The sequence below is a fragment of the Adiantum capillus-veneris genome, chromosome 19 (assembly GCF_014529385.1).
Source record: "Adiantum capillus-veneris isolate H3 chromosome 19, ASM1452938v2, whole genome shotgun sequence".
NCBI classification, from domain to species: domain Eukaryota; kingdom Viridiplantae; phylum Streptophyta; class Polypodiopsida; order Polypodiales; family Pteridaceae; genus Adiantum; species Adiantum capillus-veneris.
Genome location: NC_140949.1, coordinates 42,225,528 through 42,369,706, shown reverse-complemented (window position 1 = coordinate 42,369,706; position 144,179 = coordinate 42,225,528). Strand labels below are relative to the sequence as shown.

Below are 144,179 nucleotides of genomic sequence, written 5' to 3'. Positions count from 1 at the left end.
CATACTGCTCCTCCTCTATTCTCTTTTTCGTCTTTAGCACTTCAAATTTCATCAAAGGGAAAGGAAGGTTGGGTTGCATCCACTGTTCATGGAGCACTTTTGTGTCTAGTCCCTGAAGTCTAATGGAGATTAGGAGTCTCCTCTCCCATTCCATTTCCGCCTTGCCACTCTCCTCTGCTGACTTTTCTATTTGGTCATGGAGCCTTTGTTCTTCTTCTTCAGAGATTCTTGAAGTCGAGGCCACCTCTTGAGCTGGGGCTGGATCTTCAATTGTGGTTGCCTCTCCAGTTTCTGGTAGCTCTATGGCTGCTCCTCCTGATTCTTCGTGTGGTGTCTCTGTTTCTCTTCTTTGTTGCTCTTGTAGATCTTGGAGCTGTTTGCGGAGGGCCTCACTCTCTGTCCGTAGTGTTTGATTTTCTAATGTGAGCCTCTCCTCTGCGGCCAATGATCCCTCCGCAATGTGCAACCTTTGCACTTGCTCTAATCTCAGCTCTCTTTGTAAGCTTCGGACCTGGTCTTCCAAAGCTGGTATGATAGCTCCCTCTTGTTCGGTTCCTGCTCTGCTAGCTCTAGGGGTAGTCCTGAGTTTAGTGATTGTTCTTTCTTGGAGCTCGACTCTCTCCCTTAGCTCAATGAGCTCATCCTTGGCCGCCTCCAACTCATCCTCTATTCGCTCCCTTGCTTCCTGTGCACTTGTTACTTCTCTTGAAGCCTCGGCTAGCTGGAGTATCAAGCCGTCTCTCTCGTTTTCCGCGTCATAGAGTGATGCTTTATGACTTTCAGATTCAGTCATAGCATTCTCTAATTTTCTCTGCAACTCCGCTTCCCTTTGTTTGGCTGTCTCAATCTCTACTTCCTTTGCCTTGGACCTTTCTTTTATCTTTCTGAGCAGTTCATGCACCATGTGCATGTCTTTCTCATCATCATCTGTCAACTCTAAAGCTCTTTCCGCCACCACCTCCACTGGCTTTGTCTCTTCTAGTACCTTCGATTCGTCCAGTTTCTCGTCACTTTCTTTTTTACTCTTTGTTTTTTCCTCCGTTCATCTTGTTTTTGTAGGGTGATCCCATAAACTGCCTCAAGGGCCTCTTCTTCGGTGTATCCTATCTCTACCAGATCCTCATAATCATTTCTCTTTTGCTGAACTGGATCTATCTTCTTTTCTTTGGTCTCGGCCTCTGGCTTTTCCAAATCATCTGTGTCCACCTCTACTGTGGTCTCCTCCACAATTTTTTCCGTCTTCTTCGGGCTTGGTACATCAGTAAAAGAGGGATATCTGTCCTCAGCTTCCTTGGCTTTCCCTTTGTCAGCTTGCCCATCTTTCTCTTGAAGCTTAGTAGACTCATCTACTTTCCTTTTCCCCTTGTCGTCTTTTTTCAGCTCAGCTTTTAATTGCTGTACCTCCTCTTCAATGTATGGCTCGACAGGTTGCTGCTCCAGAATAGCCTCTGACTCCTCATAAGCTTTAATATATTGATCGTATTGATCAATATGTGGCCTGGCTGAGCTAGTTCCGACTTTAGTGGGGTCTGGCACCCACTTTTCTTCAAAGTCACCCTTTAGAGCTCTTTCCGCTCTAAACTGCTCCACTAATCTTTCCATTCTTGCCGCTTTCTGACTTTTGGTTTGCTTGGGAGCAACCTTCTTCTTTACTTTCTTCTTAAGTGGCTCGTCCACATCCTCTTCAGGTTCTGAAACTACTTCTAGTTTCCGGCGTGCTCTTGTGGATGCCCTCTTGGGTACTTCGGGCTGTTCTTCCTCCTCGTCGGCTTCTCTAAGCCACTCATTCTGGGAGGGAACCTTTGGCCACTGATCTCTAGCTCCAATAGCTTCATAAGCTATTCTTGTCAGAATTTCCGCTCCTCCTATGTACTTTGGCTTCTCGTTGTGCATGGCAATTACTTGCTCGTGGATGTGTTGAGCGTAATTCACCTCTTTTGGCATATTGCTCTTTAATGCCCATGTGATGGTGGTCGCAATGGCATGGGGTGGTGTCGTATACTTTTGCGGTCTTTTACTGCAAACATGGAGAAACTGGTTGTACAATCGGCAAAGGGTTGTCGCTCTTGGGTCCGCCATATCTCCATAGGTTGCATTCTGTTTCTTGGACCCATAGACCTCTATGGCCTCCCTTCTTTCCCTGACCGAGCTCCCTTTGTTGTGCAGCTTCAATGCGTCTGCAATGAGTTGTGGAGTGATCTGTACTTCTACTTTCTCTCCATCCATGGCTGTCAATGTGGCTTTTCCGTCCTTCTGAATGAATGTTGCCAACTCGTACACTCTTCTTGTATCCACACTTGATGGTCTCGAGGTGAAGAAACTGTGCAAGTCTGCCCTTTCCAGGTATTTGCTGATGTCTTCTGACCTGCTATAATCTACCAATTCCTGTGGGATCATCGGTACATCCACCGCTTGCCCTTGAGGATCTCTGAAAGTCCCTTGGTAGATCTTTATTCCCTCTTTCTCCAATACTACTTCCTCCACCCAAGTTTTGGTTGGCTTGAGGGTTTTTGCTGGAATGTCAAAGGGTTCCGCTTCTGCAAGAGCATCTTTGATTGTCGGTCTTTTTCTCTTCGTTGCCGATGACTTGGTGGAATCCATGGATCCTGTAACTCCAATTTCAGAAGTTAGCATCTTTTTAGTACTGAAAGCCGAAATGAGCTTTTAACTATCCAAATGACTTGAAAATTGAAACATGAGCTATTCAGGGCCTAAGGATGCAAGGTAGGTGAAAAATATGCAAAATGGGCTCAAAATCATGCTGGAGACATCATACGCGTATGATGTCTTTTGTGTCAAAATGACTTCATATTGGTTGTGCTTGTAGCTGATAGTGTATACATGAATATCATATGCTTGTATTTGAGTTTGGATCCCATTTGGTCAAGTTTTGGCCAATTTATTCCAGTTCCGGCTCTTGGCAAAATTTTGAAAGGGAATTGGATTTTATGATCCAAATTGGATAAAACTTGGTGGTTCACTTTCAAATGGCATGTAGATCACTTCTGTTTGGTGGTTGAAGCCATGAGGTGCCAAAATCACATAGTGAGACATCATACGCGTATGATGTCTTTTAGTGTATTTTTGGACCAAATTTCTCTATAAGCTTGGATTTGGCTTTAGATAGGCTTATTCAGTGGATTTATGAAGTTTGGATAGATTTTGGGCTAAAATTGGCTCTGGAGACATCATACGCGTATGATGTCTTTTTCATCAATTTTGCATGGGATTGGTTCTGTGGACTCCCCATGTACTAGTGAAGGGCTGTTTCTACTCAAATCTTGGTTTGGACTTGAGTATGTTGGATTTGGCCAAAAATAGGCTTTAGGTGAAGGATTTTCCCTCAATTGGGCTAATGGGGTGATCCTCTTGACCAAATGGTTCCAAATTTCATATGTAGCATGTATTAGATATATATAATGGATGTATGATGACAAATGAGCAGTTTTGGCTCTGTAAGTGCAAATAGACATCATATGCGTATGATGTCTTTTGTGTCAAAATGGTGTTTTTTGGTTCCAAATAGCTTGTAGATGTGTTAATCAACAATCCTACAAAGTTTTAATGAGTTTGGAGTTATTTTGACAAAATTAGGACCAAAAATCAATTTTATGGCCTACTTTGCGTCTTTTTGGTTTTCCTTGGGTTTTCTAACTCCAATTCTCATGATACTTGGTTCATAGGATGTGATTAACATGTGGAATGAGGCTATGCACTCAAATGTTGAAATGGATGTGAAAGTCATGCTGTGAGACATCATACGCGTATGATGTCTTTTCTTGAAATGTTGATCTTTTTGTGCAAAGAATGCTTTGTGCTAGTGCCCTAGGCCCTGCTAACTAGTTTTCAACTTAAAAAGTCATCAGTTTAGCTAAAAAGCCCCCTTATAGGCATTTCAGTCTCCGAAGTTGTCTTTTTGCCTTGGAGTTGAATTTCTTCAACTTTTCTTCTCGAGAGTTGCATTTCCAGCTCATTGGATATGTTGTGAAGCCATCTATTTGGTTGAACTTGACTTTGGCTCCCCGTTCTCCATCTTTCTCCATTTGGTTGCCCGAAAGCGTCTTTTTTACCATCAGTAAGTGAATCAGCTTTCTTTTGGGTTTTACTTGCAAACATAAGTCATCCATGTATATTTGAAGCTGCTTGTGAAGTTTCATTTCATTCGGTCGTCAATTTCAGCCGTTATGCCAAAATGACGCTTTGTGTGTCTGTCGTCGAATCGGTTGTTTTGACCCACTTTTGGTGGTCCAAACCTGGAGATACTCCATGGTTGCATTGCCCTCGATGTTGTTAAGCTTCCTAAGGAGTTTCGTGTCGTTTCGACAACTTTTTCCTGTTTGCCTTTTGCAGGCTCTGTTGACCTACGGTTTTTCCAGTCGTTCTTTCTCGAGCTTTGAGTGTTAGAAACCCATCTTCTATACTAGGGTAACCCACCTATAAGTTCTTGAAAGGTTTGGTTAGGCGGTTGTGCCACTACCTAGCATTCTACCGCATTCCCCGTCTGCTCTTGTTTCTTGGTTTTGGTCAGTTTTCGCGACAAAAGTTAATGATAAGCATCAAAAGCTTATGGCAACGAGTCTACCTCTCATGTCTGGTGTCCTCTGAGCTCTCGTAGCAGTCGTAGAAGGCTGTACAAGGTTGGATGCTCCTGTGTGCTCGTTGCTCTCTCCAAGAAGGTAATAGTGGAAATGAGCTTGAAAGTGATGTGAAAAATACTTAACTTCGGACTTCCCGGATCACTTGTTACCAAATTTGACATGTGCTCCTATCTCGTCGTGAAATGCACTTTAAGATTTGAAATTTCTCAATTTGGACTCCGTTTGACCTGTTTCTGAGAAATCTGTCCACTTTGCCAAAATTCTGTCATTTCGGGCTTTCCGCAACTTTTCCCGAATTGTACTCAATTTTTACCATGGGTTGCCCTTGTCATTAGGATCATCACCATCTTTTTTTTTTTTTTTTTTTGATCTCGTTTCACCTGCTTTTTTATTTTTTCTTTTACTTTTATTAAGAAAATCATAAAAAATAAAGGAAAATAGCAAATTGAAGCCAAAAAATTCCAAACATACACAATAAATAGCTGGTAACCCTGTGTATATGAATATACACTTATTTGTGATTTCTAGACTTGGATTACCACTTTTTTTCACTTTTTAACTCCAAAAACACTATTATTTAGTGATATTTATGCGTTTAGAGACCCAAATTCATCATTTGATCTCTTCTTGTTGCAAAACAAGGTATATAAGGGCATAAATATTATCAATATCCGCAATCAAACATAAAAATTGTAAAATCATGTAAGACACTGCCCTTGTAATATTATTTTATTTTTTTTAATTTTTTTTTGTAGTTGCTTTGTAGCTCGTGTATACCTGTATACCTCCCCCCCTCCTAGTTTGAGTCCTCCCGGATGACTATGAAGTGTCTGTGGGCGAAGCATTGTAGTTGTTTTGGTCATAAGTCCCCAATGCAATTGTAGAGCGATGATACAACAGTCTTTCCAATAAAGCTGCTCTTTGTTTGATTGAAGGATTGGTGGTCGGGTTTTGGGTTGGTTTTGGCACTTCGGTAGTAGAATCAGTAGATGGATTCTTCTTTACCTTGTTGTTCTTTTTCACAATCCAAATGTGCTTCCGCTTCGCTTGTGCTTGCCACAAACTCTTTGCGACCCAAACCTGCTTTGTTCTTTGTGTTGATTTCCTCGCCTTGAAATACCTAGGAGTTTCCGTGGATTGTACTGAAGGGAGTTCCTGTTTACAACTCCTTGGGATCCAAATTTGCTTGCTATAGCTTTGTGCCGTCATGAACTTCTTTGGAATCCAGATCTGTTTCACTGTCCTTGATTGTCTGGAATCACTCTGTTGTCTGGTATTGAAGACTCTGTTTTCCACCTTTGTGTTCTCTGGCACAACCTTTTTTGGTCTCCATACCAACTTTGACTCCGTTTTTTTCCAAGGTTGAGCTGTTATATTATTGCTTGTCTTCCTTATCCAATGTTGAGAATTCCTCGTCGAAGAGTAATCCGGTTGTATAGAAACTTTTGGTTGCCATTGCTTCTTCTTTTTCTCTGGTTTTTGTTTACCTTTGTTCTTGGATTCTTCCTCTGAAGTTGGCTCTGCTCCTTTGGTGAACTTAACTGATTGACTTTCACCTTCGTATTTGATAAGCACTGATTTAGAACTCCAGCCAATCATTGCATTGTATTGCTTCTGCCATGGTTGTCCTAGCAATAATGGATGTTGTGTAGCTTGGTCTTCAACCATGTAAAACATATGAGGATACACATACTGGTTAATCTGTATATGTAAAACTATGCATCCGACAATTTTGATTGAATTCTCAGAGTAACTCTTTAACTCTTGCTTGGCAGTTTGTAATTTAGTGTCATTTGTCAATTGTCTGTACAAACTGAGTGAAAGTAGGTTAGTTTGAGCTCCTGAATCCAATAGTGCTTTGGCTTTGATTTGGTTGGTTCCTACTTTGCATTCAATGATGGGTTCTTCTTTGTCATTATCCCTTTCTGTTATACTGACTGCGTTTATTCGTATTGCTCCTTCATTGCGCTGTTTCTGACGTAGTAGTCTTCTTTTCTCCATTCTTTCCTTCGCCTCGGCTTGCGCTTCCTCCACAATCTTTTTCTTTTTCTGGACACGCAGCTTTTCTTGATGTATTTTGAGAAGCATGTTTTGGGTTAGCGGCAAAAGATACTTTTTCACTCTGCATCCACTAATCCAATTGGGCATTTCTTCTCCGTCTAATGTAGCAAGCTTGACGGCTCCACTTGGTGATAGATCTTTAATCACCAGAGGTCCCATCCCTCGCTTTTTAAGCTTCTTAGCATGCTGTTTCAAAGTGTAAACTAGGACATAGTCCCCAACCTTAAACTCTTTAGTCTGCACATGCTTATCAAAAAATTCCTTTTGTCGCCTTTTTTAAGCGTAGATAGAAGCTACTGCTTTTAGGCGAAGCTCGTCTAGCTTTTTCAGGTCATCTATTCTATCAAAAAGCTCGTGCCCTGTCCACTCTAGATCCTTAGCCACCCTTAAGGTTGAAATCAAGAATTCTATTGGTAAGATAGCATTTAGCCCAAAAACCATGTTATATGGGGTCATTCCTATTGATGTTTTATATGCTACCCTATATGCCCATAATGTTGAATGCAACTTCTAGTCCCAGTCAGTTCTCGACTCAGATACAATCTTTGTAAGGACCGTGCATATGGTTTTGTTTGTTGCTTCAGCTTGTCCGTTTGCTTGTGGATGATACGGGGCTGATTTCCTATGGATTACCATGAATTCATCTAGAAGGATCTCTATCACTTCATTTATAAAATGTGTGCCGCGATCACTCACAATTTCTATTGGCAATCCATATCGTACAAAGACGTATTCATATAGAAATTGTGCCGTGGTCCTGGCATCCGCTTTTTGAGTTGCCTTTGCTTCGACCCACTTTGTTAGATAGTCTGTAGCCACAACGATGTATTGTGCATGAGTCTTATATGCAGGAGGTGAAATGGGTCCGACATAATCAATCCCCCATTTTGCAAAAGCTCTTGTCCCCATCATTGGTCTAAGCGGCATATCATCTCTTTTAAGTGGTACTTTGGTCCGCTGACAGTCATCACACCGTTTAACGTATTCCTCAGCGTCCATATGTAATGTTGGCCACCATATTCCTGCGGCTAAGACAAGTTTTATTGTCTTATCACCTGAGAAATGGCCTCCACCTACTCCTCCATGAGCTTGCTCTAGGATTATCACATACTCAGACTCTGATGCGCAAATCCTAAGATGGTTGTCTTTACCTCTCTTATAGAGTTGATCTCCTATTAAAGCGTAATCTCTAGCTTCTGTCTCTACAGATTTCTGACGAGTTTTTGACGTTCCTTCTGGGAAAGTTCTATTTGTGAGATATTCAACAATATACTGACTCCATTCCGGAGCTATCATTATCTGATATAATGTCGAATACTCTGCTGGCGGTTTTGATGAACATACAATACATACAGTGACATATTCATGTACGCTTTCTTTCATTCCTGGCCAATAGACTCCCAATTGTGACAAATTCCTATATGTGTTCCTTCTTGAACAATGAAATGCACATTCCTGAACATGTGCTTCGCGCAAATATATATTATATTCCTCAGGATTGATGCATAGTCGTAAAACATGATCATTTCCCAATTGATACAACCTTCCTGCAACCAATTGAAGATTCTTGGATTGCTGAATAGCAATATGTTTCTGGTTGTATTCTCTTCTATCAAACTCTCCTCCATAGGTTAATAAGCTAACGACATTTTGAGACCACTTCGGTATCATTTCTATGTTGAACAAGTATGCGTCTGGCATGTCGTCATCTACTCCTATAGGGTCTTCCCCATTCGTCAATCGTGAAAGATGATCAGCTCTAAGATGTGTTTTTTCCTTTCTTTACTACTACCGTGAAGTCGAATTCCAGCAGGATAATGAACCATCTCACTATTCTCCCGGTATTACATGGTTTATTCACTAGGTAGAGCAAGGCTTGGTGATCCGTAAAAAACACAAACTTGTTGGCTAGAAGATAATGCCGAAATTTCTTCACAACATATATCATTCCTAATCCCTCTCGCTCTGTTGTGGTGTAATTCTTCTCTGCATTGTTGAGCTGTCGACTGGCGTAACAGATAGGAAAATCCATGTTTCCTTCTTCTGGCTGAGCCAGAATGCATCCTATTGCATATGCCGAAGCATCTATATGCACATGGAATATCTTCTCCCAATCTAGTGATTTCAAGACTGGAGCAGTAATGAGTGCCTCTTTCAATTTCTTGAATGATTCCTCACACTCCTCTGTCCATTCAAAGTTCACTATTAGCCTGTATAGTGGTTGGCCTATTATAGCGTACATGTAAATGAATCGTCTATAATATCCGCAATGTCCCATAAAGCTCTGTACTTGTTTCGCATTGGTTGGTTTAGGCATATCCACTATAACTTTTATCTTCTCTAAATCCGTGGATATTCTGTTTTGTGAGACAATATGTCCCAGAATTCTGCCCTGTCGGACCATAAACACACATTTCTCAGGCTTGAGACAAATGCGATATGTCCTACATTTCTCAAATACTTTTCTTAGGTGTTCTAGATGCTCATCTCTCAGAAGAGAATGTACACATAAGTCATCCATGTATATTTCTAGAAACAACCTTAAGTATTCTTTGAAAGCATGCGTCATCAGCCTCTGAAAGGTTGCGGGAGCATTGGTTAGACCAAAAGGCATAACCCGATAAGCATAAATTCCCCACTCCATTGCAAAAGCTGTTTTATGTTGATCTGGCGGTGCTATGGCTAGCTGGTTATATCCTGAAAAACCATCAAGAAAGGAGTATGCTGTTTTCCCTGATACACGCTCTAGAACATGATCAGTTATCGGCAGGGGATAATTGTCCCTAATTGTTGCAGCATTCACTTTCTTTAAGTTGACACACACTCGGAGTTTTCTGTTCTTCTTGGGTACCACCACAATCGGAGATACCCAATCGGTGTGTTCAATCTCGTATATGAATTCAGCTTCCATTAGCTTATCTATCTCTTCTTTGATTCGCTTAGGAAACGTATCATTGTATGTGTATGGTCTCTGTCTGCTAGGCTTTACGTCTTGTTTTAATGGGATTGTGTGTTGGCATATCGATGGGTCAAATCCCTTTAAGTCCTTATAAGACCATGCAAACACATCCCTGTACTCTCTGAGAAGACTTAAAAGTTTCTCTTCCTTGCCTGGAGACAAATCTGTGGCTATGTACACCGGTCTAGGTGTCTCACCTGGAGCTGCTAAATCAACTTTTTTTGCATCCTCCGGTCCGTCATAAGATTCATTCTCCTTTATCTCTCGAATAGGTTGGGTTAATACCACCTTCCTATCCTCTATTGTGAATTTCCTGTAGTGAGAGGGAAAATCCATGTTTTCCTTGATTTTGGCATTTTCGTCCTCTCCACTCTCAATTTCTGTCGTCCAAACTTCTTTCAGAGTTTTCTTGAGCTCTCTGTACTTGTTTCTACGTTCTAACTTGGACTCCGTGTGTTCTCTGTTGCGGTTGTTCTTTTCTGATTTTTCTGTTTCAGTTTTTGTTTCATTCCTTTGAACTTGATTTCTTGAGCTTCTTTTGTCTTTTCGTAAGCTCTTTTGCTCATTGCCTCTCATTCTTCCAGAAATCTTGTCCTTAACACAATCTTCCGCCTTTACTAGCATTAGGAATTGATTTTTTCCTCTTATTCTAGGCATCGGATTGGTTCTAACCCCCTTTGTTTTTCTCTTTGCTCTATAGCGTTTCTGGCGTTGTTTAGTTTGGTTCAGAAAATCATAAAATCTGACATCCGTTATAGTTTCTTCGTTTCCGCTTGAACTGTCCGTTGACTCCTTGTCTGCTTCATTTCCCCACTCTGGATGATCGGGAATGTCGTGAAACACCTCTTCTTCATCTTCCTTTTCCAGTGTATCGTTCTTTTCAGTTTCTTTTTCGAGTATAGTTCTCAGCATGAAGTACGGAACCACGTCGTACACGTCCTTGTCGTAAAATTTCGTTGTGGGACCATCCGGAATTGCACAAACATCTAGGGTTGCTAGAATGTGTGTCCATTCTAATGGTTCGAGCGTGTCCTCTGAAAAGGGTTCTCCTATATAAGTTTCGTCTTCGATAGCCCTTTCTAAAACATATTCTTCTCGCCTCAGACTTCCACATTTCGAGGCCCCACACATCCATAACTCCTTCGGCTTACCTAACCAAGCTGGAAATTCGAATCCCGCCAAAGTAGCTGAATCAAACTCCTCTACCGGTGTTCGGTTCACATCTTTGTAGCTATGGTCTCTCAGGTTCACACGTGTAGTGGTTTCCATATTTCTCAGGTATATGTGATCGTAGCCCCAATCCTGGACCATTTTCAACTGTCTCATGAATGGTCTTCCCAGTATGATATCATAGTTATTCTCCTTGCCAAAATCGACAATAGCAAAAGTATGTTCGTATTCAATGCCGCAAGAAGTTAGTACGACTTTCTCTAATAACCCCATAGGTTTCTCCATGTGTCCATCTGCTAATTGGAGTTTCAACCTAGTCTTCCTTATTGCTGGTTTCCCCCATTTTTTCCAGATTTCTTTTGTAGCAATGGCTACCCCAGCTCCGCTGTCTAGTATTGCCATCGTGTTCACTCCTTGGAATTCAACTGGTAAGGTTGTATTCCCCTCTTCACCTTCGCAATACTCTCCGACCTTGTTTAAGGGTACAGGCTTAGCGTTCTTTTGTGGTTTGCTCAGCTCTTGTATACCCTCTTGCAGTCTCGATGTTGGGTCTTTTATCCCAAATTTCTCCAAGCATTTTCCTACAGTGGTCCACATATGTGGTCTTAGCTTCAAAAGATCAGCTAGAGTGATAGTGCATGTCACTGGTGTTGACAAGATCTCTATCAATCCTTGCGAGTCCATGACTTTTTCTGATGAGATTCTTCGTGAGGGAAGTGCTCTAATCTCGGATTTTGCTTCATACTCTCCTAAGTATGAAGGTAAGGTATTCAGTGAGTGAGGTTTTCTCTCCATTGTTCTAACAGAGCCCCCATCTCCCCAGTAAGATTGCAGATCCAGGTCCACTTGAGATCTGCCTCAAATTCCACTATGGGAGGATTCCTGATGTCCTTTTCCCAATTTGTCTGATTAGCTTGGCAACTTAGCTCGTTTGCAAAGTTTGCCTCTCTCACTTGTTTCCAAATTCATTGTAATCCTCATCTCTTCCGTAAGACCTCTGTATGACTGGATGAAAACTCTCTATCTCCTGATCGATTGTGTTCAATACTATGCGGTCATCCTTGTGTGTATCTTCAGACTTTTGTGCACTGTGAGTCTTTTCAGCTACCCGTGAAATGATAGTCTCTTGCTGAATTGGGTTTTCCGTTCCACAATTCATTGTTTCTCTTGGTGGTTCTAATAAGGCTTGTGCAGTCTCGATCATTCTCTGGCACATTTCAAGTCTCTGCTTTTCCAATTCCGCGTTTGGGTATGTCATCCACCTCTGTTCTTGTGTTTGGTTGTTCTTTAACCTAGCTTCATAAGCTCTGATCAGTGTGTCCAATGGTTTGTGTACTTTGTCGACTAGCACTGATCCCCCTGAGCTTAAGCTCGTTGTTTCTTTGACACTTTTTTGTTTCGTTCTTTCCGGGCTCATCTCTCGTTTCCCGTTTTGACTCTCAAGTTTTTGTAATCTATCTTTAGTTTGCTTTAGTTCCTCAGCTAGAATAGCGTCTTCACGTTCTTTTCTCAACTTCATGCATGCTTTTCTAGCTTTCCATGTGTTTCTCTGACTCCGCGGTCCTTGACTAACCACTTCAGTCGCTAACTTTCCATTCTCAGGTTCTCTAGTGGTTTTCTTAGCTTGAGCTCTAGTAACAACTTGCGTTGGTATCAGAGTTTCATTTTCAGACCCACTGCTGGTAGGAATAGTTTCTAGCATATTCAATGTCGTCTTTTGCACTTTGTTTGGATTCTTTGAACAATCCTCAATGAAGTGAGTAACCCCACACTCAGTGCAATAAGCGTTAATTCTAATGATTTCCGTATGTGGACAAACATTCATCAGATGGTCACCTCCACACTTGTAACAGGGTCCTAGTGCTGGTCTTGGTCCCACTTGATTCGTCCTTTGTGGATAGGATGGTCTTTGTCCTGTTAACCCTCCATGAGCTATGAACATCAATGTTCTTGCGTCCAAATCTATCTCTCTTCATCAGAAGCACTTGTAATTGTTGGTGTTCCGACATTCCCAATCATGCCCCATGGTTCTGGTTGTTTGGGTTCTTCTGGTGGGTAATACACAGTTGGAGACATGTGTGCACCAGATTCTTCATAATAGGCTTGAACAGGCACTAAGGCTTGTTCTTCCTGATTTTCTAAGGTTGGTGCATATCTAATGCCCACTGGTCTTGCTCCTGGTAAAGGTGGTTGTTGTCCCAATACCGGTTGCGGTCTTTCTATCCCCATAGGTCCTGGTACATTTCCCGTTGGGTATCGAGGTACTGGATGTACCTGAGGTGGTGCTAATTGAGCAGGAGGTGCATACTGACGCTCTCTTACATACCCTTTGTTGTAATAGCACTCCTCTGTTGGATGGTTTGTCCATTTTTTTCAATCGCACACCATTTCAGTGGTTTTGGTAATGGTTTTTGGTATGGTGCCATCCTTTTTAGAGCCTCTTCTATCATTTGCTCTACATTTGACATGGTTGTTGTTTGAACATTCTTTTTAGTGGTAGTCTCGCTCGCTACGGAGGAAGAGCTACTAGATGCAAAATCTGTATCCGCTGACACCTCTCCATAAACCGTACAGTTATCCACTAAGTACAATGCTTCTCTCGTTACTTGCTCGAAACTTGTACAAGCTTTCAAGTGCAAGTCCTTCTTGAGAGTGTCGTTTCTCAATCCTTCAATAAAGAGAACAGATAGTCTGTCATCTTGTGGTCGTTCACGTACTGGACATCTCTCAATGTATTGTTTGAAGCGAAGTGAAGCTTCCTTCACTTTTTCGTGTTCTCTCTGTTTAAAAGCATATATTTGTGAGACCGTATTGTGCTTAATCCCTCGTTTTGAGAATTCCTCAGCAAACTCTCTTAGCAAATGGTCAACGTCATGGAATCCCCCTCTGTTCAATGGTTGAAACCATGTCAATGCCGTACCTTCTAGAGTAAGACCAAATCCCTCGTATTGTGTATGGAAATCGGTTATCTGCTCAGCTCTTAAGACTTGCTTAAAGAGTGACACATGTGCATACGGATCTCCTGAACCACCATACTTCTTTGGCATACACTTGGCTACTTGAGATGGTCTCATACGCCTATGGTCTGCTACCAATCTCATTGCTCCTGTGTCCCGGCTAAAGCTTTCTCTAGCATCATGGACTTCATGGGTTACCCTTGTCGGTTCCCCTGCCCTGAATCTACTACTAGAAGGTAAATGTGATGGTTCCGCTTCGAACCTTAGACCTGGAGTGGTATACGTGGGGATTGGAACTGCACTACCTCGATTTGTATCCATTGACTCTCTAGAATGTAATGATCCCATTGGTCCGGGCTTCGAGTACTGAGGTTGACTGAAAGAGTCAGCAGCCTGAGTTCTTTGTCCTCCTGTCGTCATTGGGTTTTGCACTCCATTTGTTGGTGTTGGTCTTTGTGAGCTAAAATTAACATAATACTGATGTAGTGGTCCCCCAAAGTATGTATATCCTTCTAATTCTTTCTTGCCCATTGTTGAGTATTGCCTCCCATACTTGTCGTAAGCGGCAATTTTCACTTCCGATCCCTCTGTGTAGGTAAAGACATAAAGTCTTTTTTGGTCTGTCAACTCTCCGGTGTAGGGTTCTTCACATCTATAATAGAGATCTTGCTCCCCATTATTATAATTTTACGGAGATCCCATTGAACCCCTGAAGCTCGTAGCCCCACATAGATGTTATAAGTGTTGATCCTTGTAGTTTCATTCTCTCTTCTTAACCTCGCATCAGGGAAGTTCATTATTGGTGCTTTCTCCTCGAGTTCTTCATCTACTTTGGCTTTGGTGCCCATCAATCCCCACTTGTCCACAATGTTAGGGTTTAGAACTACCAAGTACATGGTACCCTCGTTATCTAGATATCTATCTCCGCTATAGCTCACAGGCACTAAGTCCTTGAACTCACTAGGTCTATCTTCTATCTTTACACAATAGCGGTCCATTCCATCTTTGTAGATCTTGGCACCTTGCTCATTGTCGTACTTATATTTTATGAACAATAGCTTCATTGTGGCGGAAGGGTTTGATGATCCTGCTGCCATATTTTCTCTGTTGTTCAGGTTCAAGTGTTCCAAGTGTTCGGTGAAAATCTCGTAAGATCTCTCCGAAGAAGTATCAGAAACACTTCCTTCAAAGATCGGCTCTAATGGTTGCACCCAACTTTGGTTTACACTTCCCTCGGTTGATATGACACTTGCTTGTTCCCCTTGTTTTGGTTGGTTATTCTGGAGATTCCTGCCCGATCTCAAATTCATCAATTCCCCTAAAGGACTTTAACTTTTCCGTCTCGGCAATTTGTTTTCCCAAGTTTTTGTGGTCAGAATTGATCCAAACTGATTGATACTTGGTCAATTGTTTAATCTTGTCAGTTGGACAACTTCTGTTTCATCAAGTGAGAATTTTGTTGCAGTTATGCTGAAAAAGACATTATACGCGTATGATGTCTTTTTTCACAGATTTGGACTATTTTGGTTATGCTCACTCTCAGTAGCCCCCTTATGCTCTGTCCACTCACAAAATTCAGTTTGAACTCTGTTTGAGCAAGTTATGGCTAATTTAGGCTTTTCTTGGCAATTTTCCGCTTTTGACTTGTTTTGGGTCAATTGTGATCCAAAAGGGATGAAACTTGAAATATAACCTCTAGACAGCTATTACAATGGATCTGTGTTGGCAAAGTATCAAAATATGTCCAAAATTAGGTCAAAGACATCATACGCGTATGATGTCTTTTTTATCAATTTGGGTCAAGACTTGATATTTATGCTTTCTACAGTGTTTGTAACAATCTTGTCAGGTCAGATATCAAAAATAAGCAGTGGATGTGCTAAAAGACATTATACGCATATGATGTCTTTTGTCCCAGATTTTGACTATTCTTGGTTTTAAGCCTTCTCCAATGTTTATAATTGAGTTTCAAGTGTTTTTGTCAGGTTTGAATGTAAAATCAAGATCTGAATCCAAAATTTCCTATTCTTTGCGTTTCTTGGACTCCGACTTGTCTTTTTGGGTTTCTTTGAGTGTTAATACTCTTGTTTTAAGTTGAAATTAGGGTATAACCCCCTTTTGAACACTCTGGTAAAGTCAAAATTTCTGTTTTGGTCTCTGTTTGGTCATTTAGACATCATACGCGTATGATGTCTAAAGTTGCAGATTTCCAGGTTTTTGGCACAGAATCCTTCCTAAAGCTTTCTCAAGTGCTCAGCAGCTCCCAGATACACAGAAAATTTCTCTGACTTTTGTTTATTGCAAGTTTCACTACTAACTCGACGGTTTAGTGATCTAACATGCAATCAACCATATCAAGCAAATACTCCAATGTTTACTAGCTCCAGATCAGGATGAAATGAAGTCCTACCTAAGCTATTCCTAATCATAAAATGGGTTTGGTAATTGTGATTTTAAAGAGATCCACTGTCACTCACGGACTAGCAAATTCTTCTTCTATCAACAACTACTCAACACCAACAAAAAAACAAACAAATCTAAGCTAAACTAAAAATATTGTCAACACGGAAGACTCAGGAATACCCCACTTCCTAGTATCTCTCGGGATCTTCGGAGTCCACCACTCCTAGATCTTTTCTAACTAAAGTATACAAAGTAGTTTATACGACTCACCTCGTAGGATTAGTCTAAGGTCACCTACTTAGGGCTCTCGTCCCCGGCAGCGGCGCCAAATGTTAAGGCGGTTACGCCGCTAGCGGAAGCTAAATAGCGAGAACTCAACCAACAACAGAATTTGTCAGACGAGGACGGAGCTTGACCCGCAGGCGCATGGAAACAACTAGGTGGGTGTCAAATCACCTACTCGACCTTCTAATGACAATCACTACTAAGGAAATCAAATCTAAGTTCTAAAATACGCAAGTGACTGAAATCCGTACTACGGACGAATGCTATACGAAACAAGATCTAGAATCATTGAATCGATCTCAAACTCAAGGGGAAGTCTATACACTAGGTAAGAACAACACCCTAAAGACTTGAACTTCAAAATCAACCTATAACCACTCCGTGCGGTAAAAAATTATGAAGACAGGCCGAAAAATACAGGTGATCGAAACTTGACCCCGATGGTACTAATGTGTAGTTCTACTCGTTGTGGTTCTATAGATATGTTGCACGCTCCATTCCGACACACGAGTTGGAAGAAAACTCACACCAAGCTCGTAGGAACTTACCACACATAGAAGCCGATAGCGCGCACTCTTGGTATCTGTGCGTAGCTCTCGCCGTTGCTAACACAATGGCGGTGTCGCTTCTCCAATGGCGGCTCCGTAGCTCGCGTAGCAAGTAGATAAGACTCTCTCTCTCTCTCTCTCTCTCTCTCTCTCTCTCTCTCTCTCTCTCTCTCTCTCTCTCTCTCTCTCTCTCTCTCTCTCTCTCTCTGTGACACAGTCAAGGCGCTCAAAAACTCACTTTGATTAATAATCTGAATCCCCCTAGGTTACAAAAACTTTGGCTTATATACCTCAGCCTTGGAGGTGAGAACATCTCTAACTAATTACATCAGCAAGTGAAATTACTTCGGGATTACAAGCTGGAAACTGAATTGAGTCCCGTTACTTAATGAATGGCTCAAATCAAAATTAATGTCGGAAAGACATTTATTACAATCAATGGTTACAAAATGATGAGTGTGAGCAAAAATGTGGGTGTGATCCTCTGCTGGCTCAACACTCTAGAGTGGAACAAATCCATGTGTGCACATGCATTGAGAGCACATACATAGCTCCCTTTTTGAATCCCGTTGTGTGCATGCATGTTGAGAGCACACACACTCAAAGTCTCTCTCTGGAAGTTGTATGTGTATATTACGCACACTACCAAGGCTTCCTATTGCCTCATATGTATGTGTGTGTGTGTGTGTGTGTGTGTGTGTGTGTGTGTGTGTAGTGCATATACATGCTCTCTTGTTTCTTCCTTCCTTGATTTACCTTCCCTTGCATCGTCGTTTGCAAAACTTCGGTAATACAATAGCAAAAAGGCTTACCCTTGCTCTTACTTCTTTTCTACGCTACACAAAAATGTTTACAACTTGCGTTCTTTCTATGAAATCAATGCTACACCAAGGTTGCCTTGAATTTTCAAATCACTTGCACTATTGCAAGGCTCAAAGTGTTCCACTCTTGCCAGGTTTTTGATCTACCATTGCTACACACCAAGGGCCTATGCTTTTTTCTTAGTGTGTTACTGCAAAAAAAACCCCTCTAAAATGAATATTGGGAGGAATAGACTGCCACCATCCCTTGAACATGATCAAAATAAGATATTCATAACATACGGTGAGCGACTAAGTGGGCATTGTTGGGAAAACAAGAGCAAGGGGCACCTCTATAGCAATGTCTCCCAATAACGCTCAAGACACAAATCTAGCACCACAAACTGCATCAAAAGAATTTTCACAAGACCACAATTCAAAGATAACTGATCCCTTGGGAGTTTACAAGCACACGCCCACCCAAAATACCACCACAAAAACTAGAAAGCACCTACCCTAGCATTGATTTATAGCACTCGCTAACCAATGCACTTGAGGGAAAGAGCTCCCCCTTGCACCAAATAGTTCTTCAAAAAACAGCAGTTTTGAAGCGTAGGCACACCACCAAACAAGGACCTTCCACAACCTACCATACACCAAACTGCTTGCGGGCTGCCATATCATGTACCTTGTGGTAAAAAGATTGTATCTCCCAACCACAACTCCAAAAGGGATGCTTTGAACCCTCAAAAATTCTCTGCATTTTCTACCAAAAAATTTTTGAAGACCACAAATTTAAAATCTATGCACCTCTATGTGCAAAATTGACACAAATAGCAAGCTACCATGGCCCAACTAGTACACATACGAAAGGCTAGTCAAGGATAAAAAAACTGCATGAAAAAGCATGAAGAAGGCACAATGAGAAAAAATGTGCAAATTTCATATATCTGGCTGAATTTTTTAATGTTTTTACACGAGTTTAAGTTATATACAAGTGACATTTTAAAAAACTCACTTACGAGCACCCAAGGCAACCTAATACCTGGCACTACACTATAACGACTTGCATTGCATGTACATGTGCTTGCTAAAGCAAGCTTTAAAAATCACAAAAAGAAATCACACACACAATTTTGACATCGGGCATCATGTCCAATGTACAAATTTACAAAAACGGGGTGTTCAAAATGCACACAATATACTTTGCCAAACCGCCAGTCTGCTAGAGCATTCATGCTCAACAATAGCATAAACACTAGATCCACCTGGATCAAAAATGCATAAAGCATAAGCACAAAAGTAATGAAAAAACACCAGCCATACTAGTGCTTCCAAAAACAAATCATAAACCATATGTAGAATCCAATCCTCTTTAGATATAAAGCACTCTCAACAAATACCACACAAAGAGTTGCTTTCATTACTATAGCTCACATGGAAGCCTTTAACATCTTATCCAAAAGGTCTTCAATTTTTACCTCACCCATTTTCATATCCTCATACATATCAATCTTGTGTTTCACTTTAATCATACTATTGCAAGCATTTAGCTCAACCATGTTATCCTTCTGACATGTTTGGTGCTCCTCAATATGACAATTGAAAAAGATAGGATCAACCAACTCCACATGAGGCATACTAAGGGAATATTCATGGTTTTCCATATCCTCTGAAGCCTCCCAATTTTCATTATGAACCAAGACATCCTCTACCAAATCTTCATTTGAAGAACTATCACAAAATTCAATGGTAAATTCTTCATCTACAAGGTTCACAACAAGACTTTTTGCATCATCACTCTTTGGCATGCACTCAATCATGTCATGTACTTGAGGAACCTCTTCATGAGCAGCATTAGTATGCTCATGGACATATCTATCAATTTCATTTATCTCACCTTCACAGAAACATCACCTTTGACATGTGTAGCGACACCAAAATGCTTAAACAACAAGAATGACATGCACTATTCTTCATTTTTTTATCCATAAGGGATGCTTCTTGTACCCCTTTAAAAGAAGTAACATAAAATTTTTTCTCATTGCAAGTATTTTGGAAATTCACATCACAACATAGAGGATCCTTTGGCTTCACATCACCTTGCAATCCAAGCTCTCTCAATCTCTTTAACGTCCATTCCTTACCCTGTGCAACCTACATTGCATCATCAAAAGTCTTTGGCCTTTTAAGATCAACCTTCAATTTCAAATCAACTCTCAAGTTTTTGATTAACATACACTTCTTAAGCATAAGAGGAGGAACATAACTACCCAAAGCAGCACACCACCACTTCCAAAAATCATTAAACTGCTTCACAAATGCATCTACACTTGATTGTCACCCCGTATAAGTCCTTCAATGGAGTGCCATACAACTATTGGGTCCTCTTTCTTCCTACACCTCTCAAAGAAAGCCTTCTTGACCTCATGATAAGTCATCACTTGGGAAGGTTGAGATGATTTCAACCAAGACTCATACTTATCATACCATGTCCTTGCATCCTCTTTCAAGTAAAAGAACAAAATCTTTAGCATAAACATTGGATCTTTCTTGTTGGCAATAAAATAAGAAAACTCAAATTTCTCAATGAATTCATTAGCATCTTCACCTTCATGACCATCAAAATTTGGAAACTCCGCCATTATAGCCATCAAAGCTGTCAATTGAAGGTCACTTGAAGAAGATCCTCAGTGGCGGGCACCAAAACACTATTGGGAAAACAAGAGCAAGGGGACAATCAAGTGGGACAATCAAGTGTAGATGCATTTGTGAAGCAGTTTAATGATTTTTGGAAGTGGTGGTGTGCTTCACAAATGCATCTACACTATTGGGAAAACAAGAGCAAGGGGAAATGTCTCCTGATAGTGCTCAATACATAGATTCCACACCACAAATTGAAGGGCTTGAAGCCCAGTGCGCGTGCGTGCAAGGAAAGGGGAAGGAGAAGAAGAAGAGAAGAGGTTTGGGGAAAACACACAAGAGGAGACTACAACTTATGTCTCTTTTATTCTTTTTGTATATATATGAACAATGAAGGGTTAGTGTATACAAAAGTTAATGAGTTAGGTTCACATGGGCGCCCAACTGCATGGCCTTTACCCAACAATCTCCCACTTAAAGGCCAATGTGGCCATAAGTGGCTACTATATTTAGTATGTACAATTGTGAAGTATGCCAGCTTCACCCTTGTACAAAGATTATCAACCTACACCCCATTATCAGCTTCACCGCTCTGTAGCTAGGCTCTTTGTAAGAGCATCTATTGGGTTGTGATCAGTGTGGACCTTAACAAGTTCCAAGTGCTTATCCATCAATGCATCCCGAATGAGATGATACCTCACCTCAATGTATTTTGTCTTGAAATGAAACATGGGATTCATTGCCAAAGCAATGGCACACTGACTATCACAATGCAAAATTGAAACCTGCTGGATGTCTAAATCTCCCACTAAACATGCCAACCATATAGCTTCCTTGTTGGTATCTGACGCTGCACCATACTCAGCCTTTGTAGTGGAAGAAGACGTACAATCTTGGAGAGATGATCTCCAAGAAATGGCTCCTCTTACAAATATGAAAATGTAGCCAGACATAGATCTCCTACTATCTCTACAACCTGCATAAGCTTCATCCATGTAACCAAAAATAGATGCATCACTATTGTCGAAGCATAAACACCTACTTGATGTACCCTTCAAGTATCTAAGGATGTGTTTCACCGCTATCTAATGTTGCTTGCCAAGATTATCCATATACCAACTAACACTCCCATTGCAAATACAATGTCTGGCCTTGTAGCTACCATAGCATACATAGACTACCTACAATCAAAGAGTATGGCACATTTGCCATTTTTGCTCTCTCAGCATTTTACTTGGGAGAATCTTCTTTGCTAAGTTTCAAATATAATGGTAGTGGGGTACTCAATACCTTCCCCCCCTGCATATTGAAATGCTGCAAGACTTTGTGGATATAAGATTCCTGGGATAACTCAAGAATGCCTCTTTTTCTATCTCTCTTGATACATATACCAAGAAAAGGATTTGCTTCGCCCAAATCTTTCATAGCAAAGTTTTTGCTCAACATTTTCTTCAATTTGGCAATCTCCTCAATGGACTTTCCTACAATGAGCATGTCATCTACATATAAAATGAGAATGACCAAGGAACCATCTCTGAGTTTCTTTGTATACAAGCAGAGTTTCTTTGTATACAAATAGTGATCCTCTTGACTGCTTTTAAAACCCTGGGACTGCATAAAAGCATCAAATTTTTTATACCATTGCCTAGAACCTTGCTTTAAGCCATAAAGTGTTTTCTTGAGTTTTCATACAAGCTCCTTCCTGCTAGGCTCTTCAAAACCTTTAGGTTGTTTCATGTAAAAATCCTCTTCTAGATCCCCGTGAAGAAAAGTTGTCTTCACATCCATTTGGACAAGCTCCATGTCCTCTATGGCTACTACGCCAAGCATTGTACACAATATAGACATCTTGACCATTGGTGAGAAGATTTCATCAAAATAAACTCCTTTTGACTGCTTGAATTCCTTAGCAACCAATCTAGCTTTGTACTTATGTAAGGACACGGGTCCTATGGGCAAGGCCATTGGCACGGCCGGGCAGTGTGTATGCTAGGGGAGACTATAAGATAGCATGGGTGGGTGGAGACTACCACACGACATTACTCTCATCCTTTCACTGGTATCTGAGTTATTTTGGGAAAGGGAAAAAGCAGGTTGCATGTGCATGACATCTCCTCTCCCACCTTCCGTAGGCAATAGGTTGGGAAGACGCACACCCTCCATAGAGCAACAAAAAGAAGGGTGGCACAGAGTTTTGTGTGCAACGCTGAAAGGTAGCAACACGGGAAGGTAGGTGGCATCCAATCTACACCCTCCACAACGCACGACTGAGACAAACTTGACCGACAACTTTAGCACCGAGGCTTTGTTGGCACCATTGGTTACAATAGGAAGGCCCTCTAAACCCTTGCATGAAGGAGGATTGAATTCACCCCATGAGGGTAAGAGGCTAACTCCCTACCATCCAAGCTATTGAGCTTTGTTGTATACAACAAGGAAAGTTAGCATACTTGAGTTGAAAAAGAAAGCTAGAAGAAAAGGAAAGCTAAACTTCAAAAAAGTAGTTTCACCCTTCCTTTTCACTCCTAAGACAAAGACAAGTTTTCTTCCAAAATTCCTTTTTCTTCAAGGAAGAAGCTTCACAAGTGAACAAAAGCCTTCACAAAAACGATGAGTTAAGAAATCAACAAAGGCGTTCTTACGAAGAACAAGATGTGAAGCACTATAATTTTCTCAAGGCGAGGATTGCATGCAACACAAAAGTCATCGAGCTACAAAACAAAAAGACTTCAAGATTTACAAGGCACAAGTTGACATTTTTCTCTCTCTACATTAGCGTGTGTTTACCAAGGCCGGCAAGGATATCCCACCTACACACACTTTTGATTTTGAGTACGCACATCAAAATCTGGTCACCAGGGTGCTGCCGACATTAATATGCATGACGATGATGATCTAGGAGATCATGGCCTTGTAGATATTGCTACTTTCAAGACTGTGGAAAATCGCCAAAGCATAAACTTTCACCACGATATTGCAGACCATTTACCATTCTCAAACTATAGGTCAAGTGGCCTATAATTTAGCTCTTCTCGAGCACTCAAGAGTTCACCTTGTTTTTCATGTTAGCCATTTACGAAAACAACTAGGACAAAATGATAATGTCATTGACACAGGTGTGTTAGTTGACCTTATCAAACCGCCAAGCATCCCTCATGAACCCGAAAAGATTTTGGATTCTCATGAGCTTCACACCAGACATCATGTCAGACGATAGGTGTTGGTAAAATGGCTAGATAGACCTGAAGAAGGTTCTACATGGGAGAATGTCTCCACACTTAAGAAATGTTTTCCTACGTTCATTTTCAAGGATGAAAAAGATTCTCCAGGGGGGGGTAATGTAAGGACACGGGTCCTACGGGCAAGGCCATCGGCATGGCCGGATAGTGTGTATGCTAGGGGGAGGCTATAAGATGGCATGATTGGGTGGAGACTAGCACATGGCATTACTCTCGTCCTTTCAACTTAGCCTTAGGATCATCAGATGTAAACTTCTTCTTGTAAACCCATTTTCAAGGTAAGGTGTGCTTGCCATATGGCAATTCAACCAAGTCCCATGTCTCATTGTTCACAATCGAGTTTTACTCAGATTGCATAGCTTGCTCCCACTTCACACTATCTTCCATCTGAATAGCTTCTTTATAACAAGTGGGCTCATCACATTCAATACACATAATCTAATCCTGGCTCAAAACACTCAGGTGCATGAGATACACGCGTAGATCTCCTCATTGCATGACTGCTAGATTTTGATCTCTCTGGAGCACTACTAGTGGTAGGAATTTCACCAGTAGACTGAGTTTGTTTTCCCAAATTTGTGGAGGCTACATCCTCAAATCTGACATTTTGATATTTAGCCTTTTTCACAGGTTGCATTTTAGACTCATTGAATATTACTTGTGAGCTACAAATAACCTTTCTAGATTTCGGGTGCCAGAGATGATATCCCATGTCTCCATCTGCACCATAACCAATGAAGATGCACTTGTGTGATTTGGGGTCCAGCTTCTTGAAAAGTTCTTTGGGAATGTGTGAGAATGCTTCAGACCCAAACACATGTAATCTATCATAAGTTGGCTTCTTGCCAATGCACATCTCTTGCGAAATCTTGAAATTCAACGGAGTACTAGGCAATCTATCGATGATGTGTACCGCTATCATAACAACCTCCCCCCCAAAACGGAGGAGGTAAATTTGCCATAGATAACATGGTTGTGACTCTTTCTTGAATCGTGTGATTCATACGCTCAGCAATTCCATTCTGAGCAGGTGTGTACATCGTAGTGAATTGTCATTGAATCCCTTGTCTGCTACATAAATTCTTGAATTTTGTGGAGACAGACTCTCCACTATCACCAATTTGAAAAGCTTTTAGCTTTCTACCAAATTTGTTCTCAACCATGGCTAAAACTATTTGTAATGTAGCAAACACTTTGTCTTTCCCCTTCAAGAGACACCTTCTGAGTAGAGTCATCTATGAATGTCAGGAAATATAGAGCTCCCCCTAGAGATTTATATGGCATAAGCCCACATAAATCGCTATGAATCAAATTTAGAGGGTTTCCCAACTTTCTATGTAATGGGAAGGAAGTTTTCCTAGTTTGCTTACCCATAGATGCAATGCTCACATAAATGGAAATCAAAGTAGTTTAACACAAGTAACTAGCCCAAACATTGAAGGATTTTCATTCCTTTCTGGCTCATATGGCGTAGCTTGCTATGCCACAACTTAGTAGAAGATTTCTTGCCTACATATATAGAACTCTCTTTGACTAAAGAGACATATAAAGAGTACAATGAACCAAATTTGTGACCTTTTATGACAACCAAATTTTCTTTATGAACCATCCAAGAAAAATTGCCAAAAACAGTAGTATAGCTTAGAGCATCAAGCTGACCAACTGACACCAAACTCTTAGTCAGTTTAGGAACATGTCTGACTCCAAGAAGCATAAATTTAGTGCCATTCATCATGCAAAATTTGACATCTCCCATATATATCAAGGTGATAGGAATATCCAAGCTTGACTGAACCATGCATCACAGTAAATGTGGAGAACCATTCCGTATGGGGAGTAACATGGAAACTGGCACGTGAATCAATGATCTAACTTTGCACATAACACTCATCAAGAGACAATAACGGATCTGGAATCAAATTGGAAGTGAGAACAAACTGCATGTCAAGAACAACCTTTGGAGGTAGAGATTCCACCACATTGATCTCTCTATCTTTACATTGTTGTTTGGAGCATCAGACTTCACAATAGCTTTGCCCTTTTTATGCTGTAAAAGACAACAACCTTTCTTTAAATGGCCTTTCTTACCATAGTAATAGCATTCTATATCTCTGAGTAGGGGATTGGAGGAGCTTTCTAGAGGAAATTCTACGTTCTTGTGTAAGTGAAAAGAAACCTAATTGGGAAGAATACTTGCCCTTGTTGGAGTTTGCATATAACAGCTCCAAACACTCAAGAGCTAAATTTACACCATTCATGTTGATGTATGGTTTTTAGCCAAGATATCCTACAGTTGTAGGCCTGGAGAAGGAGATCTATCAAGGATTTCCTTGAAGATATGAATGATATGTTGAAGGTACCAAAGAAAAGCCTTCGTAGTGCACAAGATTGTGTTAAGATGTCTGTTGATAAAGGATGAAGAAAAAGTTACCTTTGTGGAAGGTGACTTTGTATTCCTAAAGGTTCTTCCAAAGTTAGAAACCATGAAAATGGGAAAGTATGACAAAATTTCTCCTGAATACTATGGTCCCTTTAAGGTCCTTAAGAAGATTGGGGACATAGCCTACAAGATTGAGTTATCAGAGAGTTATCAAATTTACCTTGTCTTCCACATTAGTAAACTAAAGAAATCAGTTTACGGGTTGGGGAACATAGATTCTCCATAGATTTTTATTGCCTTGATAGAGCCATCAAAGATACTGCATGAACCAAAAAGGATTCTAGGGTATCAAGATAGACAAACCCATCATAAAGTGTACCAAGAGATACAAAATAAGTGGGCAGACATAGACGAGGAAGAAGCACCTTGGCAACACCGTAACATGATTGCCAAGAGATTTTCCAATGTTGTTTTTGAGGATGACAACTCTTTACAAGGGGTGGTAATGTCATGTAGATTGTAATATTATGAAAGACAATCAATCGGATGGCCGAGATCGTGGCTGGAGTGCCACAGCAAGGTGCCAACAAGGATTCAATGGTTGTGGAGGCCGATGTCGAAGCACACAGGCAGTCGGGCAAATGTGGATGACATGCCACACACTATAAGGCTCGAGAATGGGGAAGGTTTCCACATCCTCCTCTACAATTGGGAGGTGAGCTAGATTCTTCACCCTCCTCATGCACACTTGGAGTAGCATGGGTTTACAGATACATAATGCTATCAGATATTTTCCACAAGTTTAATGTATGTTTCTTGGCACTTTGAGCCCTGTTTTGAATTGATATTTCACTCCTATTATAGAGTTTCTTGGCTTTCTTGCCATAGTATTCAAGTCTTGCACTTATGGCCCAAAAAAACATACACAGCTTGGAGAAGATGAAGGAAGCTCAAGGTACACAACAGAGAGTGTTTTAATTAGTGTGCAATGGAGAGATAAGATAGCCCTAGAGTGATGGGCATATATACAATGCACGGGGGGGGGGAAACCTCCTAGTGAGGGAAAAAATGCCTCGGCGGTCTTGAGTGTGTTCACACACATCACTACCACATGTATATGGTAACATCACTACCACATGTATATGGTAACAAATCCCCCTTGGGAGTGATGCGATGAACGAGATATGGCACCTAAAGTAGAGGGAATTGTCACTCTGTGAGGACATGATCAGTCCACAAAGGGGAGTAAGCCCAAAGCTTTGCGGAAAGCTTCAAACTTCTCACGAGACAATGCCTTTGTGAAAAGATCTGCAAGGTTTTCATGGTACTTAAAGTAACTAATTTACAAATATGTTCCATGCATGTTACTTTAAGTACCTAATCTGCACACTTCTACATTGTAAAACATGCACTAAAAACCCGTCATTGGTACTTTGAGACTACCTGGATACCCCCTTTAAGTACTTGAACAAGTAGTCAGATGCTTGAAACCTGAACTGTAGTAAGTTTAAAATTACTTTGAATTACACATGTTGGTACAATAAATGGGAGACAGACAATTTGTTGTCAATACTCTGATATCATGTGAGAAGTGGTGATGGGAGGGAGAGAAACACACCACATGTGGACTGTAGAAAGAGAAAAGAGAACCAGGAGGAAACATTTGTGATTAGGTGTTTTGGGAGGACTCAAGTACAACAAACAATAATTGCAACAAAACAATTGTTTATTAGGCTCAAAGACACAAAGACCTACAACACCGTTGGCATGCTGTTGTACACATTTTCATAAACCTCTGGAGATAATTTTAACTTATGTGGCTCTCCATGCAAGGGTTCCAAAGGTATCTTGATGGATCAAACCAAGTGCAATGCCAACAACACTTTTGGTTGGTCAGGAGGTATGTAATAAACATCCTTGGTACCATCGACTAGCTCATAGTAGTAGCCCTCAACCAAATAGGAATTTGGAAAAATGCAGTTGTCCTAAGAATATCTTAGAGCTCGTGTTGTTTTGTATTTCTCTTTTGAGCACCTTAAGAGGTAGAAGTCTGCTCCGTCTTCGGTCATATTCGTGGCAAAGTTGTCACCTACACGCGGAGCATCACTAATGGCATCCTGATGTCCACCATACATAGGCAAATCTGATCCTTCATCGTCATTTGACTGATCACTTTCTTCGTCACTGCTGTCCAAGGGTTTGATGGAAATATACTGCCAGTTTTTGACATGTGTATTGTTAAGGCATCACCTCCAACGTTGTGACATACAAAACTAACAAAAACGTGAGAGAGCTCTATAGAAAAGTGCAAGCTTGTCATTCCTAGAGTGTTCATTCACACAATGCAAAGAGCGTGACCCTTTCACTCGCTTACAATTCCATTTCCTCTCCCTCGTCACATCGGGCGCTTTGACTTCCCAAAAAATTTGAGTCACCTCTGACTGGGTGTTTTCATCATGAAATTTATGTTTCGAGAAACTAACCACATCCTTGGCACACTTCATGTGCCATGCATCAGGTTTCAATTGCTCAATTGTCAGAGCCTTTTTGGCAATTGCACCGGTCCCATCATGCTCTCCTTTGCCATGGCCCGATGCAAAGAAACTCCATAGCATCTCAATGCTAGTCAATAGTAGTACCTAGATCAATGACACGTCTCAAAGCCTAGGAGAAAACAAGAAACTGGATATCATTTTCAAGAGATGAGAGAAGCTAGAATACCTTGACACGAAGAAAAATGGCTTGGATACCTTGAAATTGAGCAACACATCTGTTTGACCAGACCAAGTGCCGCTTCAAGGAGTTGAGTCCTTGCTCTTGTAGCCACACACATGCATGCAATGCTGCACAAACAATGTGTCATGCTCTTTGTCATCAGAGATGTAAAATTAAATATACTTCAACACCCTGTCAGCCTCGTCTCGAACATAGGTGATGTGCACCAAGATTGTGACTTGTGAAGAGTACCAATGCATTGATTGGATTTCATTTTTCTCCTTGAAAGAGTAATGCTTAGCAAAGTCTATAACAGAGACTACCACATCTCTAGGACACCTTTGAATGCAGTCTTTGAATTACTAAGATTGTCACTTGGCAATAAAATTGTGTCTGATATAGGTGGTTAGATGTTTTTTAAGAAAGGATGTGAAATCTGCACATCCCATTTCCTTGACCAGTAGATCCTTGCGCTTCTTGCCCTCTTGATGGGCTGATGCAATGTCTTCAAACACCTTTATTGAAATTTGAAATGCATTTTCAGATTCTTCTTTTGGACAGAGCATTAACCGCTGCGATCCACATTGATCACATTCTCCCTTCAAGCAAGAGTGCTTATGAAACGTAGACTCATCTGGCTTCGGACATAATACCATCTCAGCCAATTTGTTGATGCTCTTGTGCCTGTACGCAGTAGCTCCACACTTTCCTAGATCCTCTTCTATGAAGCATACTTGACACTTGCAGCCACACCCTTCAATGTGTACACCTATCTTGCTTTGTCTCATCTGGTTGAATGCATCCTTGAGGTATATCATACGTATGTGAGCAATGCAACAACAAGTGTACATATCCTTCAACTTGCGAACAAACCAAGGCTTCAATCCCTCAAAACATCTGAGAGAGATCTTGATGTGTGAGTATTGCATTTCGAATCTCCTATAAAATTCCACCTGTCCAATGAAAAGAAAATCTCATCAAAATTTTGAGGCTGTGAAGAGAAGGTTAAAGTCATCGCAACTTGAACATGCTACCTGACATGGTACTTTTTAAACCTTTTGTTAGGTACTAAAGTACCTAAGACACTGTAAACGGTACTTTATGAAGTACCAGTTTTTGCAAAGTACCTAAGTCCTTGAAATTGATACTTTAATAAGTACCTCAGAGAGTACATTTAAAGTACCTATATACCTAGAGTTTGTATTCTGAAAGTACATGTTGGTGGTCGCATGCTAGCTTCTACCTAATCTCAAGGTACTTTTGAAGCTTCCAAGTAGCCCAAGAGAGCCTATTGGTATGCACTGTCATAGTTGTAAAGGACCTATGAGTTTACAAAGGTGGTTTTAAACCACCATTAAATATTCATTCGTTGTCTAGGAGGACCCTAATAGAACTTATGAGTTTACATTGGTGCTTTTGAGCACCAACCCCTTTGACATGGTAGTATTACTAGCATCTATATGTAGGTACTCTAGGTAATCTTCAATGTAATATATTTCTACAAGGTACATGTAGCAAAATTGGTAGTGCTGAAGTACCTAGCCTATGCACTTTGGCCCAATGCACTTTTATTTGCCTTTACGTATACTTGAAGTACTTGTTTGACCTCAAGCTAGCTTCTACCCAGGGTGAAGATATTCTTCATGGTTCTAAGTATTTTAGGAGATCCATGAGTATATATTGGTGGTTGAAGAGTTTGTATATACTATACCTATGGTGCTTGCTATGGTGATAGTAAACTATATTTGAGTTTATATTGTTGCTCCAAGAGTACCAAAAGATTGCCTTTTGGAGTGTCACACCTCTGGGGCTTCACAGACAACATTATACATGATGTAAGACTACCTAAACGCAGTTAGTACCTTGGTACCTATACTAGAGCATGCAAGAGAAAAAAAAAAATTCAAGCACTTTTAAAGCATACCTGGGACTCGTCAAGCAAATATATTGGATGCTTTATGTAGATTTTCGCCCCAGAGGCTTTCGACACACATCCTTTTTTTTTGGGGACACTCGCGTCTCCGTCTATCAAAAAGCAAACACAATGTCTCTTGTCTCCTGCGTGATGCAATGACTTTGAGGCTCTTGATGTCGACATAATTACAATGGAAATGCTCCCGCTTCAGCCTGTTGTGATCGTGAATTAGCTGTTGCAAAATTTCATCGATGCAACCCTGTGAACCTCGCCATCTCCGAATTGCTTATAGACCTTGATGGACCCCCTTCGCTATTCACCAACATCATGAATAAAGCTCTTTTTAGCTTCAGCTCCTTCTCATACAAGGATGCTTTGACTTTGGTGATCGTGTCTTGTATGTTGGAGAGTATAGACTTCTCTAATCCACAGTGCAGCTGTCAAAAATCTGGCTTCTTTAGAAGCAATCGAAAGGTGGATTTCTTAGCTTCACTATACATGCCTTTTGTAGATTCTTGCCAGCAAAGCACCATTGTTTTGCAAACTATACTCATATCTTCAGGCGTTGACAAGCATGATGCATCCCGTTTTCTTTTTCTTTGACAACTCTCTCGTTTCATCATGGCCCAGTACTGTCGCATCCTATGTGTGGCTTCCTGGCGGATCGTGGTTGAGTAATCAATGTGGCCATAGGGGACATCCCATCATTTCTTGGATTGTCCTCGACATGATCCTGAGACGAGTGAGACCACTCCATTGGATTTGAAGCTTGTTGATGGTAACCAAAACCATTGTGTATGCAATGATTGACTGTCCGATAATGTGGCGATCATTTGGAGGATGTTGTTGGTGTCCAATTGCTGCTTCCATGGACGTGGGCTGCAATCCAAGCTGAAGGATCTGCCAATGCTGTTGGTGCAACACAACCCCCTCTTCCAAGGTGCTCTCACCCACACAAAAATGTTGCTATTGAATTTCCTCTCCCAACCTCCTAATGCTTCTATCCATGGGTAGCCATCCACCTTGAGAGTAGTGAGAAGGCTGATGTTGTTGAATGTCCTGCTGCCACATGTGGGCCACACCAACGTGGGGCAGAGTAGACAAGAGCCTTGCCCTTTTGAAGGTTGGAGCACGTCGGTTGCGGTTTTTGAGTGCATTTGCATCAAGCCAGGATGTAGACGTCATTGAGGCAGATGGATGTGCAAGCCATGCTTGCTTGCTTCAAGAGAAGGAGAAGAAAAAGAAAAGAAGAAGAAGAAGAAGAAGAGAGTTTTAACGTCGTAGGAAACTATCCCAAGAGACCTTAAAGATCTAGCCGACGAGGAGAGTTGAACTCAAGACCTGTTATTCAAGAGGGAAATGGCATAACCAATCTCCTACACTTGGGTGATAGAAAGGTTATACCATTTTCCTCTTTTTATTAGCACACACACATACACACACACACACACCCGATAAGAAGAGTGTTTTTTAACGTCGTAGGAAACTATCCCAAGAGACCTTAAAGATCTAGCCGACAATAGATTGCTCAACAACATGCCAGTAGATAGAGAGAGAGAGAGAGAGAGAGAGAGAGAGAGAGAGAGACGCTCAGCTACAATAGCACGCATGAAAGGTAGACGGACATACATTTCAAGAAATCGTTAAACTGGTTGGAGTCAACGTTTTTAAAAAAAAAAACATAAAGCGTAGTCTCACAAGAACATCTTCAAAAGTGTGCTAAAGCACCATCCATAAGTGCCTCACAAAGAAGTGTCAATGACACTACTTTTTGCACCCCCTTTTCATGCTATCACCCTACAGTTTGATGATGATTATGCCAAGTTTGGCTGAAGGGGGCGATTGTTGGGGTCAGCCCAGATTGGGCGGCCACACTCACATAACAGAATGTAAAACCTTATATAAGACCTATGAAGCCCTAATGCAAACTCTCTTTTACATTGTACAATTTTTGTGTGTTTTCTTCTCCGTCTCCGCTCCTTTCTTATCTGGTCTCTCTTCTCTCGCTAGCTATGTCCATCCGGGACTCCGTTCGCTTGTGCGCCAAGCTCTACATCAACCTACTAAGTTTGGCCTCGTGGTCAGCTAGTGGGGACGATGCGAGTAAGGCAGGAGATCGAGGCCTCTCCGTGGTTGGTGTTGGAGCGTATTTGGACATCCTTTTGTTCGGAGGGGGGAAGGCCGCCTGTCTCCTATGTGGGTCGAGAAGTTGAACTTCTTTTCTCAAGCGAATGGACTGTACCACCTTGATGACATGCCCCTTCCCCCTTCAATGTTCCGGGCAGTATGAACAATGCGTAAGGCTGGAGAAGAGCCCGACGGCAATCGCTGGCTCTTGAGCTACGGCTTGTCCACAAGAGGCGGAGGCGGCACCATACAAATTGATATCAAGATCCCTTACAGAGAGTGAGCAATGGTGTGGTGGCTGAGCTTTTTCTCTTGACACTGTCGATGTGTGTGATTTGCCTTTTGCATTGAAAAGTTGCAGGTAGCGAATTCCCGATCGGGGGGGCGGGGGGCTGGGGGGGGAGAGACACTCGCTTGTTCTGAGGTGGGTCTAGAAGCTCGCCACATTCGTTTGTTCCAATCAGTGTGTGCGCCACCATGGACGCACGGTCCTTTCTCCTTCACTACCTTCGCCCCGTCTACGCCTAGACTAAGCTTTGGCTGGCAACACCGGAGGCAGAAACCACTTGGCTAGCGCTGACTGGCTGAACAATTTTCCAGTGTTAGGTCCCTATCACACACATGTGATGTACAAATTAGCCAACGAATGGCCATTAGGGCGTGGTGTGTGTCACACAAGGTGGATACAAGACATAAACTACCTTTTGCAAGTTTAATCATCAAATGGGCATAGCCTAGGTGGATGATCTTCCAGCTTCCTCCCACCATGATGATGGCTTGAAGGTCTTGGCGCCTTAACTTTTGATGATGTCCGCCATTGATCAGTGATTGGGTGAGGGGTTCAGTCCGTCCACTTCCGTAAACCAACTTCATCCCCGGACACATTTGGGCGGACGTGTGTGACAAGGGCCTTACTGGTAGAATGGGGATTTGAAAAGAGCTCTACATTGTGCAAAAGCGATCAGTTCTCCTTGTGCATGAAGTGAAAGTGGCCAGCATCTACAGTTCAGTGTGGTGCCTGCCAGGTGTGAGAACCACACCCAGAGAGAGAGAGAGAGAGAGAGAGAGAGAGAGAGAGAGAGAGAGAGAGAGAGAGCTGTAGCAGCAATGACGGAGGAAGAGAAAGACAGCGTGGAAAGGAGGCTAAACGAGCTAGGCTACAAGTAGGAGCTACTTAGAAGCATGGTAAGCCATAGCCCACCATGCCCGCCGTTTAACACATGTGCTGTGAAACCTAAGAGGGTGGCGGGACTCTTGGTATATTGCAGAGCCTGGCCAAAGCTCTGGGCATAGCTTTCTCCACAGTTACGCTCTTCACTGGCATCATCCCCCTCTATGGATTTTCCCTCTCCTTTGCAGGGCCTCCTCCCCTCGTCTGGGGCTGGCTTTTCGTCTCTTTCTTCACCTGGTTCCGCGCCCTTGCCCTTGCCGAGATCTGCTCCTCTTTCCCGGTTTGTTCTTTCTCATAGTTGTGCCTATTGTTTCAATGCTGAATAAGGTGGGCATGCATATGTTGTGTTGCGCACGTGTGTGTGTGTGTGTGTGTGTGTGTGTGTGTGTGTGTGTGTGTGTGTGTGTGAGAGAGAGAGAGAGAGAGAGAGAGAGAGATCTTTGAGACCTGAAGATGCATCCTGATGTTTCCTAATATTGACGTGCCTTTGTAGAACATTACATTTACAATTATCATGACAGATAAGACCACTACATATACTGCTTACTTTGCAGTGTAGCACCTCATGTAGTAGTAGTGAAGAGTTAAAGGTAAGAGTTTTTTTCAATGGAAAAAAGTAGATTTACTTGATTTTCACTGGAAGCTTTGTGGTTAATGGCCATTGCTCATACCACACTAACAGGGAACGGGCAGAACAGGGCCCTCCCGTTCTTCGAACGCGTTCCCAAGCCCTGCACATCTTCGGGATGGAGACAGGGACGGCGTTCCATTCCTAGGGATAACCGAAACAGGCAAAAGGCCAAACAGAACGTGGAATGGAGTGGCCGGACGGCTGAATTCAAAAATGTCAAGGGCTTTGGACCCTTTCATTCAAGCTCTCAGCCTTCCCCCCCAAGGCTTCAAGCCTCAAAGCTCAACCTCCATCCCTCCCTCGAGGCTTACTCTCAAGCTCCATCCCTGGCTCTCTAACAAGCTCTATCCGGTTACCCTGCGGTGCCATTGCGTGTGAGCTGTAAGCATCATCGAAAAGCATACCTAAATAGGATTCTAATTCGACAAATGGGTGTGTGTGGCTCTCTACTAACATATAGGTTGAATCCAACCTAATTTAAGCATATTTTATGTTTACCATTCCAACCCTCGTTCCCGTTCCATTGTCCTAGGGCCGCCGGTTCTTGAACCCCCAAGTCCTGTTCCCCATTCCATTCTGTGTCACTTTGGCTCATATGCATAATATATTGTATTTTGCTTCCATGTTACTGTATAAGTTCAAATTTTGAATCCGTTTCAGTATTGTATTCTATTGTATTGTACCCCCCGGCTGCACATGTAAAGCGTTTGTACATAGGGTAAATGAGCTAGTAAGGAGGCGTGCATCAGTGGCCAAGAGTGTGGTGCCCATCATTTTACGCTCCTTGTTCCAATAAAAATGCGCAATCCTGAAAGGTAATTGGTTGAGAACCCAATTTTTGGAACAAAACTGCCTCTTTAGCATCAGTTTTAAAAAAATTGAAATACCAACTTGCACAAATTTCAAAAAAATATCAGTATCGGTCTTGAAAAAATTCCTTTGAAAAGACAAATCTAAACATATCTTGCATGGAATAGCAAAATCCTTCCGCCCAAACTCCAAATTACCTTGTATTTTGTTGGTGCACTTAGACTAATATGGTTACCCTAGTAGTGGCGCTACCTAACTCTCAGGTAGTGGTCTTTGTAAGTTGAACTGTGAGGGGGTATGTATATTAAAATGTTAGGCAGTTTCTATGTTTAGCTAGTGAATGAAGAGAGCCTTTTTTTTCAGGTTAAGGTTTATCCATCGGGCTTTGACTGAAGACGTGCATTCAAGATACATAGTCTGCAGCCATGGTAAAGAGTAGTGCCATGCAATTCTTCAACCCTTCTTTATACGAGTCTCATAGTGTTGACGATGTAGCTAGTTTAGGTATTTTTGCTAGCAAGAGTTTAAGGGACTTGCTACAAAAACCCTCTAGAGGTTGCAGAGACTTTCATTGAAATATTTAATAGTGCGTCCAGACTCTCTTCTTATCGCCACCCATCTGTATTTCAAGAGCTGTAATGTTTCTATTTGATTGAGGTGTTGGTCTTTCAAGTTCAGGATCTTTATCTTCTATGCCAGCACTTTTATTACTTCTATTGAATCTTCTCCTCAGTTCATGCTAATATGGAGAGAAGACCTCTGGTTACTACTTTTGCTTCCCTTTGTTACAAACATTGGATAGACTTGAACCATGAACTTGGAATTTCCTCTTTATGCTGTGTTAAAGTGCTTGGATGCTCCCTATTTATTGCTTCAATGCTTCTTTTAGTGCTTGGCTTCATTATGGCAGAATCTTCCCTGCATCTCTAGAGTTAGGACTGAAACTTAGTACACAGATCTTTGTATTGATGTACACCCATGCACCCATACACGGTGCACGTACATCAACACACACACACAGAAGAGAGAGAGAGAGAGAGAGAGAGAGAGTTTAAATAGAAGCACGTGTCAAATGCATAAAGCTCCAATATTTTTAGGACGTTCATCGTCCTTTAGTATATAGTCAAAAATTTGTAACGGTTACATAGAAAATATAACTATAAGAAGTTGTTTCTAATCCATTTCATTGCAAATAGCTAGCAAGCCGTTTCTGTCTTGTTTCCGTTTCATGTTCCATGTAACTATGGCGTCAAGTGATTAAAAAGATATTTGCTCATTAATAATCTTCTGGAAAAGATTATTTTCTCTCTTGCTTCAAGTTTTTTGTCAGATATAACCCCCCCCCACCCCACGAAAAAAAAAGAAAGAAAGTATTGCTACTGTTTACTAGTTCTATTTCAATATCTTCGTCTTCAAGGGCATAATCTTTTCTTTTTGTTGCTTCACTCTCAAGATCACCTCATAAAGCTATGCATTTTGATAATGAACTTATGCAGGTTATTGGAGGCATGTTGTTCGTGTTTTATCTTCCATTTGTAGCTCCAAAAAAGCAGTCAGCATCATTTGTGTTTCTCAATTTTGTAGAGTTTCCCAACAGTGCGAGCGTGCTTGATAAAGCATATGGCGTGATAATGTCGCTCTCATCTCCCAATACTCTTTGTTTGGCTATGATGCGGCAGCACATTTGACTGAAGAAACCAAAGGAGCTGATATGAATGGCCCTATAGCTATTCTGTATAGCTTTGGTATGGTTTCACTTCTTGGATGGGTGTTATTCTGGTGCTTACATTCTGCATCCAGGTACGTGCAGTTGCTGGTTCATATTAAATGTCTTTGCTCTAAAAGCATCACTTGGATGTGTGTGTGTGTGTGTGTGCAAGTGCAAGTGCAAGTGCAAGTGCATATGTATGTTTCTAGCCATGCAAACTAAACCAGTATTTAGGCTGGGTCAGACGGCCTGGCGGAAAAAAAAACACATTGCTTGTGTGGGTAGATTTCATTGGTCGAGAAAAAAGCACCACTTTTCTAGCCCCCCCCCCCCCGCCGCAGAAGAAGCAGGTTTCCCTCGGCAATACACCCTGAACAAGCACATGTACGCTCACTAGTTTTCAAACCCACTGCAGCACATCTGCAGGCTGTCAATTTTCTTCCAGGGTATGTCAGAATCTTCCCTGCATCTCTAGAGTTAGGACTGAAACTTAGTACACAGATCTTTGTATTGATGTACACCCATGCACCCATACACGGTGCACGTACATCAACACACACACAAAGAGAGAGAGAGAGAGAGAGAGAGAGAGAGAGAGAGAGAGAGAGAGTTAGTGTTTACTAGTTCTATTTCAATATCTTCGTCTTCAAGGGCATAATCTTTTCTTTTTGTTGCTTCACTCTCAAGATCACCTCATAAAGCTATGCATTTTGATAATGAACTTATGCAGGTTATTGGAGGCATGCTGTTTGTGTTTTATCTTCCATTTGTAGCTCCAAAAAAGCAGTCAGCATCATTTGTGTTTCTCAATTTTGTAGAGTTTCCCAACAGTGCGAGCGTGCCTGATAAAGCATATGGCGTGATAATGTCGCTTCTCATCTCCCAATACTCTTTGTTTGGCTATGATGCGGCAGCACATTTGACTGAAGAAACCAACGGAGCTGATATGAATGGCCCTATAGCTATTCTGTATAGCCTTGGTATGGTTTCACTTCTTGGATGGGCTGTTATTCTGGTGCTTACATTCTGCATCCAGGTACGTGCAGTTGTTGGTTCATATTAAATGTCTTTGCTCTAAAAGCATCACTTGGATGTGTGTGTGTGTGTGTGCAAGTGCAAGTGCATATGTATGTTTCTAGCCATGCAAACTAAACCAGTATTTAGGCTGGGTCAGACAGCCTGGCGGAAAAAAACACATTGCTTGTGTGGGTAGATTTCATTGGTCGAGAAAAAAGCACCACTTTTCCAGCCCCCCCCCCCCCCCTCCCCCCTCCCCGCAGAAGAAGCAGGTTTCCCTCGGCACTGAACAAGCACATGTACGCTCACTAGTTTTCAAACCCACTGCAGCACATCTGCAGGCTGTCAATTTTCTTCCAGGGTATGTCAGAAATATCTGCTGCTGCCGCCATGTTGTGTGAACACGGAATGGAGTTCACATATTCTAGGGCGAGTTCATTGTTCTCGACATTACTTGTAACAAATCTTAGCAAATGAATTTTTTGGTTTCTTTTTGTGCATATCAGGCATTGAACCCACAACTTGGGCTTTAGCAAACGATGACTTAACCGATGCATGTAATGAGCCCCCCCTGCCAAGTCAATCACCTGGTTCATGGAGGAAGCTTATACACTTGAACTAATATGTACCATGCTCTTCCTTTTCATGCTTGATGCAAGCGTAACTCTCTAAACCTCTCCAAATAGACCCAGAGGTAGTGAGTATGAAGCTCTACTTTTAAACTAGTAACTTGGTAGTAGAGAGGGCCTCAATTGTATACAAAGATCTTGAATACCTATAACCTTGTAAACCTTGCTGTTAAAAGAGAGAAATTAGGCCACGAGAGTGGATCGCATGAATTGACAAACAAACACTTACTAGCTTCTTGATGAGGGCCTAAGTATGGTAAATGTAAGGAGTAAGCTTTTGGGACTCCATTAGAGCGACCATAGAAAGGGGCCTGCGCAGAAGGGAGGTTATGCATCCTCAGTATTTATAGGGAGCAAGTGCCAACATTCCAAGTGATGGGCTCTTTCTTGTGAAGGGGCTGAGGTGACTTAGTGGTGCGACTACTAGGAGAGGCGCTTGTGTCTCATTGAGCTGTGGCGGCAGAAAAAGGGACCTTGCCTGTGCCTTTAGTGCACTGTGCCTTCTTCAAAATGCTAAGCAGGACATTTTGAAGAAGCCTCACTCAAAGAACAAAAACAAAGCCAAAGAGACTCCTGCAACGACTACTCCTCAAAAAAGGCAAAGAGAAGACCAAAGAGGAAGGTACCTGCACCAAAGCTATTTATCTCACTCGTTCTCCTCAACCTCTCTACATTACATGATCTCATAGAAAGAACACACAGCCTCATGTTTTATGAGGTTTCATTTTTGGCTTTCTCAAGTCATTGCTCTAGGGTTACTCTTTCTCCCCCTCATCTCCCTCTTTGTATGTGTTTGTAGCCACAACTCTTGGGGGGTTCATTAAATATAAAACCTTTACTTCGTGTAACAAAACAACGTGTATCTTTATACAGATAGGCATGCTCTTTCTGTGATGGTATGTAGCTTTTGATCATAAGGTAGAGCCTCTTTCTGAGAACTGCTAGAACATTGATGGTCATGTAGGTGTATGCTTTGGCGCGGGATGGGGGCCTGCCCTACTCTTCTATATGGAAAAAAACCCATCCCAAAAGGAAAGTACCCACAAATGCAGTGTGGCTTTGTATAGTAATATCTATATTGATGGGTCTGCCCATACTAAAGGTGAAGGTGCTCTTTACAGCAATTAGCTCCATATGTACAGTACGGTGGGTTGGATCTCATGCAGTAGCATTGTGGGCGCGCGCACAAGTACCTCCGAAGGGATTCCAGCCTGGAAGATTTCATTTGGGCAAGGCAGGGCGGGGAGTGTGCTGGATTGCTGTAGTTTGGGTCTGCTACACTTGTGCCGTTTTCCTGCTGCCCACGCGATATCCTTTACAATGGGGTAACTTCAACTATGCGCCCATTACTGTCTTTCTTGTCATGTCCTTCAGCTTGCTTTGGTGGGTTTGGGATGCTAGACATTGGTTTAAGGGACCTCTTCCTAACATTGCATGACTACACAAAATGGCAACTCTTACTGAGTCTTTGTACCACATCTTCAGTTGGGTACCACCTATGTCGGCAGATATTGAGATGTGACCGGGGTCGTCTCACTAATGGAACATCTCACTTGAACAGGGTCATTTTCTTGCGACATCTCTAAACTTGGCTAATCGTTCCCTATGCTCCAAAACAGCTTTCTAAACATGCTGAAAAGTAACAATGGCCTATATAAGAAGAGTGGAGTGTGAGAGAGAGCGCACCTCACCCACTACTAAATGCACTCTCTTCATAGAAACAGAAATAGGAAAACAATTGTTAAGTCTCTCCCACTATGGCGTACATACACATAAGTACCGCATTTTATGGAAATAGGCAAGCAATTGTCCAATGTCAACAGTCTCACTATAGCCTACATTAACAATGCTTGGTTAGTGCCCCTCTTTGTAAGAAGCAGGAAGAAAGCTATCATTTAGTTCCCATGTGGTGTTGGTCGACAAGCTTATTTAATAATCTGCGATTGCTCTGAAGAATTCCATGTTTCACAAAGGCCTTATGTAGGCCAAAAAGTTATTCTATTGGTCTCGATGAAATATAACAACATTAAAATCAAAACGCCCTTTTGCTCTACTTGCATCGGCTCAAGAGAAATTTAGCATGCACAAACAATAGCACTTTGGTAAGGTATGTCCTCAAGGTTGCTCGCTTGTAAGTGACGTTACACGTGTGTTCTCTAAGCTAATCAAAGTACAAAGCATTAAAAACAATATTGAAATTGAATATGGAACAAGCCTTGAGAATCTCAAATACAAGAACAACAGGAATATGTGTTGGAAACAATTATGATGAATTTTACTCAGGAGTACAGCACAAGTAAAACATGCACTTGTCTACTTTTAAATGAGGAAGCCTCACAGCAAACGACTATTCATACGTGAGAAGGTAAAGCAAAAGGACCTCTAGTGTCCCTTCCTCATAATGATCACAACCACGTGGCAATTGGCGAAGGCAGGAAGCCACGGTGGGAGCAGCTTTCCGGCTGTTGACTTGGCATTGACCTGAGCTACTACAGTGGGTATTACCATCAGTAAAGTCTAGGATTTCTCGGGCTGAGATCTGGACCTTGACAGTAATGCACTGACCAGAAAGTTGAACTTGTGCCACATTGATACAATTAAGTGATGTACACAATTTCGAGCATGATAACACAGTTGTCTTATCCCAGAGTGCTCTTAAGGATTTTGGCAGGAATCCCAAGGAATGGCATTTTCAACCTTGGCTTGTTTGCCTGTTCACGATGCTAGCGAGTTGCTACATGCAATAAAACCTAACCATTAAGAAAATACACCTCAGATCTGAGCTTCATTTTACCACTTCCACTCTATTTTTTGTTTTTCTCTGCCCTCAACTGGCATTTTCAGTCTTGACATGAAGCTGAGACAACACTCTTCCTGAATATTGCCTACAACCCTTCGACACATAATGGTACTTGTCTTATCCCCGAGTGCTCTTAAGGTGCCAAAATCCCAAGGAATGGCATTTTCAACCTTGGCTTGTTTGCATGTTCACGATGCTAGCGAGTTGCTACATGCAATAAAACCCAACCAGTAAGAAAATACACCTCAGATCTGAGCTTCATTTTACCACGTCCACTCTATTTTTTGTTTTTCTCTGCCCTCAACTGGCATTTTTAGTCTTGACATGAAGCTGAGACAACACTCTTCCTGAATATTGCCTACAACCCTTCGACACATAATGGTACGCTAAAGTGCAAGCAGTCCTTTCCATGCACATGCAAACCCTTTCTCTAAAACTTAGCCTTCACTGCAAATGCTTTTATCGGACATATAAAGGCTTTACACATTTGGCAATTTGGGCTTTTACATCATCCCTGCACACAAAATGTGTACTCTCCTGCCAGTCACCATGCGGTTACAGGGAATGGTCTCACTAACGGACTATTCCTTGCATGTTCGGGCTTGAGTGGTGCATAAATTTGTGCATATAATGAATGGATCGATCAATCCCTTTGTCCCACCTCTCATTAAATACGACTAATATAGTGTACATTATAAATGAGGGTTAAGGTATACAGTCTTGACAAGTACGTCTGGATATGAGCGGAGCTGAGGGAGCCACTGCTCAATCTTTCAATCCCTCCTCGATCTCTCGATTATGTCGGGCTTTGATCTCTGTTATGTCTCTAAGGTAGAGCCATTGTGCTCTGTGTCTTCTGCTACCTGTAAGGCCCTCTGTTCATTGATGCTAGACTAATCAACCACTCGACCTGCACGTCTTTTTTAACTTCAAGCAAATATTCGTGAGAACAAAGATCATCCTACCCTATCTAACAATTATAGCTTCAAAAGTACTAGTTGATGACATATTTTCCCTGAGCCCATTGCATCACATTCATTAAAATGGTAGAAAAGTACAGCTTCTGGATGTAGAGTTCGGAGTCCTGCGAGGCGAGAATGAATTACTGAGTAAACTAACCGATACAAAATTGTTTGGATAATGTACATCTCAAAGAAAGTAAATAGATACAACGGCTGGCTACAATAGGTGTCAAAGTGCTTCTTGCACCAACCCTGTGTCTCTTTCAACCAACACTTCCCTCCGTATACCTCTTTACAAAAATATGAGAGCCCCTATCAACTTCTTCAGCACTTGAGAGAAAAATTGCCCCACCTACCCAGCCTAATCATGATGTAAAACTGATACAAGAATTCACCTCAACCTACATGTAGATTACAGTACCCCAGGCTGTTTACAAACAGTGGCCCGGTTGTCCTGCAGCCACAGCTCATTCCATTACTGCAAAACGGACAAGCATGAATTTATTAGATGAACACAAACGCTAAGTATTAATGCACCTCTCTCTCTCTCTCTCTCTCTCTCTTCCCCCCCCCCCCCCTCTCCCTCCCCCCCCCCCCCCCCCCCCCCTCTCAAAGGAATCTATTACTTGAAAGTCCCCCAGATCACTTTCTATGACCAAGCAAAAGCATAACCCAGCCTGAGCAGCCAAACCAACGCAACGGTGTCCACACTGTAAGCCTCCTGCATTCTTTGACCACACTATCAGGGTGCTGTGGCAATCGGCAATCCACAACCCTCCAAACTTACAAGGTGACCTGCATACGATAGGAAATCACAAAAGAGTTCCCCCTTGCCCAATCACAGCCTCCATAAGCCTTGCAAAGTGGCACCCCAAAGACGAGGGAAACCAAGAAAGAACAAGCAGCAGCAACAACCGCTTCCAGAACATGGCGTTGCAAAGTCATGTAAAGATATGACAACAGCTCTCTCTCTCTCTCTCTCTCTCTCTCTCTCTCTCTCTCTCTCTCAAGGTCAATGTTACAGCCCCAATGTATCACGACTTGGGGGAAATCTGGGGGGCGGGTTCATGCCTCATACATTACACCACATATGTTGCCCCCGACTACAAAATCATCTTCTTCCCCAAACGAAGGAATCACACCCAATGCTCGAGCCCATCCATTTCTCTCTCTCTTGCTTATTGCGTAGAATAAAGCAAAGTCAAAAAGCTGCCGCAAAAAGCGTCGCAATTCACGGGCTTCCGTACGGCATGCCATGTCGTCATTTCAGCGGGCAGTGTGTGTGTGTGTACCGGGCAGCCACGTCACCTGTTTGTGACATACCCCCCTCTTGAAAGCATTGTAATCGCCCTCGATTACGCTTGCAAAACAGACAGAGGCCATAAACTGTCTTAGAAGACACTGACTGTTAGTACCGACGCACTAGGAACACATATCTAGCACATGTACCAATCGACCGTCACATCACTTGACATCACATGACAAATCACATTCAACCTTCATTTGTATCTCAGACCATGATTTATCAGCAACGTATTTAGCAATCGCATCTAGATCCACTCACGACCTCACAGATGCCCGATTGACTAATCCTTATTGCAACCATGTCTATCGAGATCATTCAGACCAAAATGTTGCAATCATTTCATCTATCAATTCCTGCACTTAAAGAAGTCAAGAACAAATCAATATCATATTATAGAGAATTCCAATTCATAAAGTCATACAGCAGAATACTGTTAGCTCACAGTATCCCTGAAACTCAACGAGACATCAGTGACTTTAATATCAAAAATCGAGGCAATCTGTTGACAAAGGAGTGGAGCGACTCCCCAATTGTGCATACCCGCTGCACCAGATTCTACCCAAGCTGAGTTCAGGGTTCCATCTAGAATAGACTATGGTAATCCAAATGCTTCAAGGTAAAGATTCACAATCTAAGGAGTATCTGCTAGGTCCTCCTCCTCAATCCACTTTGCATCCAATGCAGGATAGTTCTTGAATTTAACCAAAAACCGCCTTATCACTTGACCCTTAATCTTTCTGTCTTTATGTGCCAATATTTGTTCTGGAACAAGGATCTCCTCGTTTTCTTCCACTTCGGGTTGCTCATCAGGCTCCCCATCTTCCGGCACATCGCCTTTAAAAGGCTTCAAGAGACTCACATGAAAAGCATTGTGAATTCTCGAAGTATTGGGTAGCTTCAGTGTCACAAACTGCTGACGTATCAAAGCCTAAAGAATGGAGCCAACTTACAAATGTCGACCGAGGGGCCTAAACCCTAAGAAAAACAAGTAACAGAAGAAGAAGTCCTACCAACTTATGGGGACCCCGTCCGATGGAGTCCCAAGTGACATAAAAAATTAAAATAAAGCAAGACATACGTAAAAACTGATGACGTGGCAAATTTTCAAAATTGCACAAGTATCGCATACTAAGCTTTGGAAAAAGCCTCTCCTTTCCCTCTCTTTCTCAAGCGTGCCTTCTCAAAATGTAAGAGCACCCAATCGGTCTCCTTCAATTTCAAATCGCGACGATGGCGATCTGCTACCTTTTTCTGTCTTTCTTGAGATTTCTGCAAAGCCTCGCAGACCTTGGTAAAAGTCGTGTCCAAGTCACGCGTGTACTTATCGACTTCAAAAATCTTGTCTTTCGTGCTTAGGAAGGGTGGAACCTTCGTAGCACCTTCAATAATCTCAAATGGCGCCTTCCCCGTCGAAGAGTGTACCGTGTTATTGTAGGCAAATTCCACCAAAGATAAATACTTTTCCTATTGAGTCTCGGATCACTTATAAATCTGTACCACTGAATTGGCAATCTCAAATTGCCCGTCAGTCTGCGGATGGAATGATGACAAGAACTACAACCGCATGCCAATGTTCTCCCAAATAGCCTTCCAAAACAAGCTCATGAATCTAGGGTCCCTGTCGGAGACAATCGTCTCGAGCATGCCATGTAATCTAAAGATTTGGGCCACAAACAGTCTCGCTACGTGATCCGGCTTGACTGTTTTCTTTACTGGAATGAAATGAGCTTGCTTGCTAAATCTGTCAATAACAGTCCAGATACCATCGTGACCACTTTGTGTTCTCAGAAAATCAAAAATGAAATCCATTGCAATACTTTCCTAGGGGCGGGTGGGTATGGGCAAAGGTTGTAACAATCCCTGTGCTTTATGCCTGTCAAACTTGACCTTTTGGCATACCAAGCAACTTCGTACAAAATCGTCCACTCCTTATTGAGTCTCAGCCAAAAGAAGTATCTCTCTACACCTTTCAAGTGGTAGTAATGCTGGGGTGACCCGTAAAAGGTGGACAGTGGCATTCGGTCATAACCTTTTCCCTCAACGGCTGTGTAACGCACAACATGGTTTTCCTCATCAAGTAGCCATCCCGAATGGAATATCCCACTACTATCCCCATTCTATATTCTGTATCCGAGTGAAAGTATCTGCAAAATTTGTATCTGTGGCATACTGATCGACCATATCCTCGAAGCTCCTATGATGTATCGCGGAAATAGCCAGAACCAACGGCTTCCGGGACAAAGCATCTGCCACCAAATTCTTCTGTCCCTGCACACGGACAATCTGGAAGTGAAACTGTGACAAAATGTTCGCCCACCGCATCTGCTTTTGTTGGGTTAAAGGCCCAAATGACCCCTTTTATGTACATTTTTAAAGGTTACTAACCTTTGGCCAAGTTCACATTGAACTTGGCCACTAACTTAAAAATGGTCCTATACTTTTAATAAAGGGAATGTGAGCCAATTTGCTCACTTCCTCATTCCCCTCAAAAATGTGTAGCGCTCTCCCTCTCTGCTATTTCGTTCCCTAGCGCTTCACCTCTTCAGCCACATTGCCTCTGCTCCAAGCCTCAAGGCCTGCACATCTCCTTGTGCTCTATCACTTGCACACATTGCTGCGCGCTCATCAACTGGTATCAGAGCTAAATTAGGGTTTTCTTCCAAACCTGCAAACCCTGATTTTCAACCAAGGAGGTCAATTTTCACGCGAGATTTTGCAATTTTATCGCCAAAGGACTCGTCCCCGCACACTAGAGGGCTCCCGGCAAGTCAAATTGACCTAAAACAGACTGAAATTAGGTCAATTAAGGTGTGGGAACATCTTTACTAGGTCCCCGCTACCCGAAAACAAAGAAATTGCCGAAAAACAGGTCCCAAAACAGGTGTTTTCAGCAAATTTCAGATTTACGCAGGTTTTTGTAAGTGTTTTTTTTATGCATCTACATTGAGGGAAGTGCAAATTGATGCAATTTATGTACATTTCACAAGTTTTGGCTATGTATGACCATTTGTGGCTCAATCTTCTGCAATTTGATGCTACAAATTGGGGCTTTTGCTCATACATGCTTCTAAAGGCTGTGCATTAGCCTCATGTATGTTCTGTGAGACTAAAAACAACTAAAATTGTTGTTTTTGAGCACAAATTCACTCCCTGAAATTTCCTGCGCATAAATTTCAGAAATTGTTTTTTGTGCCTAAATCCACCCATTTTGCGCCAAATTGCTCCTGTGACCATTTGGAGCTGTAGTGCACACTTCTGTGAGGTTATACTCCGGTTTTTGTGCATTTTGCCAAAAAATTCAGTGTATTAGCCCTCTTATTCGTGCAACTAGGGCCTCATCTTCTTCGGATGTGAAGAATCTCTTCGAGATTAGGAGGTTCGATGGAACAGGTTTCAACCTTTGTAAAGACAGGATCCAAGGAATCCTATTTCTTAAGGATTGTGAAGGGGCACTTGAACAAATAAAGCCACAAAATATATCCGACGAAGCATGGGTTAGCCTGAACAGGAAGGCAATTACAGTTACGTACATAAAAATGGCCATGACCGATGAGACGGTCATTGATTCGAAAGGTCTCACAAATGCTTTTGATGTATAGGAGAAGTTAAAGGCGATGTATGAGAATACAGCGCTTGTCAACCAAGTGCATTTGATGCGAAAACTAGTTGGCATGCAACTAGATGAGTCCAAGAGCGCTAGGGAGCACTTGTTGTTGTTTACAAGTACTTTGTCGCAGTTACAAGATTCAGATTTGTCTCCTTTTGATGACAAGCTCAAAGCTATCTTCTTGCTTATGACCTTACCTGATTCATGGAAACATTGGTGGTTTCATTGTCGAATAACCCCAATTTGACCTGATGGTGTTAGGGGTTCTATCTTGAACGAGAAAATCAGGAGAAAAGCAGATGGAGAGGGAGGCAGCTCTGCCAACATGGTTAGAGGCAGGACAGAGAACAAGAATGTCTATGCACAAAGGAGTAAGAGTAAGAGTAAGGAAAGGGGAAATGCTAGCAAAGGCAAGGGTGATGTGACTTGCTATGAATAGAAGCTTGTATGGGCTGAAACAATCATGTAGACAATGGTACAAGAAGTTTGACCGCTTCATGCTCAAACATGGTTACAAAAGAAGCCATGCAGACCATTGTTTGTATACCAAACTGATGAGGATGGCAGCCCTATCATTCTTGTGCTCTATGTGGATGATATGTTGATAGCTGCAAAGAAAACAAGCAATGTTGATGCTCTTAAAGGGAAGCTGAAATCTGTATTTTCAATGAAAGACCTTGGGGCAGCTGAACATATACTTGGAGTGCGTGTTACAAGGCAAAGGGACCAGCGCATATTGTATTTGTCGCAAGAAAAGTACATTGAAAAGGTGCTGGACAGATTTAACATGGCTGAAGCAAAGCCTCTTGGCGTGCCATTACAACCATATGTCAAAATCTCTAAGGATGATTGCCCCAAGTCAAAGGAAGAAGCCAATGACATGCCAAGTGTGCCTTACGCTTCAGCTTGTGGTTCACTTATGTATGCTATGGTTGCTACTAGGCCTGACATAGCCCATGCAGTGGAAGTTGTGAGCCGGTTTATGGCTAGGCCAGGCAGGTTGCATTAGGGTGCAGTGAAGTCCATTATGAGGTACTTGAAAGAGACTAAAAACAAATGCCTCTGCTATGGTCAAGGACCATTGGATTTGAAGGGATTTTGTGACTCTGACATGGCTGGTGATGTGGATACACCGAAATCCACAAGTGGCTATGTGTTTACTCTTGCAGGAGGTGCTGTTTCATGGTGTTCTAGATTGCAAAAGATCGTTGCATTGTCTACTATAGAGGCTGAATATATTTCAGCCATTGAGGCTTCCAAAGAAACCATTTGGTTAGTACGTCTATGCAGTGAATTTGGTTTGCCTAACAATGCACCTATGCTTGGATGTGATAGCCAGAGTGCCATAAGCCTGGCAAAGAATGCCATGTTTCATGCACGCACAAAGCATATTGAAGATGTGCGGTATCACTTCATTCGAGAAGTGCTTGAGGATGGCCTTATCACATTGGTTAAGGTCCATACATCACAAAATTCAGCAGATGCTCTCACTAAGTGCTTACCCAAAGCACAACATTAACTCTGCATACAGATGGTGGGAGTCACGTAGCTTAAAGACGTCATTTATGCCTTTAAGTGGGAGGTTGTTGGGTTAAAGGCCCAAATGACCCCTTTTATGTACATTTTTAAAGGTTACCAACCTTTGGCCAAGTTCAATGTGAACTTGGCCACTAACTTAAAAATGGTCCTATACTTTTAATAAAGGGAATGTGAGCCAATTTGCTCACTTACTCATTCCCCTCAAAAACGTGTAGCGCTCTCCCTCTCTCTGCTATTTCGTTCCCTAGCGCTTCGCCTCTGCAGCACATTGCCTCCGCTCCAAGCCTCAAGGCCTGCACATCTCCTCGTGCTCTATCACTTGCACACACTGCTGCGCGCTCATCAGCTTTTCCGATAGCTGCTTCTGTGACAAGTAGTAGTGTAAACTCTGATGGTCTGTGAAGACAGTAAAATCCGCTCCGAGTAGGTAATGTCGCCACTGAGTAAGAGCATGGATAACCGCCAACAGCTCTTTCTCATAAATCTGTGCTGTTAATTCCGGGCTTGAGGACAATTGGCTCTGTAAGCAATGACATGGCCTTCTTGCATTAAGACCGCACCCAGACTACGACCACAAGCATCACAATATACTTCAAATGACTTTTGCAAGTCTGGCAAAGTCAGTTTCCGCACCCAGACTACGACCACAAGCATCACAATATGCTTCAAATGACTTCTGCAAGTCTGGCAAAGTCAAAACTGGTCCAGTAGTCAATTTCTCTTTCAATGTTTGAAAGGCAGTCACCTCTATGGGTCCCCACGAGAAAGGGACTCCTTTCTGCATCAACAAATACAAAGGGGAAGCAACCTTTGCAAACTTTCTAATGAACCGCCTGTAGTACGAACACAAGCCCAAGAAGCTTCTAACTTCATGGATATTCGTCAAATTGGGCCAATCACGGATAGTCTCTATCTTGGCCGGGTCCATCTGCACTTCTGCTGCTCAAACAATGTGTCCCAAAAAGTGTATCTTGGGTAGAAAAAAATCACTTTTCTTCGCATTAATCACCAACTTGTGATCTCGTAATGCCTGAAAGACCTGTAGTAGATGTTCTCTATGTTCTGCCTCATCCTTGGAGTAAACAATGATGTCGTCAAAGAAAGTGCCAACAAATAGTCTGTACTCTCAAAAAATGATATCTATCATTGGTTAAATGTTGCTAGAGCATTAGTTAGGCCAAAAGGCATCACCAATAACTCAAATAACCCGAAAGTCATCCGAAAAGCTGTCTTGTAGACATCTCCCGGCGCGATTTGGATCTTATGATATCTGCTCTTCAAATCGATCCTACTAAAACAGAGGATCCCTGTAGTCGGTATATCATTGATCCTAGGAATCGGAAATCTGTTCTTGATGGTGATTTTGTTGAGAGCTCTATAATCGATGCACATTCTCCAAGGTCTATCTTTCTTCAAAACCAACAACACTGGTGAAGTACTAGGCTGGACAAGACTCTTTTCCAAGAGGTCTTACATTTGGTTCATAATTTCTTCTAGGCTCAGCTCACACGGTAAGGTGGCCGGTTCGGTGGTGTGCTTCCAGGTATCAGATCAATAGTATGATCCTCAGGACGAGCAGGTGGTAACTAGCCTGGCAGGCCCTCTGAAAAGAAATCGGCATGATTGTGGAGGAAATCTTGGCGTTCTTTATCAAGTTCAGACATATTTGTCCTATTCTCATTGTTCAACTCTCTCAAAAAGATTGAGTAAACAAACAGACTGGATTTCATTAATTTTGAAACAACTGAAGCCGATACAATAGGGAGAGACTCGCCCTTAAGTTTTACATCAAGTACAATAGTTCACCCCTTCTCTGTAGTCAAAGTTGCTTTTCTCGCCCAATAGTCGACCACGGCGTTGTTCTTATGGTACCAGAGAATTCCCAAGAGGACATCACAACCTTCCAAGGGCATTATGTAGAAGTCCTCATGCCCCAAATACCCCTAACAATGCAACCGAAATTTGCCAATGACAGGTGGAACGGCTATGTCCCTGCTAGGTGCCGCTAGAACTGCCTCTGCTAGTGGTCCCATCCGATCGGGTGTGATCTTGAGCCGCATCGCCAATTCATGTGAAATGATGTTGGCCTTGGCTCCTCCATGAAAGAAAATCAGGGTTTCTTGGTCTTTCACTTTGCCCCAAGCTCGGCAAAGTTCTGTACTCTCGTCAATCGTGCTTGGGTCAATACCCATGCAAGCTGGAACCAGTCATGCTTTCATCTTGCCTTTTCATCCACGTTCCTCAGCTGCTTTCGAACCCTCTGGCCTGTCTTCATCCTTGTCGTTTTGTCCTTTCGGTGCCTTTTTAGGGCACTTCGCGGAGATATGCGCAGTTTCCCCGCATCCAAAGCACTTCCCCTCTTTGATGTAAAGAGCTCTCTCTTCGAGTCGTGCATCCTTTTCTTTCTTTTTTGGGTTGCTCTTCCTCTTTCTACTTTCATTGTTCGAAGTCTGTTCGGTCCTTTGTGACATGATTTCATCTGTGGGGTAGGTCAAACTGCCTGAATGAATGGAAACACCCCATTTCGCATGACTCGTCAGTTCCTGAATGGAATCTGACTTTTGCTCTAAGCAGTGATTTCAGATCTCTGTAGGAAGTGCCAAGGTAAACCGCTCAACCTGTCCTTTGAACGAGATCTTCTTAAATGAAGAGGCTGGTAGAAAAGAGCTCCAAAATTTCTTGCAATATGCGTCCAATGTATCCTTCGTGGTCATCCGAAGATGGTTCCAAGCAATTCGTATGTCGCGTTTATACTCCCGCGTCAACCAAGAAGAAATAAAAAACCTTTTAGATTTCAGCCACCAAGTTCGAGCATTTCCCTTGAAGTAAGAAGTAGCCCTCCGAATCTTGGAGTGCTCTAAGTAACGCCCTCCAGAGAAAGCTATGTCAAACTGCTGTATGAAGACCAAAGCCTTCAAAGCATCTCGATATCCAGAAAACGTGTCAAATTTAATTGACTGTCCACCTTTAAACTCTCGGACTTTCTTTCTTTTATCCTCCAAAAAGTCATATTGGTTGGCTTTATAAAAATTCTTCTTCTTTGCATAAAAGCTGTTGTCGTTAGAGTCCGAACTATCTGAAGACGAGTCCTCTGTAGAACTGTCAACAACTGGGCGAGATTTAGACTTCTTTGCCTTTTTCTTGCCCTTTCCGAAGCATTGCTTTTTTGCTTCTCTTTTTCCCTTTTTTATCTTGTTCGTTCGAGTCAGAGGAGCTAGAAGAACTGTCAAAAGAACAAGAAGAAGAAGAACTGGGTACTCCTTCAAATCGCACATGCTTCTTCTGCTTTCTTGCCGAGGCAAATGTAGACTCACGACCCAAATAACCCAGGAAGTCAGTGCCTTTCTTTTGCTTTTTGTCGTGCTTTTCGGCTTTGTTCTTCGCGTCAAAAACCAGAGGAATACGTGTATCAACCACCTCTTCTAATTCTTGCTCTGTAAACATCCTTGGAGAAGGAGGTTTCTTGAGTGCCGGTTTGAGGGGTGGTTCTGTGGTTTGCCGCCACTGTGAATGCACCTCGTCGAAGGAGATCTGGGTCATAAATTTTGCAAATTTCGGGTCCTTCGCAAAAATTAGCATCATCTTTGTTGCATCGTCGATCAATCATCGACGCTCCATCTCTTCAAGCTCCACCTGAGTCTCTCACTTGCTGCAGGATGCCACCCCTCTGCCGGCAATTACTGGTTTGATCCCTGCCCTGCCAGGCCCTTGCACGCGCCGTAGAGAGGAGTTCCTATCAGATTGCTGCTCGTTGACATTTTAGCCCTGCCTCCGGATTGTTTTCTCACAGCCCTCCTATTGCAGGCATTTTGCAGTGTCTATCATCAGGCTATTCGCTGTGAGGATATGCTAGTTGTATGCTGATGTGAAGAGGTGTGCATTGATCTCCTTCGGCTTTATGTTGATGTGAAGAGGTGTGCTTTGGCCTCTCTTGGCTGCGAGCAAGGGACACCTTAGCCTTAAGCACTTTGGCAACAATCGCAGGAAACTCCTTGTGCACAACAGGGGCCGTTACGATGGAGGTCATGAGCGCTTCACCAGTTTGCAAGTTCCGTACGAAGGCGACCTTCATGCTTACAAACAAGCGGATAACACAAGTGGAAAGGGAAATAAAGCAATGGAAAGCAGAGATGGAAGGATGGTGGAAGGAGAAGGCCAACCTTCTTCAAATGTTTCTCAACGAAGGCACGCAATGGAAGAAGGAGAAAGAGGACCTGCACGTAGAGATACAAGCACTTAAGGCGGATTCACAAGCACTCAAAGAAGAGGTCTCAGCCTCAAACGAGAGCTTGCTGATAGAGCAAGCGATTGACTAGAGGAAGGTGCATTCTAGCCCTCAGTGATAGAGGAAATCAAGGTCATCAAGGAACAGGTACGGATGATCAAAGAGGAAGAAAAACAGAATGGGGCAAAGACGTCTTCGTGGGTGAATGTAATCACAAAGACACAAAAGAAGGCGGATGAGACCGAGAAATGGATAGAAGTCGCTAAGAAAGGGAAAGGGAAAGAACCCACGTCTATCCCCACTCCTACAAACATCAACATACTTTAGAAGAAGAGCAACGAAGGAAGACTAGAGCTTTGCACATACGAATAACCAGTCTAAAAGACCGAGATGACGTCGAAGGGGAAGTCGAAGAACTTCTCCGCATGATGGGTAGTGAGGCTACTCATACAAAGGCATGGAGGTTAGGGAAGAAGACACAAGGAAATGGGGAGACTTCAAAAGAAAGAGCTCTAATCATGCGCTTCCCATCCATGGAGGCAAAGGACTTCTTGAAGAAGCGTCTTACAGTAAAGAAAACGGGTATATTCCTTGGAGATGACCTCACACTCACACAACTTGCTCAAATGAAAGAAGTTATGCCCGAAATAATGACAGCTCAAGAGAAGGGGAAAGTGGCCCTCTACAGGGATGGACGAGTGGTTATTCTGGAGAAGCGCCCTGCATGACGGTGCGAGACCTGTGGGACCACACTCAGAGTGGCCACATGGAATTGTAATGGATCTTTGCGCCTTGATGTAGGGGCCTTTGAGGATAGTTTCACACGGAGAGACATCATTTTCTACTCTGAGACGCATCAGACCCCGAGGCAATCCATGCCCCATGTGAGCGGATACAGTTGGGAGACAACTTGCAGACAAGAGACTCCATCAGAGCGCAAAGGATGAGGTTATGAGGAGTGGCAGTCTTATTCAGGGAGGAGCTACAGTCTCTGATACATATAGGTCGGAGGGATGAGCATGCTAGGTACATGCGGGTGAGACTGAAGGCAGAGACATGCAGATATCTCTACATCGCTATTTGCTATTTCCCTCCTAGTACGTCAGTGTATGCATCACCTGGAGGACTATCCCCCTTCTCTATTTTAGATGATGATATATGGGAGTTTTCCAGAGATGGCGACATTATTATCCCCCAGGGGATTTCGATGCTAGGACTGCCCATCACCATATAGTATTCTATGATACCTCAGAGGAGTTGATGCAAGAGCTTGATATTACAGAAATGGGCGTGTCTAGATTATCACAGAATGAGGAGCACATTGAGTATGGCAGATACTTGATTGATATGGGGACTGCACATGGATTGGCCATTTTGAATGGCCTACAAAGATTCCCTGCAGACAGCTGGTGGTTTTACATGCTTTCCACATATGCATGGCGCTAGTACAGTAGATTATGTTATGGCTCCACCAGGACTCATTCCTTCCTTTCAGGGTTTCGTGGTGGGAACTAGGCCGGTTGGGGTAGCAGTCGATCATGCTATCTTGTCTTTCACTCTATCGTTCCAGTTCAACACAACTCCATTGGGAGAGGCCTCCACACATACTCGGTATACCTTCACGAGGGAGACGGATCACGTATACACTGATCAGATATACAGGCAGCTATGCACTCAGGAGCCAGGACGACCACTAAATGAGCTCACTCAGATTCTGACAGAGACGCTACGTGATGCAGCATCAGAGGCATATCCCCACAACCAGCCTACACGCAGACGATCTGGGAGCATGCCTCAGAACAGTTGGTATGATGAGGAGTGTAGAGAGACGAGGATCAGATTACAAAGAGAGGTGCTCATGGGTACTACTACACATAGACAATCACGGATTATCTTCCACCGCCTAGTGAGACGAAAGAAGAGGGCTTACCTATCTCAATTAGAGCGTGATTTGTATTAGTTGTTTATGAGTCATGACTCTAGTGAGGCATGGATGCTTTTCAATGAGCACTCTCCACCGCCAGCCATCACTTCCACAGAGACATGGGGGGAATATGCTACATCTCTCTATACAGCATCGGGGCAGCCACCTTTGCCTAACCCTCCAGAGGCATGCGCAAAAACATATACTTTCTTTACTGCTAAGAGGGTAAGGAAAGCCATTGACAAGATGAAGACAGGAAGAGCACAGGATCATGATGGTCTGGTAGCAGAGCACTTTATCCATGCCAGAGATATGCTTGCAGAGCCTCTTGCTATGATGTTTAATAGAGCCATGTATGAGGGTTTCCTTGAGACTTGGAGTATATCCACTATTGCGCCTATCTTCAAGTCGGGAGATCCTATGCTTCCTCGGAATTACTGAATCATCATGGTTGGTCACACTCTGGCTAGGCTATATGCATCAATTCTTGAGCATGAGTTGAGTGGATGGGCAGAGAGAGAGGGCATACAGGCAGCAGGACAGGCAGGGTTCAGGAGAGGTTTCTCCACTCTTGACTAGATTTTGACACTCAGAGCCATTATTGAGGAGGATAGACACCATGGCAGGAGGATATATTGTAGCTTTGTGGATTTCCGCAAAGAGCCGGACTCATACACAGATTGCAAGACATGGGGGTGCCCACAGAGTTGATCTGGGGGATCTTAGCTTGATACCGGACAGTGGTAGGACAAGTACGCACTACTCAGGGCATGTCCGACATGGTTCACTCCACCATTGGGGTGAAGCAGGGTGGTCCCCTATCTCCGACACTCTTATATATGTAGATGAGTTTTCAGATTATGTACATACAGAGGGTGATAGAGGTGCTCAGCTTGCAAGGACATGCATTCCGCTGCTATTATATGCTCATGATATTGTGCTGATGTCCAATTCTCCAGAGGGGATGCAGCGTCATTTGGATGCATTGCATGTATTTGCACGGGAAAGTGGATTGTCTGGGAACCTTGGTAAGACCAAGGTAATGGTGTTTAACACCACAGCGCAGTGGGTAAGGAGGCCCCCACTTTTACATATGGTCGAGAGACTGTGGAGTATGCAAATACATATACTTATCTTGGGGCAGTTTTCAATGGTCCAGTATTTTCCCTGAGATGTGCAGCGGATACACGATTGACCAGAGCCTATGCAGCACTGGGGAGACTTGAGAGGATATGTTCGCAGGTTCAGTTCCAGGAACCTCGGACAAAGCTTTGGCTCTTTGACACTTTGATCACTTCGGTCATGCTGTACAGAGTGGAGATATGGGGCCCCTCAGTTGATCATCATAGCAGAGCTGGCAGTACTGATGGATGGAGATGTATGGAGAAGCCCTTAGTGTGTATGATTTCTCGAATGACTAGGGCCAAGGCATCAGTACCACATGACATTGTTAGGGCCGAGCTCGCTGCTCCTCAACTGGTAGTGGAGGCACTCACTCCATCAGTTTCATGTATGCATAGCACTTGGGCTCTCCTTAGAGACAGATATGCTCGATCAGCACTAGAGTCTTCGCGACAGCTGGCATTGCAGGGAGATAGATCATGTTGGTATGCAAAGATGGCATCTTGGTCTCAGTTACATGCCTTTGGTATGGACCGGCTACCCCCATTTCCGTACTCTCTAGATGCATCCTCCATCTCCCTCACTAGGGCAGAGGTTACCAGGCTCATCAGACATGACTTGATTCAGTTGGATACGAAGAGGACATGGATACAACTGAAACCGGCCCGTAGGGCGGTAGGCGTTGGCTTTCACCCGAAATTCTTTCCTTTAGACACACACGCACTTTGCAAAGAGAACCTGCGACGAGAATTAACACTTAATCGCACACACGGCTCGGAAGCTAGAATGCACCGAGCAAACGCCGACAACCTATAGGCCCCAAAATTGGCGCCCCTTTCGGTATTTCTTTATTCTTTAGGAGGGTAAATTACAAGGTAAGGTCCTGGGAATCCTTCACGTGTATCCACCTAGATACCATTTGCTTTGGCCAAATTTCAGCAACATAACAACCCCAAAACTTGCGCGAAACCAATTCCCCTGCTAAAACTCACTTGCACTGGCGTATACCCTCTGTTTCCTGCCCAAAAACAGTAAATTCAGCACGCTGTATTTACTGGTTTTTGCCCTGTTTTCAGCCCCAAATAGTCCCCTAACTGTCCTCTGCCAGTGGGGCACGATTCCCAATGGTCCCGGCATCCGTATGGCTGAAAAACAGTGAATTTACAGCGCATACACAGTGCTGATTTTGCACCTGTACGGTGAGGTTATGACCATCACCAGTGCCTGCTTTGGAGTAGCAGTTAGCTACCCCTGTTCCTGCTCAAGGAGGCTCTTGCCTCAGCACAAAAGCATGAACCCACACAACTGTACATCAGTCAAATGAGTAGCCCTCTTGTGGGGCATCACATAACTGCACGTAGGGAGAGAGAGCAATGTGTAGTGTGCAAGTCATCACTCCTAGCACCACATTGTACATAGAGGGAAAGGAAGCACTCCATAGCTCTTAACCTGTGACAGGTTCTCAATGAAGCATCCCCCAAGCATAAATCGAGCGTCCCCTCTTCTGCCCTTAACCTGTAATGCATCTGTGAACAAATAGATACAAAAAGGGGAAGATTTCCATGGCTGCCAAAACTAGCCCTGTAAACACGCATCTGATGCCTTCCAATGCTGAAAATGAGCTCCTTGGACCTAGGCAAAGTCCTGGGAAGCTCAAAAATGGAGAGAAATGGCTGAAAATCAAAGTTAACAACCTCCAAAACTGCTCCCAAAAGTCAGTTACAGGTTCTCTTCTCCCAAACTTGGTAAATTGACCAAAAAGTGCCACTTGGCACTCATACATGCAATTTCCCCCCATTGGGCTTCCTGCTTAAAAATCTCTCAACTGGTGCATCAATTGACTTTGCAACAAAGTAATAAAATGTTCCCTTGGTCATACCGAAGGTAATGACGCAAACAAATTTCACGGCCCAAAATAGCAGTTCCCTCATTTTTAGGAGATGCTTCCGTCGGGCTCCCGCTGGTCTTCTGACCATCTATCCTCATTGGGACCGCATCCAAAAGTGCAATATGACCCAACTGTCGGATACTTTCTGTTGGTGATCCCACCTTGACTTTATGCCTTTATTGAGTTCACTTCCTAGTATCCACCAACTTGCTAAGTGCGACGGGGGGACCTACATGATCTTGCTCTGAGCCTAGACATCCTCTTACCATACGAATTCCAGTGCCGACCACTTCCTGTCTGCGGGTGAATCTACCGTTCACATTGGCCATACAATGTCCGACCGTTTGCTACTTCAAAAAGAGGGTCTCAAAACAAATAAAATAAACCCCATTGGAAAGAAACCAACAACCAAGGTTAGCAGTTGCCACATCTCTGTCACATACAACCTACACATGAGCTAGGTACGAAGATGACTTTCTATAGAGAGCATCTTCTCCAACTCACAGAAGATGGTTTTGTGATCAGACCAGGATACATGGATACTCATGGATACGATGTGCTATTGATCAGATACGCACATCCTCACATCGGCTAGAGATCGAGACAGGCAGATTTAGAGGAGTACCCGCTAAGTACAAGATTTGTCAGGTGTGCCAAATAGAGCCAAAGACAGAGCTACATTACATATGTAACTGCCCACTATACTATGAGATACAAGGCCGCTTTCGCTATCTATTCAGAGAGGGCTTTGGGCCACTTTCTAGAGTCATGAGATACCAGGATCAGAGATGCCTCGGATTATACTCACTCGAAATTCGCAAACACAGAGAGGACCTCTTGAAGAGGGGCACATAGAGAGATCCAGCGACAGCGAAAGATTACAGATTTCTTTCAGTCACAGACAGAGGAGTTCGAGCAGCCCCCACAACATAACAATATCAGAGGCACCAAAGGCATACTGCTTGATCGGGCGGTAGAGTTGGGGCGGTGTCACGTGACACATCCAACCCTATGTGTCCGTGGACAAACTACTCCTTAACAGGGTTCCCGTCAGTCCAGTCAGTTTAGATTAGAAGTGATCTGGCACTTTTGTGAGTCTATTTGTAGACCGTGCATGCCCAGTCACTTAGTGTAGATGCATATCCTCTGGTTGCACACCGCATAAGCATTTCCATCAGATTCCATCAGAGTCAGTTTGGGGATTTTTCAAGTGACTTTATCCTATTTTTCCCTATTTTTAACATTTTTCACTTATTTATTAAGTGACTTTTGTTGGGAACTCAGTAGGGCAAATTGGGTAAGTTAATATATAAGCAAACCCAAGTTAGCACAATTGGGCAGATGAGCAAAGAGCACAGCAAGCTTCCCCAAGCAACTGGTGCTCCCTCCCTCTCTCAACAAGGACCTCGTCAAGCCGCTTGGTGAGGCCACCCCCTTCATGCCCTAGCGTTTTGGGATCGCCTACCTTCCTTCATGCCCTGGCGTTTCCTTCTCCAACAACCATCGCCCTCAAGCATCACTGCTTGGCGTTTTTCCCCGCGACAACCAATCCCAGCCATTAGCATTTTTGGATCGCTAGCCATCTGCAACTTCAGCGTTTTACCTCAGAAAATTCAGCATTGAAAACGCAGCTTGGACAGTGATTTACAGCAGGTAATTCAGCCCCTAAAATGCAGCTTTGCCTTGCAATTCATCAGCGTTTTCAGCCTACGACAGTGACCCCAAAAACGCAGCCAGATAGAGACAGATCCTCAGCGTTTTTGCCACCGCATGACCCCCCACAAAACCAGTGATTTTCAGCCATAAAAACAGCAGTAATTCAGTCTTTTTCAGCCTCCCAAAGTGGTGCAGATTCTCAGCCAATACCCCTTTGTGGACAGCAGATAGAAGAGCATCGAATTCAGTCTTAAAGTCTTTATCGTCGTCATCGACATAGTCCCCGTTTGCATCAGCCCATGCATCATCATTGTACACCTTTGTGCAATCAAAAGTAGACCACTCTCGCCGACGAGAGTGGAGCCTTTGGAGGAGGGTTTTACAAACTCTCGGGTGTCGTATCTCTCTTCTCTCTTTCTCTTAGTCTCATACACTTGCACGCACAATATCCACTCACTTTGTTCGTGATCATAGCACTCTCCATAAAGACGGAAGGCTCTCTCCTTCCCTAAGAACTAAAAGGAACCTTGAGCAAATATAGATCACTAATCTTGAGAAAATACAACATTCTTTCCGCTACACCTTACATTGGTATCAGAGCTTTGGAAGTGTTCTGTACTACTCAAGGGAAGAACCACAAGAACCACAAGAATTTTTTTGCTTGTTGCGGTCGCACGAACCCAAGTTCGCTTGGGCGTGTCAATTCCTAATCGTGTTTTGTTGAGGAGTGACAGGAATCCCAAGAAAGAAGGGCTTGTCCAGCCTCCCCTTGTGTCTCTTTTCACTCATTGAGAGCGGACCGTGCACTTAGCGGCCGGCCAATCGACGCGAGGTGGGAAAAAGCAACCTTGGTGTGAGCGCAAGGCCGCCAAGGGGTGCGCCCACAGAAAGGAGTAGAACTCAGGTGAAGAGAAGATCCTTCTCCAACGCGATTTGCAAGCGAAAGAAAACCTCAAGAACCTCAAGAACCCAAGATTCTCAAGAATCAAGAACCTCAAGACCCTCAAGAACCCAAGTGCCTTGCGAACTTAAGAACCCAAGATCATAGTGCATGGTCGTCACCCGAAGCGGAATGGATACTTCGCATACAGGTGATGAGTATGAGAGAGGCGACGAAGAATCTTCCCTACCAGGAGATGATTTCTACAACCCTCCCCCTTGGCCATCTACGCCACCAAGTGCACCAAACCCTATGGAAGCAATGGTCAAGCAGATGATGGCCATGATGGATAGACAAGAAGAAAATCGTCTTGCTCAGGACCGTGAGCGCGACGAAAGAAACGCAAAACTTGCCGCACAACAAGAAGACAATCGCCTTGCTTTAGAACGCGAGCGCAACGAACGTAAAGAAAGGAAACAACAAAGGAAGGCGGACGAGGCGGCAAGAAACGCGGCCTTGGAGGCCGATCGTAGGGCTCAAAGATTGGCTTTGGAGACCGAGCGTGAAGCTCAAAGAGAGCTACGCACTCAAGAATTGCTTCGACAAGCGCTAGCCTCGAAAATCGAACCACCCAAAGACCGTGGGAGTTCCTCAAGTGGTGCAAGCCACGATGCGGACTCCAACAACCCAGTCATCGAAAAGTTGACGTTCAGTAAGTATGACGGTAAGATGGATGCTACGGTTATTCATTCTTGGTTGCATCAATTTAATGCTTATTTTGCGACAACTAAGAAAACAGGCAATAACAAAGTTTTGACGACAGCTATATACCTTGCCGGTGATGCCATTAATTGGTACCATGCATGGCAAGAGGCACAGCTAGCCGTGCACCTCGAGGAAGCCGACGGATTCACGTCCCTTTCCTTCAATTGGGTTGATTTCCAAGACAAGCTCAAGGCGCGGTTTATGCCACCTCAGTACCTTGCACGATTGAAGGACGATTGGCGCGCTCTCAAGCAAAACGGTATGCCGGTTATGTCTTTCTCTAATCGTGTTTTGCAGCTAGGCACTCAATTACGCAAATCGGATGCCGAGCGCAAGGAGGCTTTTCTTTACGGATTGGACGAGTATATCAAGTATGATGTCGAGGTACTTGATCCAATCGATCTCAACAAAGCGGTAGCAATTGCTCTCGCCCACGAGATGAAGCACAACAAAGAAAAGCCTAAGGAAAACAAGATTTCTCAAGGAACCCCGCAGAATTCTCACAACACACAAAATGGTAAGAATGGAAAGAATGGTAATTCTTCTAGCCCTTCTTCCTCTAATTCCTCGGAAAAGAACTCTAATAATGAATCTAAGGGTAAAGCTAAAGCACCTGCAAAACCTAAGCTAACCCCTGATGAAAAAGCTTCACAAGGAATTATAGGAGGATACATCACGGCTGAAGAACAAGTGATTTATGCTAAAGAAGGTAGATGTTTTCAATGTCACGTCAAGGGTCACATTAAGAAGGCCTGTCCTAAGACAGTCCCACCTAAAGAACCAAAGACACCCACAGCTACCACAAGCACTGTCACAACACAGCCTGCGTCTTCTCATGACTTTGACACACACATTGATGAATCTCTCATGAAGTGTTATGGTCATGTAAAAGGGCAACGTTTTATCATATTGTTTGATCCAGGCAGTATGCATGATGTGATTAGTCCCCCTCTTGTTGAGAGAGCCCGCCTAGAGGTTAGCCAGAGATCTCCTCTCGAAATTTCTGGCTTCGTTCCTGGTATGGACTCTCTCATCACGAAGGAATGCCTTGATGTGCTATTTACTGTTCAACAAGCTTCTTTTCGTAGAAAATTTTTTGTGTCTCTCTCTCGCAGGATGTGATATGATTCTAGGCATTAAATGGTTTCGTGAACTCAACCCTCTCATTGATTGGAAGGCTAACACTCTCACTTTACATGCCAAAACTGATTCCCCCCTCATCATTCGTGCTGAGGAGGGCTTGCATTCTTTGCCTCTCATTTCGCATGTGCAGGTAAAGTGTGAATTACGACGAGGAGCACAAGCGGCATTCATCTATGCTGCCCCAGTTTCCTAGAGCATTCAGGCTCCAGGTAAGTATTCGGAGTTGTTTACGAAGTTTAAACATCTCTTTTTGCAGGATGATCTTCCACCTCGTCTCCCACCTGAGCGGCCGGAGGACCATCGCATCGAGCCTATGGAGGGAGTGTAGCCTGTCAGTAAGGCTCTCTACCATTTGAACAAGTCACAGGAGGAAGAGTTAGAGCGACAACTCACGGAGTTGGTGGCTAGAGGATTCATACGTCCTAGTGTAAGTCCTTTTGTTGCCCCTATTTTGTTTGTTCGCAAGAAGGATAGTTCGTCTCGTTTGTGTGTTGATTACAGGGCTTTAAACAAGATGACCGTCAAGAACAAGTTTCCGATGCTTCGCATTGAGTATATCCTGGATAGGCTCAATGAGGCAAAGGTTTTCAACAAAGTTGATCTCAAAAGTCGATACCATCAAGTACGGGTATTCAAAGGCGACATTTTCAAGACGGCCTTTCGCACCGAGCGACGGCAATGGGAGTATATTGTTATGTCTTTTGGATTGACAGGAGCCGTGGGTACGTTCAATCGTCTCATGGTAGGTCGTTTCAGCGATATGGTAGGTGTATGTGTGTTCATCTTTTTAGATGATATTCTCATTTTTTCTGCATCGTGGGAGCAACATGAATTAGATGTTGAAAGGGTACTAGCTCGTTTGGATGAGTGTCAGTTGTATATTGTAGCTAAGAAGTCTCAATTTTTTCTTACTGGAGTCACTTATCTGGGTTATATCATTTCTGTAGAAGGCGTCAAGCTAGACCCCGTGAAGGTGGAACAGGTTCGTAATTGCGATTTGCCCAAAACTGCATATGATGTGCGTTCTTTTCTTGGTTTATGTCAAGCATATAGTTCACACATAGAGAATTTTGCACGCATTGCTGCACCTATGACCGATGTTTTGAAAGGGATAAAGACTCGTCGTCAGCGCGTAGACTTGCCCGAAGCAGCCATTGAGACTTTCGCAGCTCTCAAGGTTGCGGTGACAGAAGCACCGTGTCTTATTCTTGCCTCTTGGGATGATCCCTTTGAGGTATGGACGGATGCGAGCAATGTCGCCATAGGCGCTGTGCTCCAGCAGCATGGTCGCCCAGTAGCTTTCCTTAGCCGGAAGCTCAATAGTGCGGAAAAGAATTATTCAGTTTATGATAAAGAACTTTTGTCTGTCATTCACTCTCTTAAGCATTGGAAGCATTTTTTGTATGGTAGAGAGTTTACAGTGCGCACAAATCATCAAGCCCTCAAGTAGCTCCAGTCTATGCCTAATGCACATTGGAGTAATCGCCAAGCGCGGTGGTCACAATTTTTTGAGCAGTTTGGAGGTTTGATTGAGTATATGTGCCCGGAAAAGCTAACCCTGTTGCAGATACGTTGAGTCGCAAAGGACAGATTTTGGCTCTTGAGTCAAGAATCACATTTTCTATACACGGTGAGTCTTTTGACAGCATGAAGAATCAGTATGCAGATTCGGAGTTTGGTAAGTATTGGTCGCAGGCTCTTGCTTCCCAAGGGCCCAGCAACTATCTCATTCGTAATGGATTGTTATTTTTCGTCAGCGTTTATGTGTGTTGCCCTCTCTCAGGCCAACCATATTGCATGATGCACATGATTCTCTCACGGGTGGGCACAGGGGTATGAACACCACATTGGAAAAGATTAAACGATTTTTTTATTGGCCTAAAATGCGAAAAGATGTGTTTAGTTATGTCACACAGTGCACTATATGTCAAAAGTAAAAGCTCCTCGCGGTAAGCCGCAAGGCCTCTTGCTTCCGCTGCCTATTCCCGAGGGACCTTTTCAGGATATCTCTATGGATTTTGTGACTAACTTATCACCAAGTCTGCATTCAAGGAACACTCAATGTTTAACAATTGTTGATCGTTTCAACAAATTCTGCATGTTGATTCCTTACAAGGCCACAGTTACTGCACAAGATGTTGCACGATTGTTCATTAAGCATTGGTACCCCCTCCATTGTTTCAGATAGGGATGTTAAGTTCATGTCCAACTTTTGGCGTGCACTCTTTGAAAATTTTGGCACAAAGTTGAATTTTTCATCCGCTTTTCATCCACAGTCATATAGTCGAACCAAAATTTATAATCAATTGGCTTTTGATGTGTTAAAATCTTATGTTCATGATCAACAGTCTCAATGGGAGCTCTATCTCCCATTGGTTCAGGCTATTCTAAATGATTCCTTTTCTTCTGCTATTGGTCGAACTCCGTATGAGACAGCTTTTGGCCGTCCGTTCCAGTCACTTTTGACTAGATCGGTCAGTCAAATGCCTGATGCCAATGCTGAGAGTCGGTCATTGGATGAGATTTCTGAGAGTGTGAAGCTTCGGCTAAGCAAGGCTCAGGAATCTTATTCTCGACAGGCTAACAAGCATCGTCAGAAGGTCTCGATCAAGGAAGGAGATTGGGTGTATCTACGAATCATGAAACAACGTCTTAAGCAAGTTGAAAAGAAATGTCCTAAGTTGTCTTTTTGTATATATGGTCCATTTCCAGTCATCAAAAAGATTAATGAGGTTTCAATGAAATTGCAGTTGCCTAACTCATGGTCAATGCACAACGTTTTCCATGTTTCTTGGTTGAAAGTGTTTCAGGGAACACCTCCAAAGGACGTTTTGGAAGAAGAAGAACTGGAGATCATCGATGAAGCTGAAGTCATGGAGCCGGAGCAAGTCTTGTTGCATCGGTTTCGCCATGGTTCGAAGAAACAAGTACAACAATATTTTTTGAAGTTCAAAGATCGAGGAACCCACGAAAGCCGTGTGGGTAGACGAAGAGTTCTTCAAGGATTTTATCCAGAGTTGTTGGCAGACTACAAGGAAGCCATGCAACTCGGTACTAGTACCTCACTTTAAAAAGGAGGGGATGTCACGTGACACATCCAACCCTATGTGTCTGTGGACAAGCTACACTATAAGAGGGTTCCCGTCAGTCCAGTCAGTTTAGATTAGAAGTGATATGGCATTTTTGTGAGTCTATTTGTAGACCGTGCATGCCCAGTCACTTAGTGTAGATGCATATCCTTTGGTTGCACACCGCATAAGCATAAGCATTTCCATCAAATTCCATCAGAGTCAGTTTGGGGATTTTTCAAGTGACTTTATCCTATTTTTCCCTATTTTTAACATTTTTCACTTATTTATTAAGTGACTTTTGTTGGGAACTCAGTAGGGCAAATTGGGTAAGTTAATATACAAGCAAACCAAGTTAGCACAATTGGGCAGATGAGCAAAGAGCACAGCAGGCTTCCCCAAGCAACAGGTGCTCCCTCCCTCTCTCAACAAGAACCTCGTCAAGCCACTTACCTTGCTTCATGCCCTGGCGTTTCCTTCTCCAACAACCATCGCCCTCAAGCATCACTGCTTGGCGTTTTTCCCCGCGACAACCAATCCCAGCCATTAGCGTTTTTGGATCACTAGCCATCTGCAACTTCAGCGTTTTACCTCAGCAAATTCAGCATTGAAAACGCAGCTTGGACAGTGATTTACAGCAGGTAATTCAGCCCCTAAAACGCAGCTTTGCCTTGCAATTCATCAGCGTTTTCAGCCTACGACAGTGACCCCAAAAACACAGCCAGATAGAGACAGATCCTCAGCGTTTTTGCCACCGCATGAGCCCCCACAAAACCAGTGATTTTCAGCCATAAAAACAGCAGTAATTCAGTCTTTTTCAGCCTCCCAAAGTGGTGCAGATTCTCAGCCAATACCCCTTTGTGGACAGCAGATAGAAGAGCATCTAATTCAGTCTTAAAGTCTTCATCGTCGTCATCGACATAGTCCCCGTTTGCATCAGCCCATGCATCATCATTGTACACCTTTGTGCAATCAAAAGTAGACCACTCTCGCCGACGAGAGTGGGGCCTTTGGAGGAGGGTTTTACAAACTCTCGGGTGTCGTATCTCTCTTCTCTCTTTCTCTTAGTCTCATACATTTGCACGCACAATATCCACTCACTTTGTTCGTGATCATAGCACTCTCCATAAAGACGGAAGGCTCTCTCCTTCCCTAAGAACTAAAAGGAACCTTGAGCAAATATAGATCACTAATCTTGAGAAAATACAACATTCTTTCCGCTGCACCTTACAGGCGGTCCCGTCGCCCGATGAGGGGGCCCTCTCGATATCGATGCAAATTGCGACAGAGGATCCATACCATACTGGCGCGACATAGGAGCCGTCCGGATACTGATATATAATACTGGCGCGACATAGGAGCCGTCCCGGATACTGATGGATATGTATATAATACCTCGACTGTCAGAGAGCTCCATTGTATTAGCTCACCCTTTGTATTTCCTATTCCCTTTGTATCAGCTTTCACCCCATCCCTACGCACTATTTTCTTTTCAGTTCTTTGTACTTTTTGTACCCAGAGCTGGTATTAGATTCACCACATGTAACCTTTTGGTCTCATAGGTCATTTTGGCCTTTAGAAGACGTTAATATTACATTTCATTTATTACATATCTCTCTCTCTCTCTCTCTTCTCTCTCTCTCTCTCTCTCTCTCTCTCTCTCTCTCTCTCTCACAAAGATGGCTTTCTATAGAGAGCATCTTCTCCACCTCCCGGGGGATGGGTTTGTGATTCGACCTAGCTATATGGACACGCATCTTTCTCATGGTTTGCGTTGTGCCATTGGCCAGATACGCACGTCCTCACATCAGCTCGAGATTGAGACTGGCACATTCAGAGGGACACCAGCAGATAGCAGGATATGCCGCTTATGCCATCTAGAGCCAGAAACAGAGGTACATTACATATGTCATTGCACAGTGTACTATGAGATACGAGGCCGTTTTCATTGTCTATTCAGAGAAGGTTTTGGGCCTCTATCAAGGGTCATGAGTTATGAGGATTAGAGATGTCTTGGGCTATATCTACTTGAGTTACACAGGCATAGAGAAACTTTACTGAGGAGAGCTGAAGAGAGACAACCCCAGAGACAGATCATAGAATTCTTTACACTAGATATTGTACACCCAGAAGAACAGACACAGGAGCAGCCAACAGTGGAGAGGTCTGTCCACACTTGGCATTCTCATAGACCGAGCATTGGAGCTAGGGAGATCTAGACGACCCCGATGGAGAAGAGGAGCTACACAGTTTCGAAGGAGGCTACAGCAAAGGATTCGAGCCATACTTTTTCGTCGTCCAGAGTGCATGATGAGATGGATCTCTACTTCCCTCCCATATTGTCTACACATTGTACTGCTTAGTTCACACATTTTACGCCTTTCACCTTTCACACCAATCAGCTTAGTTTAAGATTCTGCAGTATTTATATTTTGTTATCCTAGTGTAATTTATTGTGTTAATCTGACTTTGTATCAGATACACCGCATTGTAACTTTCTGGTCTCATAGGTCACTTTGGCCTTTTGAAGACGTTAATATAACATTTCATTTCATTTCATCTCTCTCTCTCTCTCTCTCTCTCTCTCTCTCTCTCTCTCTCTCTCTCTCTCTCTCTCTCTCTCTCTCTCTCTCCCCCCCTGCACCCTCGCACCCCCTCCTGCATCCTCGCTCCCTGCCCTGCTGCCCTGCACCCTCGCTCTCCGCCCGCCCTCACCCCCCACCCCCCCCCCCTCTCTGCTCCCGCACCCTGCGCTCTCTCGCTCACCCTGCGGCCCTGCCCCTGTGCCCCTGCTGCCCCCCCCCCCCCCCCCCGCTCCCTCGCTCTCCCCGCAACTTCCCAACCTAGCGTAGAGAGAGAAAGAAGGGGGGAAACTTCCGTAGAGAGAGAAAAGCAGAAAAGCGTAGAGAGAGAAAGAGGATTTTTCAAGCGTAGAGAGAGAGAGAGAGAGGTGAGAAGAGTAGAGAGAGAAAGAGACTTAGCCGCGTAGAGAGAGAAGGGAAAAAAAAGACTTAGCCACGTCGAGAGAGAAAGGACTTAGCCGCGTAGAGAGAGAGAGAGAGAGAAAAAAACAAACCCCTTACCCGCGGGGAGACTTTCTACCTCTCCTGGGTGCGGCCTTCCGACCATGAGGAAGCAGAGTGGCAAAGATGACCCGGTGGAGGATGCCATCCAAAAATGCAAAGAAGACCTAAGCGAGTCCATTAGCAGGATCAACCGCCACCTCCTAGGTACTATCAACATACTCGACGCGTGCGTGGCAGCACAGGAAAACACGATAAATACACTCGAGGATCGCATGAAGGCTCAAGATGAGGAAATCGCACTACTCAAGAAAGAGCTTGCAGAGGTGCGATCGCAGAACGTCCTCGAAGAGGGAGAGCTTCAACCCTCAATAATTGAAGAGCTTAACACGATCAAAGAACAAATGCGGGCCATCAAAGAAGGTGGGGAGCAACAAAAAGAAATGACGACCTCGTGGGTAGATGTCATCACAAAGACCCAACAAAAAGCAAAAAAGGCCAAAAAATGGATCGAGATTGTCAAGAAAGGGAAAGGCAAGGAAATAACCCCCACCCCCACACCAACCATCATCAACTTGACACTAGAAGAGGAGCAAAGGAGACGTGTGAGGGCCTTACACGTAAGAGTATGTGGCCTCAAAGACCAAGCTAATGTGGAGAAAGAGGTGAAAGAACTCATGACTCTGACGGGGGTCAACGAACAGACGCATACGAGGGCCTGGAGAGTGGGCACAAAGAAAAGCGGAAGCAACGGAGAAACCTCGAAGGAAAGGACACTCATTCTCCGCTTCCCATCCATGGAAGCGAAGAAGGATTTCCTGAAGAAGAGACCGACTCTAAAGAAGACTGGCATCTTTCTTGGAGATGACCTCGCCCTCTCGCAAATTGCTCATATGCAAGAAGTAATGCCGGAAATTAGAGCAGCAAGGGAAAAGGGGAAGATTGCTTTTTACAGAGATGGAAAGGTGGTGATATTGGAGCGACGTCCCGCATGACAGTGCAAGACCCATGGGACCACACTAAAGATGGCAACCTGGAATTGTAACGGTTCACTCCGTCTTGATGTAGGGGCCTTTGAGGATAGCTTCACAGGGAGAGACATCATCTTCTACTCAGAGACGCATCAAGCCCCTGGGCAATCCATGCCACAAGTGAGCGGATATAGATGGGAGAGAGCCTGCAGACAAGAGACCAGATTGGAGCATCGAGGACGAGGCTCAGGGGGAGTGGTAGTTTTATTTAGGGAGGAGTTGCAGCCATTGTTATATATAGCACGCAGGGATGAGCATGCTAGGTACATGTGGGTGAGGCACAGGGCAGAGACGAGCAGATACCTCTACATTGCTATCTGTTACTTTCCTCCTAGTACGTCAGTATATGCATCACCTAGGGGACAATCTCCCTTTGCTATTTTGGATAATGACATATGGGAGTTTTCCAAGGATGGTGACATTATCATACTAGGGGATTTCAATGCTAGGACTGCCCACCACCAGACAATATTTTATGATACTTCCGAAGAGATGCTCAGGGAGCTGGACGTCACAGAGATGGGTCTATCCAGACTATCACAAGATGAGGAATACACTGAGTATGGTAGATACTTGATAGATATGGGAACCGCACACAGATTGGCCATTGTGAACGGCCTACAAAGCTTTTCGACAGCTGGAGGTTTTACTTGCTTTCCACACCGACATAGTGCAAGCACAGTGGATTATGTTATGGCCAGCCAGGTCTCATCCCATTCTTTTAGGATTTCATGGTGGGCACTAGGCCAGTTGGAGTAGCAGTTGATCATGCTATCGTGTCTTTCACCCTGACCTTTCAGTTCAGCAAAGCTCCATTAGGTGGGGTCCCCATACACACTCGGTATACCTTCATGAGGGAGACGGATTCTGTATATATGGATGAGATATACAGACAGCTATGCACCCAAGAGGGACGGCCACTAGATGAACTCACTCAGATTTTGACAGAGACGCTCCATGATGCAGCATCAAAGGCATACCCCCACAGTCAGCCTACACGGAGACGATCTGGGAACATGCCCCATAACAATTGGTATGATGAGGAGTGCAAAGAGACGAGGATCAAACTACAGAGGGAAGTGCTCACGGGTATTACCACACATCGACAGTCACGGATTATCTTTCGCCGCCTAGTGCGACGAAAGAAAAGGGCCTATCTATCTCAGCTAGAGCGGGGATCTATATCAGCTATTTATAAGTCGGGACTCAGGCCAAGCATGGAGACTATTCCACGAGCATTCACCACCACCCACGGTCACCTCCACTGAGACATGGGGGGAATATGCCACATCTCTCTACACGGCATCAGGGCAACCACCTCTGCCGGACCCACTAGAGACATGCCCAGAGACATGTTCTTTCTTTACTGCCGAGAGGGTAAGGAAAGCCATTGCCAGGATGAAGACAAGGAGAGCGCATGATCATGATGGTCTGGTAGCAGAGCACTTCATCCATGCCAGGGATATGCTTGCAGAGCTCCTGGCTATGATGTTTAATCGAGCCATGTATGAAGGCTTCCCGGAGACCTCGAGTATGTCTACGATTGTGCCTATTTTCAAGTCAGGAGATCCCATGATTCCCGCGAATTATCGCACCATCATGGTTGGCCACACATTAGCTAGGTTGTATGCATTCGTCCTTGAGCAAGAGCTGAGTAGATGGGCAGAGCGAGAGGGAATAAGAGCACCAGGGCAAGCAGGTTTCAGGAGAGGTTTCTCCACTCTTGACCAGATTCTAACACTCAGAGCTATTATTGAGGAGGGTAGACACCATGGCAAGAGAATCTATTGTAGCTTTGTGGATTTCCGCAAAGCTTTTGACACAATGCCAAGAGCCAGACTTATACACAGACTACAGGACATGGGTGTGCTACAGAGTTGATATGGGGTATTCTGGCTCTATATAGGACAGTGATGGGACGGGTATGCACCACTGAGGAGAATGTCTGACATGGTCCACTCCACTATTGGAGTAAAGCAGGGATGCCCACTATCCCCGACTCTTTTTGGGATGTATGTGGATGAGTTTTCAGACTATGTAGAGCGGCAAGGAGACGGGGGGGCTCAGCTAGCAGGGATATGGATTCCATCGTTACTATATGTTATGATATTGTGCTGATTTCAGACTCCCCAGAGGGGATGCAGCGTCATTTGGATGCTCTGCATACATTTGCTCGTGACAGTGGATTATCGGTAAATCTGGGAAAAACCAAGGTTATGGTGTTCAACACCACACCACAGTGGGTCAGGAGGTCGGCACCCACATTTATGTATGGCCAGGAGACTGTGGAGTACACAGATGCATATACCTGTCTTGGGGTAGTATTCAGTGGACCGGTGTTTTCACTAAGGAGAGCATCAGAGACTAGACTGACAAGAGCATATGCAGCTTTGGGAGGACTGGAGAGGATGTGTTCGCAGGTTCAGTTTCAGGAACCGCGAACAAAGCTATGGCTCTTTGACACTCTAGTGACTCCAGCTATGCTCTATGGAGTTCAAGTATGGGGACCCTCAATAGACCACCATGGGAGATCTGGTAACACAGATGGATGGAGATGTATGGAGAGGCCTCTGGTCTCTATGATCGCTCGGATGATTCGGGCTAAGGCCTCAGTACCACATGAGATTATCCGAGCCGAGCTAGCCGCCCCCCCCCCTCGTGGTGGAGGCACTGACGAGATCAGTTTCCTTTATGCACGGTTTATGGGATCTCCCCAGAGACAGATACGCTCGGCTTGCCCTGGAGTCATCTCGACAACTAGCTCTACAAGGCGATACAGCATGTTGGTATGGACAGACGGCATCATGGTTCCAGTCACATGGTCTCAATATGGATAGATTACCTCCGCTTCCTCCTTGTCTCTCACACGGACAGAGATCACCGGGCTCATACGTCAGGATCTAATTCAGCTAAATACTAGGAGCACATGGATACAGCCGACACAGGAGTTGGGCACGAAGATGGCCTTCTACAGAGAGCATCTTCTCCGACTCACGGAGGACGGCTTTGTGACTAGGCCACCATACATGGATACACACTTATCTCATGGGATAAGATGCGCTATTGGACAGATACGCACATCCTCACATCAGCTCCAGATCGAGACTGGCCGATTCCGAGGGGTGCCGGCAAGAGCCAGGATATGTCACCTATGTAACTTAGAGCCAGAGACAGAACTGCACTACACATGCCACTGTCCGGCATACTATGAGATACGCGGACGCTTCCACTGCTTGTTCAGAGAAGGGTTCGGACCTTTTTCTAGAGTCATGAGATACAAGGATCAGAAGTGTCTCGGATTGTTCCTGCTAGAGCTGCGCAGACTTAGGGAGAGCTTGCTGAGGACATCAAGGGAAAGACAGTCTCAGAGACGAATCACAGAGTTTTTTACTCTTGACCATATCTTGACACTCAGGGCCATCATCGAGGAAGGCAGATCTCATGAGAGACGGATCTATTGTAGCTTTGCGGACTTCCGCAAAGCTTTTGACACAGTACCCAGAGCTAGATTGATGCGCAGATTACAAAAATTGGGAGTACCCACAGAGCTCATTTGGGGGATCATGGCATTGTATAGATCCGTAGTAGGGCATGTACGCACCCGGAGGGACTTTCTACACCGGTTCACTCCACTATTGGGGTGAAGCAGGGCTGCCCGCTCTCTCCTACTCTTTTCGGTATGTATGTGGATGACGTTTCTGACTACATTGACAGCGATGGGGATAAAAGGTGCACAGCTGGTAGGGACATGGATTCCACTTCTGTTATATGCTGATGATATTGTGTTGATCTCCGAATCCCCAGAGGGAATGCAACGTCAACTGGATACTCTGCATAAGTTTACCCACGAAAGTGGTTTGCCTGTCAACCTTGGTAAAACCAAGGTTATGGTGTTTAATACCACCCCACAGTGGATCAAGAGGTCAGCACCTACATTCACATACGGCCAGGAGACTATGGAGTACACAGACGCTTACACTTACCTTGGAGTGGTTTTTAGCGGACCACATTCTCACTCAGAAGAGCAGCAGAGACCAGACTGACTAGAGCCCACGCAACATTGGGTAGATTGAAGAGGATGTGTTCGCACGTTCAGTTTCAGGAGCCCGGACGCAGCTCTAGCTCTTTGACACCTTGGTGGCTTCAGCATTGCTCTATGGGGCTGAGATATGGGGACCTTCTTTGGATCACCACGGTAGGCCGGGTCGCACAGACGGATGGGGGAACATGGAGAAACCCCTCGTCTCTATGATCTCGCGGCTCATTAGAGCCAAGGCATCAGTACCACGGGCCATTATCCGAGCAGAGCTAGCGGCCCCCCCACTAGTGGTGGAGGCGCTCACCAGATCAATCTCCTTCATAAACCGCACATGGGAACTTCCCAGAGACAGATATGCTCGCATGGCACTTGAGTCCTCTCGACAGTTAGCCATACAAGGAGATACAACATGCTGGTATGGGGAGATGACATCATGGTTTCAGGCGCATGGGTTCAGCATAGACAGGCTGCCACCATTCCAGTACTCATTGGATGCACCATCTCTTATTCTTACACGGTCGGAGATCACCAAGCTCATCCGCCAAGACCTGACCCAGCTAGACACCAGGAGGACATGGATACAACCAACACAAGAATTGGGCACGAAGATGGCTTTCTACAGAGACCACCTTCTCCAGCTTACAGAAGATGGTTTTGTGACGAGACCAAGATACATGGATACCCACTTGTCTCATGGGATATGATGTGCTATTGGCCAATTACACACATCGTCTCACCAGCTGCGGATTGAAACTGGGAGATACAGCGGAGTACCAGCAGAGGCCAGGACATGCCCCTTGTGTGACATGGAACCTGAGACAGAGCTGCATTATACATGCCGCTGCCCCGTCTACTACGAGATATGAGGCCGCTTCCATTGCTTGTTCAAAGAGGGATTTGGACCACTCTCAAGAGTAATGGGATACGAAGATTAGAGATGCCTTGGTTTGTTCTTGCTCGAGCTACGCAGACACAGAGAGATCCTGATGAATGGCGAGGCTAGACAGTCTCAAAGACGGATCACAGACTTCTTCAGAGCAGACACGGGACAGCCGCAAGAGCCACTCCCACAGCAGAGCTCCCCCTCGTCTCACACCAGAGGCACACTAATCGATCGAGCGATTGAACTGGGGAAATCCAGGCGCCCACGACTGCGAAGGACTACACAGCACCGACGGAGGCTACGTCAAAAGATTCGGAGCACGCTGGCCAGGCATGCACGACGCCCAGTCACACTACTAACCATGGAGGAAATTGATGAGATTCGCCCACAACCGATGCTAGATTTTTTGTGATTCAGCTATCCCAACAAGCCGCTCATTTTTGCTTAGCTTTTTGCTTAGCTCACATCGACCAATCTAGGACCCCATAGTATATATCTTTGTTTTGTACTGTTGTTAGGTTATTTCGTTACTCTGACTTTGTATCAGATCCACCACCTTGTAACTTTCTGGTCTCATAGGTCACTATGGCCTTTTGAAGACGTTAATATAACATTTCATTTCTTCTCTCTCTCTCTCTCTCTCTCTCTCTCTCTCTCTCTCTCTCTCTCTCTCTCTCTCTCTCTCTCTCTCTCCGTAGGCCAGGTCTCACACTCGTGTTAAGAAAGGCACAAAGAAAACAAGACACAGGTGACTTTCAAAACAAATTTTCCCTAGCGCTCTTGGACTCATCTAGTTGCATGCCAACAAGTTTTCGCATCAAATGCACTTCGTTGACAAGCTCTGTATTCTCATACATCGCCTTTAACTTCTCCTATACATCAAAAGCATTTGTGAGACCTTTCGAATCAATGACCGTCTCATCGGTCATGGCCATTTTTATGTACGTAACTGTAATTGCCTTCCTGTTCAGGCTAACCCATGCTTCGTCGGATATATTTTGTGGCTTTACTTGTTCAAGTGCCCCTTCACAATCCTTAAGAAATAGGATTCCTTGGATCCTGTCTTTACAAAGGTTGAAACCTGTTCCATCGAACCTCCTAATCTCGAAGAGATTCTTCACATCCGAAGAAGATGAGGCCCTAGTTGCACGAATAAGAGGGCTAATACACTGAATTTTTTGGCAAAATGCACAAAAACGGAGTATAACCTCACAGAAGTGTGCACTACAGCTCCAATGGTCACAGGAGCAATTTGGCGCAAAATGGGTGGGTTTAGGCACAAAAAACAATTTCTGAAATTTATGCGCAGGAAATTTCAGAGAGTGAATTTGTGCTCAAAAACAACAATTTTAGTTGTTTTTAGTCTCACAGAAACATACATAAGGCTAATGCACAGCCTTTAGAAGCATGTATGAGCAAAAGCCCCAATTTGTAACATCAAATTGCAGAAGATTGAGCCACAAATGGTCATACATAGCCAAAACTTGTGAAATGTACATAAATTGCATCAATTTGCACTTCCCTCAATGTAGATGCATAAAAAAACACTGACAAAAACCTGCGTAAATCTGAAATTTGCTGAAAACACCTGTTTTGGGACCTGTTTTTTCGGCAATTTCTTTGTTTTCGAGTAGCGGGGACCTAGTAAAGATGTTCCCACACCTTAATTGACCTAATTTCAGCCTGTTTTAGGTCAATTTGACTTGCCGGGAGCCCTCTAGTGTCCGGACGAGTCCTTTGGCAATAAAATTGCAAAATCTCGCGTGAAAGTTGACCTTCTTGGCCGAAAATCAGCGTTTGCAGGTTTGGAAGCAAACCCTAATTTAGCTCTGATACCAGTTGATGAGCGCGCAGCAATGTGTGCAAGTGATAGAGCACAAGGAGATGTGCAGGCCTTGAGGCTTGGAGCAGAGGCAATGTGGCTGAAGAGGTGAAGCGCTAGGGAACGAAATAGCAGAGAGGGAGAGCGCTACACATTTTTGAGGGGAATGAGTAAGTGAGCAAATTGGCTCACATTCCCTTTATTAAAAGTATAGGACCATTTTTAAGTTAGTGGCCAAGTTCAATGTGAACTTGGCCAAAGGTTAGTAACCTTTAAAAATGTACATAAAACGGGTCATTTGGGCCTTTAACCCAACAAAAGCAGATGCGGTGGGCGAACATTTTGTCACAGTTTCACTTCCAGATTGTCCGTGTGCAGGGACAGAAGAATTTGGTGGCAGATGCTTTGTCCCGGAAGCCGTTGGTTCTGGCTATTTCCGCGATACATCATAGGAGCTTCGAGGATATGGTCGATCAGTATGCCACAGATACAAATTTTGCAGATACTTTCACTCGGATACAGAATGGGGAGATAGTAGTGGGATATTCCATTCGGGATGGCTACTTGATGAGGAAAACCATGTTGTGCGTTACACAGCCGTTGAGGAAAAAGGTTATGACCGAATGCCACTGTCCACCTTTTACGGGTCACCCCATCATTACTACCACTTGAAAGGTGTAGAGAGATACTTCTTTTGGCTGAGACTCAATAAGGAGTGGACGATTTTGTACGAAGTTGCTTGGTATGCCAAAAGGTCAAGTTTGACAGGCATAAAGCACAGGGATTGTTACAACCTTTGCCCATACCCCCCCGCCCCTAGGAAAGTATTGCAATGGATTTCATTTTTGATTTTCTGAGAACACAAAGTGGTCACGATGGTATCTGGACTGTTATTGACAGATTTAGCAAGCAAGCTCATTTCATTCCAGTGAAGAAAACAGTCAAGCCGGATCACTTAGCGAGACTGTTTGTGGCCCAAATCTTTAGATTACATGGCATGCTCGAGACGATTGTCTCCGACAGGGACCCTAGATTCATGAGCTTGTTTTGGAAGGCTATTGGGAGAACATTGGCACGCGGTTGTAGTTCTTGTCATCATTCCACCTGCAGACTGACGGGCAATTTGAGATTGCCAATTCAGTGGTACAGATTTATAAGTGTTCCGAGACTCAATAGGAAAAGTATTTATCTTTGGTGGAATCTGCCTACAATAACACGGTACACTCTTCGACGGGGAAGGCGCCATTTGAGATTATTGAAGGTGCTACGAAGGTTCCACCCTTCCTAAGCACGAAAGACAAGATTTTTGAAGTCGATAAGTACACGCGTGACTTGGACACGGCTTTTACCAAGGTCTGCGAGGCTTTGCAGAAATCTCAAGAAAGACAGAAAAAGGTAGCAGATCGCCATCGTCGCGATTTGAAATTGAAGGAGACCGATTGGGTGCTCTTACATTTTGAGAAGGCACACCTGAGAAAGAGAGGGAAAGGAGAGGCTTTTTCCAAAGCTTAGTATGCGATACCAGTGCAATTTTGAAAATTTCCACGTCATCAGTTTTTACGTATGTCTTGCTTTATTTTAATTCTTTATGTCACTTGGGACTCCATCGGACGGGGTCCCCATAAGTTGGTAGGACTTCTTCTTCTGTTACTTGTTTTTCTTAGGGTTTAGGCCCCTCGGTCGACATTTGTAAGTTGGATCCATTCTTTAGGCTTTGATACGTCAGCAGTTTGTGACACTGAAGCTACCCAATACTTCGAGAATTCACAATGCTTTTCATGTGAGTCTCTTGAAGCCTTTTAAAGGCGATGTGCCGGAAGATGGGGAGCCTGATGAGCAACCCGTAGTGGAAGAAAACGAGGAGATCCTTGTTCCAGAACAAATATTGGCACATAAAGACAGAAAGATTAAGGGTCAAGTGATAAGGCGGTTTTTGGTTAAATTCAAGAACTATCCTGCATTGGATGCAAAGTGGATTGAGGAGGAGGACCTAGCAGATACTCCTTAGATTGTGAATCTTTACCTTGAAGCATTTGGGATTACCATAGTCTATTCTAGATGGAACCCTGAACTCAGCTTGGGTAGAATCTGGTGCAGCGGGTATGCACAATTGGGGAGTCGCTCCACTCCTTTGTCAACAGATTGCCTCGATTTTTGATATTAAAGTCACTGATGTCTCGTTGAGTTTCAGGGATACTGTGAGCTAATAGTATTCTGCTGTATGACTTTATGAATTGGAATTCTCTATAATATGATATTGATTTGTTCTTGACTTCTTTAAGTGCAGGAGGAATTGATAGATGAAATGATTGCAACATTTTGGTCTGAATGATCTCGATAGACATGGTTGCAATAAGGATTAGTCAATCGGGCATCTGTGAGGTCGTGAGTGGATCTAGATGCGATTGCTAAATACGTTGCTGATAAATCATGGTCTGAGATACAAATGAAGGTTGAATGTGATTTGTCATGTGATGTCAAGTGATGTGACGGTCGATTGGTACATGTGCTAGATATGTGTTCCTAGTGCGTCGGTACTAACAGTCAGTGTCTCCTAAGACAGTTTATGGCCTCTGTCTGTTTTGCAAGTGTAATCGAGGGCGATTACAATGCTTTCAAGAGGGGGGTATGTCACAAACAGGTGACGTGGCTGCCCGGTACACACACACACACTGCCCGCTGAAATGACGACATGGCATGCCGTACGGAAGCCCGTGAATTGCGACGCTTTTTGCGGCAGCTTTTTGACTTTGCTTTATTCTACGCAATAAGCAAGAGAGAGAGAAATGGATGGGCTCGAGCATTGGGTGTGATTCCTTCGTTTGGGGAAGAAGATGATTTTGTAGTCGGGGGCAACATATGTGGTGTAATGTATGAGGCATGAACCCCCCCCAGATTTCCCCCAAGTCGTGATACATTGGGGCTGTAACATTGACCTGAGAGAGAGAGAGAGAGAGAGAGAGAGAGAGAGAGAGAGAGAGAGAGAGAGAGAGAGAGAGAGAGAGAGCTGTTGTCATATCTTTACATGACTTTGCAACGCCATGTCCTGGAAGCGGTTGTTGCTGCTGCTTGTTCTTTCTTGGTTTCCCTCGTCTTTGGGGTGCCACTTTGCAAGGCTTATGGAGGCTGTGATTGGGCAAGGGGGAACTCTTTTGTGATTTCCTATCGTATGCAGGTCACCTTGTAAGTTTGGAGGGTTGTGGATTGCCGATTGCCACAGCACCCTGATAGTGTGGTCAAAGAATGCAGGAGGCTTACAGTGTGGACACCGTTGCGTTGGTTTGGTTGCTCAGGCTGGCTTATGCTTTTGCTTGGTCATAGAAAGTGATCTGGGGGACTTTCAAGTAATAGATTCCTTTGGGGGGGGGGGGGGGGAAGAGAGAGAGAGAGAGAGAGAGAGAGAGAGAGAGAGAGAGAGAGAGAGAGGTGCATTAATACTTAGCGTTTGTGTTCATCTAATAAATTCATGCTTGTCCGTTTTGCAGTAATGGAATGAGCTGTGGCTGCAGGACAACCGGGCCACTATTTGTAAACAGCCTGGGGTACTGTAATCTACATGTAGGTTGAGGTGAATTCTTGTATCAGTTTTACATCATGATTAGGCTGGGTAGGTGAGGCAATTTTTCTCTCAAGTGCTGAAGAAGTTGATAGGGGCTCTCATATTTTTGTAAAGAGGTATACGGAGGGAAGTGTTGGTTGAAAGAGACACAGGGTTGGTGCAAGAAGCACTTTGACACCTATTGTAGCTAGCCGTTGTATCTATTTACTTTCTTTGAGATGTACATTATCCAAACAATTTTGTATCGGTTAGTTTACTCAGTAATTCATTCTCGCCTCGCAGGACTCCGAACTCTACATCCAGAAGCTATACTTTTCTACCATTTTTTTCTACCATTTTAATGAATGTGATGCAATGGGCTCAGGGAAAATATGTCATCAACTAGTACTTTTGAAGCTATAATTGTTAGATAGGGTAGGATGATCTTTGTTCTCACGAATATTTGCTTGAAGTTAAAAAAGACGTGCAGGTCGAGTGGTTGATTAGTCTAGCATCAATGAACAGAGGGCCTTACAGGTAGCAGAAGACACAGAGCACAATGGCTCTACCTCAGAGACATAACAGAGATCAAAGCCCGACATAATCGAGAGATCGAGGAGGGATTGAAAGATTGAGCAGTGGCTCCTCAGCTCCGCTCATATCCAGACGTACTTGTCAAGACTGTATACCTTAACCCTCATTTATAATGTACACTATATTAGTCGTATTTAATGAGAGGTGGGACAAAGGGATTGGTCTATCCATTCATTATATGCACAAATTTATGCACCACTCAAGCCCGAACATGCAAGGAATAGTCCGTTAGTGAGACCATTCCCTGTAACCGCATGGTGACTGGCAAGAGAGTACACATTTTGTGTGCAGGGATGATGTAAAAGCCCAAATTGCCAAATGTGTAAAGCCTTTATATGTCCGATAAAAGCATTTGCAGTGAAGGCTAAGTTTTAGAGAAAGGGTTTGCATGTGCATGGAAAGGACTGCTTGCACTTTAGCGTACCATTTGTGTCGAAGGGTTGTAGGCAATATTCAGGAAGAGTGTTGTCTCAGCTTCATGTCAAGACTGAAAATGCCAGTTGAGGGCAGAGAAAAACAAAAAATAGAGTGGAAGTGGTAAAATGAAGCTCAGATCTGAGGTGTATTTTCTTACTGGTTGGGTTTTATTGCATGTAGCAACTCGCTAGCATCGTGAACAGGCAAACAAGCCAAGGTTGAAAATGCCATTCCTTGGGATTTTGGCACCTTAAGAGCACTCGGGGATAAGACAAGTACCATTATGTGTCGAAGGGTTGTAGGCAATATTCAGGAAGAGTGTTGTCTCAGCTTCATGTCAAGACTGAAAATGCCAGTTGAAGGCAGAGAAAAACAAAAAATAGAGTGGAAGTGGTAAAATGAAGCTCAGATCTGAGGTGTATTTTCTTAATGGTTAGGTTTTATTGCATGTAGCAACTCGCTAGCATCGTGAACAGGCAAACAAGCCAAGGTTGAAAATGCCATTCCTTGGGATTCCTGCCAAAATCCTTAAGAGCACTCTGGGATAAGACAACTGTGTTATCATGCTCGAAATTGTGTACATCACTTAATTGTATCAATGTGGCACAAGTTCAACTTTCTGGTCAGTGCATTACTGTCAAGGTCCAGATCTCAGCCCTAGAAATCCTAAACTTTACTGATGGTAATACCCACTGTAGTAGCTCAGGTCAATGCCAAGTCAACAGCCGGAAAGCTGCTCCCACTGTGGCTTTCTGCCTTCGCCAATTGCCATGTGGTTGTGATCATTATGAGGAAGGGACACTAGAGGTCCTTTTGCTTTACTTTCTCACGTATGAATAGTCGTTTGCTGTGAGGCTTCATCAATTAAAAGTAGACAAGTGCATGTTTTACTTGTGTTGTACTCCTGAGTAAAATTCATCATAATTGTTTCCAACACATATTCTTGTTGTTCTTGTATTTGAGATTCTCAAGGCTTGTTCCATATTCAATTTCAATATTGTTTTTAATGCTTTGTACTTTGATTAGCTTAGAGAACACACGTGTAACGTCACTTACAAGCGAGCAACCTTGAGGACATACCTTACCAAAGTGCTATTGTTTGTGCATGCTAAATTTCTCTTGAGCCGATGCAAGTAGAACAAAAGGGCGTTTTGATTTTAATGTTGTTATATTTCATCAAGACCAATAGAATAACTCTTTGGCCTACATAAGGCCTTTGTGAAACATGGAATTCTTCAGAGCAATCGCAGATTATTAAATAAGCTTGTCGACCAACACCACATGGGAACTAAATGATAGCTTTCTTCCTGCTTCTTACAAAGAGGGGCACTAACCAAGCATTGTTAATGTAGGCTATAGTGAGACTGTTGACATTGGACAATTGCTTGCCTATTTCCATAAAATGCGGTACTTATGTGTATGTACGCCATAGTGGGAGAGACTTAACAATTGTTTTCCTATTTCTGTTTCTATGAAGAAAGTGCATTTAGTAGTGGGTCAGGTGCGCTCTCTCTCACACTCCACTCTTCTTATATAGGCCATTGTTACTTTTCAGCCTGTTTAGAAAGCTGTTTTGGAGCATAGTGAACCATTAGCCAAGTTTAGAGATGTGTCAAGAAAATCACCCTGTTCAAGTGAGATGTTCCATTAGTGAGACGACCCCGGTCACATCTCAATATCTGCCGACATAGGTGGTACCCAACTGAAGATGTGGTACAAAGACTCAGTAAGAGTTGCCATTTTGTGTAGTCATGCAATGCTAGGAAGAGGTCCCTTAAACCAATGTCTAGCATCCCAAACCCACCAAAGCAAGCTGAAGGACATGACAAGAAAGACAGCAATGGGCGCATAGTTGAAGTTACCCCATTGTAAAGGATATCGCTGTGGGGCAGCAGGGGGAGGAAAATGGCACAAGTGTAGCAGACCCAAACTAGAGCAATCCAGCACACTCCCCGCCCTGCCTTGCCCAAATGAAATCTTCCAGGGCTGGAATCCCTTGGAGATACTTGTTGTGCGCGCGCCCACAATGCTACTGCATGAGATCCAACCCACCCTACTGTACATATGGAGCTAATTGCTGTAAAGAGCACCTTCACCTTTAGTATGGGCAAACCCATCAATATAGATATTACTATACAAAGCCACACTGCATTGTGGGTACTTTCCTTTTGGGATGGATTTTTTTCCATATAGAAGAGTAGGGCAGGCCCCCATCCCGCGCCAAAGCATACACCTACATGACCATCAATGTTCTAGCAGTTCTCAGAAAGAGGCTCTACCTTATGATCAAAAGCTACATACCATCACAGAAAGAGCATGCCTATCTGTATAAAGACACCGCCGATCCAAACTTTTGGCAAAAGATGAATGGTCACAAATTACCCAAAATGTGGAGACTACACTTATTCTTGCTTGCTACGATATATTCGACAGTGCATTGTCCAAGTTCCCGCTAACCATAGGCATAGTATGCTCTACTACATGCAAATCAGAAAAGTTTACCATTTTCAATTTTGCCTATTGACCATGTGCCATGTACTCACAATGCGTGCAGCACTGGTTGTAGTTGAGAGGCCTCCAAAGAAAAATGAGCCCCAGATGTTGAGCAGCATCAGAACTGCTCCCAGGCCATGCTGGTACCTTCCATAAAACACGTCATATAAAATCTGGGCTGGCACAAAGCTTCCAGCTGTCTCATTGTTTGGATCATACAAGGAAAATGGATCCTGCAGAATATTGGTACTCGCTTAATTTTGCACGATTTTCTTGGCATAACGGCATTTACCATTGATTGGCAATGCCTAGCATACACATCATTAGAGCGAAATACGCACACACGATCAAACCCTAGATTTCTAGGCTTGCACATACAATTGAGTCCACACATAGAAATCGATGCCAATTTTCTCTTCTTTTCAATCATATTTGATCATCTTAAAAAGATACACGCTGTTTTGTTACACGAAATAAAGGTTTTATATTTAATGAACCCCCCAAGAGTTGTGGCTACAAACACATACAAAGAGGGAGATGAGGGGGAGAAAGAGTAACCCTAGAGCAATGACTTGAGAAAGCCAAAAATGAAACCTCATAAAACATGAGGCTGTGTGTTCTTTCTATGAGATCATGTAATGTAGAGAGGTTGAGGAGAACGAGTGAGATAAATAGCTTTGGTGCAGGTACCTTCCTCTTTGGTCTTCTCTTTGCCTTTTTTGAGGAGTAGTCGTTGCAGGAGTCTCTTTGGCTTTGTTTTTGTTCTTTGAGTGAGGCTTCTTCAAAATGTCCTGCTTAGCATTTTGAAGAAGGCACAGTGCACTAAAGGCACAGGCAAGGTCCCTTTTTCTGCCGCCACAGCTCAATGAGACACAAGCGCCTCTCCTAGTAGTCGCACCACTAAGTCACCTCAGCCCCTTCACAAGAAAGAGCCCATCACTTGGAATGTTGGCACTTGCTCCCTATAAATACTGAGGATGCATAACCTCCCTTCTGCGCAGGCCCCTTTCTATGGTCGCTCTAATGGAGTCCCAAAAGCTTACTCCTTACATTTACCATACTTAGGCCCTCATCAAGAAGCTAGTAAGTGTTTGTTTGTCAATTCATGCGATCCACTCTCGTGGCCTAATTTCTCTCTTTTAACAGCAAGGTTTACAAGGTTATAGGTATTCAAGATCTTTGTATACAATTGAGGCCCTCTCTACTACCAAGTTACTAGTTTAAAAGTAGAGCTTCATACTCACTACCTCTGGGTCTATTTGGAGAGGTTTAGAGAGTTACGCTTGCATCAAGCATGAAAAGGAAGAGCATGGTACATATTAGTTCAAGTGTATAAGCTTCCTCCATGAACCAGGTGATTGACTTGGCAGGGGGGGCTCATTACATGCATCGGTTAAGTCATCGTTTGCTAAAGCCCAAGTTGTGGGTTCAATGCCTGATATGCACAAAAAGAAACCAAAAACATTCATTTGCTAAGATTTGTTACAAGTAATGTCGAGAACAATGAACTCGCCCTAGAATATGTGAACTCCATTCCGTGTTCACACAACATGGCGGCAGCAGCAGATATTTCTGACATACCCTGGAAGAAAATTGACAGCCTGCAGATGTGCTGCAGTGGGTTTGAAAACTAGTGAGCGTACATGTGCTTGTTCAGTGCCGAGGGAAACCTGCTTCTTCTGCGGGGAGGGGGGGGGGGGGGGGGGGGCTGGAAAAGTGGTGCTTTTTTCTCGACCAATGAAATCTACCCACACAAGCAATGTGTTTTTTTCCGCCAGGCTGTCTGACCCAGCCTAAATACTGGTTTAGTTTGCATGGCTAGAAACATACATATGCACTTGCACTTGCACACACACACACATCCAAGTGATGCTTTTAGAGCAAAGACATTTAATATGAACCAGCAACTGCACGTACCTGGATGCAGAATGTAAGCACCAGAATAACAGCCCATCCAAGAAGTGAAACCATACCAAGGCTATACAGAATAGCTATAGGGCCATTCATATCAGCTCCTTTGGTTTCTTCAGTCAAATGTGCTGCCGCATCATAGCCAAACAAAGAGTATTGAGAGATGAGAAGCGACATTATCACGCCATATGCTTTATCAGGCACGCTCGCACTGTTGGGAAACTCTACAAAATTGAGAAACACAAATGATGCTGACTGCTTTTTTGGAGCTACAAATGGAAGATAAAACACAAACAGCATGCCTCCAATAACCTGCATAAGTTCATTATCAAAATGCATAGCTTTATGAGGTGATCTTGAGAGTGAAGCAACAAAAAGAAAAGATTATGCCCTTGAAGACGAAGATATTGAAATAGAACTAGTAAACACTAACAATACTTTCTTTCTTTTTTTTTTTTTTTCTTTTTTTTTTTGGGGGGCGGGGGGGTGGGGGGGGTTATATTCTGACAAAAAACTTGAAGCAAGAGAGAAAATAATCTTTTCCAGAAGATTATTAATGAGCAAATATCTTTTTAATCACTTGACGCCATAGTTACATGGAACAGGAAACGGAAACAAGACAGAAACGGCTTGCTAGCTATTTGCAATGAAATGGATTAGAAACAACTTCTTATAGTTATATTTTCTATGTAACCGTTACAAATTTTTGACTATATACTAAAGGACGATGAACGTCCTAAAAATATTGGAGCTTTATGCATTTGACACGTGCTTCTATTTAAACTGTCACTCTCTCTCTCTCTCTCTCTCTCTCTCTCTCTCTCTCTCTTTGTGTGTGTGTTGATGTACGTGCACCGTGTATGGGTGCATGGGTGTACATCAATACAAAGATCTGTGTACTAAGTTTCAGTCCTAACTCTAGAGATGCAGGGAAGATTCTGCCATAATGAAGCCAAGCACTAAAAGAAGCATTGAAGCAATAAATAGGGAGCATCCAAGCACTTTAACACAGCATAAAGAGGAAATTCCAAGTTCATGGTTCAAGTCTATCCAATGTTTGTAACAAAGGGAAGCAAAAGTAGTAACCAGAGGTCTTCTCTCCATATTAGCATGAACTGAGGAGAAGATTCAATAGAAGTAATAAAAGTGCTGGCATAGAAGATAAAGATCCTGAACTTGAAAGACCAACACCTCAATCAAATAGAAACATTACAGCTCTTGAAATACAGATGGGTGGCGATAAGAAAGAGAGTCTGGACGCACTATTAAATATTTCAATGAAAGTCTCTGCAACCTCTAGAGGGTTTTTGTAGCAAGTCCCTTAAACTCTTGCTAGCAAAAATACCTAAACTAGCTACATCGTCAACACTATGAGACTCGTATAAAGAAGGGTTGAAGAATTGCATGGCACTACTCTTTACCATGGCTGCAGACTATGTATCTTGAATGCACGTCTTCAGTCAAAGCCCGATGGATAAACCTTAACCTGAAAAAAAAGGCTCTCTTCATTCACTAGCTAAACATAGAAACTGCAAAACTTCACTTTAAAAGTTATAGCGTAGGGAACAAGAGAATTGCACAGTCAAACAAACAAACTGCTTTCTCTAGTGCATACTGCGAATATTGCAAAATATACGACAGAGCTTCAGAAGGAAAAATATTCGACAAAGCGTCAGAAGGAAACAGCTAAATGTCTTACCAACTCGAAGAGATCAATAATCTGAGGCCAGTAAAAACTGATCAATGTGAAGGCTGGGTTGGCAAATATCACAACACGATTCTCAGGAGGTAAAATCAGCACCTCTAGACAGACACAAGCATTTAGAAGCCCATTGTTCGATTGATACGTTGGATATCACCTTTGACTGTTGATAAATGCTACCAGATAACCAAAAGATAAACATTTATACATTGGCCAGGCCTGTGAACTGCTCGCCTGTGAACTGCTCCAAAGCAGTCTTTACACGATCCTGTTAAGATAAAATAATTAGCTTTTCAGTACGACTGATCCATTACTCATAAGTAGCACCAAAAAATATAGCTCCCTACCTTTACATCTAGACAAGGATCATCCACCATTTTCAGCAGCTGTTGCTCTATACCAGTTTCTCGAAGCCTTGCTACACGTGTGACAGCACCAGAACTGTCAGGATAGCTCAAATTCATCACGCACCAAACTGCAGCAACCCTGAGCTGGGGATTGCTCATGTCCTGTAGAAATCTCAATATAGGGGAAGGACTGCATTCCCCTGGTGAAACTGGTGCAACAAAACTCATTACAGCTTCTTTGTGAGACTCGTTCCCAGCTGCAATGTTGCTCAAAACATAGACTCCCTGGCTCAGCAAGTAACAGATCAGAACAAAAACAGGTGTGGGGTTATATAGTTGGGCATTCATGATAAGAGGTAATGGCAACCTGAGTGCACACTTCTGGCCTGGAAGCTATGCAAAGCTGCCTTTCCACAGCAGTCAAAATGGCACTGTCCTCAGCAAACACTTGCTGCACAGAATCAACACTTCCGTACACAAGGTTCCGCACAAAAGCCAAAGCCTGCTCTTCAACCATCTCCTCTGAATCTAGTCATACAAATACATTCAAGGTGAGATTTACTGGAAGATTGTAACATGCCAAGAGCTGAAAACCTTAAACAACTGAACATGTCTGCATGTATGAAAAGAACCGAACTTGAGACAAACACTGTGAGACAACAAAATACCATCAAAAACTTTTTAAGCATAAAAAGCTATCTTGAAGTAGCCTAATTGTCATTAATTGTGCAGATTGGACTTCGTAATTTAGATACTTCAATAGGAGTCTCAGTCTCTATGTCTACTCTTCACTCAGTTGTTGCTGATGACTGCTGCTGCTCTCTCTCTTTGTTGGTAAAAAAGTGGGGCTTGGTTCCCTTTTGTATCGCGTAATCAAAATTACAAGCCTGAACGTATTACAGCCCGTAGGCATACACACATAACGGATTTGATAGTGAAAAACCCCTGAGATATTCAATGATTGCAAACCATAGGGGAAAAACTACCAGTGATGCAAAGTTACAAAAGATGGGGTGATACAACAAAAGCTGCAGGGGAGTGAGGGAAGAAAGTAGTAGAGAGCTGAAGTCGAAACAGGTCATCTTGACGTCGAGAGGAGGCCAAAAACTCCACAAAAGTAGCCAACTCGGTTATTTTGGCCGGAAATCGCCTTTCGAGGTCACATACAGCTGACGTGTCAACCAATGTAGGCGAAGAGGGTTAGGACTCCCTGAGCGTAACCCTAGCCAACCTGCAAATCTTAGCCGAGGGGCCTAAACCCTAGCAAATGAAGAAACAGAAGAAGAAAAGACCAACTTACTGAAGATGGCCAAGGGGCCTAATAGACAAAAGGGGTTAGGATTAAAGATCCTAACACAACCAACTTACAGATCATTGGCTGAGGGGCCTAAACCCTAAAATAAAGCAGGGTGCTTGTTTTGGACCATATGCTTTTGGAACCAATGATTTTCATGTGAGATGCTTTTGGATAGGCCAATGGCCTTTAAATATGTTGTGTGGGCTCCCTCTGGCATTCTACCATGTGGACAAGCCGAGCAAAGTTTCTAGAGCTTCTACTATGTGGAATCAATATAAAGAAATACCGAGAGGGACGCCAAGGTTTGGGGCCAATGCCTTCTAGGAGTGGAACTCCACCACGCCGTGTCTTGAGCGGACTCTCTCTCTCTCTCTCTCTCTCTCTCTCTCTCTCTCTCTCTCTCTCTCTCTCTCTCTCTCTCTCTTCCATTGTTTTGAAAGTCTATTCTAGTATGTTCTTTTCAGTTGGCATGTGGTGTCATCTCGTTAGAGTGGTATTAGAGCTTTAGGCGTGCTCTTTTTTGAAAGCATACCAGACCCGTCCGCGGCCAAGAACAAATGGAGCAAGATGGCGCTTCCAGATTCTATTAAATTTTTTGTCCCTTTATAGGAGAGAAACCAATCCTACATCAACCTACAAATGCAAGCTATAGAGTGGGATGAAGAAGAAACGACAAGAGGAAGAGGAGATGAAGAAACAAGAGTTCGTTTTTGTCCTAAAAACGCTCTATAAACATGCTATTTGATGTTTTGAGGCCTCTAAAAATCTCTTCAATGGTTGAGAATTTGGATATGCAACAGAAGTCAAAGTTGATCCTCTCAACAAGCCCTATGCCTTGCCACAAGTGGATTTTGATTCCAACAATTATGAAAAGTTAGGGTTTTCAGTAGTTATTGCAGAAGATTTCAGCATGTTTAAAATAACGATTTTGGAAGCTCTTGTATTTGTATGCAGATAACAGGTGATAGGAGCGATGAACATGCATCTGAAAACATTTGGGAGTATAGAGTTGGACATCCACTCTTTTGCAACGAGGAGAACCCTCTACTTGAAATTTTGGTTGAAAATACTGTTTGGAATTTGTCTGAAATAGAATTGATATGTTTTGAACTTGTTTTGGTGCCGATTTGAGATTGATTTGAGATTGCTTGATTTTGGTTTTGATGGTGGCTTCAATGATTTGTGATTTACTCATGGTTTGGGCTTCCTGGGAGGAGTATTGAAGAGAAAATTGGTGCTTGTTAATGTTTGAACATCTGCGGCTCAGGCTTTCCTGGGAGGAGTGTTCATGTTAATTGTAGAGCCTCTGAATGATATAGACCAGTGGTCTAGGAGCGTTTAGTTGTAAACTGAAACCCTCTGAAGCATGCAGACGATGGTCTGGGAAGCGTTTAGTTGTACTTGGAGCTTGCAAGCAACGCGGCTGCAGTTGGGGGAGCGTTGGGCTGTAGCCGTCCTCTATATCTCATGGTCGGACACTTTTAGGTTATTTGTGGGGGAGTGATGAGGTAGTCATTGAATATCTTCATATCTAAGGCTTATGAGACATGCCAAGGAAGGTTTTGGTATGCATGAGAGTCCATTGATCTAAAGCCAATGTCCACCTCGAAAGGCAAGAGTCTTCCAAGGAAAAGCAAAATCAGAAGAAGAAATCCACACGGCCCGAATTGACAGAAGAGCAACCTACTAGGTACTTCAAAGAGGGCAAGTGTTATGGCTGTGATGAACAGGGGCACGTCTTTGCAAAGTGTCCAAAGAAAGAACCAAGGAAACCAGCTGATAGTTCACCAAAGAGTTCCGACAATTCAGAATGATGTGTCGACAAACAAGGGGGTATAAAGCAACAACCTACACGTACCAGGGAACAAGAAAAAGAATAGAAGGGTAAGCTACCACTAATTTGGTAAATTTAGGCTTTTCCAGCTCTCGATGCAAAGTGGATGGGGGAGGAGAACTTCTCAGATTCTCTTCAATATTGAGTTGTACCTTTAGGCTTTTGGATTTTTAGCAATGTCTATTCCTTAAGTGCACGTCGAATCGGCACGCTGAATCTGGTGCGGTGCGTACTGCACAAGAGGAATGCCACTCCGCGCCTTTGTCACAGGTTGCCTAGATTGAATAAAATTTCTCCTTGAGATTTTAAGGATGCTGATGGTTTGACAATATTCTACGGAATGACTTTATGAAAATACGTACATTGAATTGGAAGTTTCCTTGATTGCACCGATTACATGTGCTCTTTCATGTGCGTATTGTTAAGAGTATATGTAGAGAAAGATGAAATGTCTACAGCATTTTGTCTTATGAATGATCTTATGGATTTAGTGTATTTCGATATCTGTTACAGATCAGCAAGATCTAGATGTAATGGCTAAATGAATGTGATTCTAGTGCATCAAGATTTCTATCTGGATGAGATGACTGGTTAGTATTGTTAGTGCATCAAGAGTTTCGAAAGGATGAGATGGCTACACAGAGATCTAGGAGCATCAAGAGTTCTAAACTAAATGAGATGACTAGATTGAATGATTGATCTTTGGTGTTCAGTGTGAATCAGGTGTTTGATTCGTGAAATGCATACTTGTGAATGTGCTCTCTTGTGAGGATGGCCATGGGCATGGTTTTATGAATTTGATAGTGACAAGAATTAGTGGATCACGACATCCGAGAGACCTTAGTTGTTGGTTTCTTTCCCTTGATTTTTCTTTAATTTGTGGGACCCTCTTTTTGAAGTCACAAATGGCCGGACATTGTGTGGCCAGTGGGAAACGGCCGTTGGCCGAGAGTTTCAACTTCATGGTTGGGCCAGTCAACACTGGAATCCGAGCAGTAAAAGGGTGTCTAGGCTCTGTTCAAAGTCATTTAAGACCCCTCGCTACACTTTAAAAGTCGGTGGGTACTAGGAAATTAACTCAAAAGAGGCAAAGTGGACACATGGTGGCTCCAAGTCAAATTTCGAAGCCTGCATGAAGACGGGGCACCCAATTTGAGAGTGGAGGCTGATTTTGGCTTCATTAAGTGATCCACTGTTAGTGGGTGTAGGTGATCACAGCTTTAATGGAAAGCTTGCCTTCTCCCTTGCCTCATGTAGCGTGACGATTTGCTCTGACGCATCTCTCTCTCCCCTTTGCACATATGGTAATGCCCCACTAGTTGGGCTTCTCAGTTGACCATGTACAGTTCTGGGGCTTTATGTGCCTTTGCCAAGGCAAAAGCCTTCTGTACAAGAATCCAATTAGCTAATTGCTAATACGGAGAGTTTTCTCGTGTGAAAACTCGTCCGTTTCAAAGGGGAGCCGTCACATTGCGTGCAGGAGCACCTGATATACGCGTAGACGTGCTCGCTCCGTCCAAAACGATCCCAAACAGAAAATTACAGCCTACTGTGTTTTTCTGCAAGTTTAGGTTTCGCACCTAAAACTGTAGGACATCACCAAGGGAGCCTCGGGAAGCCTTGGGATGCTTAAACAGGGCTTCGGGCACCTGACAGTGACAAAACAGGGAATTACAGCACGCAGAAATTGACCTGCAGCTCACTGGAAAGCTTTCAAATCACAAGGGAAAGTGTCCTTGACGTGTACTTTTGACCTACAGAGGTTTTTGCGTCGCTATGCTGGCAAAATTGGGTCAAAAACTACAGCCATGGACAGGTTTGGACAGCTTGGTGAGAGTTACGTGAAAGTGTTCGGATCGTTTATTTGCAATAAGAATAAAGAAATACCGAAAGGGGCGCCAGTCTTTGGGGCCTACAGGGTGTCGTTGTTTGCTTGGTAGCACTCTAGCTGCCAGGCCGTGGTTTGTTAAGAGTGTAAATTCCAATCACAGACTCATTGTGAAGTTTCTCTCTGTTGTAAAGTTTAAGTAAAGTTTTTCAAGTAAAGAATCAGGTGAAAGCTAAAGTCTACCGCCCTACGGGCTGATTTCATGGTTCCGTTGCTGAGACAGAATCACTTTTTCCTTAAAGAGTGAGCCTTGGTTGGTTAGCGGAGCGGACAGAGAGCATAGGAACTTGGAATTACACTATGGCTGACAGGACATACGACACCAGGGAAGAGGGTTCCTCTTCACAGGACAGACACACTGTTCCTCCTCGAGTGTTCGAGCGTGGCGAGAGTTCACGGCCACCCTGTTTGTACCTTTTGTTGATTTGAATGCTCCACAAGGCCAAGGGTATATGATTGGGCAACTAGACAACGATGCGTTCATGATACAATTGGTTGCCATTGTGAATGTGTTTTCTCGATTGGTGCAGGATCCTAGGTTTATGGAATTTTTGCAAGCGCCACCAGTGTCACAGCACACAAGGCAACTGTCTCATGCAATAGAGCCTGTTGAGGCTCAAGCCCAGGTCCCTTGTGCGTCCTTGTAGGGGAGGGAGCACTCTCATGTTGCGGAGTCACTTGGGGCTCCAAGACAAATTTCTTCTGTCCATGAACACTCCAAAACAAATTCCTTCTGGCCATGAACAGGTGGTTAGGACACCTATTGCACAGGCTTTGCCAATTCAGCCAGCCACCTTTCCAAGTCCAAATGTTGCATTAAATGGACAAGAAACCAATTTCCAAGCTATGCAACACGTTTTTCCACCACCCACGGTACATCCTCGGTATTTTGGGGGTGGATCTGTGTTTCAAAGCATGGCTGGTTATGCGCCTGGAAACCAACAATATATGCCAGGAAGAGTGTTTGGGGGTATGCAAGGCATGATACCAAACCCCATGTATGGTAATATTGGCATGCAGCAAGGGTTTTAGTGCAGCCACGGCCAGTTTGGGGTGCTACAGGGCAATTTTGGCATGGCTGGTTCCAACCAACAGGCACATAAGGCACTAGTGACGCGAAATGTCAATGGTCAAGGGGCGCCGATTGAACTGTTTAAACAAATTATGCTTACTCTCTCAGATTGTATGTTTGCATTGAGTATATATGCAAGGTGAAATTTTTGCACCATTTTATCTCTACTCACTAGTACGGGTGATAATGATGGCTAGAATAATAAATTTAATGCAACAAGACATCTTTTAGAGGTCAGTGAGCCTGGATATGATGGCTAAATGATTCATTCAATTTCATTGTGATTGCACTTAAGGACTAAGATGTGAATGTGATTGTTGATTGTTGAAGTTATTTGTGCTAGTGCATGCTTTGTTTCTTGTGCTGTCTTGTGTGTGACGGTCAAATGCATGTCTACATGGAGTCGGTGTCTACTAAATCCTCGTATTGAAACTGTTTTGCAGGTGTAATTGTGGGCAATCTCTTTATTTTAAGGGAGGGCCTGGCACAAAGTGATGACCTCACCTGACCGAAGAGGAAAGCAAGAGCCAAACTAGACTCGAGCAGGACTGACGTCCAAGCCAGCGCGATTTGCGACACAATTCATGGTCCATAGGGCTGATAGCATGGCAATGTACGGCATGCAAACATGGCTGTATGGCACACTGATGACATGCAGGTCTAGATGCTGGGTGTTTTTTATGCATTTATAAAACCGGTTAACTTTTATGCTTTTGGGGCGTCAGTTTTCATAGTAGGAGCTTTTTGGAGAAACTTAGTAGAGCTGATGCCCAATGCCTCTAACATGAGGCCTAGGGCCCAGGCGGAACCAAAGACACACGCAGTAGCGAAGTGGCTCGGTTGTGAAGAGTTCAAGCAATAAAGAAGTACCACAAGAAGCACTTACCTTAGGGGCCATTGCATTTGAGTAAGGAACTTCACCCCACTATTTCGATCTCCAGTGTTCAATTCTCTTTCAAATTCAAGTATTTGCTGTTTCCGCTCACTTCGTGGTGGCAGGGTGGTCCGTTTTACCACCTTGTCAAGTCACTTGCCGGTCACATCTAACATGAGAATTCTGATACAAGTAAGAGGACCCCACCCCCTCTGTGAGATTCTAATACTTCTAAAGTCCCCTTGAAATGTAAACAGCGGGAAGAAGAGGGAAAACGCTTCCACCTTCCATAGGAAATGCCCCTAGCATGGCCCTGTGCAGAGGCATAACCAAACACGAAATGGGAAATACTTGAAAGGGGACCAGCACACCTACATCACAGCCACACCCACACACACACCCCTTGTCTGCCATGCCTTCCCCTTAAGTTGGATACTCTCGACTGGAGCACAAACTTTGATAGTTCCAGGATGCCCATGGGACTATCTAGGTACTTCATTCAAGCTCTAACCTTATCACTATTCACTAAATAAATAGCACGCCTAGATAGTTTTTGTTGACTGACATTTTGAAGAGGCATCTGCTTCCACTTCAGTAATACAAAAAAAAAAACTCATAGTTTTCTTCCTCTTCATTATCAAGGGATTTCTTGGTTACTGTGGAATGATATGACAACGTTTACCTAACAGCTGCAGAGACATGTTGTCATGCAAGGCCTTTTACCTTTGTGTGAAAGAAAGTATTACGATACTTTCTTTGAAGCAGTAAGGATACATTGCTCTCTTTAGAGGCAAAGAATGCCCAATAAATAACAGAGGCAGAAAGTATTACCATGAATCAAACTTGTCAAAGTAGATACTGTCAGCTCTGCCATAACTTTTTCTTTTACAGACATGTCTGCCAGATACAGGAGATTTCTCAATGCCCAAACTGCATTCAACCTTAGCATGGGGTCCATTGAGCGGGATAACTGAATGAGTTGGCTTACACCTCCACATTGAAAAAACACTGATTTATGAGGGGTAAAGTCAAGAACAACATTGCTCACTGCACTTAGTGCTGCCACCTACTTCATAAAAAAAAAACTAGGTAAGCCAGTCATAATGTAAGCATCAATTCCTGTTTGCAGTTGGGTTGAGAAAAGACCTGAACTACTGGGTAAGGATCATCCAGCAGCTTGAACAAAGGAAACACCAGTCTCTCATCTGATAAGGTTGTCCGAAGGTTCTAATGACACATACAACAGAAGTCAGAAAACTTGCACCGGTAGATACACAGAGCAAAGATTTGTTGAAAATGCTGAGGACTGCCCTAACCTTTACAGATCTAGATATACTCTTTATACAGGTGCACGCTGCAACTCTTACACCTTCGCAGGGATGTGACAAAGCAGAAATGATTGCGGCTTGCGCCTGTTGAAAGAACAAATGAATAATTTGGTTACCTCTTCCAGTAAAATTTCCTTCCTGCCATAAGTGTCCAGAAAAACAAATGTTATGGCAAACTGCTTAGGTTAACTAGTAAAGGCATTCTGTCTCCTCTTGCAAGAGAAGTACTACTGTAGAATGGTTGAAAAGAAAAAATGATATACATTTTTCCCAGGCTCTTGGTCAAGCAATTGCCTTCGGCTATCTTCCAACCGTGAACAGAGCTCTGCCAGTGCCATTAATACACCTTCCAGCTGCTTTGTTGGGAGGGATCCTTTTTGTAACAAAGCACAAAGCTTTACAATAGCATCAAACTTGTAAGCTGCCTTTTGAAGTTCCTCATTATTAGCAACAATATCTGCTAAAACAGTAGGAGATTCTTCTCCAACTTGACCAGGCTCTTCCAACAATTTCACAACAACGGCCAGCATGCTTGCCCTTATATCCCACTCTTGTGGATAACAACAAGGACAAGACCTGCTAATGTTTGCTAGACACATACATGCAAGAAACCGGGTTCTTGGTGCCTTATCCTTGACAAATCTTACAATAGAGGCCAAAGCCCTTCCTTGCTCCATAGCAACAAGCCTCAAAGAAATCTGAGGATTGTTTTTGACTAAAGCAGCAAGCCCATCAAGAGCAGCTTCTCTCCTCTTAACACTTCCAGAAAGAAGGCTTACCAAACGCTGCATACCACCTGCATCCACAATCACCTGCTGATGTTCTGGAGTTTCACAGCACCTTGCCAGAACATGGGCAGCTACTTCTGCTACATTTTCATTTGAGCTACTCAGAAGAGCTAACAATAGCTCCATCCTTTGCCCCACCAACATCTCATTCCTTGGAGCAAGAGTTGATTGAAAGATCATCTTCAAAGTGCGAGCGCAGGCCTCGACCACCTGCTGCAAGTGGAAAATGAAACTAATAAGTATTTAAATGTATACATGTGGCACATACACTTCATGCTGCAGGTTGGCTTTAAACAAAGCTAAGTGAAAATCAATAACAGAGGTACAACACTTCAAAATTGCATTCAGTAACAACATCCTTAATTGAGAAGCTGAGCATTGGCTGAAATCTTACAGACTTTACCAGAAAGTAGCCCACTTTCTTCGTCTGGGTATTATTTCTCCTAGGAGGATAAAGATTAAGTGTTGTGCACTTTGCTACCATGGGAGTCGTGACAGGTTTTAGCCTTTAGGGTTATGGGGTCTGTGTCTAGATCAAAGACACCACTAATCATTGCATCCCTCTCTCTAGAGAGACGGTCCATCCCAAATTCCAAGTCATAGTTAGAATCCTCCTAGCCACGCATTGACTTTCTCTCTCTAAACCTAATTTTATTTCTTTAATAGAGAAATAGGCAGTTCGGTGCCACTGATTCTCTTGTGGTAGCAACATCCCAATCCAGAGATGCTATTGGTTCAACTCTTGCAAATTCTGGCCATTCACAATTATTCTCCAACAACTGTGACGGGTTTAGGGTTAGGGTTTCTGTGTCGAGGTCATAGACACATCGGATCAATGCGTTTGTTTGACCCACCCTAGAGTCACTCCCGCTAGGAAGGTGGTCCATGCCAATCTCTTGGTCAAAGCCGGAATCCTCTGTGCCGTGATCAGTTCTCTCTATGTAGATTTTGCATCTGAATATCATCTGCATGATGCTAGGACATCTGTGTGATGCAGAAACCAGCCAAGAGGCCTAAAAGAATTATAGAGCAAAAGACACTGAAGGAATCCCAATTTTTAAAGTCCTGCCAAGTGGCCTAAGTAACCCAAGGGTTAGGAACTAATAACCCTAACCCCCACCAACTTATGGAGCACCGATCGAGGGGCCTAAAACCTATCTTTCAAAAGCTTGAACATTGGAAGAGATATTTGCAAATTGCGATGACATGCTGGTGCGGCAATCTGTACGAACAGCTCCGCAAATTGTGCTAGCTGATGATGTGGTAATACTGTACGAAAATCCCACTTTTTGCGTTGGCAGCTTTGGACAGTTTTTAGCAGTCGCTTTTGAGAGCAAATGCTTTTAGGATCAAGTGCTTCTAGGGCTCTGCTTTTGGGCATCCCTTGTAAGTTTTTAAGTACCTAAGGGTGTGAGTGCGAGTGTGCGGAAGCGTGAGAGAGGAGAGAGGGAGAGACAGAGAACACAAACGCTAGATGTGGGAAGAGGGGGTGATCAGTCCAAGAGCATAAGAGACCAGTACAATGCCAATCGTATGTATCTGTGGATACCCCCCCTTGCCTCACATATATAGGTGCCCAAGGGGAGGTCGAGCAGTGCAAGAGGATTGCCCCACGACCCAGCAGAAAAAAGTGTGAGTAGGGCGCCTGGACAAATGAAGGCGGCCGGCCTGGAAGTGGGCGGCCGGACAATGCACCCTATATGCATATGCAAAGGGCGGCCAGCCCAGAGGCACACTAGCCGTACATGCATGCCCTAGACCCGTGAAGCAGCAGAGTGGTGTAAATCTAACACCCCCTCTCAACACCTAATATTGAACAAACTGCGTGAAATCGAAGATGTGAGACAAATGATAATGTCTACTGCCATGTCCACTGAAGGACAAGACTACGTGAGTGTAGCAGCAGTTTGGGGTGTCCAAACCGCCGAGAAATCTCAATGGTAAAGCGCCGTCACCAACAGTGTAGTAAACTATTCTACTATGCCGATACATGGTGAAGATACTGCGTGAAGGTCCCAAACTGAGTGTGAAAACAACTCCTTGTTGTGAAAGAAGTGCCAATAGACCTGCAAATTTCCTGCCCAATAGGATCTGTGGTGTCTGTAGTCAAACTGTCTGGAGAAAATGGAGAAGCCCAAGAACCGTCATGAGAATGACCAGAAGCCTGTCAATGCATGAACCTGTAACCCAAGATGGCTAGGTGGCTAAGGCGCGTGTCACACTGGGACGGGCGCCCATGGGGATTTGCAGGCAGTGGCAGCCTTTTCATGTCACACTGGGTCAATACTAAAATGTTGGCTATAGGATTCAGCGAACAGGCATTGGCCAAGTGGTTTGACGAGCGCGTTTCACGCTGCAGGACAGGGCTCAAGGTCTCTCTCGCGCTCTCCCGCCCTCACTTTTTCAGTTGTCCACCACTTTGAGAAGATGGCCGGGCAAGCGAGGCCGCCCCTCTGACAATACCTCGCGGCCAACTTCGCTTTTTTCCACCGACGAATAACGGCGCGCCATCTCAGCTTGGACCGCATTTGCCTGTCCCAGTGTGACACAAGCCTAAGATGTGTAAAACTCCAGGAAGGCCACATGTAGCAATCTGTGTCGTAAACTCCTCCAAAACAAGGAAAGCCAGATTAAGCAATCTGCACTGTAGAAGCTACCGTAATCTGCAGCAATCATCGAGAGACCGCACAAACCACCACCAGATGGTGTCTTGTCAGTAGGTAGGGTAATCCAAGATGAGAGGAAAGCTAGACTTAACAGACTGCACTATGAAGGGCCTCTGAAAAAGGTGTAGTCAGACCAAGCTGTGTGCACCATAATCATCCTCTATGAAGAAGGGAAGCCAGACTAAGCAATCTATTCTGTGAAGATCCTCTGAGAAGAGGAAAGGCCAGACCAATCTGTCTGCATCGTCTTGCCTGTATCTCTTGCCTCCAATCCTCCAGTGTCAACCAAAACAGCCGCGCCAACAACGCCACCAAACCGCATCTCGATGTGGCTCTCTATGTAAATGAGCTGCTAATGGCATGCTGCCCATGTCAGGGGATAAGTCTACTATAAGATTACAGAGGGTGAGTGTAAGCAACTATAATGGTAGCAATCCAAATGATCACGAGTGTAGAAGAGCAATTGCACTACCATCAAAGCCAAGCTTCGAGTGACTCCGGATGTAGTCGCGGGATGCTTGATCTCGCGCATCTCGCGGGTAAATTCTCTGAGAGAGTCCAAAGCACTTGTGTCCCACTCCTGTCTGTAGATCCAAGCAATGAACCTGTCCAAGAAGAGATCCAAGATCCTCTCCCTAAGTCCATGTAGATGCTCCCGTGTAAGTAAGTGATCTGACGTGTCGAGGTCAAGTGATAAGTGTCTCTCCACCCAAGATGGTGGTGTCTTCTCTGGGAATGTCGGAATCCCATATGCCATGATGGCCATATCTCGTATAAACTCCTCTGATGAGTGCATAGGTGCGTCCATAGAAAACCAAAAGTCACCACCCCCTTTGGAGTGCGCAACTGACGAAGAAAGGTTAGTGGAATGAATGGATCTCCCAAGGATCGTATGCCCATAGATGATCAAGCCGATGTCGAAGATACCGTATACTGCAGCAGTCACTGAGAGACCGCATGGACCACCTCCAAGGGGTGTCCTGTCAAGAGGTAACTTCATCCTCTATGAAAAACACAAGCCAAGAGGCTGTTGTCCACCCAAAAACGCAACTGCGAGGTGATGAAAACGCTGCTGTCCAGAGATTTTCAGCGTGTTCGTAAGCTCCCAGTGAGGTCCAAAGCAGTGCAGGGGGTCTGGGGAGGGTGGTGAATCAAGGTCACAGCCCCAGGTGGGCTGAAAACAGAGAAAACAGCAGTGGGGAATGGCTGAAAACTGTAGTAAATGAAGAGGATTGTCGTCGGCAAGGCACCAGATGTCGAACCATGTAGGAATAGCAAGATCCAATGGGCAAGGCCCAGAGCTGCCCCCCTCTTCTAAAAACCCTGACCCGCTGTCCAAAAAACGCTGGCAATTCAGCCCCAAAAACGCAGGTGCTGCTGTCCCAAAAAAAAACGCAGGTAGAGGGAGGGGTGTTCCGGCGAGGAAATAGCCTGAGAAGGCTAGCTCGCCATGTGGATCTGCAAAAAATGCACATGGGGAGGGGTCCTCCGCGATAGAAAACTCAGCATCCTGTCGCTTGCCCCGCTGATGCTGGCAGATCTGATCTTGGGGAGGAAAAGAACCTGTTGCTGAAGGTGTGCCTTGGACATGAAGAGCATGTGCTCTCATACCATGTGAGTGCGCGTGAGAGAGAGAGAGAGAGAGAGAGAGAGAGAGAGAGAGAGAGAGAGAGAGAACACAAACGCTAGATGTGGGGAAGAGGGGCGATCAGCCCCCCTGACTACCAGAGCATAAGAGACGAGTACAATACCAATCGTATGTATATGTGGGTACCCCCCCCCCCCCCCCCCCGGCCTACATATATAGGTGCCCAAGGGGAGGTTGAGCAGTGCAAGAGGAATGCCTCACGACCCAGCAGAAAAAAGTGTTAGTAGGGCACCTAGACAAATGAAGGCGGCCGGCCTAGAAGTGGACGGCCGGACAATGCACCCTATATGCATATGCAAAGGGTGGCCAGCCCGGAAGAACACTAGCCATACATGCATGCCCTAAACCTGTTAAGTAGTAGAGTGGTGTAAATCTAACAGAGGACCACTTCCCAAGGGCATTTTCACGAGTTGTACTTTTCGAACAATAACAATAAAGAAATACAGAAAGGGTAGCTAGTCTTTGGGGCCAGTGCGTCTTGGCTCAGAACTCCGCCGAGTCATGTCATCTCTCTTTTTCCTTCACAATCCCTCGTAGGAAGTGATTACAAATGGTATCAGAGCACAGATTGCTCCCTTGCCCTCTGCAAATCGAAGCACGATCCTATCTGTGAGAGTGCACGTGTGCGAGAGAGAGAGAGAGAGAGAGAGAGAGAGAGAGAGAGAGAGAGAGAGAGAGAGATGGTGAAGAGGGGGCGATCAGCCCCCCATGACTACCATGAGCAAAAACCCAATACACAATGATTAGATGATGGAAGTGGGTACCTCCCTAGCCCCATAAATAGGTGCCCAGGGGAGGTAGGGCACCCCACAACCCAACAAGAAAATGATATATGGAAATATATGTGTGCGCCCGGCCCCAAACTCGAGCAGCCGGACCCGGAGCTATGGGTGGCCAGCCCGGAGACATACTAGCCGTACAAGTATGCCCTAGACTTGTGAAGCAACAAAGTGGCGTAAATCTAACACCCCCTCTCAGCACCGGATGCTGAACAAACCGCATGATGTCACAAGACGGGGACCACGTGCCAATAGAAAAGAACAGACTGAACAGACTTTTAGCACTTCAATAACAATTGAACTGAAAGAGAGAGAGACGACACGCGACACGGAGTGGCGGAATTCCACCCCAGAGAGTATTGGCCCCAAACCTTGGCGCCCCTTTCGGTATTTCTTTATATTGCATCAACACAGTACAAGCCGCTACTCAAGACTCTACACCTTCTCCAGAAAGCATGCCAGACAATGAGCCCTAGCCTCATATTTAAAGGCCCTAGGCCCCAAAAGCAGTTTTACATGAAAAGCCTTCAAACTCAAAAGCTCCTGGTCCAAAAGCAATGCCAAAAAGCTGCCAGCATAAATCACGGAAATCCATACAACAGTCAGCGCAAAACGCGAAAATCCGTACAGTCTGCCACGTCATCATGTCAGTGCAATTTTTAAAAATTTGCCACATCATCAATTTGTGTGTGTGTGCGGATCTTGCCTTATTTTAATCCTTTATGTCACTTGGGGCCCCATCGGACGCGGTCCCCATAAGTTGGTAGGACTTCTTCCTTTTTTACTTGTTCTTTTTAGGGTTTAGGCCCCTCGGCCGGCATCTAAAAGTCGGCTCCATTCTTTAGGGCTTTGACACGTCAGCAGTTTGTGACATCTCCCCTTCTTGAAAGAGAGTAACTGTCCGCGATTACAACATATCTGCAAAACAACTCAAGTTAGCTCAAAAATTTCTGAGGGTCATCCGGGGGACAATCAGTTTGCTCTTTTTGTTAAGGAGTTAGCTTCTCCTTTCAGCTCTTTTGATCAAGGAGTTAGCTTCACTTTTCGTCCAGATCAGATTCCAACGTAGTAAAATTAGCCATCACACCCAAACCGTAATGATCTTCCACGGGTGTCTTGATGCACTAAAATTACATACCCAAGCAATCTCATCCAATTAGGATTATTCAGTGGTTCGCACATCACAATGCAACACAAATGCTCACATATACATGTTACAAGACACAACAAACAGCGCCGCTGAGCACACCCCTAAGACAAACGGTCTGCGGTATGAAGCTACTCGACGACTACCTCGTCATTCCCCCCGCAAATAACCTAAAAAGGTCCGGGCCATGAGCTCAGAGGCCTGTACAACCAAACGCTCCCCAGACCGCAGTCTGCGTCGCTTGGAGGTTCAAGCATACAACGAAACGCTCCCCAGGCATTGGCCTGCGTCGTTCCGAGGTTCAAACAATACCAAAACAGTATTTCTCACTTCTCCACCCCGGAGTAAAATCACGAATCATTGAAACCAGTATTAAAACCAGAGTCAAACAATTCAAATCCAGACCAAGACAGGTTTAAAACAAATAGCATCCATTTCAAACAAATTCCAAACAGGATCACCAAACGAGTTCTCAAATAGATTCTCAGACGAAATTCAAACTTAGAAAGCAATCTCGACATTAGCCGAGCTCGAAAAGTCTACTGACTTTCCATCCTGAAACCTGCACCAAAAATTAGGGTTAGGTTCCTTCCATGAGGTCGTAGCCGAGTAGAGCATGGTCCATCAGCTCTTGGACAGACAGTGTTTCTTTGGCGACGATGGTAGTTGTAAGGTGCAGCGGAATGAATGTTTGAACTTTGCTCAAGATGAGGGCTCCGAACTGTGCTCAAGGTTCCTTTTACTTACGGAAGGGAGAGCCTTCCGTTCCTTTAGTGAGAGAGTGCAATGGACACAAACAAAGTGAATAGACACTGTGAATGGAAGTGCATGAGACTGAGAGACAGAGAAGAGAATACGACACCAGAGACATTGTAAAACCCTCCTCCGAAGGCCCCACTCTCTACGGCGAGAGTGGTCTACTTATGATTGCACAAATCTCTACAATGTTTGGACTTGCCGACGATGTCGACGACGATGAGGACGACGACGAGAGGGCTGAAAAATGAAAATGCTAAGGGCTGAAATCTGCAAATCTTTATCTGCTGAATTCTGACCCTATGTCGGGGACGATGTCGATGGCGACGATGCGCTGAAAACGCAGATGCTGAAGTCTGCGTTTTCGGGCTAAAACTGTAAACCTTGCGGAAACTGACCGTGCGGCGAGGAACTGCTGCGGGAAGGTGAGATCTGCGAGGTTCGGGGGTTCTTCTGCGAGTGCTAAGGGCTGAAAACTGAATCGCTGGTGGTTAAAGAGATTCCGTCGCGAAGATTTGCAAAAACGCTGGCTTGTCTGGCAAATCCAAAATCCAAAAACGCTAGGGCTGGTCCTTGTGCTGATGCAAAAATGCTGGGGTTCAGCGGTGGGAAACTGCTAACGCTAGGGCTGATTTGTTCCTTGCTGTCGCCGGGTTGATGCAGATGCAAAAAACGCTGGCTGATCTGGGTTCTTGTCCAAAAAACGCTAGCTTGCTGCAGTGATGCAAAAACGCTAGGCCTCTTGGGTTCTGCTGAGAAGTTGCCTGTTGAGCTTGTGCTCCTGCTGCCTCTTCTGCCAATTAGTGCTAGCCTAGGTTTGCTTATATACAAACTTAGCAAAATTGCCCTACCTACTTTCCAACAAAAGTCACTTAAAAATAATAAGTGAAAAATGTCAAAAATAGGAAAAATAGGCTAAATGCACTGGAAAATTTCCCTGAAGGATTCTGATGGGAATGCTTATGATCATGCTGTGTGCAACCGGAGGATATGCATCTAATCTAAGTGTCTGGACATGCACAGTCTGCAAACACTCACAAAAGTGCCAGATCACTTCCTATTCTAGATTGACTTGACTGAATTGAACCTTGGTCATGTTGTAGCTTGTCCTTTTCAAAGTGAGGTATTAGTACCGAACTGTATGGCATCGAGGGAGATCACCAACAGCATCCGGAATCCTGGAAGGGACTCTTCGCTTGCCCACTCTGATGTGTGGGTCGTGCGGTACTTGAACTTCATAAAGGTCTGCAATGCTTGCTTCTTTGGGCCGCGCCGAAAGCGACACAAAGTCTCCTGTGGCTCCTTCAATGCTTCAACTTCGTCTAGAGTCATGCTTCTTTCTTCTTCAAGAATCTCCATGTCTGAAAATTCCTGAAACCACTTCCAACACAAAACCATGAACATACCTATTCCATGTAAAGTGACTGGAAAAAATCTTGTCTTCCTCAAAGACTGTGCATGCAATATAGATGAACAAAGAGACGGAGTGCCAAACCGTTTACCACACACACGCAAACAATGAGATCGAATCTTGTCTTTCTAATGTAAAGCAATCACTGTGGCAATTCACAACGGAAATGCCCATGCTTGGTGCTCATACTTTCATGTGCTCTTTCGGAAACTGTGTCATGCCAAGGATGTCACCAGCGTGTGACTACTATCTATCCTTTTTGTTGATTTCTTTCTTATTATTTATTTACTTTCACTTTTTGGAAACACCCCTCGGGAAATCTAACTGCCCTGCATTGCATAGCTAGTGTGGAACTGTCCAGAGGGAGTCCAGGCCTGAGGGCAAGAGAGCACTAAGGTTGGACAAGGACTATGGTTAGCCAAGTGGGGTCATTGACTAGCCAAAGTGGAATCCTTTGCTACAGAGGCTACATTTCAGTTCTGGATGTGGCCGCAGTGTACAAAGAGGGTCGGATGACCTAGAAAGATACAATGGCAGCATCTCCTAAAATTTAGGGAACTGCTATTTTGGGACCTGAAAATGTGTTGACGTCATTACCTCCGGAATGACAAGGGGAACATTTTCTTACTCTGCCGTGAAGTCAACTGGGCAACCAGTTGGGAGATTTTTAGGCGGCAACCCCGAAACGGGAAAATGCTTGTAAATGTGCCAAGTGGCACCTTCTGGTGCACTTGCCTCATGCAACAAGAAGTGGCGCTGAATTTAGGAGGGGGAGAGCCTCATTTTCAGATTTGTCACAGGTTAAGAGCTATGGAGTGCTTGCTTTCCCTCTTATGCACAGTGCGGTGCCAAGAGTGATGCCCTGCACGCTACGCACTGCCCTCTCTCTCCCCTTTGGCAGTATGTTATGCCCCTCTAGTGGGCTCTTCATTTGACCAATGTACAGTTGTGTGGGTTCATGCGCGATTGCCGAGGCAAGAGCCTCTTGCACAGGTACTGGATTAGCTAGCGGCTAATCCCCCCGCAGGTACAGGTGAATTCGGAGAGGTTTCACGCCAGAAATCTCGTCCGATTCAAAGGGCAAGTAGCCCTACAGGTGCAGGAGCTCGAGGACTTGCTACGAATGCGACCGGCATGCGAAACGGAGCCCGAAACAGTAAATTACAGCCTGCTGTGTATTTTTGCAGGTTTAGGGTTTTGGCCCTAAACGGACCCTAATACCCCCAGGAGGTTCGGGGACGCAAGGGGACCGCTGTACAGGCGATCTGGCACATTTTCAGGGCTGAAAACAGAGAATTCAGCATGCTGCAGATTCTCGCCAGGTTTTGCAAAGTGCCCGTATGCGTCGGGAAAGTCAGTCAATGCGTGGGAATACTGACTGTGAAGGGTTCTAGTACAGTTATGCTGCCGAAATCGGGCTGGAACAGTGGAAATTCAGCCGAATTTGTGCGGGGCAGCTTGTAGGGAACCACAGCGTTTTTTTCCCTCTTTTGAACAATAAAGAAATACCGAAAGGGGCGCCTAAGTTAGGGGCCAATCTGGTGTCGGTCTACTCATACAGGTGCAATCTAGCAACCCGTATCCCTCTCCCCTTTGTTGTGTCTTGAAAGTACAGGTAAATAGACGACTAATAATGGGTGAAAGCTAAATCAAGGTTTGAAGTAAAGTCTACCGCCCTTTTTGGATTGAACAGGCCGGTTTCAAAGGAAGAGACATGGAATGTGACTTCCGTGAATGCATACCTTTCAGCTTTTCATGAAAAATCTGCATACATCCGTGCTCATTCATAAGTGAAATGTGCTCAACGTACAATATGTCATGCCTAGGAAAAGGGATCACATAAAGACGTTGACGAAAATACAGGAAACGATCACGAAGAAAACACTCGTACAATGCGTGCGTACTAATCATGCGAACACATATTACTTCCTATGAGGGTTCTTTGGACCTAGGCTCGAGAGCCAAGATCGGTTCGTTGTGTTTGATTGAATTTTCTTGTGGGGGATCTGTGGACCTCGACTCGAAAGCCAAGATCGATTCTTCGTGATTGATCGAATCTGCAATGAGGTTAGCTTCACTAGAGAAAGTATCAACTAACTCATCCTTCTTGTGAACAATCGCATCTTCTTCATGCAAATCATCATGCTTGTGAGAAAACACATCTTGACCATGCAAATCATCATGCTTGTCATTGTCATTCAAATCATCATGCTTATCATTGTCATTCAAATCATCATCATGAAAATCATGTGTGTCATGTTTGGGAGAAGAAGGGAGTGAGAGAGGCTCCTTTTCCTCATTCTGTGCAAAGTACGCCTGCACTTGAGAAAAAAGTCGCAACATCTCTTCTATGTGTCGGTCGTTCATTGCCTTTCTTGCTTGCTTCTCGCGATCAAATTTAGCTTGTCTTTCTTTGGCTTCCAAGCGTGCTTGCTCGCTCTCACGCGCTATGGCTACCATTCTTTCTTGGTATTTGCGCTCTATGGCTGCTATTCTTTCTTCGCTTTCTAACTTCCTGTCATCCTCTTGTCGAAAGTCTCCATAGGAGTTAGTGCAATCCTTGGCGTAGATAGGGAAGGAGGAGGGTCGGAAAAACCTCCTAGTGGGGAAAATTCTTCTTCGCCTCTCTCATGCTCATCACCTCTAAGTGAAGTATCCATTCCGCTTCGAGTGATGACCATCCATTGAAGTCGTGGGTTCTTGTGGGTTCTTGTGGTCTTGGGTTCTTAAGTTCACGAGGAACTTGGGTTCTTGTGGGTCTTGAGTTCTTGAGGTTCTTGAGGTTCTTCGTTCGCTTGCACTCTGTGTTCGAGAAGGATCTTCTCTTCACCCGAATTCTGCTCTTTTCCCCAGGCGCACCCCTTGGCGGCCTTGCGCTCACACCAAGGTTGCTTTTTCCCACCTCACATCGATTGGCCGGCCGCTAAGTGCACGGTTCGCTCTCAGTGAGTGAAAAGAGGCACAAGGGGAGGCTGGACAAGCCCTTCTTTCCTGGGATTCCTGTCACTCTTCAAAAACACGATTAGGAAACACGCCCAAGTGAACTTGGGTTCGTGCGACCGCAACAAGCAAAAAAATTCTTGTGATCCTTGTGGTTCTTTCCTTGAGTGATACAGAACATTGCCAAAGCTCTGATACCAATGTAAGGTGCAGCGGAATGAATGTTTGAACTTTGCTCAAGATAGTGCTCCGAATTGTGCTCAAAGTTCCTTTTACTTACGGAAAGGAGAGCCTTCCGTTCCTTTAGTGAGAGAGTGCAATGGACACAAACAAAGTGAATTAGACACTGTGAATGGAAGTGCATGAGACTGAGAGATAGAGAAGAGAATACGACACCAGAGACATTTTAAAACCCTCCTCCGAAGGCCCCACTCTCTACGGCGAGAGGGTCTACTTATGATTGCACAAATCTCTACGATGCTTGGACTTGCCGACGATGAGGATGACGACGAGAGGGCTGAAATCTGCAAATCTTTATCTGCTGAATTCTGACTCTATCTCGGGGACGATGTCGATGGCGACGATGCAACGACGACGCGCTGAAAACGCAGATGCTGAAATCTGCGTTTCCGGGCTGAAACTGTAAACCTTGCGGAAACTGACCGTGCGGCGAGGAATTGCTGGGGGGAGGTGAGATCTACGAGGTTCGGGGGTTCTTCTGCGAGTGCTAAGGGCTGAAAACTGAAACGCTGGTGGTTAAAGAGATTCCGTCGCGAAGATCTGCAAAAACGCTGGCTTGTCTGGCAAATCCAAAAACGCTAGGGCTGGTCCTTGTGCTGATGCAAAAATGCTGGGGTTCAGCGATGAACTGCTAACGCTAGGGCTGCTTTGTTCCTTGCTGTCGCCGGGTTGATGCAAATGCAAAAACCTGGCTGATCTGGGTTCTTGTCCAAAAAACGCTAGCTGCTGCAGTGATCCAAAAACGCTAGGCCTCTTGGGTTCTGCTGAGAAGTTGCTTGTTGAGCTTGTGCTTCTGCTACCTCTTCTGCCAATTAGTGCTAGCCTAGGTTTACTTATATACAAACTTAGCAAAATTGCCCTACCTACTTTCCAACAAAAGTCACTTAAAAATAATAAGTGAAAAATGTCAAAAATAGGGAAAATAGGCTAAATGCACTGGAAAATTCCCCTGAAGGATTCTGATGGGAATGCTTATGATCATGCTGTGTGCAACCGGAGGATATGCATCTAATCTAAGTGGCTGGACATGCGCGGTCTGCAAACAGACTCACAAAAATGCCAAATCACTTCCTATTCTAGATTGACTTGACTGAACTGAACCTTGGTCATGTTGTAGCTTGTCCACGTACACATAGGGTTGGATGTGTCACGTGACAGTAGTCCCAAGAGATAGCAATCACACGGAACCTCCAAGGTCATCTGCTTGTGAAGAGACATCTACTGAGAGATGTCGAGAAATTTCAAGTTATAATCTGCTAGGGTTTCCATGGCAAGCATTTCAGGATACCCCACTCTGCCAGAAGTTGCACTCCGAAGAAAGATGTCAGAAACCATATAACTTCGGACAAATTTTTTTATTTTTTATTATTCTTGAAAGCTTGCCAAGTACTTAGAGTATGCTACTTGGTAGCTATCAACATCTGCATGGTACTGTCTCTGAGAAAAACAGCAACTCAAAACAAATCTTGGATCCTTCTCTTCCAAGTGATCTTAATGGCTTATGTCCTGTAAGACATGAGCGGTGAAGACGGGAGCGCACCCGATGCGCGATGAAGTAAGGGTGGGAGTAGCTAATGAGTACGGGGTTGGAGCACGAAGCTAGAATTCCAAAAGTCTCTGGTTTGCTCTGTCTGCTCTTTTGTGGGATCGGTATGCTTTCAGAAAGCACAAGCCTGATGCTCTGATACCACTGTCACAAGACGAGACCACGTGCCAAATAGAAAAGAACAGACTGAACAAACTTTTAGCACTTCAATAACAACTGAACTGAAAGAGAGAGAGAGAGAGACGACATGCCACACGGAGTGGCGGAATTTCACCCCAGAGAGTATTGGCCCCAAATCTTGGCACCCCTTTCGGTATTTCATTTTATTGCATCAACACAGTACAAGCCGGTACTTGAAACTCTGCACCTTCTCCAGGAAGCATGCCAAAGAATGAGCCCTAGCCTCATATTTAAAGGCCCTAGGCCCCAAAAGCAGTTTTACATGAAAAGCCTTCAAACTCAAAAGCTCCTGGTCCAAAAGCAATGCCAAAAAGCTGCCAACGTAAATCACGGAAATCCGTACGACAGTCAACCCAAAACACGGAAATCCGTACAGCCTGCCACGTCATCATGCGAGAGCAATTTTCGAAAATCTGCCACGTAATCAGTTTGTGTGTGTGTGCGGGTCCTGCTTTATTTTAATCCTTTATGTCACTTGGGGCCCCATCGGACGGGGTCCCCATAAGTTGGTAGGACTTCTTCCTTTTTTACTTGTTCTTTTTAGGGTTTATATGTAAGTAGGCTCCATTCTTTAGGGCTTTGACACGTCAGCAGTTTGTGACACATGTAGCCAAAGATGTGAGGCACTGGATGAAGATGTCTGTTGCGATGTCTGCAACAGTTTGGGGTGTCCCGAACCGCCGAGAGATCTCTATGGAAAGATGCCGTCACGAGCAATGTAGCAAACTTTTATACTTAGCCGATACAGGGTGAAGATACTACGTGAAGGTCCCAAACTGAGTGTGAAAACAACTCCTTGTCATGAAAAAGTGTCAATAGACCTGCAAGTGTCCTGCCCAATAGGATATGTGGTGTCTGTAGTCAAACCATCTGGAGAAAATGGAGAAGCCCAGGAACCGTCATGAGAATGACCGGAAGCCTGTCAATGCATGAACCTACAACCCAATGCGGCCATGTGGCTAAGCTGTGTAAAACTCCAGGAAGGCCAGATGTGGCAATCTGCACCATAAACGTCCTCCCAATCAAGGAAAGCCAGACTAAACAGTCTGCACTATACAACCTACCGTAAGCTACAACAGTCACCAAGAGACCGCACGGACCACCACCGGATGGTGTCCTGCAGTAGGTAGGGTAATCCAAGATGAGGGGAAAGCCAGACTCAACAGTCTACGCTGTGAGGGGCCTCTGAGAAGAGGTGTGGTCAAATCAAGCTATCTGCACCGTAATCATCCTGTAGAGAAGGGAAGCCAGACTGAGCAGTCTGCGCTGTGAAGATCCTCTGAGAAGAGGAAAGGCTAGACCAATCTCTCTACGCCGTCTTGCTTGTATTTCCTGCCTCCAATCCTCCAATATCAACCAAAACAGTATCCACGCGAACAACACCAGCAAACCGTATCTCGGTGTGGCTCTCAATGTGAATAAGCTGGGAGTGGCCTATTGCCCAGGTCGAGGGATAAGTCTGCTGTAAGGTTACCGAGGTGAGTGTAAACAACTCTGAAGATAGCAATCCAAATGATCAAGATTATAGAAGAGCAACTACACTACCATCCAAGCCAAGCTCTGGGTGACTTCAAATGTAGTCGAGTAATGATGCTTGATCTCCCGCATCTCATGGGTAAACTCTCCAAGAGAGTCCAAAGCACTGAAGTCCCACTCCAGTCTGTAGATCCAAGCAATGAACCTGTCCAAGAAGAGATCCAAGATCCTCTCCCTAAGTCCATGTGGATGCTCCTGTGTAAGCAAGTGATCTGACATGTCGAGGTCAAGTGTTAAGTGTCTGTCCACCCAAGATGGTGGTGTCTTCTCTAGGAATGTCGGAATCCCATATGCCATGAGCATGGCTATATCTCGTGTGAACTCCTCTGATGAGTGCATAGGTGTGTCCATAGCAAACCACAAGTCACCACCCCCTTTGGAGTGTGCAACCATCGAATGATGGTCGGAATGAATGGATCTCCCAAGAATCGTCCGCCCGTAGATGATCAAGCCGATGTCCAAGATACTGTGTACTGCAGCAGTCACTGAGAGACCGCACGGACCACCACCGGATGGTGTCCTGGCAGGAGGTAACTTCATCCTCTGTGAAAAACTGTCCACCCAAAAAACGCAACTGTGAGGTGTTGAAAACGCTGCTGTCCAGCGATTTTCAGGTGCTCGTACGCTATCGACATGGTCCAGAGCGTTGCAGAGGGTCTAGGGAGGGTGGTGAATCACTGTCACTGCCGCTCATGGGCTGAAAACAGAGAAAACAGCAAGGGGTGATCGCTGAAATCTAATGAAGACGGAGACGATACTCGCCGATAATGCACCAGATGCAAAGCCAGATAGGTGGCAAGATGCGGGGTCCAGCAGCTGAGCGCTGCCCTCCTGCTGCAAAAACGCACGTCAATTTGCAGTCCATTTTTGCTCCACTTTTTGGCACCAAAAACCTTCTGTTTGCTAATGAAAACAAAGGCTCGATGTGTACCCTAGGTGCCCAGCAACTTGTGGAGGGTATCAACGACACAAAATGACCAATAAAACCGCCGAAAATGGGCTGAAAACCCAAAAATGCAGATCTGGCTGAAAAACGCAGATGGAGTAGAGGAGGTTTCTGGCGATGAAATGATCCTAGAAGTGAAGCGCTAGCAGCCTAGTGCAAAAACACTGACCTGAGCTGCAAAAACACGGATGGAGGGGGATCCTCTGCGATGAAAAACGCAGATCTCATCGCGTGCCTGGTTGTTTGCAAAACGCTAGCAAAATTTGCATGAAAACGCTGGTTATGCTAATCTTGGGAGGAGAACCTGATGCGGAGATGCGTTGTCCCAAGCCATGGAAAGCCTAAGCTGCTGATATCATGTGCCCTGGTGATTGATACCATGTGAGTGCGCCTGCGAAAGCGTGAGAGAGAGAGAGAGAGAGAGAGAGAGAGAGAGAGAGAGAGAGAGAGAGAGAGAGAGAGATGGTGAAGAGGGGGCGATCAGTCCCCCCATGACTACCATGAGCAGAAAACCCAATACACAATGATCAGATGATGGAAGTGGGTATCCCCCTGGCCCCATAAATAGGTTTCCAAGGGGAGGTAGGGCAATGCCACATAAAATCCCCCATAACCCAACAAGAAAATGATATATGGAAATATATGTGTGCGCCCGACCCCAAACTCGGGCGGCCAGACCAAGAGCAACCTAGGCTATGGGTGGCCAGTCCGGAGACATACTAGCTGTACAAGTATGCCCTAGACCTGTGAAGCAACAGAGTGGTGTAAATCTAACACTATTGACATGGATGGTGTTATAGGCTTGGGCACCCCAAGTCGAGAATCTGACACGACACACGAGAGGATCACTTAAAAATACTTCACAACTTTAAAATTTGAATCGACACGGCTCGACGTAGTTCCGTGCCCAATAGTATTGGCCCCAAAATGTGGCGCCCCTTTCGGTATTTATTTTTATATTAAAGCTTGAGCAAAGTACAACACCCACGGGACCTCTGCTCTCAGACTCTACGTCCATATGCTCTATAAAGTGAGGCCCAAGGGTTTATTTATTCTTACAAGGGATGCCCCAAAAGCAGTTAAACTCAAAAGCAAATGATCCCAAAAGCATCTGGTCCCAAAAACTACCAAAGCAATCAGCGCAATTTGTGAAAATCCGTACACCAACCACGTCAGCATGTCATTGCATAATGCAAAAATCTGTATTGTTGCCACATGGCACCTGTCAGTGAGCATGTCCATATAGCCTGCCACGTCATCTGGTTCTTTGTCCGGACAGTACTGCCACGTCATCATTTTGTGGCATATCCCCCTCTTGAAAGAATTGAAATCGCCCTCGATTACGCTTGCAAAATCAGACATAAGCCATAAACTAGTTTGGTAAACACTGACTCTCAGTACCGACGCACTAGACAACACAAATCCAGCACTTGTACAAAGACGAAAGTCACATTACATCACATTCAAGTCATATCACATAGAATCCATTCAGATCTAGGATCATGATTCCTAGCAACATATTTAGCAATCGCATCTAGATCTCCACCGGACCTCACTAACGTCGGATTAACTAATCCCATATTGCGATCATGTCCATAGATTTCTCGAGACCGAAATGCTGCACTCATTTCGTCAATCATACCATGTGTGAGTAATCATTTCCGGGAATTCCAGCAATCAAGTAGACACTGAGTTCATATTGAACAGTGTTTCAATCATTCAGTTCTAGAGTGTGGCCATCTCATCCCTCGGAAACTCTTGATGCGCTCATGACAATTCCATTCAATCATTCATCATGATTCAAAATTTATGATTCTTATCGTTATCAGGTTCATTCTGCAACTGTCATTGCTCCAAATTCATCATCATTCTCGATCCTGTTATGTGTTCACAAATAGCAGGATCTTCCATAAAACATTAGTTTCATACATAAATCGGAATTATCTTCGAAAATTCTTGTTTCAAAGTTCTTCATTCACACACTTAGTTCATATTGAACACTGTGTTTCAATCATTCAGTCTAGTAATCTCATCCGTCCAGAAGTCTTGATGCACCTAGATCCCTGTGTAGCCATATCATCCCGCAGGAACTCTTGATGCACTCACCATAGTATCCCGTCATATCATTCAGATGGGAATCTTGATGTACTAGAATCTCATTTCATCATTCATCATTCCTCATGCATTATGATTCATATTTCAAAACAAAATTCTTTTTTTTTTTTTATCTTGAATCGACAGATTCATTCCTGAGCTGCCGTTGCTCCCAATTGCTTTCAGATGTAAATTCATGGCCATATCATCCTCGATTTCACATGCAAAACAGGGAAAATTTCAAGCAAATGGTTCACCTCGTTGCAAAAGAGTCGATGTCCAACTCCATGCTTCCAATGCTTTCATATGCATGTTCCTCGCTCCTAGTAGTTATTTGCACACAGATAACAAGAGCTTCCAAAAACATTAATTCCACATATACTGAAATTTTCTACAAAAACCCTAATTTTCCAAAGTTGTTGGATATAATATATGTTCGTGTCAATGCATGGAGCTTGTTGAGAGGATCAATTTTGCCTTCTGAGGCATATCCAAATTCTCAATCGTTGAAGTGATTTTAAAAGGTCTTCTGGCAAACTTCCCTGTCGAAAATTTGCTCTATTCTTCATTTTGTTCTTCAATTCCCACGTCGGATTTCAACTTTTTTTTGCTTGCCTAGACTCCAGAGAGAGATGTTATCTCTGTCAAATTTGTGAGAGCGCGTGTGCGCCTTATTCTTCAATTCCCACGTCGGATTTCAGCTTTTCTTTGCCTGCCTAGACTCACGAGAGAGATGTTCTCTGTCAGATTTGTGAGAGCGCGTGTGCGGAAGAGAGAGAGAGAGAGAGAGAGAGAGAGAGAGAGAGAGAGAGAGAGAGAGAGAGAAACACAAACGCAAGGTATGGTGGAGGTGGGGGCGATCAACCCCCCATGACTACCATGAGCAGAAGACCCAATACACAATAACCAGATGATGGAAGTGGGTACCTCCCTGGCCCCATAAATAGGTGCCCAAGGGGAGGTAGGGCAATGCTTGGAAAAATCTCCCACAACCCAACAAGAAATAAATGAAATATGAAAATATAAGAGGTGGACGGCCGGCTCGGAGTGGGCGGCCGGACAATGCAATCTAAATGCATATGCAAAGGGTGGCCAGCCTGGAGGCACACTAGCCGTACATGTATGCCCTAGATCTATGAACCAGCAGAGTGATGTAAATCTAACACCCCCTCTCAGCACCTCATGCTGAATAAACCGCATGAAAACGAAGATGTGAGACTAATGATGAAGATGTATGCTGCGATGTCCATTGAAGGACAAGACTCCGACGAACTCCGCGAGTGTAGCAGCACTCTGGGATGTCACGACCGCCAAGAAATCTCCGTGGAACGATGTCATCACGAGCAACGTACCAAACTGTTGTACTATGTTGCGTGAAGGTCCCGGACTGAGTGTAAAAACAACTCCTTGTCGTGAAAGAACTGCCAATAGCCCTGCAAGTGTCCTGTCCAATAGGATCTGTGGTGTCCTTCTGGAGAAAATGGGAAAGCCCAGGGAAGCCTATCAATGCATGAACCTGTAACCCAGTGTGGCCAAGTGGCTAAGCTGTGAAAAACTCCAGGAAGGCCAGATGTAGCAATCTACACCGTAAACGTCCTCTGAACCAAAGAAAGCCAGACTAAACAGTCTGCGTTGTAGAAGCAACCGTAAGCTGCAGCAGTCACCGATAGACCGCACAGACCACCACCTGATGGTGTCCTATCAGTAGGTAGGGTAATCCAAGATGAGGGGAAAGCTAGACTCAACAGTCTGCGCTGCGAAGGGCCTCTGAGAGCCTTAGCATGACACAGACTTAGTGTTGCTAAATTGGCTATCTTACAGAAAGATAATTCTAAATGAATTATCGGGTTTATAAGTGAGAGGGTTTTCTCGCTTGGAACACCAAGGAAAAATAATTCTAAATGAATTATTGGAATTTTAAGTGAGAGGGCTTTTCTCACTAGAGACATCCGAGTACAGAGTATTCCTAGTGCGTCATTCAAAGTAATGAAGGGAGCACTGAGAACGGGAATATCTGTAAGGCCACTAGGAACGGGTACTTCTGATGCGTCACATCGGATAGGTGACAGGGAGCATCGGAAAGAAGTATCCGACCATCCGGGAACGGACACCTCTGATGCGTCATAGGATGGGTGACATAGAGCATCGTGAAGGAGATTGTACCGTAAGTTCGGTAGGAAAGGACTAGGTGATGGGTATTTCTAATGCGTCACAAGGTGGGTGACGGGTGCATCGGAAAGGGAATATCCATAGTCGGGAGGAAATTCCGAACTGTGTTAGAATTGTGCACAAGGAAAAAGCAAGCACTTGAATGAAGATGGGTTCAGAGGAAACTTTGAGGAAAAACAGATGCTTTCTGAGAAAGCGGGATTGCTTTTCGAGAAAGCAGATGCTTTCCCGCGAGGAAGTCGATGTCTGCATTGCAACTGTGTGTGTGATTGCATCCAGGGACGCCTGAGAAGTGTTGTGAAAGCATTGTTTTTAACTTATAAGGTTTTTTTTTTGTTTTTGGACAGATTCAGACTATTTTCAAAATATGCCGGCTGCCCATTTAATAAGTGGGCAGCCATCTGATAAATAAGGCCACAGATCAGCCAGCGTTTTCTCTCTCTCTTTTTCTGCCAGAACAGCGGAAAAAAAAAAACGGCCACGATCTCTACGCGAGCAGCTATTCGTGCCCGTGGCTAGGAACTATAAAAGCATCACATGCCCTGACTCAGAGGGAGGACCAATCTTTGCAAGGAGGAGATGCTGCTGCAGATTTCAGCCGTAAAGAATCGTTGCCGGTGATGCCCATGGCTGCCCCAAGTGTACGAGATTTCGTCAAGACCCAGTGCGCGAGTTCCCTCGCGAAGAAGTGCCTACGGAGCGTGTTTCCATCGCGACAAGCTGCTGTTTTTCTCTGTTTTCAGCCCATAAACGTCGTGGACGGGGCTGATTTACGAGAAGGAACCCGAGAACACATCTCTTTTGTGTGTAGGATTGGAAGAGAGGATTTTCTATGCAGAGATCTCTTCCAAGGAATTGCTTTTTTTCGAGAACCGAGTTGCGTTTCGAGCGTCGAGACTTTGAAGGTAACGATTTTCATGTTATGATCTTTGAGTATGTGATTGCAGATGTACTTCCTCTTCGTGAGGGAGTAGGAGCAGAGAAAGGCATGAGCCTCTGCAGGAGAAAGCGCTCTGAGGAACTAGAGCTAGATCAGCCAAAGGGTTTCGTACCCAAGTTTGGGAAGCAGATCCACGGATTGAAGAGAGGTAGACTCTCGAGATGTGATCCGGAAGTTGAAATTCCCAAGGAAAGGACTTTATGTCCAAGAAAGCGGAGTTATTCTGCAGGAACAGGACTCTGGAAACAGAGTCGGAAAAGAGTTGCAGGGATGCCATGCCCTGAGTCTGGAAGGTGTGATCCAGAGGCAAGAACCTTGGTTCTCAAGGATTTGGAATAAGGAACGGAAGTTATCACAAACGGGAGCGCATAACAATATAAAATACATTCGGATAAATAGATTTTATCACTTATTACTGAAGCCAAAGGATATAGAGAGAAATAGATAGAGAGAGAGAGTGAGAAGATCGACACAGTACCGGGGACCAGAAGATGGGCTAGTCCCCCCCCGTAATAGTATCTTTATTACTGAGGAGAAGTCTATACAAGCACTTGAACCGAACGTATTACCACGAACGTATTACCACGTTCGTTCTAGAATAAGACTTGATGGTTCCTAGAAGCCTTAGCTTCCGATTCCTAGGGCAAAACCCTATTCCAAGAAACTTCCGTTCCTTATTCCAAATCCTTGAGAACTAAGGTTCTCGCCTCTAGATCTCACCTTCCAGACTCAGGGCATGACATCCCTGCAACTCTTTTCTAACTCTGTTTCCAGAGTCCTCTTCCTGCAGATTAACTCCGATTTCCTGGACACGAAGTCCTTCCCTAAGGAATTTCAACTTCTGGATTACATCTCGAGAGTCTACCTCTCTTCGATCCATGGATCTGCTTCCCAAACTTGGGCACGAAACCCTTGGGCTGATTTGGCTCTAGTTCCTCAGAGCGCTTTTCTCGTGTAGAGGCTCATGCCTTCCTCTGCTCCTACTCACTCACGAAGAGGTACACCTGCAATCAAATACTCAGAGATCATAACATGAAAATCGTTACCTTCAAAGTCTCAATGCTCGAAACGGAACTCGGTTCTCGAAAAACAATTCCCCGGAAGAGATCTCTACATAGAAAATCCTCTCTTCCAATCTTACACACAGACGAGGTGTGTTCTCGGGCTCCTTCTCGTAAATCAGCCCCCGTCTACGACGTTTATGGGCTGAAAACAGAGAAAAACACCAACTTCTGGCGATGGAAACACGCTACGTAGGCACTTCTTCGCGAGGGAACTCGTGCACTAGGTCTTGGCGACATCTGGTACACTTGGGGCAGCCATGGGCATCACCGGCAACGTCTTCTTTACGACTGAAATCTGCAGCAGCATCTCCTCCTTGCAAAGATTGGTCTTCCCTCCTGAGTGAGGGCATGTGATGCTTTTATAGCTCCTAGCCATGGGCACGAATAGCTGATCGCGTAGAGATCGCGGCCGTTTTTTTTTTTCTTTTTTTTTCCGCTGTTCTGCCAGAAAAAGAGAGAGAGAGAAAACGCTGGCTGACCTGTTGCCTTATTTATCAGATGGTTGCCCACTTATTAAGTGGGCGGTCGGTGTATTTTAAAAATAGTCTGAACCTGCCCAAAAACTCAATAAAACCTTATAAGTTAAAAACAATGCTTTCACAGTACTTCCCAAGCGTCCCTGGATGCAATCACATGCACAGTTGCAATGCAGACATAGACTTCCTCGCGGGAAAGCATCTGCTTTCCCGAAAAGCAATCCCGATTTCTCAGAAAGCATCTGTTTTTCCTCAAAGTTTCCTCTGAACCCATCTTCATTCAAGTGCTTGCTTTTCCTTGTGCACAATTCCAACACAGTTCGGAATTTCCTCCCGACTATGGATATTCCCTTTCAGATGCACCCGTCACCCACCTTGTGACGCATCAGGAATACCCATCACCTAGTCCTTTCCTACCGAACTTACGGCACAATCTCCTTCACGATGCTCTATGTCACCCATCCTATGACGCATCAGAGATGTCCGTTCGTGGATGGTCGGATACTTCTTCCCGATGCTCCCTGTCACCCATCCGATGTGACGCATCAAAAGTACCCATTCCTGGTGGCCTTACAGATATTCCCTTTCACAGTGCTCCCGTCATTACTCTGAATGACGCACTAGGAATATTCTGTACTCGGATGTCTCCAGTGAGAAAAACCCTCTCACTTAAAATTCCAATAATTCATTAAGAATTATTTTTCCTTGGTGTTCCAAGCGAGAAAACCCTCTCACTTATAAATCCAATAATTCATTTAAAATTATTTTTCTATCAAATAAAGCGAATTTCGCAACAGAAGTTCCTTGGAATAGGGTTTTGCCCTAGGAATCGGAAGCCGAGGCTTTCGGGAACCATCAAGTCTTATTCTAGAACGAACGTGGTAATACGTTTGGTTCAAGTGCTTGTATAGACTTCTCCTCAGTAATAAAGATACTATTACGGGAGGGGACCAGCCCATCTACTGGTCCTTAGAAATGTGTCGATCTTCTCACTCTATCTCTCTATTTATTTCTCTATATCCTCTGGCTTTAGTAATAAGTGATAAATCCTATTTATCCGAATGTATTTTATATTGATATGCGCTCCCGTTTGTGACACTTAGAAAGAGCACAAGTAAGATTTTCCATCAAGTATCGGCATTTCCATTGTGATTTGCCACAGTTGATAGGTTTAGGTCGAAAGGTCAAGATCCGATCCCACTTTTTGCGTGTGTTTGGTGAACGGTTTGGGCACTCCGTCACTTTGTTCATCTGCATTGCATGCGCAGTCTTTCCAGTCACTCTACATAGAACGGGTATGTTCATGGTTTTGTGTTGGAATTGATTTTAAGAATTTTCCTCCTCGGAGATTCTTGAAGACAATAGACCCAACCATAGATGTAGTTGGAGCATTGAAGCCGCCACAGATCACTTTTTGTCGCTTTCGGCGCGGCCCAAAGAAGCAAGCATTGCAGACCTTCATGAAGTTCAAGTATCACACGACCCACACATCAGAGTGGGCCGGCAAAGGGTTCTTCACAGGATTCCAGGAGTTGTTGGCGCACTCCCTCGACGCCATACAGCTCGATACCAGTACCTCACTTTGAAAAAGGAGGGGATGTCACATGCACATCTAACCCTGTGTGCGTGTGGACAAGCTACTTCAGGTCTAGGATTTAGGTCAGCTTAGGAAGTGTTCTAGCACCTTTGTGAGCCTGTGTGCACGCCGTGCGTGTCCAGGCACTTAGAGTAGTTGCATATCCTCTGGTTGCACACAACATGATCATCAGCATGGCATTCGGTACCCATCATGAGCATTTTACAGTGCATAGAACCCATTTTCCCCAATTACTCATTTTTCACTTATTATTAAAGAAGTGACTTTTGTTGGGAAACTGGGTAGGGCAAATTTGCTAAGTCACTATATAAGAAACCTAGCACTAGGACTTTCTGGCAGAAGAGGCAACAGAAGTTCCAGCAACTTGCAGTGCACCTTCTCAACAAGACCGGCAGGAGGCCCTAGCATTTTCAGCCAACAGAAGCAGCCAGCGTTTTTGGATTCCCACCATCAGCGTTTCTGCAGCAAATTCAGCCTAGCGTTTTTCATCAACAGCAGCCTAGCGTTTTCAGTTTTCAGATTCAGCCTAGCGTTTGCAGATTTCAGCGTCAGTCAGCCCAGCACATCAGCGTCTTCAGTTTTAAGCCCTTAGACACCGCAGATTCAGCCATTAGCCTCGCAGATCTCACCTACCCGCAACAGATCCTCGCCGTACCATCGAGTCAGCCAGCGTTTTCAGATTCAGCCCGCTGTCCGCAGATTTCAGCATCTGCGTTTTCAGCACGTCGTTGTCGTCATCGCCGTCGCTGTCCTCGTTGCCATAGTGTCAGAGATCAGCAAAAAGTCAACGTTTTTGCAGATTTCAGCAGTTCAACCCTAGCGTTTTCAGATTTCAGCCCGTCTTCGGCGTCGTCTTCATTGTCGTTGACATCGTCGGCAAGTCCATTGCATCCAGCCCATTGTACCAAATTTGTGCAATCGATAGCATAGACCTATCTCGCCATAGAGAGGGGGGCCCTTGGAGGAGGGTTTGAGAATCGTCTGGCATCGTATTCTTCTCTCTCTCTCTCTCTCTCTCTCTCTCAGCACCTTCATTCACAGTAGCATTCACTTCATTGCACTCTCTCACTAAAGGAACGGAATGCTCTCCCTTCCATAAGTAGAAGGAACCCTTCAGCACAGTTCGGAGCACTCATCTTGAGCCAGATCAACATTCACTTCCGCTGCACCTTACAACGAGCAAAGAAAGGAAAGATAAAAGCACGACTGGTAGCAGATTTCGTGGGGACCAACCCTGAACGAATGGAGGGTAAATGTTACGGTTGTGGGGAACATGGCCATGTGTTTGCCATGTGCCTTGACAAAGCACCTACAGAACAGCCAGAGGACAAGCCAGAGAGATCAAAAGCAACGGAGGAGCGAGCAAAGAAAGGAAAGACAAAAGCACGAATGGATGAAAGTACAGGCTCTGCAGAGCGTGGAGCAAAGTACGAGATCAAGAAGCCCTCATCTTCTTCGACGGAGGAGCCAAGGCCAACTTCATTTCGACTAAATTGGTGGCTCGACTACGCCGGATGAAATGGGACCACCGATTGAGGCAACTCTAGCGGCACCAGGACGGGATGTTGCCATTACACCTGTCAAAGGCAAACTTCGGTTGCATTGTCAGGGGTATTTAGGGCACAAGGACTTCTACATTATGCCCTTCGAGGGGTGTGATGTCCTTTTGGGAATCCATCGGTTCCATAAGAACAATGTGGTGGTCGACTGCAGGGCGAGAAAAGCAGAATGAAAATGATAGAGATATCGTTCTTGACATAAAATTAAAGGGCGACTCCGTCCCACTTGTATCGGCTTCGCCCATTTCCAAGTTAATGAAATCGAGTCTGTTTGTTTACTCGAGATAGATGACAAGAAAATGTCAAATTTGTCCGGCCTCGAGAAGGAACGACGAGACTTTTTGCAAGCTCAGGCCGATTGCTTCTCTAAAGGCTTACCAAGAGAGTTACCTCCTCAGTGTCCTAAAGATCACACTTCTGATTTGATTCCGGCAGTACGCCATCGAACCGGCCACCCTACAAAGTAAGCAGAGCCCAAAACGAGGAAATTATGAACCAAGTGAAAGAACTCTTAGAGGAGGGTCTCAGTACATCACCTTCCTGTTCGCCAATGTTGTTGGTTTTTTAAAAAAAATGGATCTTGGAGAATGTGCATTGACACAGGGCTCTCAAAAAAATCACCATCAAGAAAAGGTTTTCAATACCCAGGATCGATGATATATTAGACACATTGTCACAAACTGCTAACGTGTCAAGGAGCCAACCTGCAGATTCTGACCAACAGGCCTAAACCCTCAGTGAAGAAGCAACAGAAGAAGCAGCAGCAGCGAAAGAAGTTCACCAACTTGCAAGTCTTGCCGAGTGGCCTATTTTTAAAGAAGTGTTCCCACCACCTTACGAGAACCCGTCCAATGGGGCCCAAGTGACCTAAAGACATTAAGATAAAGCAGGACCACTCACCCCTCATTTTTTTGCGATCAACTGATGACGTGGCAATGTTGTACAAACAGTGCAAATTTTGCGCTTACGTGCTGACGTGGCACTTCCGCGTTTTGCGCTGATGTTTGTTGACGTGGCACCCATATGGATTTTCGCGTTTTACGCTGATGACGTGGCAATTGTACGGAGTTCCGTGCAATGCACGGCTAATTTGCATTGCTCTTTTGAGCCAATCATTTTTAGAGCTTAAGGATTTTCATGTAACTACTTTTGAGATGCCAAGGGCCTTTAAATATGTGCCATGGGCTCAGTCTCTGGCATGTCTCCACATGGGAATGCAAAGGAATGCGTTGAAGCAATATAAAGGTGGAAACGATATGACCACCAAATGATGAACTTGGGGCTAGTGCTCTCTTGGGGTGGAACTCAACTCCTTGTCTCGTGTGTCGTGCATCTTTTTCAGTTCAGTGTTATTTGAAATACTTAAAGTTGTTTAGTCTGTTCTTTTCCATTGGCACATGGTGCCCGTCTCCATGACACACGCTATAGGGTTCTACATGTTTCAGTAGAATCAACCTGAAAAATGGCTATCATAAGATCGGGATCGCTACTGGGGATGTATAAAAGATCGTTCAGGACGTCCTTTGGATTGTACAAGTATACGGATCCTTGGCGTATTTGAGCCCCTAGTTGGCGCAGATGTCGACTTGAAGTTGTCCTTGGGTTTCCATCTTTTCGAGGTCATTCAGCGGAGGAGGGCCATACTCTTCTCCCAAGTTCTCGAAAAAGTCTGACTCCCCCTAGATTCTCCATGGGTTTCCTCAATCAAAAGAGTAGGAATAATTGTCTCCTCCCTGCCAAATTCACTATCGGAATCCATGTGTGCTGCAAGAAAAGTGATCGAAACCTTCGGGGAAGAAAAATTGTTTGAGCTTTGATACCACTGTAGGACTTCGACACTCCGAGCCGAAGATCTACAGCAGTTCAAGTGAGAGAAACTGGAATTAACCGAACACAGCATAAAATAGAGGGAGAGAGAAGAGGAGAGACCACACGGTACGGCAGAGTTCCGCACCCAAACGCACTGCCCCAAAGATTGGTGACCCTTCTCGGTATTCCTTTATTCTTATGCTTCTTTAAGTACAATGTCCAAGGGTCATCCTTCTCTTAGCGCTCCTTCGCAAAAATTGAGTAGAAGCGAGGCCCTAGGCACACTTATAAAGGCCCCTCACCAAACTCAAAAGCAGTTACATGGAAAGTTGCAGTTCTAAAAGCTTCTCGCTCCCAAAAGCAAGCACCCCATGGGCTATCTGTACATTCATGTCAACACTTGTCCGCAAATTGCACCGCAAATCGTGGGCGTCTGTACAACCTACCGTGTCATCGTCACTACGCAACTTTGAGGTCCTACCTTTATTTAAAAGGTTTTCGGCCCCTCGACCAAGTTCCATATGTTGGTAAAGGTTCGATTCTTAAACCTAACCCTTTCTGGGCCTCTCAACCATCATTTGCAAGTTGGTAAACTTCTTCTGCCTCTTTCGCTAAGGTTTTGGCCCCTTCTATCCGGGCTCTGTCCTTTAGGCCATGCCACGTCATCACTTTGTGACAACTCCACTTGGAAAAAACCTTGGGCTTCACGTGTGGGGTAGAGCATACGAGAGTAGAAGTAGCACCAATATCAAGATTCAACTCACATAGGACGTAGATATAGCCAATGTAGAGGGAGAATGGATAATAAGAAAGGATGTTTTGGGGGAAGAGGAACCCATGAGAGGTAGGATTGGTATCGATGGTAGGTTAAAAACTCAATATTTGGAAATGGGTCATCAACGGCATGAGATGACAAAGGTCCCATAGAGTCAAGACTAACTATAATCCTGTCTTGTAATTTGTTTACATTTCGCACATGATGAGGCTTACCTGGAAACAAGATGTGCAAAGTAGCAAATGGGGGGCTGATCGCCACCCCTTCCACACATAGCGTGTTCTCTCTCTCTCTCTCTCTCTCTCTCTCTCTCTCTCTCTCTCTCTCTCTCTCTCTCTCTCTCTCTCTCTCTCTCTCTCTCTCTCTCTCTCTCTCTCTCTCACACACACACACACACACACACACACACACACACACGGCCAGAGCATGTGGTGGCACCTACCATAGGACTAAAAAGTTGGAGCTTTGTGAGTGTGATTTGCACCACACCAATAGAATCTAAGTTCTTGGTAGAATCACTCTCACTATTGCATGGACTAGAATAGTCAACAAATTTGTCGTAGGAGCTATGTAGAAACGCACCGTAGACATCTCCATAGAATCTGCCAATGAGTTAGGGCTATGGGAACCACCAAACAATGCAAGATCTACACTCCGAGTAGAGGAGTCTCCTCTCATAAAGGAAGGAGCACCATGCGTAGTGCCAAATATAGTCCCCCTGACGAGAGAGCCATACAAACCCATTGGTGGCAAATCTTGTGGAAGTGAAGTATACGTTTCGGTATAGGTAGTAGAAGGGGGTTGAGTGTCTACTTTGTTAAAAAGAAGTTTCATCCAGACAGAGACGCGCACAATTTCTTGCGACAAAACTCCACAAAACACGACTCTTATGAAGAGGGCTCCAAGTAGGGGTGGAATCACTCGCCAATAGGTGCAAAAGAAGAGGTTTTTTGAGACAAAATCCCTCAAGGATTGATGCAAATACGCAGCAAGTGAAACAAGTTACAACGATGAAATCTCGTAGAAACCTCCTAAAGTGTGTCATAGAGTCTCCAAGCATGAGAGAGGGAGGTATACACACACACACACACACAAGAAGAAGAAAAAGAAGGTTTAATGTCATAGGAACAATCCCAAGAGACCTCAAATATCTATCCAGCAACTCTTGAGAGAGAGAGAGAGAGAGAGAGAGAGAGAGAGAGAGCAATAAGTCAATAAGTGGAGAGAGTGCTCATACAACTGGACGAATGAGAATGAGAGGCAAGTGTCACCTTTATGCCAATGAAGGTGACCTAGTGGTGTGCAAAAATGGGAGCGCCTTAAACTGGGACTAGATCTAGAGCTAGAGAGAGCGCCCATGTAATAAATACGCCAATATCCCACTTTTTGGATGGATGCGGCAAGAAATTACAACTTTCAACACTTCCAAGGAAAAAGATGACAAATCCTCTTCTTATGCTTCTAGGCTTGCGAAATTCTTTTGTTCTCGTGCTAAGAGTATATTCCATAGCAGGATGGACAAGCATGTGTTTTGTCATACTATGAGGTTGATGTATAGTGCTGCCAAAAAAGCACCAAGCGTACTTCCAATTGTGGAGTCATAATTTTTTATCGAGACTATTTTTTCACACTCACTTATCTGGCTGAAAACTTGTAGCTTGCACATGTTCTGCAAGTGAATAAATAAAGACATATAACAAGGGACCCTGTTTCCAGGTCAGTCTCTGTCTCTCTCTTAGTAGAAGTCTCTATAGAGGCATGCCAAAAACAATCACAACAGTACAAGCTCACAGATCAGACCAAACATCTTAATTGAGAATGCCCACATCTAGCAAATTCAAACAGTCTTAAGCGAAAACATAGTGCAATAAATATGAGCCATGGAGCATCATGCAGGAAGGATTTTCCAATGCTGCTCTATACCCTTTATATGAGCAAAATAGTTGCCACAAGTTGGTAAAAGCATCCAAGCAAAAATTTAGTACCTTGTTATCTCCAAACGAGAGCATTTTGAGTAGATGAGGAAGTACTCCACTATCAAGAACTGCTTTGACGCCTGCTTCATTTCCACAAGCAAAACTGCCAACTGCAGCAGCTGATTGGACTAAAAGTGGAGTTTCTGAGTCACTTGCCAGAATCTCCACCACCCTAGGAACTGCTCCAAGCTTTATATAAGACAGCTTCTTGGTTTTATTTCCAATAATCTGATTCTTGACATCCCGAAGCGCTTTCAACCTAGCAGTTGTATCCAAAGAGCTCAAATTTTCCACAAGATCCTCGGGTTTTCCCCATCCTGTAGAGGCAGGCATCTCCCCCTGTTGTGGAATGATGACTGTAGATAGACGACTGCTGAATGCTGATAGGGAACAAATGAGGATGGAGCTTATCAAGAAACCCTCGAAGCAAAAAGACCTTGAGCTTCCCTCTTTACCGCACGTACACCACATGCCATCTGCAACTGTGGATCGTAGGCTGCAATTGTCTGCTTGTGCAAAGTTCCGCTGAAAGGAACAACCTGTAGAAGGAACGGAGAACTGGAATGGTACCGCATCTTGCTTTGCTGGGTTAAGGGCATAGAGAAAAAATTAAGCGAATTCGGCTATGGAAAAGGCGATGGAAACAATCAATCGCAGTGGCAGACTGCGAATGGGCAAACAGACGAGGTGGACCTGGCGATGGAGCCGAAACTACAAAATTTGAGTTGAAAGATCAGAAGCTGGTTCCAGCACGTGACCGGCGAGCTAGGCCTGAGGGCAATGCAATTGCGATGCGGCTCAGAAATCTACTTGCTCTGCAAAATCGTCAGAGCTGAATTGAGCGGAAGGCACGATGGTAAGGAAGCAGAAAGAAAGAGTTAAAAGAAGCCCTAAAACTAGGAAAGCACACAGAAGAAGGGGCGATGGTGGAAAGCGACAGAGGAGGAGAGTCACGACTTATCAAAGCTTCATCGCTTTTGACCTTAGGGTCAAGAGTTACGCCTTTTGACGAAGATCCTCTATTTATTAAATAGCCCGTCCAGTCGAGTACCAAGATCTTGTTAATAACAACGTTAGCCTTACCTCAGAAGCCAGAGCACAGGTTCAAATCATTGGACGCCACGTGTTGAGGCTGCATTGTTGGGATTGGCCCACCCGTTTTCGTCGTAGCACGCTTTTCAAGATGGTATTGACAATTGAGTCAAAATTGAGGCCCGACAACGGAAGTGCTCCTTGTCTCTTCGTATGTGAGGGACTCAAATGTGCCATTGTTGCACCATGCAACATGTTATATGACCCATTAGCAAATTGGGGATCCCATCCCACATGCAAACCATAGATAAGATGGATAAAGGCATAAACAGGTTAGATGTTTGAGGATTCCTAAAGCTCGTCTTGAAGAGTATGAGAAGATCTTTCCTTTTAGCCAAAAATCAGTTCCAATCGCATATTGAAGCTAGCCAGCACACTTAATTTTGGTTCAAGAAAGTAAGCAAAGTAGTGCTTTGGCCAGAAGCATACTGAAGCTAGCCAACATACTTAATCTTGGTTCAAGAAAGTAAGCAAAGTAGTGCTTTGGCCAGAAGCACTATGACTTGAGTTCATCAAGCAATAGAATTGGGGTGGCTCTGGCTCTTCTTTTCTAAATTTGTGATTGTCTACAAAGCTTAATTTGTAAAGGAAACCTGTTATTTCTTTTTGTATGGGTTCTTTTGGGTTGATTGTTCTCTTGTCTGGTAAGAGTGTTGTGTGGTATCTTTGGATCTCTAAATGGAAGTGTCTAAGGCATCTCTAGTCCTTCTACTCCAAAACACAATGTAGGGCTCCAAAGCCCTCCTTTAAGAGGCAATAATGCCTCCCTTGTATACCATAGTATAGTGTCCATCTCCATAATAATGTTCTCTAAGAGAAACTTAGCTATTGTCATTGTGTCAGCCATCCATGTAGCTTTAGCTTCATTCCACTTTGTCACATTATCAGTGGCAATAATGATATATCGGGATTGAGTGTTACGAGTTGCGGGACTAATGGGATCTACAAAGTCTAAGCCCCACTTTTCAAATGGTTGGGTGACCTTAATAGGATGTAAGGGTATTTTATCTTCTTCTTTTTTTTGTGTAACGTTGGCATTTATCACACCCTTTTGCAAAAAGTGATGCATCCTTAAATAAAATGGCCATCATTAGCCTGATTGTAATACCTTCCTAGTAATCAAATCTCTTGAAAAGTGACCCCAGCTATGCCCATATATGCTTCTTGCAAAATGTACAAATACTCATCCTCATAGGCACAGTGCCTAAGAATGTCATCTTTTTCTCACTTATAGAGAGTTCTAGCAATCAAGCAATAAGGTTCACATTCCTTGATTAACTTGTGAGCTAAATCCTTTCGAAGCTCTCTGGGTAGAAAACCATTAACAAAAAAATCAACAATCTTCTCACTCCATTCGAGCATGGTCTCAACTATAAAGAGGGAAGTATCAGGCAACTCATCATCAACTTCGTTGGGGAATTCTCCATTGTATATGCAAGACAAATGATCAGCCATTATGTGTTTTCTTACAGGTTTCACAACCATTATGAAATCAAAGTCAAGGAGAATGAGCAACCATCTTGTAATTCTTCTAGTGGAGCATGGCTTATTCACTAGGTATAGTAACGCTTGATAATCAACATAAAACATAAACTATTATGATATTGTCTTCTTGGTGGCAAGAAGATAATATCATAATTTCTTTATTTAATAAATCATAGTTAATCTTCTCGCTTCGTAGTGGTGTAGCTCATCTCGTCGTCATTAATTGGAGACTAGCAAAGCTAATGGGGTAGCCAATTTATGTTCTCATAGCTGAATTAGAACACGTACACCCAATGGCAAAGTTTGACGCATCAATATGCAAGTGGAAAATTACATTCCATTATAGCATTCTAAAATTGGGGCACTTGTCAAGGCCTTCTTTAATAGCTCATAAGTGTGGTCACATTCCTTGGTCGAATAAAATTTGATAAGAAGCTTGTACAATGGACGAGCTATCTCAGCAAAGTGCAAAATAAACCACAGATAATATCCGGCATGGCCCATGAATCTCTGGACCCCCTTATAGTTTGTAGGTGGTGGCAATTCTAGAATGGCTTTGATTTTACCCTCATATGTAGAAATCCCATTTTTGGACACTTTATGCCCTAAACTAACTCCATGTTTAACCCAAAATTGACATTTGAAAGGGTTCAATGAGATGCAATATAATCTGCACCTTTCAAACACCTTTTGTAAACACGATAGATGCTCTTCCCAAGAGGAATGAACACAAAGGTCATTTAAAAAAGCTTCATAAACTTCCCTTAAATACTCCTTGAAAGTAGTGTTTATTAATGGTTGGAAGGTAGTAGGGGTGTTAGTTAAGCCAAAGGCCATAACACGAAATGCAAACACTCCAAATTTTGTTATAAAAAGAGTTTTAGCTTGGCCAGCTATAGTGCAATCGTTTAATTGTAACCAGCGTACCCATCTAAAAGCTATAAGTCTCTTTTCTTGCAACTCTCTCAAGCACATGTTTCGAATATGGGCAAGGGATTATGATCTCTCCTAGTGGTTGCATTAACATTTTTGAGATGCATGCATACTCTAAGTTTCCCATTCTTCTTTGGCACAATGACTATTGGAGAAACCCATTCGGAGTGCTCAATAGGGTATATGAATCCACATTTGATAAGCTTTTCAAGCCTCTTCTTGAACAATCTTACATACTTAGGATTCATTGGATAGCGCCATTGTTGGACTGGTTTAGTAGTGCTAATCATTGGAATTGTATGTTACACTATGGAAGGTGGAACACCATTCATATCACGATATGTCCAAGCAAACATGTCCTTGAATTCCTTGGGGATGGGAATATCCTTCCTTGACCGTCTCCTTAAGTACGACCTCTTCAATCTTCATAAGGTCTTTGGTGATAAAAGTTGGTTTAGACTCCTCACCGGGGTGTGCCAATGCTATCTTCTTAACTACTATTAGGCCATCGTAGAGTCCACTACTTTCATCGGTAGGCATTTGTTGGGCTTTGATGTACACGACTTTGCGATTTCATGTGGTATAAGCTTTGAAATGTTTAGGTGCAAAATGTAAGTTTGCAGGCTCTTGTTGTGCAAGGGTCTTTGCGTTAGTTTTTACTTCCCTTTTTTGTTGAGCTAACTCTCGGTTTTCGCATCTCCTTACAGTACGACTCAATTTTGGCTTTTCTATTATCTCTATTTGTGCAATGTCAAGGGGTTGTGGACTGCATCACATGACACTCTGAAGGTATTCATCCCAATTATCTGTTGGAATTAGGGTTGCAGAGAAACACACACAGCTTGGAGAAGACGAAGGAAGCTCAAGGCACACAATAGAGAGTGTGTTACTTAGTGTGCAATGGAAAGATAGATAGCCCTAGAGTGATGGGCGTATATACAATGCACGGGGGAAAAAACCTCCTAAAGAGGGAAAAAATGCCCCCGCGGTCCTAGTGTGTTCACACACATCACTACCACATGTATATGGTAACAAATCCCCCCTGGAGTGATGCGGTGAACGAGAGCTAGCACATGAGTAAAGGGAAGTGCCATGCCCTGAGGACAGGATCAGTCCACAAAGGGGAGTAAGCCCAAAGCTTTGCGGAAAGCTTCAAGCTTCTCACGAGACAATGCCTTTGTGAAAAGATCTGCAAGGTTGTCCTGTGTTGGCACATAAGCCAAGCTGATCTCTCCTGCTGAGAGCCTCTCCTTGACATAGTGGTAATGCACCTCAATGTGCTTTGTGCGAGCATGAAAAACTGGGTTCCTCGCAACTGCCAATGCGCTCTGGTTGTCAGTGTAGATAGTGTTGGCAGTGTCCTGTCCAACACCCAAGTCAACCATAAGGCGTCTGAGCCATACACACTCAACCGTAGTTGTGAAGACTGCCCTGTACTCAGCCTCACAACTCGAAGTGGCCACAGTAGGTTGCTTCTTGCTCAACCATGATATACATGAAGTGCCAAGCATGAAACAAAAACCACTTGTGGACACTCGCGTGTCAAAACAACCAGCCCAATCTGAGTCCGAAAAAGCATGTAAGTCTGGCGGCAATGATCCCCCCTTGGGATAAAACAAGCCAAGATGTAAAGTGCCACAAAGGTAGCGGAAAATCCTCTTGACAGCCTGCCAATGCTTAGACCCTGGGCTATGCATAAATCTACTGACCTGCGAGACTGCAAACTGAATATCTGGCCTCGTGTTGCATACATAAATGAGGCAGCCAACAGTAGTTTGGTAAAGAGTGACATCAGCAGGATCGCCAGCATCATGTAGACTCAACTTCAAACCTGTTTCCATGGGAGTGGCAATAGGTTTGCAATCCTCAAGTCCAAACTTACATAGCAATGTCTCTATGTAACTTTTCTGACACAAGGCAATACCACCATCACACTGCTTAAACTGTATACCCAAGTAATGATGCAACAGCCCCAAATCTTTCATCTTGAAAGTAGCATTCAAATCAGCCTTAAATTCAGCAATATGTCTCTCATTTGGTCCAGTGATCAGCAAATCATCAACATAAAGAACCACAATGAGAAATACATCATCCTCACGCTTTACATACAATGTGCTTTCTGTTGGACTGTTACGAAAGCCTCGTTTAACCAAATGAGTGTCGGCTTTCTCATACCAAGCACGAGGAGATTGCTTCAACCCATACAAAGCCTTCTTACATTTGCACACTTTGTCCTCTTGTCCTTTTATGACAAAACCGCGAGGCTGCGTTACATAAACTTCCTCAAATATGTCACCATTCAAGAAAGCAGTAACAATGTCTGATTGATGTACATCCCAACCAAAATGAGCTGCCAATGCACATAGAAAACGCACAGTAGTCATACGACAAGTGGGAGCAAAAGTCTCTTCATAATCTATGCCTTTTTGTTGTGCATAACCCTTTGGAACAAGTCGAGCCTTATGGCGATCGATCTCACCATCCGGCTTGCGTTTCAACTTGTAAACCCACTTCGTACCAATGGCCTTTTTGCCAGGAGCCAAATCACATAAAGTCCATGTGTCATTCTCTATAAGTGCATCATATTCTGATTTCATGGCAGCAATCCAATTTTCTGAATTTTGTGCTTCATCAAAAGACAGAGGCTCCTCAACATCATGTAAACTAGACACAGCCAAAGCATAACAATCTGATGCATAAGATGCATGGCGAGAGCCTGAACGAGTACGACTAGATAAAGGTGCATCCAATTTACTGTCACGCAAAGTGTGCACCAGCCATTTTGGCATACCTCTACCCTGCTCATTTTCAGCCCTTTCCTCATCAAGTACATCATGTACATCTGCATCAGTAATAGGCTGTTCTAAAACATTTTCAGAAACCCCCATAGGCTGTACATTTGCCTCATTGGAACTTACATTCCTATTTCCACCACTGAAAAGAGGCAACAAAGTGTCATAAATGTCCTGTGAGCTTACATTACTGTCTCTAGTACATGACAGCAAGGGCTGAACAGAGTCTTCCACAAACACTACATCCCGTGAAACCAGAATACGTTTTGTTTGCGGATGATACAACCTGTAACCTTTGCTTTCAGCACTATAACCAACAAAAATACATTTGACAGCCTTATCATCCAATTTTCTGCGTTGCACTTGTGGCACCAAAGCATATGCCAAACAGCCAAAAACACGCATGTGCTCAATAGAAGGTTTTATATCGTGCCATGCTTCATATGGAGTAATAGACTGCAAAGCTTTCGTAGGACACCTGTTAAGTACATAAGTGGCACACATGATGGCCTCAAGCCAAAAAGAATGCGGCAAAGCTTGACTTTTGACCATACATCGTGCCATTTCCGTTAGTGACCTGTTTTTCCTCTCAGCAACACCATTTTGCTGAGGTGTATAAGGCACTGTACATTGGTGTTTTATCCCACGACTAGCCAGAAATGCATTAAAGTCATGAGACATATACTCCCCCCCTCGATCGGAACGGAGGGTGCCCATAGTACATTTTGAGACATTTTCAGCCATAGCCAAAAATTGTTTGAAGCACATAAAAACTTCGGACTTCGCTTTAAGCGGAAATACCCATGCATGCCTGGAGTAATCATCAATGAAAGTCACGAAGTACAGGTAATTGCCCAAGGACGGAGTTTGCATGGGCCCACAAACATCACTATGCACAAGCTGCAACCTGCATGTGGCCCTAACTGAACCATCCTTTGGAAACTTAGAACGCTGCATTTTACCCAGAATACAGCCTTCACAAACATGTTTGACAGTAGCTTCAAGAGGCGGCAAAGAAGCAACCATATCAGATTTCTGCAAACGCAGCAAACTGGCAAAATTCAGATGACCGAAACGTGCATGCCAAAGTTTTGCATCTGAAATAGCCCTTGAATCTGCAACAGCATTTGCAAAATTTTGTCCACACTTGTCATACAAAGTGAGCTTATACAGCCCACGGCACAAAAGCACAGATGCAACAATTTCATCACCAAAACTGAGATCATGAACTGTACATCTGTCATCCACAAATTTGACTACAAGTCCAATTCTAGCAAGTGCGGATACAGACAAGAGATTCTTCTTGATCCCAGGTACATAAAGTGCATCAACAAGAGTGAAGGAACTGCCATTAGCAGCAGTGAGCACAATCTTTCCAACTCCCTGAACTGGATAAGAGGCGTTGTTGGCACAAGTGACTGTATGCCCATGAGGGACAGACTCGAGAGAGGTAAACAATTCACGATGTGAGGTAATGTGCTTTGTAGCACCACTATCGAAATACCACACATGTGAATCTGCAGCAACTGACAAGCATGCATCATGGACAGCAGGATTGTAAGTGCACTCTGCGCTAAAAGCCCATTCTGCATCAACATCAGCATCACAATCTCCTTTCACAAAAGACTCAACAATGGCTGCATTTGTAGTGGAACCAGCATTTGCAGTGGAACCACCCTCTTTCTTCTTAGCCTCTTTGGCCTTCAACTTAGGACACGACTTGATCAAGTGATCATTGGCTTTACAATAATGGCAACGCATCTTCTTTTTGCCCTTATCACCAGAATTGCCAGACGAAGTGCTGCTAGCAGAAGCATTAGGAACAGAATTTTTGCCACTCGCAGCAGAACCATAAGAAGTGGCTGCATTACTGTTACCACCCTTTCTTTGAGAAGCAATAAAAGCCTGTTCAACTGCACGCTGCCTAGTCCTGTTTTTTCTAGAAAGTGACTCTTGCAACAGCAATGTGCATAATGCATCAAACTTGACAACTTCAGGATTTCCTTGGGTCATCAGTCTCCAAGTACTAGCAAAAGTCTGGTAGGAATCTGGTAAGGCATCAAGAACAGTCTGCACAAGGGAACTGTCCGAAATGACTTCACCTGCAGAAATGAGTTGCTCATTGATATCCTTGACACTAGCAAGGAAAGTGTCCATATCATCTTCCTCATGCATAATCTTCGACTCTAGCTCTTTACGCAGCAAAGCAATTTTAGCCTCATTGCGGCTTGCATAAAGACCTGCTAGAATATCCCAGGCCTGTTTTGCAGATTTTGCTGAACGGATGTGAGGAATAATGGTGCGCTTCACAAACAACGCAATCAATGCATGAGCCTACGCATCCTTAACATCCCAACGAGCTTGTTCTGCCGTAGGCAAAACAACTCTAACAGCTGCAATCCTTGCAGCAAGACCTGCAACATCCTCAACATCGCCTACATCTTCAGAACCAGGACGTACATCAATGCCCTACACAATGTTCCAGACACCTTTTGACACAAGAACATGTTGCATCATATAAGCCCACATAGGGTAGTTGTCCCCATCCAACCTGTCCTCAGCAGCAAACATCTTGAACACATCTGTGTTGTTGTTGTCAGCCATGGTAAATGCTGCACCTGATGTGAAAACTGCCCGAAAATAGGAGAAATGGAGCGGGAACAACTTGTGCTATATAGCACAAACCGTAGAAGACTATAAGGCACCTATTATGCAGAAAACGACACTGACAGAAAATCTGCACAAAATGACGAAATAGCCTGTGCAGTACTGCCCGTAGTGGAAACGGAGGCCGAAATGAGCCCAAATCAAAATTTTGAGCAGACCTAGCTCTTCGAGCTATCCCAAAATATTTGTCGACCTGCGAACGCTCGCCAAAGCTCACTGAAATTGGAGAAAGTGAGCAGGCGTGTGCTGGAGCAGCTGGCGACTAAGCCCGGGAGGACGTGACCTGCTCTGATACCAATTGTTGGAATTAGGGTTGCAGAGAAACACACACAGCTTGGAGAAGACGAAGGAAGCTCAAGGCACACAATAGAGAGTGTGTTACTTAGTGTGCAATGGAAAGATAGATAGCCCTAGAGTGATGGGCGTATATACAATGCACGGGGGAAAAAACCTCCTAAAGAGGGAAAAAATGCCCCGGCGGTCCTAGTGTGTTCACACACATCACTACCACATGTATATGGTAACATTATCTACCAACTTTCGATGAGCATCACATGTCTCCACATAACCGAGCCATTTTGCAGTGGATCTCTTTTCTTTTATCCTAGCACGTACGTTTGCTTGATATCGTCGCCTTTTATATCTCTTACTTCTCTTGTCTAGTTTTTGGTTTTGGGTTGATTTTGGCACATACTCACTAGATTCATCCTCATCCCTATCCTCTTCGCTCCAAGATAGTTTGTCATAGGATGTTTGAAAGTTTCGTTCATAAACTTGAGCAAATATGTGATTCTGACTTGCTATCAAGCTTGTAGTCAATTTTTTTTACGGTGCTTCAGTCTCTAAGTTGCATTGGTCACAGTCCCTTGATGCACTATCAGTTTGAATGTCATTCAAGTCTTCACCTTTTATGTCATCAGAGAGTATATGCATTCACTTAACATGTTTACTGGTGCCAATTGTAGCACTTCATCCCTCTCATGTGTTACCCAAGTTGTTCCTCTACTTCCTTAGGTATCTATGGTTGCTGCTAGGTTTACCCAGTGGTCGTTGTCTGACTTAGCCATTCCACGCAAGACATCCATGTAAGGTGATTCCTCCCTAATGTATGTCTCCTTCTCACAAGTATAACAATATTTAGTGGGGCTGAGTGAATTGTGGTGTAAGACTGGTTGTCAATTATGAATCTATTTACTACGGGATGCAATCAATCATTCACAAGATCAAATCAAACGATAGAGTGTTGGAACTGTAAGTAGACATGGTTTTTGGACCAGTCATGCACCATTTTTGCTTCCCTCATGAAAGGACATCCTGAAATCATCTCATATGACATAGGATGCTTAGAGAGAAATAATGAAGCTATGCCTTACTTTGTGTCAAGGACTTTGATATAAAAAATTTAGCATTCCAATAGGTATTGCAATGGTTCCATTGGCCATTTTTACCATATCTTTTGTGACTTAGAGAGGTCTTCCCATAGATTCCCAATTGGTTTTTAGTTACAATGTTGACCCTAGCGCCACCATCATGGATTCCCTTCACAGTTAACCCCTCATTTGTGATTAGTAGGGTCGCATTAGATTCATCACCTTCAAAGTATTGACCCAACTTGTTAACAGGTATTTCAAACAACAAAGCTTTCATTTAGTTTGGTTTGTGGATCCAAGCATTCCTCCTCATATGGAATTTCATTGGGCCTATCCATATGTGCAAATTGTGGTATCCCAGCTTTCAATTCTCCATAGAGAAATACCCTGAGAGCAAGGAATAGTTCAAGATCTCCATGCAACTTAGACATGATAGTGGTTCTCACTTCAAAAGCCATGAAATCTGTTAATTTGACAATAGTCAAGGGCACTTTTTGAGGTCCTATTTTGTGACATAAGGTTGGTGAAGATAGGATATCCACATCTTCAATGGGGTTAGGTAGTCCCTCACTAAATATTTTCTCAAACAAATAATGTGTATGCTTAGTTTGCAATGTCTTACACTCACTTTCTTCTTGGATGATACTAGGTATGGCTAATGGTTTATGGTCTTTGTGAGGATGAGTTTACGCGGGAAACATTGTGTTCATAATCTTGATCTACCTAGGTTTTGGCTCTGGGTCCCTTTGGGTCTCATCTACTAGGTTTTTTAAGTGCTTGACTCACTCAATCTCCTCTACAAGGTTTGGGTAGGCCCCAATGTTCTTCAAGGTTTCCTTGAGTTTTGGCCCTTGTGGCTCCTCTTGGAGGGTCTCATCCCTTCTAGGTAGCCTTGAAGGCACAATCAAATCATTGGTGGTATGGGAGTGGTTTCCTTATGTCGTCCCTTAGTGGCAGTCCTTGCTTGACTTCCTCTTAGGGTAATCTAGGTAGCCTTGAAGACACAATCAAATCATTGGTGGTATGGGAGTGGTTTCCTTATGTCGTCCCTTAGTGGCAGTCCTTGCTTGACTTCCTCTTAGGGTAATCTCCATTGGATTTTTCCCTCGTGATGGTCGTCTTATTTTGCATGGTCTCAATCAGATCCAAATCATTTTCAGGGTCGTTCATATACACAAGGTCATTGTCAATCTATGTTAGCCTTTGAATTAGGGTTTGGATTTGTAGCGTTTAAGGATCTCTTCCTTTGCATTTTCTTCTTTCTCCCTTGGGCAATTGATGCAACATCTCTCTCCTTGAGGGTCTAATTTTGATTTTGGAACATCGATTGTGTGACTATAATTACTGGTACCATAAGAGGTGTAGTTTGGAGTTTCATTGGTTATCTCAATTAAGTTCAAGGGTGTGATCTTTTGTGAATTTGGATTTTGGGACATTGGGTAATCAAATGATATATGCCACAACGATTACACATAAGTATTGGCATTGTAGACATGCTCCCTTATAGCATTCGTTTGCATTCTAGTAGGATATTCAACTACATGATGTGATCCACTACATATGTAGCATTGAAGAGGTAGTCTCCTAGCAGTGATGTTGATGTTACCATATACATGTGGTAGTGATGTGTGTGAACACACTAGGACTGCCGCGACATTTTTTCCCTCTTTAGGAGGTTTTTCCCCCCGAGCATTGTATATACGCCCATCACTCTAGGGCTATCTATCTTTCCATGGCATACTAAGTAATACACTCTCTATTGTGTGCCTTGAGCTTCCTTCGTCTTCTCCAAGCTGTGTTCATTTCTCTGCAACCCTAATTCCAACAATTGGTATCAGAGCAGGTTGCGTCCTCCCGGGCTTAGTCGCCAGCTGCTCCAGCACACGTCTGCTCAAATTTTTGATTCGGGCTCATTTCGGCCTCCGTTTCCACTACAGGCAGTATTGCACATGCTATTTCGTCATTTTCTGTAGAATTTCTATCAGTGTCGTTTTCTGCATAACAGGTGTCTCATTGTCTCCTATGGTTTGTGCTATATAGCACGTGTTGTTCCCGCTTCGTTTCTCCTATTTTCGGGTAGTTTTCACATCAAGTGCAGCATTTACCATGGCTGACAACAATACAGATGTGTTCAAGATGTTTGCTGCTGAGGACAGGTTGGATGGGGCCACCGACCACCCCAATGCGCCACTGTTAACCCTCATGGCACACGGACACCCATCACCTACGATGGACGCGTATTATGTATTTGGTAGAGTCAGGTACCGGGCTTGTCGGTCCAATAGGGAAAGGTAGAGTGATCGTCGATGAGAGGCGCACTTTAACTTGGACATTCAAGGGGTTAGTTGGCTAAGCATGGGCGCCCAAGTGTGAATGGGGTGAGCTCCTATAAAAGCCAACTAAACCTAATTTTTACTCATTCTCTCATTTGTGCAATTGAAGAGTGCTCTTGCTCCATCTCCATCTTCTTCTTCTTCTTCACCTCCTTGTGTGTGTGTGTGTGAGAGAGAGAGAGAGAGGGAGAGTGTGTGTGCGATCGAGCATTACGAAGGCACGACGGCGGCGAAGCGGTTGAGCGCGGCACGACTGCAGCTTCTTCTTCATCGCGGCGAGGAATCCACCACGAAGGCGAGCGTAGAGCGGTGAGTGACACACCCTTTGTTTTCTTGAGCTTGCTAGTTTAGGCTTGTTGTGTGCTTGGAGCCGTTTGTGGCTCGCATACGGTGTATTGGCAAGTCCCTTGCTTCGACAGTGCGGCAAGGAGCGCACATTTTTGGCGCCGCTGCCGGGGATATGCCCTACACTAAGCTCGGTTAGCACTTTACGCTTCCTTGTGGTGCAATTTGTATCATAGGAAAGGGCAGGGAAGGAGTGTGTGGAGATTTCTGTTTTTTGCGTTTTCTGCATTTGCTGTCAAGTTTCAATTTCTGCTATTGTCTGCGTTTTTCAATTTCTGCAATTTCAAGTTCGGCGTTTTCAATTTCTGCAATTTTCCTGCAATTTCTGTCAATTTTCTGCAATTTCTGCGTTTTTTGCATTTTTTGCATTTTCTGCATTTTCTGCGTTTTTCCTGCATTTTCTGCATATCTGCGTTTTTTGCATTTTCTGCATATCTGCGTTTTCTGCATTTTCGCATATCTGCGTTTTCAATTTCTGCAGCAAAAAAAAAAAAGAAAAAAAGAAAAAGTTTCTTCAGAAAAAAAAAAAATGAAAAAAAAAAATTCTAAGGAAAAAAAAACGAAAATTCAAAACGCGAGCGAGTGGGTGGCGAAATTTTTCGAAAATAAAAAACGTGACTCTTAAAACGGACGGGTTGGTTTGTACAAAAGATAGATCGGGATCGGGATCATTTTCCCAAGCCCAAGCCCAGGCCCAGGCCCAGGCCCAGGCCTCAGTCTTATGATATATACTAGACTCACTCTTATATATATACCCTACTCCCTCAAGAGAGAATGAGAGCATGTGGGACAAGTCCTCCACTCTCCTCCTTTCTCTTCCCACTTGCACCCTTAGACTTTCTAGTTTAGGCCTAGTTCCCTACTCGAAATTGACAGTTTTAGGGATTCCGAGGGCATAGAGTGACCAAACGGAGGGCTGTAAAGCACGGCACGACCCTCTGACCGATACGCTCGTTTCGAGCCATCACACGGCCCATTCCACGACACGCTCTAAAAATTCTAGCAAAAAAACAAACAAAAAACACGCTAAAAACTAGTCACAAGGCCTCCTAAAGCAGCTTTTTGACACCTTAGGGTATCAAAAGCACATGCACTTACGCTCTGGGCGGGTGCTAGAACACGAGCATATTGAGGGTGCCTCTGTTCATACGGACACCCATTACCCATCCACGATAAGCTCTAGACCCTCAGCGGGGACACAAGGTAGCACCACCCAAGACCCTAAAATAGCCGCTAGTGATTCCTCCTCCGACTCAGAAATCATGGAAGCATACCCTACCCAAAACACTGAGAGAGAAGGCCATGCACCTCCCGAAGCTCCACAGCCTAGTACTAGTATGTTTAGCCGTTTCATGGAAACATTAGGTAGAGCTACTCGCTCGGAACCTGATGCAAATGAAGCACACGAAGAGGATGGGTTGGACTCTGACACACCTCTACGATACCCCATTGAGTTAAATAGTGCCTATGGAAAAGTGCTATATAACGCCTTATTGGACACGGGTGCTAAATACAATCTGCTATCCTATGGGGTGTGGTGTCAGTTAGGGAAGCCACCTCTATCTGAGAGTATTATCCAAGTCAAGGGTGTCAACAAGAAAAAAACTGCGGTTTTTGGAATCTGGCACACTTCTGTCAGTTATGACAATGGGGTGGTAGCTCAAGACTTTTTGGTCATGCCTACTGGAACTATGGAGGGTAATATAAACCTAGGCCGCACGTGGATGATAGCCACCAAATGCACTATTGATTGGGGGACTGGGGGTGTTACAACGCAAAAACCAACTCTTAGCCCTACCACTCAAGCCATAGTCCCTGAGATATTGCCCAAGGAAATAAAACCCAAGACATTGCATGTCCAGGAGGTTGAACCATACGTCCCCATAGCCCAACTCTCTAGAGCTTCAACTAATGTAGTTGAAAGAAAGCTTGAGACACACAAGAACCATCCTAATATAACAGAGAAAACATACAAGTGGGTCCCTAAAACCTCTGTAGTGAGCATGGTTGATGCAAAAAAACGGAAACCTAGTAAGAACCGTACCACTCACTCCAAGAAATGTAAAGAAACGCTGCGTTGGATTCCTAAACGACTATTGGAAGCCCAAGGCTACTATCAAGGAAATGATCAAATCTGGGTGCCAAAACGTAGATTGTGCTCTTACCTATCACCTGACCCAAGTGAGCCCAATCCCTTAGTTCCAAAACGAATCAATGATCATGGAAAGAAAAAAATCACAGAATGCTACACACCTGCTCCCAAGCTAGTTTGGGTACCAAAGAAAGAACGATTTGTTCCACCTAGCTCAGGAAGGGGGGAGTCCCATGAAGCTTCTAGCTCCTCATGTAATACATCCATAGAGGTAAAAGCTTCTACACAGCCTCCATCTATAGTAGTGGACCTCCATGAAGCTACAAAAGAATCCACACCTCCCAGTGTTCAAGAATCACCTGATGAACCACTTCAAGCTCGATCCTGGGAGAGTACCTTACCACCGTTGCAACTCGACGAGGCACCTAGGGTAATAGCAAACTACTGGCAAAAATCCTCACCTATTACCAACTGGAACAATTGGTTTCAAAGGGTGACAAGCTCATTTCAAACGGTATGATCTACCCAAGGAAGGGGGGAGTGTTTGTGGACATCCATCATTCACTTGTTTCCCTCTCAACCTTTTTCCCTGACCTCTCAATTCCGATCTTAGGGAATGTACATATAAAGCTTTATACTCACAAAAAAAAAAAAAAAAAGAGCAAGAGCAATTAGCAAACGAGTATGCACAATAAAAGTCAAAACATTGACTCAGACCTACACATGTCACATCTGGTACAGTGAAACAGAAACCTATGCCATAAAACACCTTTGATCCTCATCACTTGAGTGATGGAGGGTAGGTAAGATTAGTACGATAGGAGTGTTTCTGTTTTAGAGTTGAGTGATTAACAAAGTTCTCTTTTCCCACTGATGTGCCTCCTGGAGGTATTCCTTTTGTTTCCTAGTGTGTACAGGAGCGTGTTGCTATTGATAGGATTTGGACCTTCATGGAACCTTTCTCTCGTTCACACTTCAAATCAAGCGCGACCATCAACACAAACAGGTGTTTCTTATCCATTAGCATTGCCCTTATCTTTTTTGCATCCATGTTTGTCTGCTTTGATTGTGACTGGTAGCATAATATTCACCGCATTTGCTTAGTATCAAACATTTAATTCAATGCAATCTTTTGTCATAATCACTTGTCTAGGTTTAAAAATCAAGCAGTCCGACTAAGCTAGTTTGACCAAGCTAGGTATTAGAAATCTTCTCTTAATACCATGGGGAATGCCTTCCTAATAATCAATGGTTACTTAGGTTCTTAATCCGATTTAGGCAGCATTGTATGAAATGTACTAGGGCTTTCTAGTGGGCTTAACCCTATCGACCTTTAGCTTAAGTATTATAAAGGGAGTTTACTAATGTGATGAGCCTGGGGAGGGTAACAGTGTTATATGACCCCCCAAAGTTACAAAATTTAAATGCTGAAAATGAACAAGAAAAAAATCAAAGTGCCACAATGTAAAATTTTAAGCTGGAAGAGAAATCTCAGCTTGATTTGGTACTTCACTCACATGTATTGCCTATGGTACTAGAGCCCTAGAGGTTCCCAGTGTGGGCGCTTTTCCTTGAAAAGCAAAAAACCCAAGGCATACAAAATAAGCACCCACTTCAAAATTGAATCAGTGTGAAAAGACTTTGGGGGGTCAAAGAAAAAGTAATCAGCCAGGCGATGATTTCATGAGAAATTCCTTTTATGGTAGCTTAACTACAAGGTTTTCTAGATATAGCCTCTAGTCAGCCCTTGAACATGAATACTTGGCTCTCGCGATTAAACAACTTAATTGACCACTGAAAATTAAGAAGCTTACCCATGGTATTAATATTCGATCTCTAGTGCTTTTCGACCGTCAAATTAGTGACCCCAGACTTGTTTAATTTTTTGCCTTTACATCTGTTTATGCATTTGATTACATTGCAATTTAATGTTCATTGCTGACAAATTGTTTGAAATTCTTTTACCAATCAATGTGTCTACCTAAAACTGCATATGCTTTTTAAGAGAATGCAATTACTGTGCCAATGTTGTTTGATTTTGCAGTGACTGAAGAAGGCTAAGGACATTCATCTCAAATGCTCTTCCACCTCGACGAACCAGCTTCAACTCAATAGCTTCCGAGGACGGAATCTACATCAGGAAGGGGGGCATGTTAACCCTCATGGCACACGGACACCCATCACCTACGATGGACGCGTATTATGTATTTGGTAGAGTCAGGTACCGGGCTTGTCGGTCCAATAGGGAAAGGTAGAGTGATCGTCGATGAGAGGCGCACTTTAA

General features: G+C 44.0%; 2 protein-coding genes and 2 pseudogenes across 4 annotated transcripts; 2 read left to right on the top strand and 2 right to left on the bottom strand.

Moving 5' to 3' along the window:
• Positions 1–37,513: 37,513 nt before the first annotated feature.
• LOC147433896 (amino-acid permease BAT1 homolog pseudogene) lies at positions 37,514–38,359 on the top strand (annotated as a pseudogene).
• Positions 38,360–38,500: 141 nt separating this feature from the next.
• LOC147433895 (amino-acid permease BAT1 homolog) lies at positions 38,501–40,399 on the top strand. Its single transcript, XM_086489551.1, has 4 exons — positions 38,501–38,534; positions 38,644–38,694; positions 39,640–39,662; positions 39,731–40,399. Exons 1-4 carry the CDS (start codon positions 38,501–38,503, stop codon positions 40,202–40,204), a joined length of 582 nt encoding a protein of 193 aa, XP_086345677.1. The 3' UTR covers positions 40,205–40,399.
• A 2,195-nt stretch (positions 40,400–42,594) lies between these two features.
• On the bottom strand, positions 42,595–127,770 carry LOC147433893 (ARM repeat superfamily protein). 3 transcript variants are annotated; one of them, XM_086490517.1, is made up of 10 exons: positions 126,796–127,770; positions 96,008–96,745; positions 95,733–95,882; positions 95,563–95,643; positions 95,248–95,482; positions 87,819–87,979; positions 87,452–87,736; positions 87,313–87,372; positions 87,102–87,203; positions 86,419–86,888 (listed from the first exon to the last, which is right to left on the bottom strand). In XM_086490517.1, the coding sequence occupies exons 1-10, from the start codon at positions 127,255–127,257 to the stop codon at positions 86,859–86,861; spliced, it is 2,304 nt and encodes a 767-aa protein (XP_086346643.1). In that variant the 5' UTR covers positions 127,258–127,770; the 3' UTR covers positions 86,419–86,858. The 3 variants fall into 3 exon arrangements, 1 of the variants encoding a protein (XP_086346643.1); XR_015185320.1 differs by lacking the exon at positions 86,419–86,888 and adding an exon at positions 42,595–43,006 and having other exon boundaries at positions 87,102–87,372; positions 126,796–127,769; XR_015185319.1 differs by lacking the exon at positions 86,419–86,888 and adding an exon at positions 85,577–85,714 and having other exon boundaries at positions 87,102–87,372; positions 126,796–127,769.
• On the bottom strand, positions 82,748–86,876 carry LOC147433894 (amino-acid permease BAT1 homolog pseudogene; annotated as a pseudogene).
• Positions 127,771–144,179: the final 16,409 nt, after the last annotated feature.

Bases quoted from the DNA above. Each gene is read 5' to 3' on its own strand.
- LOC147433895 (XM_086489551.1), top strand. From the start codon at position 38,501: ATGTCAGAAATATCTGCTGCTGCCGCCATGTTGT. The intron at 38,535-38,643 runs GTGAACACGGAA...TGTGCATATCAG, and splicing joins TGCTGCTGCCGCCATGTTGT to GCATTGAACCCACAACTTGG. The intron at 39,663-39,730 runs GTATGTAGCTTT...ATGGTCATGTAG, and splicing joins GGCATGCTCTTTCTGTGATG to GTGTATGCTTTGGCGCGGGA.
- LOC147433893 (XM_086490517.1), bottom strand. From the start codon at position 127,257: ATGTGGTGTACGTGCGGTAAAGAGGGAAGCTCAAGGTCTTTTTGCTTC. The intron at 87,980-95,247 runs GTAATACTTTCT...TTGTATGACTAG, and splicing joins TTTGACAAGTTTGATTCATG to ATTCAGAGGAGATGGTTGAA. The intron at 86,889-87,101 runs GTAAGACATTTA...CTTTTTTTTCAG, and splicing joins TTATTGATCTCTTCGAGTTG to GTTAAGGTTTATCCATCGGG.